This window comes from Mesoplodon densirostris, chromosome 11, assembly GCF_025265405.1.
Source record: "Mesoplodon densirostris isolate mMesDen1 chromosome 11, mMesDen1 primary haplotype, whole genome shotgun sequence".
Classification (NCBI taxonomy): Eukaryota; Metazoa; Chordata; class Mammalia; order Artiodactyla; family Ziphiidae; genus Mesoplodon; species Mesoplodon densirostris.
Window position 1 is genome coordinate 6,727,116 of NC_082671.1, and position 144,179 is coordinate 6,871,294.

Here is a 144,179-nt window from a genome sequence, read left to right on the forward strand (position 1 = left end):
CCTTGTGGAGCCAGAGGCCACCTCCTGTAGGTGATAGGACCTACACAGCAAGAGGCCAATGGCTGAGCTGGGAACGAGGATCACAGAGCCAATGGGACAGAGACCTAAGCTTCCTGATCCAGACCCTTCCAGCAGCTTGGAACAGCGGATTTGTCTTTTGGTGATGTTTTTATAAAACACACAGTGCTTCTATTATATGGTGTTAATAATAGATTGTACTGATAATGTAATTGTTTGACAAATGACCCCTTTTTCATCCCTCAAACACATTTTAAAATTGCATGCCTTTCCATTTTCTCTAAGATCAGGAATAAGACAAGGATGCCCACTCTCACCACTATTATTCAACATAGTTTTGGAAGTCGTAGCCATGGCAATCAGAGAAGAAAAAGAAATAAAAGGAATACAAATTGGAAAAGAAGTAAAACTGTCACTGTTTGCAGATGACATGATATATATATAGAGAATTCTAAAGATGCCACCAGAAAACTACTAGAGCTAATCAATGAATTTGGTAAAATTTCAGGATACAAAATTAATGCACAGAAATCTCTTGCATTCCTATACACTAACAACAAAGGATCAGACAGAGAAATTAAGGAAATAATCCCATTCACCACTACAACAAAAAGAATAAAATATCTAGAAATAAACCTACCTAAGGAGGTAAAAGACCTGTACTCAGAAAACTATAAGACACTGATGAAAGAAATCAAAGATGACACAAACAGATGGAGAGATATACCATGTTCTTGGATTGGAAGAATCAATATTGTGAAAATGACTATACTACCCAAAACAATCTACAGATTCAATGCAATCCTTATCAAATTACCAATGACATTTTTTACAGGACTAGAACAAAAAATCTTAAAATTTGTATGGAGACACAAAAGATCCCAAATAGTCAAAGCAATCTTGAGGGAAAAAAAAAGAAGCTGGAGGAATCAGACTTCCTGACTTCAGACTATACTACAAAGCTATAGTAATCAAGACAATATGGTACTGGCACAAAAACAGAAGTATAGATCAACGGAACAGGATAGAAAGCCCAGAGATAAACCCACACACCTATGGTCAACTAATCTATGATAAAGGAGGCAAGTATATACAGTGGAGAAAAGATAGTCTCTTCAACAAGTGGTTCTGGGAAAACTGGGCAGCTACATGTAAAAGAATGAAATTAGAACACTCCCTAACAATATACACAAAAATAAACTCAAAATGGATTAAAGACTAAACACTTGAGAAAATGAAATGCCTGAAACCGGATGGAGAAACGTGAGCTGGAGCTGTGATATTCCCTTGGGTGTGGTGAACTGAACACACCACCACATGTGCAGGGCTCTGCAGGGGTGAATTTTATACATACCCTTGACCGGGCTCAGGGATGCCCCAAGAGCTGGTAAAACAGTATTTCTGGGTGTGGTTGTGAGGGAGTCTTGGAAGGAGTTTAGCATCTGAATCAGTGCCCTAAGTAAGGTCACCCTCACCAATGCGGGTGGCAGAGTCCACATTGGAGTAGAAGGAAAGGATAGAAGATTCTCTGTCTCTGCTTGAACTGAGACCATCTCCTGTCCTGGGACCCTGGTGCTCCTTGTTCTCCGGCTTTTGGACTCAGACTGGGACCTACACTGTCAGCCCCGAATCTCAGGCTGTCGGACTTGGTCTGAATTATGCCCTGGGCTTTCCTGGGTCTCCAAGTTTGCAGATGGCAGATCGTGGGATCTTTCAGCCTCCATAACTGTCGGAGCAGATTCCTGGAATAAATTCCCTCTTACATGTCTCTGGGTATCCTGTCGGTTCTGTTCTCTGGGGAATCCTGAATAATACAGGCCCTACTCCCTTTGTGCAGGGTCTTCCCTGGCAACTTGTCAGCCTTTTATCTTCATGGGCTTCAGGGCCAGAGGGTCTTCTGTTTTTTTTAATTTTTATTGGAGTATAGTTGATTTACAGTGTTGTGTTAGTTTCAGGTGTACAGCAACGTGATTCAGTTATACATATATGTACATTCATTCTTTTTTTAGATTCTTTTCTCATATAGGTTAACACAGAATATTGAGTAGAGTTCCTTGTGTTATACAGTAGGTCCTTGTTGGTTATCTGTCTTATATACAGTAGGGTGTGTATGTTCATCTCAAGCTCCTGATTTATCCCTCCCCCTCCCACGTTTCCCCTTTGGTAACTGTAAGTTTGTTTTCGATATCTGTAAGTCTCTCTCTGTTTTGTAAATAAGTTCACTTGTATCATTTTCTTTTTTAAATTAGATTCCACATATGAGTGATGGGGCCAGAAAGTCTTGCATTTAAAATAATTCTCCCTACTTCTAGCCGGGTTGACCCTTCACCTAGCAGAATCTCAGTCCTTGTCATTGTAAAATGGGGATGATAACACTGGCCTAATACACCTGTCAGAAGATATATATATATATATATATATATATATATATATATATATATATATATATATATAATACACACACACACACACACACACACACATATATTTGGGTGCGTTGGGTCCTCGTTGCTGCGCACGAGCTTTCTCTAGTTGTGGTGAGTGGGGGCTACTCTTGGTTGCGGTGCACAGGCCTCTCATTGCGGTGGCTTCTCTTGTTGCAGAGCATGGGCTCTAGGTGTGCGGGCATCAGTAGTTGTGGCATGCAGGCTCTAGAGCACAGGCTCAGTAGTTGTGGTACATGGGCTTAGTTGCTCCGTGGCATGTGGGATCTTCCTGGACCAGGGCTCGAACCCCTGTCCCCTGCATTGGCAGGCGGATTCTTAGCCACTGTGCCACCAGGGAAGTCCCAGGAGGCTTATATTGAATGCACATTAAGCAGGTGTTGAAGGGCCTGGCACAGAGGAAGTGCCTGATAGACAGTGCCCCACGTTGCATGCAGAGCAGAAGCTCTGAGCTTCCCCTCCCTCCTGGGACAAGCACACCAGCTGCCTGTGTTTGCACAGTCTCTCCTGATACTGAAGACCTGGGCAAGGGCTTAGGAATCTCAAAACCCAAGCCTCTCCTTTGCCAATGAGGATGAGGAAGAACAGAGGACGAGGTCTCTGAATGCTGGGGGCAGCTTGGGGTCTGAAGCAGGTCCCCAGGCACCTGGGTTCCTCTCACCGTCCCCTCTGGCTGCTCCTGGCCCCATGGTGGCCTTGCGGGCAGCCTGCTCTGCACTGCCCTAGGCTGCTCACTGGAGGAAGAGAGAAGTTGCTGGAGAAGCCAGGCTGCGTTGGTCCAAGGAAGCATCAGAAGCGGGACCTCAAGAGGATCTGGTAGCTGTGACCTATTTGCGGAGGAAGGAGTGGGCAGGGGGCAGCCACCAGGCATTCAGTGTTGGAGGGGCTGCCCTGAGTGCTCTCCTGTCGGGGCGCAGACCAGCGGGAACCCAGCCTGCAGAGAAGAGGGTAGGGCTCCCTGTCCGGGACCCTTGGGCTTGGCCGTCAGAGGGACCACACTGAGCAGAGTCTGTGCTACAAAGAAAAGCCAGAGAGAGAGAAGAGACAGACCGAGAGACAGAGAGATAGAGACAGACAGAGACAGAGAGGTGGACAGAGAGACAAAGTCAGGGAGAGACCGACAGACAGAAAGACAGAAACTGAGAGACAGAGAGACAGAAAGACAGAGACAGAGAGACAGAGGGATAGAGACAGAAACAGAGAGAGAGAGACAGAAACTGAGAGACAGAAAGACAGATAGAGACAGAGACAGAGAGAGATAGAGACAGAAACTGAGAGACAAAGAGGACAGCGCACAGGAAGGCTTGTTTGGGGAAGGGGGGTGGGTGGGTGCTGAGAGTCCCAGAGGCCCCCTACAGACTCTCCCCAGTGTGGAGACCGCTGCTCAGGTGGGGGGCCTTTCACAGACCGTTCGCTGCTCCCACACTCCCTCATCTAATTCTGCACAGACACACTGAGATAGGTGTCTTTTTTCTTTGGACAAATATTTATTGAGTTCTTACTGTGTGGCTGGGTATGAGCGGTGGAGGCAAGAAACTCTTGCTGGTCAAGCGTGTACTTAATTATTAGTCACATTTTGTGGCTGAGGGAATCGAGACTCAGTGACTGACCCACAGTAGGTGTTCAATAAAGGGTCAAAACTGGGTCAAAACTCAGAGCCTTCTCACCAGACCCCGCAGCTGGGTATCCCTGAGGGGCATCACATTTCACTCTTCCCTGCTTTGCCTCCCCTCCTTCTACTGGGAAGACCCAGAGAGACCAGCCATAAAGTCTGCCTCTACAGTGGTCCGCTTACGCTCGTCCACACACAGCCACAACGCTCTGCTCTGCCCGCAATCTCATCTTTAAAAATGGAATCAAGAGGGTCTCTGGCTCCTGCTCTGCTACTGAGAGTTGGGTGCAGCCAGATTCTTAATTCAAGAACTGCGTCTACTCTAACTAGAAGGATATAAGCTGGACATCAATCAACAGCCTTCCACTGAGCATCTTCTAACTGCTGAGCGATGTGCTGGCATCAGGAGAGGATACAGGGACACAAGATGACTTATAGGATGTGTAAGGATTAGGGGGACCAAACTGGAGGATGCCAAGGCCGGGGGGCTGGGAGACTATGTGAGACAGCGAGCTGGGTCTTAAAGAATGGGCGGTCCGAGCTCTGGAGCCATGGGAAGAGAGCGCATCCCAGGCAGAGACACATGGGTAAGACACAGAGGTGGGATGTGTTATGAAATCAGGGAAAGACTGGCAGGAGAGAGCCCGAGTACACGGATGTTCTGATCTCACAGTCCAGAACCTGAGGCAACAGCCCTGGATTCTCACACCCTAGAAAGGTGTGGGCCATGATGATAGCCAGCCTTGGAAGGTCTAGAAGACCTTGGAACCTCTAGGGCTCCACCCTCCAGCCATTTTGAGATGCTCCTCATTCCTTTGGCAGACGGCGTGGAAAAGGGGGAAAGCTGCAAAATGCCCGCCAGATGGCAGTATTTCCCAGTGCAACTGCCCCGGGGGGAGCCGTGGACGGGACCTGCCTGCAGAGTGCCTGGTACTGTGACACAGCCTCAGACAGCTGTCTGTGGAGGAGCCCGAGTTCCAGTTCATACCATGCCCCTCCCCCCCCCCAAGAGAATACTTCCAAGGATTTCACTCCAGGAATTGGGACATGTGGGGCTGTCAGAGGAACGCTCTCCTCCTCCCTCCCCAGCACCTCCTCCTCCCCATTAAAAAATCTGGATGGTGCCAGCACGCTCACTTTCCCATGAGCCACAATTACCTGGGGAGGAGAGAAGCTGGACCCCGTCTGTGTTCAGCTTTGCCTTACCCAGCGTGATTCCTCCGTGACCACCTCTGGACCATACCTGACTTTCCAGTTCTCCTCCTGTGAGATTATGCACTGGGATGGGGTCAGGTAGGGGCAGGGGCAGACAGGGTCACTGGCGGCCCAAGGATGAGATGCTTACGCAGCTGCTTATTGTGCTGCAAACTTGAGCAAGGAGTAGAAGGTACAGAAGGCAGAAGATGGGCAGGGGGACCTGGGGTTCCCTTTGGGGTTTAATTCTTCAATCTGCAAGATCCTTGGATCATCAAAGCAGCCCAAAGGCAAATGCCCCTGTAACAGAGCAGGACCCTATGGGGTCTTCCCAGAACAGACGACTCTCCTCATGTCCTCTGCCTGCCTCTTGTCTGTAGAAAAACTTGAGCCTCCTAGGCCTTCCCTGAGTGGCAAAAAGTAAATTTAATCAGAGAAGTGAGAAAATGCAGAAAGAAAGGAAAACAGCCAAACAAGACAAAATAATAATAGTTTATCCATTAAATAAACTCAAGGACCTTTAGTTCCTCCTCAAGGGCTATAGATAACATTCTGAGCAAAGTGCTTCAAGCTGTTCTGCAGATACTGAAGCCCCCACTGGGTGGAAAATATTAACCATATGCTGCCCACAAGCATGTGGACCCCAGACCTTCTGGTTGGAACCAGAAGGTTGATAATGTCGACTCCCACCAACCAATCAAAAAAATATCCATGAGCTGATCATACACCCCACAGTCCCCCATCTCTCACCCTATCTTTAAAAACCTTTCCCTGAAAGCCTTCAGGGAATTCGGGCCTTTTAAACACTGTCTACCTGGACTCCTTGCTTGGCATCTGCAGTAAATGCTGCATTTTCCTTCACAACCACCAGGTGTCAGTAGATTGGCTTTACTGCCTGCAGGCAAGTGGACCCAAGTTTGGTTTGGTAACATTACAATTTTTCTATTTCCTGAAGTCAAGAAGGTTAGTACACATGAAGTTATTTTCCAGTTTAGAGAAAGATTTAAACACAACAACAAATACCATTTAAACAAAAGGCTTAATTTAGCCAAAAATGCCCCCAAATACATATCACACAGGAAGTGCATGCCTCATTGAAGAACACAGGACTTTCCAGGACTTTGGCCAACATCAATAGTTGGGACAAAAGATGATCAGAGAACGTGGTAAACAGAGGGTCCAGAGATGGCAAGGGCAGGGTGTGACTGGGTCTAGATTTAGGTCAACCTCCAATGACTTGGTAGCCTGGGAGTCCCACACAATGGGGCAATTCAGTTTCTTCCTGGTCTGGGATCCCCAGACCCAGCTCTCTCTCTCTGAGCACACTTGGATTGTTTATTGTCACATGATCCCTTCTGAGTGATGTTAAGCTATTTGTGACAATGCAACTAAATGTGGTATTTTTCTCTAAGTTTGGAGACATTCTCTCTCTAAGTGCCCTCCTTCTCCCTAACAGTCTTTCAAGGAAGAGCATTATTTTACAAGCCCAAGAGAAGTTCATGCCAAGATCCTGGGCTTATTCTTTTTGACATAATTACTGTCTGTGTTTATACACTGCAAAGTGTATGTGAAGAAGACGGTAGGGCAGAGTGGAAATCCCACTGGATTTGTTATCAGAAGACGGGAATTGTACCTCTAACTTTTCAGAGAGTTGGTTGGAGACTGTTTAGCATCTCCATGAACAGTTTCTACAAAAAAAAGAGGCAGTAACTGTGCGTCTTACATCCCAGAGTTTGTTTTGTAAACCTAATGAGTTCATCTCAATGAAAGAACAAGATACACTATAAAGCACTATCACTATTGCTAAAATTTCAAGTATTCTCCAAATCTCCTTCCAGTTGTATGGGGTTGTGAGTGAAAAATGTTGCCTGCCATAACAGTAAACAAAGGATGTTGCAGCCATCAAGCCATCACATTACAGCCGACTCAACGGTGAGCCCTGAGGGAACTCAGGATGAGAAAGCACACAGGATACTGGCCCCAGATGGCTGATGCATATCAAAGGAATGATTTCAGTGAGCCCAGACTCTTGCACCTTCCCAGACATAGAAAAGCACTAAATTCCTTGAGATGTCTGGTTTTCTCTAATTAATAGTAATGAGTTGATGTTCCGACCACCTGATCTTTGTTACAAAAACTGCTATATATCCTGGCTGCTCCCTTACCTCTTCGTGGAACAGTCTCTCAGAGCTGTCTGAGATGTTGTGTCCTGGGCTTAAGTCCTCAGTTTTGTCTGCCAAATAAAACATAATTCTCAAATTTTAGGCTGTGCATTTGTTTTTCAATCGACAGGGTTCTCCTTGGGAAAAGCAGAAGACACCTTCCCCAGGCCCTGAAGCAGGTTTTGCCCAGGATCTTGTCACAAGCTGCATTCATGGGGACCTGGGGAATTTTAGACAACATGTTTTGGGGTGATCCCCCCATCACACTCCATCCGAGGGCCTCAACCACATGGTCCGGGCTCTCCGTGGCCTGTAGGGAGGAAGTAGCCCAGGCTCAGGTGGGTCCTACCTGTCCATGCTCTGTCACTGCCGCCTTCCCCACGTGCAGTACACTTAGCCTTTGTCCTCATTATACAGGGTGAGCAGAGGGTCCTTACCCTGCCTCCCCACCCTGTGGCTTCTACCTCCGGCCCACCTCCTTTCCTCCCCCATCTTCTCTACTCATGACAGCAGGTGACATGGCTTCCCAGAAAGCGCTAGTAAAGACCCCTTGCTCCCATCTGTGTTCCAAGCAATAGTTGCCCCCTCTGAGGGCCCCTCAGTAAACACTAAGGACCAGTTCACTCAGCTTAGCGATGAGAAAGTCCACTGCATAAAAGCGAATGATTTCAGGGACTTCCCTGGCAGTCCAGTTGTTAGACTCCATACTTCCAATGCAGGGGGCATGGGTTCAATCCCTGGTCGGGGAAATAAGATCCCACATGCCACGCAGCATGGCCAAAAAAAAAAGCGAATGAATTCAAACTCTACGGGTTAAGTGTGTGCTGCACCCAGGTTAAGCCCTCTTTCTCCAAGAAGTGTTGCCGAGTCCAAGCTCGCTCTGCTCGCCTCATGACAGGCCAATAAATCAGAGACAAGGTGATGAGGCACGGAATACGACTTAATTTGGAAAGCCGGCAGACCCAGAAGATGGCAGACGAGTGTCTCCAAAAAACCATCCTATCGGGGTTTGGATGCCAGTTTCTTTTATAGCACAGAGAAGGCGGAGGAGATGAGGAAGTAAAGTAAAAAGGTCATAAGTTTTGCAAATATCCCCTGGAATGAGGGGAGGGAATGTGGTAATTTCTTCTTTCTTGCAACCATCCACAGGCAGAACAGAGTCTGGATGTTTCCCTGAACAAAGGCACTTCGGTTTAATATTCATTCAGGCAGAGGGGCAGGGTTCCCCGAGGTAGGCCATTATGTAGAGACAGTATCCTTTTAGTGAACAAAAGCAGCTGGAGAGCAAAGGTTAAAGTAAAAGAAACAGATCCAGTCAGATTTGGCACTTCCCTGTTACAGAAGCTTCCAGGATTCCCCAAATCACGCCCTCTGGAGTTCCTGTGTGCTTACCCCATCCCCATATGACTCCATCATGACTCAGCAGAATCTGCTTTGTACCAGGGAGGTGTGGATACAGGTGCCGGGCTCCTGGGCAGGGGCGTGGAGAGGCTTGGTTTTTATTAATATTTACAGTTATTGCCACCTCCACTCCCTACATATGCCAAGCTTTGTGCTTGGTGGTCCATGAACAGAAGAAAGCGTGAGCATTCAAGAAGTTACAGCGAAGAGGTGAGGACCCCACCTTAGGGCATTCACAGCTTTACAAGTGGGACTGAGACACAGAAGTGGGATACTCAGAAGCTAAGTCACCCATAATAGGAATTTTTGAGTCCCTTCCAGCCCTGAGATGCTGGGAGTCTGTGGGTCAGTTACAAAGTCAGGGCTTTACCTAGATCCATCTTTGTCTGTTCTGAAGGGTTGCTGCAGTACACACAGCCTCCCTGGGTCGGATCTTCAGTTTTCAGAAAAATTTAAAAGGCTGAAAGAAAATTCCACAGCGGCACAAAGCGAGGGCCACGTCCCCACGTTGCCCTGGCTCCTGCAGGTCTAGATGGCCCTTCCTTTCTCACAGGGATGGAAGGGGAAACAAGAGCAACCCAGAGAGCTCAGGCCTGGCACTTCCTACTTGTCCTGTGAGATGATCCACTCTCTCAGGATGGCTTCAACGTGAGCTGCCCACCTGACATGCTCCACTGGGCAAACAGAACCAACTCCTGTGGTATCAGCACCCCTGGGTATGGGCCAACACCAGAGGAGCCCTGGAACCTGGGAGTCCACAGCGCTTGATGGATAGAGTGCCTGATCCGAGACCCAGGGAGAGATTAAAAGGTAACGATGGGCAAGTCCTTCACCCTGACCTCAGGCAGCCACCCAGGCCCAGGGGCGTGGCAATCTCTCAAAGGCAGAAAAGGCAAATGGAATAGATCCATATGGATCAATGTCAGCACGCCATGAGGTCCTAATGGTGAGTGAAAAATGCAAGGTGCGAAAGGATGCAGGCACGAAGCCATTGCCCATGAGACCTTTTTAAACAAGCATATGCATTTGTAGGTAAGTAGAACCTATGCACGGGGAAGACGTGTGATGACTTCCAGAGAACAATTTCCTCTGGGAGGGGAGGGCAGAGAGTAAGACAGGCTGTTCAGACTGGTTTTAGTGCTATTTGTAATCTTATTTCCAAACCAAATACCCAGAACAAAGGAATTAAGGTACACAAAATCTGTTCAATCTCGGCTGTGGGTAAGTGGTTTATTTCCTGAATATTTGAAAATTTTATAATAGACCGAAACTTAAAAAAAAAAAAAAGGAAAAAGAATAAAGAAAAGGTCTGGGGTAAGAGGATGAAGATAAAAAAAATTCTGGCTGTGAAGAGCCATTCTATACCCATCACCACCACCCGTGGGTCTCTGTTCTGACTTCATACAGAACCTACAAAGCCCAGGCCCCAACTCAGATTTATAAATGGAGGAGAACCTCAGAAGGTGAAGCCCAATTAAACCGGTTTCTGAGAGCACATGATGATTCTGACCCCACCAGGGTCAGACGAGGTGCTGTAGCCACCAGTCTACCAGTCTACCCAACTGGAAATTTTACACGGCAGGGCCTCTCAGCAAGGTCCTGATGCAACATCCTCTTGCCCAGGTAGACTGCTGCTCTCATTTCAGAAGCCACTTGCTTATTAGACTGCTGCCCGGAGAAAATGGTTCCTGCTATTTTGGGGGACCCTGGGGGTGCTAAGTTCTGGCCACAGGTAGTCAAAACAGCTGAGGTCCTATGGCTGGATAAAAATCCAAAGCCATCTCATTAGTTCTCTGCCTGGTCTGGATCACCTGGAAGCACCCTGGCGTGATGCAGTGAGGACGGCTCTGTGTTCAGTAGCCCTTTAGGGTGTTTCTGTGGCTCTGCTGGGGTCCCTCAGCCCTCACTGAAGCCCTTACCTTATTTTGTCTCTTTTCCGACCTTCAAACTTCTCTTCTAAACTCATTTCCTCTTTTAGGGTCTGAGAGAACATGGAGGGAAGTCGCTGAGTGAATCTACGTTAGTGGATACAGGATGGGATGGGCTTTAAGTTGCATTCCTGGCTCCAGGGCTGACTGTGTTCTGTGACGTTGGATGCTCCTCTCTGGGCTAAGAAAAGCACTTCCTCTGACCCTTCCTCCATAGAAAGGCGTTGTCAGGAATGGGCACTGGGGGAGGTCTGAACACCAGCACAGAGCGTGTCTCTTTCTCTTGGATCTAAGGATCCACGTGGCTTTTAGATTCTCTACTTCCTTGAGGGCATGATGTGATGCTATGTACGTTGCACGCTCCCAATAAATATTTGTCGATGAAGGAATGGGGGCATTAATGAAGTGTTCTGAGAAGCGCTGTGTGCCACCTGAGAGCCAGGGACTGTGATCATTAGAAAACCACAGCTGGAGCTGGGAACCCAACCCAGACGCTGGTTCCCCATGTCCTGGCTATCTGATGCGCTGTCAGGGCTCCCAGAAGGCCTGGATCTGAGCCAGGACTAGGAACTGGCTTCAAGCAGGGCCCCAAGGGAAAAGTCATCCATCACAGAAAGTAATGGTGCGTGGAAGCATTTATCTCCCCGCCCCCCCCCAACAATCGCCCTCAGACGGCTGGTTGTTGGGAAAGAATCTGACTTTCCCAAGAGAAGAAAGGCCAATTTTAGAACAGCTTTCTTTCTTTCTTTCTTTCTTTCTTTCTTTCTTTCTTTCTTTCTTTCTTTCTTTCTTTCCTTCTTTCCTTCTTTCTTTCTCTCTCTCTCTCTCCCTCTTTCTTTCTTTCTTTCTTTCTTTCCTTCTTTCCTTCTTTCTTTCTCTCTGTCTCTCTCCCTCTCTCTCTCTTTCTTTCTTTCTTTCTTTCTTTCTTTTTTTTCCTACACAAGCTGGCACCAGTATAGGACACTCTGCACTGGTCTCAGGCTAGGTATTCCTGAGCCTCCTTGGGCTCGGACCATCTTCTCGGCCCTCAGCCATTCCTGCCATCCCAGGTGTGATTTCCCCATTTCACTGTCTGCTCCTTCTCTCAGCATCACCCAACCTGGCGTCCTAAATGCCCCCGGGGCCACTCACAGGAGCCCTTGGCTCCCGGGGCTGATGTGATGGGCTTCGTGCTGGCCTCACTGACCTGCTCAGCATCCTTGTAAGTGACTGAGGCTGGTTGGACAGCTCTGCAGGAAAACCGACACTAAGAAGTCATAGTGGTTCCTTCCTCTCTCCCACATCTGTCTATGATAGGTGTGGGTAACAGGTAGAAGATTTTAGAAACATAACTCTTCAAGGCTTACCACTGAAAATGTGGTCCCTGGCATCACCTGCGAACTCGTTAGACATGTAAAGCCTCAGGCAACATTTCAGACCCTCTGAATCAGAATCTGAAGTGTAACAAGACCCTAAGGTGACTTCGTGCCCATGAAGGTTTGAGAAGTACTGCTTTAGCCCAGTGGTTCTCAAAGTGTGGTCCTTGGATCAGCAGTGTCAACGTTACCTGGGAACTTGTTAGAAATGTAAATTCTCAGGCTCTGCCCCAGATGTGCTGAATTAGAAGCTCCAGGGCAGGGATTCAGCCCTCAGGGTGTCAGTAAGTCTTCCAGATGATTCAAAGGCACACTAGAGCCTGAGAACCCCTGATGTAGAATATGCTTCCACTTCAAGACCATTTAATGAGTAAGGAAGATGGTGCTGAGTCACCGTGGCCAGTGCAGCTAGAACAATACCCATGGGCCACTTGGGGTCCCAGCAAATATAAGTATTTCAGGGGGCCTCAGTTTCCTTCTTTTAGCAGAGAAGTGGCCTTTGTAATGTGGAAGACACACATCTAGACATCCCAGGAGCTGAAAAGATGGGGAGGGAGGGGAGGGCAAATCAATGAAATGGAGCCATGACTTCCGTCCCTTAAAAAGAGGGCTCCCCCCAAACCATCAGAATCCTCGGGCTCTCTAGTGCTGAGGCCCTGTGGGTCTGGGGCAGTGGGAATGGATACTGTGAGTCCCTGGCCGTTCCTATGGAAACAGAACGGGTATTACGATTCCCCAGTCTGCCCACCCTCCTCACTGCCACCCCACTTTCAATTAAAAAACAACTCAAGAGGCACCCTGTGGTTTTAGAAACCTGAGTTCTCCTGTTCCATCCCCCAGGTCTCTCACAGCCATGAGCTGCGCCCTGGGATCCAGGGTCCTCATCCGTAATACGGGGAGTGGGGGGTGATGCTGGGTGAGAAGGTGTCTGGTCCTTCCTGGCTTTCTCTTCCTGGGCTGGTTTGGGGACAACCTTGCTCAGAGAAATCAGGTGTGGGTGAGGTACCTCTCATGTGTCTTGCTCTTTTGGTGTCTATTTTTTATATCTCTTATAATTGTCCTGTTAGGTATTTAATGCGTTCGAGAAAAGCTGATTCTCACTCCTACTTTTTCTTCATGGTGAGCTCATCTTTTTTTTTTCTCTCTCTAATATTTATTTATTTATTTGGCTGTGCTGGGTCTTCGTTGCGGCATGCATGAGGTGTCTAGTTGCCTGACCAAGGATGGAACCCGAGCCCGCTGCATTGGGTGTGCGGAGCCTTAACCACTGGACCGCCAGGGAAGTCCTGTGGTGAGCTCATCTTCACCAGAATTGTTTACATGGCAATCCTGGGCCACTTGGCTGTAGGGTCCCTGTCAATCAGCAAGGACTTTGCGTCTATGAGACGCCGTGTGGTGGGTATCACGGCTCAGGACAAGCTTCTATACTGATGTCCTCCTCCATCACGTGCAAAGTGTATTTTTGGACACTAAGCTCACGTGCAACATGACCTTGAGGTTTTCGTGGTTTCTCATGAGAGCCTTTCTCACTCGGAACTCTGAGTAGAGACAGCTTTCCTTGCCAGTACCCTGGGCTGAAGGGGAGGGGAGGGATTTTAGAGTCTTTTTTGCAGAGGCTACTGCCCTTTGCAATGAGACAGAGATGCGTAGTTTCCTTTTACTTGAGGACCACACTTTGGCATAACGGTCTCAGATCTGGCTCCTTCAGGCCTCTTCCCCTGTCTGGTGCTGGCTGGTGAAGCCTCTGGCTTTTAGGGTCCATTTCAGGGCCTGGCCCTCAGGTCTCTCTCCCCGGGGCTGTTGTAGCACAATGTTCTTATTCCGGCTTTCAATTCCATTATTTCAGACATCTATGGATTTCCCTTTTTTTCTCTTGTGAGCCCAACTGCATATATAATTTTTCAAAGTATTTTATTGGGTTTTTGGTGTTGAGGAAGCTGGCATGACCTCAGCCCACCAAAGCCCCGTAACGAAAAGTCTCAAATGAGCTAACGTTTCCAGGTTGCTTTCTAGACAAGGAAGTCCTTTATGGGATTAGTAGAGAGAGGCTTTTATTTTTCCAGATTTTCTATGGAGTTCTACTGATGCTGAACCAGGAGCTACAAACTCAGAACGTCCATTTTTAAGGTCCGAAGAGGTCCACGGCACCTAGGAGCTTCATTTTTAAGCTGCTCTCCATCATCAGCTTTGGGGCTGAAGCCTCCTCTCATTCCCGCTCCCCACTGCTTACCTCCCACCCCAGGCCCAGGAGCTGATCTAGCTTCAAATTCACAGGCTGCTATTGGATTGGCCAGGGTGGGCTGACCCCGCCTGGTGACAGCGCAGGGCAAAAGGAAGCTGTTAATTGGCCACGTCCTTGAGGAGGACGGGGCAGGAAAGATCTGCTCTCTCCTACAGCCAGAGACGTTTGTTTATCCTCGTATCAGTTTTCCACGATGTCAGAAGATGGTTCCAGAAGTTTTCGTTTTTATTAGCTAATTGAGGTGGGAGGTAGAGATGCTGAAGAAAAGAAAGGGAGGAAGCAGCTTGTTCGGGGGATTTTTCTTTGTAGAATAGCTATCTTTTTTTAAAAAATTTATTTGTTTATTTTGGCTGCACTGGATCTTAGTTGCGGCACGTGGGATCTTCGTTGTGGCAGGCGGGCTTTTAGTTGCAGCGTGAGGACTCTTAGTTGCGGCATGCATGAGGGATCTAGTTCCCCCACCAGGGTTCGAACCCAGGCCCCCTACACTGGGAGCACGGAGTCTTACCCACTAGACCACCAGGGAAGTCCCTGTAGAAGAGTTATTAATACGCTCCACCCTTACACTGAAAATGAGAAACTGATCTCAGAGAGACGGCAGTGAGTGGTGGCTTGAAGCAAGATCTTAGTTCCCTGCCCAGGAATTGAACCTGGGCAGCCTGGATGAAAACCAGGAATCCTAGCTGCTAGTCCACCAGGGGCTAGAGGCTAGAAGCAAAGTTCTCCTGGCTCTTGCCCCCAGTGAAAAATGCATTTCTCAAGGAGGCAAAAACTGTCAAACCAGGTACAAAGTTTATTATTAGAGACACAGCACAACAAGTGAGAGAACACACAGAAAAAGGGTTTGTTTAATTAAGACAGAAGCAAGGCAGAGGTACACACCCAGAGAAAAAGGCCATGGGTATCCCCCCTAATGAGAAGGAATGCAGTAAAGAGATGGTTATGTCCTTTATATAGGGCAGTTCTTCTGGCCTTTGCTTTACCTTTGGCCAATTATCTCATTTCTTTTCCACACCTGACCTGCCCTAGGACACTCCCCAACATGCGTACACAACTTTTTGCCAAGATGGATTCCAGCCCAGATGACTGTGGGGGGAGGCCTATTCTGGGGTTGGAGCCCCCTTCTTTTTTTTTTTTTTTTTTTTTTTGCGGTATGCGGGCCTCTCACTGTTGTGGCCTCCCCCGTTGCGGAGCACAGGCTCCGGACGCGCAGGCTCCGGACGCGCAGGCTCAGCGGCCATGGCTCACGGGCCCAGCCGCTCCGCGGCATATGGGATCCTCCCAGACCGGGGCACGAACCCGTATCCCCTGCATCGGCAGGCGGACTCTCAATGAGCCCCCTTCTTTTTGACCCCCAAGGAAACTTTCTGCACATGTGCAGTGTCTCCCTTACCCCAAGGATGGGAAGTATGTGACCTCTTGATCTTTTGCTCAAACAGGGTTTAGCCCTTCTCTGTCCCTGCCATGACTGTTACCTTAAAGTGTCCACAGGAGACAAAGTCCAGCTATTTATACTGTTCCTGTTGTTATTTCCATCTCGAAGTGAAAACAGGAGGCCAGCTGTAAATATCTAAGCTGGAGCCCACCTGCTCCTTCCTCGGGAAATGTAAATAGGAGGCTAGTTGTAAATGTCTAGCCTGGAGCTCATCTATCTCCTGTCTCAAAACCAGTCTTACTAATGTTCAGAGCTCAGATAGAAGGTATGTTTTGGCCTGGACTATGATTGCCATTCTCTTGACGTGGAAGGAATGATAACACAAGAAATTAAGATTTCGAGGAATGGAGGAAAGGTGGGAGGAAAGCAATACATTGTATTCCTCATCTTTCCTAAAGAGACCTTAACAGGTACTGTCTAAGTAATAAACTTAAAATTCTAATTATAAGGGTCCTAGCAGTAAATGCTTATCTTAAAATAATGCTTCTAAGTATACTTGAAAGTCTATCTTAAACGTGAAATTATTTTAAGCATGTGATTTAACGTCACAAAGATAACTACCAGGGAAAAATTTAAAATAGCATAACTAATAAAAACTAAGAGATGGATGGGAGAGGGGAAGTCGTGGTTTAGAATGCAATCAATTCCTCATCTGTGGCATTTGGTGGACAATGCTTTTGGTCGAATTTTGATAAATCAAGGAATAGAGGCATAAACATTTTATTTTAGGCTACAACGGCAACCCCAAGAGGACAAGACCTGGAAACTGGTGATCATGGTTGTTTCCAGAAGGCAGGGGAGGGAAAATGTCCTCATTTTGTGTCTTTCTGTAATATAGCTCTTTTTTAAGATCATGAGCATACAATTATTTCTACAGGAGTAAAAGCCATTTTTAACATGTCTGGTGGGTCAGTGATAATTGTGCTCTGGTCAGCAAGATCTGGCCAGAGAGATGTTTTGATTTCTAGCACTGCCAGATCTGTCTTCTTAAGCAAGATAAAGCCGAGGGAGCCATGAAGGATCAGCTGCCTCTGATGTCACCGCTGGTGGAGAGGCAGCCAGATAAGACTCCCTCCTTCTGATGGGGGAAGCGTGGGAGTGAAAGAAGAGGGTCAAGGGCCTGTCAAAGGTTGGGCTGCTGGGGGCACATCTTTCTCATTTCAGGGTCATTCATATCAGGTCCAGGACGACTATCTAGGGAGTAAGAATTTTCCACCTAAAGAACAGGGAGAGGCAATTAGAGAAAAAGAGTGATGTCACCATATTTGCCTTTTGGTCCACTGGTCCCTACATTCAGTATTTGGCCTTTTTGCCTACTTTGGGGCCCTAGATTGGAGTTCTTTTGTTCTTTTTTGAGGATCAATAAAATTCAGTTTTATTTCTTGGACAATACCATAAAGAATGGTATTTGTTTATATTCAATGAAGAGGAAGGCACAAACAAAATCATGATAGAAAATGGTTCCTTACTAACATATTTGGGATTTTACTAATTATAGGAACAAAGTAAAGAGTATCATGCCATTAATACGAAAATTTAGAAAAAATCGAGTTAAAAAATAAAGTTAGCAAAATGGTCTTAAAAGGAAATAGAAAAACATAATGTACTAACAACTTTTACATGAATTGGATAGTCTAGTCAAATGTCTACAAATGAGCAAATGAAAACACCAGGAGCAGACATTTTAAAAGTGACTTTGCAAAGCCTTCAGGGAACAAATTAACCTTTATCTTATATATTCAATAAAATTTTTCAGTGAGTGAACAGGTTGGCGGTTTTTTTAAATTAATTATTAATTTATTTATTTTTGGCTGTGTTGGGTCTTCGTTGCTGCACGCGGGCTTTCTCTAGTTGCGGCGAGCAGGGGCTACTCTTCGTTGTGGTGCACGGACTTCTCATTGCGGTGACTTCTCTTGTTGCAGAGCACGGTCTCTAGGCACGCAGGCTTCAGTAGTTGTGGCATTCAGGCTCAGTAGTTGTGGCTCGCGGGCTCTAGAGTGCAGGCTCAGTAGTTGTGGTGCACGGGCTTAGTTGCTCTGTGGCATGTGGGATCTTCCCGGACCGGGGCTCGAACCTGTGTCCACTGCACTGGACGGTGGACTCTTAACCACTGCACCACCAGGGAAGCCCTAAGTTGGAGTTCTTAATGTGTTTCAGTTAAGGAGTGGCCTGGAGTAAATAAAGACAAAAGCTGTGTTAGTCCGGATGCCATTCTACGGAAAGGAAGCCGGCCCAGCAAGGACAACAGATTCCTGTTGCCTTACAGGGATGACCATAGGCGCCCCAGCTCCTGACTCTGAGTACGGGGCTCTTTACCCCAAAGGAAACTGAAAGGAAGAGACTTTTGTGGGGTCCTTGAAAACCACAGTGCCTACCCCACCCCCCGAATCCTGCCGGATCCTCTCAAGTGTTTACTATGTTCTCACCACCGCCTGCATCTGAAGAAGCTTTGTCTACAAGCCCTTGGTCCTTTGGGAAAGTTGGTGGATCAGGTGGATTTCCCCAGTGGGTTTTCAAGTTTCTGTTTTCTTCCTGATTCACATCAACAAAGAAAGCTTTCCTCTCCCTCTTCCTTAAGGTACCAAGGATTTCCTTTTCTTTTTTTTCTCAGATGGCCAGAAATTTATTCATTTCATTTTTTATCTTTCATTAAATTAGGGAATGATATTATTGCTAAGAAGAAAATTTAAGATAAGATTGAACATTTAATTTGCATAAGTATTTACAAAGTCAGTGACAAAGACTAAATTTCAAGTCATTTCTAGTAAAATTGCAGCAAACTTCAGAGGTTTTTTTTCCAATCTCAAAATCTTTCATTTATTTAACGTGTAGGTTATCTGACATTCTTCTATTCTATTCCCCAGTCACCACCACCTTTAATAATTTCCAAGTGGGCTTCCCTGGTGGCGTAGTGGTTAAGAATCCGCCTGCCAATGCAGGGAACATGGGTTCGAACCCTGGTCCGGGAAGATCCCGCATGCCTCGGAGCAACTAAGCCCGTGCGCCACAACTACTGAGCCTGCACTCTAGAGCCCGCAAGCCACAACTAGAGTCCATGTGTCACAACTACTGAAGCCCGTGTGCCTAGAGCCCGTGCTCCACAACAAGAGAAGACACCACAATGAGAAGCCTGCACACCACAATGAAGAGTAGCCCCCGCTCGCCGCAACTAAAGAAAGCCCGCGTGCAGCAACGAAGACCCAACGCAGCCAAAATAAATAAATATAAATAAATAAATAATTTCCAAGTCCTGTCATATCATGCGCTACTTATCATACTCATCTTAGTTCTTTTCCTAGTCCCGTCTAGTCTATACATTTATCATTTTATACCTAGAATCGAAACACTTTTCTAATTAGTCTTTTTTTTCTTTCTTAATTTTTATTGGAGTGTAGGTGATTTGCCAACGACTTGTTCATCGCGGGAGAATGGAAATGCTCCAGACTGTGCAGCCAGTGGGCAAGGGCACCGTTGTCTCTGGGAAGCACCTCTCCCTTCCCAAGCCCCTAACACCCTTGCCGAAACCATCTCTTTGTGCCCCGTAGTTGAAACTTCAACACCTCTATCCTGCGGGTCCTTCAGTGTCAGGCCTAAGGGAAGTCGTTTGTTTCCTCCCCCTCCCCTTTCTTGTGCCGTCCACACTCACTGCTCTGTCTGGACACCGGGCAAGCCCATGCCTCAGTTCCTTTGCATGGCTCTTCTCTTCCTGTGATGCCCCTCTTCACCTCTCCACCCTCCCTGGTGACTTCACAGGTTGTTCACTGGTCCATTTTCTGGGCTATTAGCACACTCTGTATTTCATTTCTCTCTGTGTCCCCCGGTGTTCCCTAAGGTCAGGGACTCTGTCCCATGGATCTCTGGGACAGCCCTTCACCCACAACCCATGTCCAGCACACACCCCAGAGCCTCCACAGCTTAGTAGGTGTGAACCTGAACTCAGGACTCCACAGTTTTGAGGGCACTAGCCTTCTGTGGCCCCCTTTGCCTGGCAAAGCAATAAAGCTATTCTTTTCTACTTCACCCAAAACTCTGTCTCCGAGAAACTAAAAAATGTGGGCAGAAAAGTAAAACTAAAACTAAGCTAGATGGCACAAGACAAAAACTTTAAAGCTTGAAGATGTGGCCCGAAAGTTACAAGAATAGGCCAACACCCACACAACTCAAAAATCTTGACTCCAGGTTGGAAGCAATGACAGATTTCGGGAGAGGCTGGCTTTCCCATCTACCAGATACGCTTGCTGCTTCCAGGCTGCTAAGAGGCCAGCCTTGGATGAGCCCCCTGCAGGTGGAGGTCACCGCTCCCCAGCGGGCAAGCACATAGCAGCGCTGGAATGTTCATATTTCTGTCGACTAAAAAAGTATATATACAACCTAAAAGTTGGGAGTTATGTTTATTCAGCAGACACACTAAGGACTTCAAGCCTGGGCTTGAAGGCTTGAGGAGGGAAGGGGGGAGCTAGGATATTTAGGAGTTTTGCAACAAAGGGCAGGTGGTAGGAGCAAAAGGTCACTGTTAATAAAAGAAAACTAGAAATCTCAAGTTAAGGAATTTAGTGATTTTCTATGTATGGGAAGATACAAGAGTCTCACAGAAATCATTCCTTTGATATGCACCTCAGCTATCTGGGGCGAGTATCCTGTGTTTTCACATCCTGAGTCTCCTCAGGTTCACCGTGGGGAGTGGCTGCAGTCTGATGGCTGCTAGATGGCAGGTATTCTTTGTTTCCTTCCTGAGTTCCCTCAGGGCTCACCAGCTCACCACTGGAGGGCTGCAATTGCTGATGACTGTGACATCCCTTGTTGGCTGGTATGGCAGGCAATACTTTATTTCTCATTTCAGTCTCGTTTCCATCCATCACAAATGGGTGTAGTTTGGACCCTCTGCCCTGGTCCTGTCACCCCAGACTGGTGTCCCGCAGAGAACTGGTCACCAAGACCAGTGTCACTGCAGTGTCTTCTCTGGACAGGGCTTTGAGCGGGAAGTTTCCAGCAAAGGCTGGAGGCTGGTGCTGAACCTCAGACATGGGCCTTGGTTGCCACCTGGTGGCCAAATGCCATATTGCAAGCATTCCCCCTTAGGAGAGTTAACTGTTCAACACAGACGTTTTAGATTTGTTCCCATCTTTAAAGGAACTGGCCAGGCTGAGGGTCAGACCCATGAACTGACAATCGTGCTTCAGCAAGCTGAGCTCAGGAAATCCAGGTCACGGACAAGGGGGCCTGGGGAGATTGGAGGGATGTCCTCAGTGTGAATCTGCCTCTCACACCCTAGTGAGGTGAGGATGAAACCGAATCCAGCCTCTGTACCCCGACACTGAATTAAATCTCGGAGACAGAGTTTTGGATGAAGTAGAAAAGCATAGCTTTGTTTCTTTGCCAGGCGAAGGGGGACACAGCGGGCTGATGCCCTCAAAACTGTGTATCCGAACCGGAGGGGCCTGTGCGGAGTCTTATAGTCCAGGGGCAGGGGTGCCGATAAGGATCAGGGTGGCCTGCATTCCTTCAATCCAGAGATCATCTGGCATCAGGTGGTGATGGGAGAACTGTGACCTCTCTGGAATGAAGAGTGTGCTTCATCAAGCAGTTAACATCTTCCATTTGGTGAGGGTTTTAGTTCTACAGAAGAGCTCAAAGATACTGTTGTGTGTATCCCTTGAGGGGGACCCAGGACCCTGCCCCAAGGCTGCACCATTGTTTCTTGACTGCTCCTCCCTTGTCTCCGCATCCCCTCCCTTCTCTGATTAGCAACTGTTTGAATCTGCCCTTTGGAACTCAGGGAAGGGGACCCAGAATGGCCTTTGTGCCCAGGAGCCCCACAGTGTCCTGCTCCGTTGCAAGGATGGGCCCCTGTTCTCCTCTGTACACAGCAGGGGGGACTTGACTCATCCTTGGTTGTGGGTTACAGACCTGTCCTGGTCAATGGCTCTGTTAATCATGACCTCAGATCCACTTCCCCTGTCTCTCTCTACTTTTTCAAAGTACTGGTGCTATTTGAGCCAGATGGTAACCCAGTAAGCTGGGCAATGCCAACATCATTCTCCCAACCCTTTTGTAGGGAACTGAAATGTCTTATCCAAAACCAGAGAGCAGTTGAGGGATGCTACCGCACTCCCTCCCCTCCGTTACCCCAGTTTTGCTATTTTCATGCTGCAGTGGTTTCTCTCCTCCCTGCCTTTCTCTCCAAACTCACTTCCCTCCCATGGTCACATCTTCCCCATCTGCTGCTGCAGTTACTGCAGTGACATGTCATTGGTTTCCTGCCCTCTCATTTCTTCCTCTTTAATTCCCTTGATGGAGTCAGTTATGTTCTTAAGACAAGAATCCAATCATATCATTATTCTGACTTAAAAAAAAAAGTCCAAAACTGTCACGGTTCCCACTGCAACCAGGATAAAGCTTAACCCACACAGCATCCTGCAGAGTGTCCCTGACTCCTGAATTTATATGTAAGACTCATCAGTCTTATATTGTTGGTTGCCTAAGCAGCTAAGCCTAACTCCTTTACACTTTGACTCTGGAAAGACTGAAGTGTCCAATCAGAACTTGTCTCCCAAAGCCCCATCTAATATGATAACACCTGTTAGACAAAACCCCCAAATTTAATCTGTATATTGGCATCCATTTCACAAAGCTGCCCTGTGCCTACAGTTCTTAGTCTTTGCTCATAATGGAAGTTGTTAAGGCTGTTGTTTTTTCTGCTCTTGATGGCCCTTGGTCATTCATCCAGGGATTACTCGAATGCATTAAATCTAGAGATAATCCAAAAATGTTCCTTTAGTCATTAGTTTCTGCTCATTCCCCTCTTCTGTCTTCAGGGAATCCTTCTAGGCTGCTAGAATAGCCTGCAAACTTGATTTATTTTTTTGCCCTTCTAAGTATCAGAATAATATATCTAAAAGACAGATAATAAAGGGAAAAAGTAGAAACAAGGTAAATACCATGACAAAGCATTGGGGCAAATCTAGAAGATGAGACATTCCACTGAACAACTATCCTGAGCGCTTGGCAAATCAGCACTATCTAAACAGAGGCCGTTACAGAGGAAAAGAAATTTAAGGGACAGGACTCAACCAGAGGGGTAGCATGTGGTCCTAGTTTAGATCCTAGTGTGAACAGTTTTGAAAAACTAAAAAATCTATTTGGCGAACAATTATGGAAATTGGAATATGGCTTGGGTCATAAATGATGCAAAAACTCATTAAGATGATTAATATTGTGTCTCGTCAGGTGTGATGAGTATTTATTTTGGTTACATAGGGTGTCCTTTTTCCTTTGCTTTCAATTTATTTAAACTAAAACACAACAAAAACAGTTCACCCATTTCTCCCCCAACCAAGCCTCTGGCAACCACTAGTCTGTTCTCTGTATCTATGAGCTTGGTTTTTTAATTAATTAATTAATTAATTTTTAGATTCTACACATCAATGAAATCATATGGTATTTGTCTTTTTCTGTCTGATTTATTTAACTCAGTGTAATACCCTTGAGTTCCATCCATGTTGTCAGAAATGGGCAAGATTTCATCCGTTCCCAAGGCTGAGTAATATTCCACTATAAACATATACACCAAAATTTCTGTACTGTTCATCCATTGATGGACACTTAGGTTGTTTCCATATCTTGCCTATTGTAAATAATGCTGCAATGAACATGGGAGTGCTTTTTTTTTTTTTTTGAGTTAGTGTTTTTGTTTTCTTTGGATAAATACCCAGAAGTGGTATTGCTGGCGCCTGCAGTAGTTTTATCTTTAATTTTCTGAGGATCCTCCACACTCTTTTCTCACTGCAGCCACAAATGCTGGCCTTGTTCTGTTTCCCAGACTCAAGCTCAGGGCCAAGAAACAAGGATCGTTTAAACAGCACTCCCTGCTCTGTCTCTGGTGAACAGGATCTGACCCAGGAGGGCCACTGAGCCATTCCTAACCATCCTCCAGGGCGCCCTACGGTGATGTCTTTGTCCAGCCTCACAGCCCTCTGGGGCAGAAGTGGTACAGATGCCAACAGGGTGGCCGTGATGTCTAGAGGTCTCTGCTTTGCATCAGGGGTGTGGTGAGTGGTAAGGGTTAGCTCATCCCAGACCAAGCCCTTGCAAGCTGGCCTCCCAGAGAAGGCGGTGGCCGCCTGCCCAGTTCCATGGCAACCAGCTACCACCAGTGCTAAGAGGTCACTCTGGCTGGTGCTTCCCAGGCCTAAACACTGATGTGGCGAATCTCACCAACAGCTTACCCTGTCACTCAACAGGACCCAAAAAGCTTGAACCAGCTCCCCGGTTCTAAGAGGAGAGGGCCTTGTGCTCTGCTGAGCTGGCCAGATGGGATGGGAGCCCAGGTCCTACCATGTTGTCCTGCTGTTGTATCCTGGCCCCTGATCACACCAGGCCAGTACTTTCCTAATCAGACTCAAGCCCACCACCCAGGAGCTGTGATGCCTGTCCTGGACCCTACACTTTTCTGGGGCTGCCCTAGGAAGCAGGGAACAAAGGGGATTGCTCACTGCCCTGTACAGTCTCCACGAGTTTCCCCAGTGGACGCTGCTCCCACAAGAGGGCTGGGTTCACACACACCGTGTCTAATATTCTGCTGTATTTCCTTCTGGCCTTTTCTCAATACATATGTGCACATGAGTGTGCACAGGTGGGTTTATTTATTTATTTTAACATCTTTATTGGAGTATAATTGCTTTATGATGTTGTGTTAGTTTCTGCTGTATAACAAAGTGAATCAGCTATACATACACATATATCCCCATATCCCCTCCCTCTTACATCTCCCTCCCTCCCACACTCCCTATCCCACCCCTCTAGGTGGTCACAAAACACCGAGCTGATCTCCCTGTGTTATGCAGCTGCTTCCCACTAGCTATCTGTTTTACATTTGGTAGTGTATATATGTCCATGCCACTCTCTCACTTCGTCCCAGCTTCCCCTTCCCCCTCCCCGTGTCCTCAAGTCCATTCTCTACGTCTGCATCTTTATTCCTGTCCTGCTCCTAGGTTCTTCAGAAACGTTTTTTTTTTCTTAGATTCCATATATATGTGTTATCATACGGTATTTGTTTTTCTCCTTCTGACTTACTTCACTCTGTATGACAGACTCTACGTCCATCCCAGGTGGGTCTATTTAAACAAAACTGGAATCATGAGATACGTAGGGATTTTTACTCTTATTAACTAATGTTTTATTTTGGGTACATTTAGATAATTTACAAACAAGTTGCAAAAATAGTACAGAGCTCCCGAACATCCTTTGTCCAGCTTCCCCTAAGGTTAACGTCTCAGATATCCGTGCTGTGTTTGTCAAAACATAAAAAATGAACATGACTACATTACTATTAACTAAACGGCAGACTATAGTCAGATGTTACCAGTTTTTCTATTAGTATCCTTTTTCTGTCCCAGAATCCAATACAAGATACTACGTCACATTTAAGCATCATGTCTTCTTCATTTCCTAGTTTCTCAGCCTCTTTGTTTCCCATGATCTTGACAGTTTTAAAGAACACTGGTCACATATTTCGTAGAATGCCCCTTGGTTTGTTTTGTCTGATGTTTCCTCATGATTAGGCAGAGGTTCTGTGTTAATGGGAAGAAGACCACAGAGGGGATGTTCCCCTCCCACCACATCATGTCTGAGGGGACATGACTTTCCACTTGGTTATGGGGGTGTCTGCTAGGTTTCACCATTGTAACCTTACTGGTTTTCCCTTTCCATAAGCCATTCTTTGCTTCTGGGTCTTAAATAATTTTTATTCTGCAATATTATTTTAATGCCTACATAATATTTCATAGTATAATTATACTCTAAAAATTTAATTATTCCCCTATTGTCATTCATTTAATTGGCCTCTGGTTTCTGCATTGTACATAAAGCTGGCTAAGAATATCTTAAGAAGATTGATAGGAAAATGATATAATAATTCTAATGCTTCAAAATTGGTCAAACCACATCTGGGGTTTTGCATTCTATTTTGGCCTTAGTCTTCAGAGCACATGGGGGTTTATGAGGGTGGTGAGGATTCTGGAAACCTTGACTTATGAAGCTTAGCTGGGTGAACTGGGACTATTTGGCATGTGAGTGGGCAAAGCAGCTGTTTTCAAATATTTGAAACACTATTGAAAAAGAGGTAAACTTATTCTCTATGATGACATTTTAGTCCTCATATTTAACTAAGAGGAGGCATTATTTTTAGCATGAGAAGGTGACCAATCATCTAAGCTGGCACACTTCTGAGAGTAAAAGGAACACTAGTAATAACTACACCTGAACAACAGGCATAAACTGGGACTGTCCCAGGCAAATCAGGATGTTGATTATCACCCTGTGCACAGGAAAATCTCCCTAAAGAGCAGAGACATGACTGGGAAACAAAAAGGCTGAGTCCAGTGCTGAGTCCCTCCATCATTGGAAGCATGCTGCTTTGTCAGGAATGAATGTGCAAGGATTTCCTGCTGTAGGTGGGAGCTTACTCGATGTCACTAGTTACAGATGACTTCCAAGTTGCTGGATGATCATTGGATGACATCCTAGTTCTAAAAGCCCATAATTCAACTGAGAAAATTATCACTTCTATTGCCGAGATGATGAAATGAGATTCACATTTCTTTCTTCCAGGTCCTTGTAGAAGCACAGTTCCCATTTGGTCCTCAAAATTGGCTTGTGTGGGCTGGGAGGAGAGGACAATGATGATGCTTTGTAACTTGTAAGGCACTAAACATTAAGTTCAGTGTTCTGTGTTGGCTCAGGGAAGGGTCCATCTGAGGTGTTGAGAATTCTAATGACTTATCCAGGGTGCACTAGTCAGACGTTTTTGATTGTAATAAACAGAAGTCACTGGAGATAACATGAGACTGAGACTCAACTATATCTATGCCCTTGAATTCCATGAGGGATACTTCTCTTGGTAATAACCCTCACCACCACATCTAAACTGCTTATTTTGAGCTGATTTGTATTTACAGAAGACTTGCAAAGATAATCATGAGAATTCCCACGTACCCTCTACCCAATTTTCCTAACATCTTACATAATCATAGCACAATGAATAAAACTAAGAAATTAGCATTGGTGCAGTGATGTCAACTGAACTGTAGATTTTATTCAGATTTCACCATTTTTCCTATTAAGGTCCTCTTTCTGTTCTGAGATCTAATCTCGGATTTTACATTACATTTAATTGCTCTGTCTCCTCCAACCTGGGACAGTTTCAGTCTTGTCTTCTGTATCTTGACACTTCTAAAGAAGTGTCAGACATTTTGTAGACTGTCCCTCAGTTTGGGTTTCTCTGATGTTTTCTCGTGACAACATTTTTGAATTAAGGCTACAGACTCTTGAGAAATGATGCTGTGTCTTTTCGGTGCATCATATCAGGGGATCAATGATGTTGATACATCCCATTACCGCAGGTGTAATCTTGATGACTGTCTAAAGGTGATATTTGCCAGGTTTATTCTCTCTAACATGACTATTTTTCCCATTGTAATTGGTGAATTTACTTTGAGATCATACAAATATAATTTTTTTTTCTCCTTAAAAGTGTGCCCACTAATTTTAGCATGGCTCATAAATCACCTTTTTTGTTTAAGCTGAATTAAATGAATTCTTGAAGAAAAATCCATAAATGCAGAGAGCCGATATTTCTTTTTCTCTTTAGATCTGCTTTATTCTTCTCTCTCTGCACGACTGTCTCTGCTGTCTAGGTTATTTGGTGGAGAGCGTGGCTGCCATCAGCACCTCTAATCAGTTTAAGAGAGCAGCCCAAGAGAGATGGGCCTTCCAAATGCCAAGCCCAAGTTCCTGGAGAAGGGACTCTGATTGGTCCAGTCTGGGTCAGGAACCAAGCCCTGATCCATCAATTTGGTCCCAGGGATGAAAGACCACATTACCTGTATATATCTGCATGGAACCTACATAATATTAGCATGAGATGCAAAATATTTGTGAGATGAGCAGCCAGTGGGTACCAAACCCACTCAGCAAGTCTGCATGCAGTCAGAACTAGAACACGGGACCCCAAATTCCCAGGCAGTGTGAGTTTCCCTTCACCCCTCCACCCATGTTAATCTAAGAAAACTTGACTTTCTGTCTTGATCAATCTCAAGCTAGAGTGGCATCTTATCCCAATTCTTGGAAAGAAATATGAAATTACACTTGGGTAGGAGGGGAAGTGAATGGTTGAAGGTCCTTAATAATTCCCAGGACCTAAAGTTTTCCTTGGTAGATCTGTAGAGCTAAGATATCCATCCAGCTGTGTTACCCTAATTCTCTAGTGACATGGAACTAAAACCCAAAAGCTAATCTCTTAATGCGATTGACCCTAAAATGCAGTAGATTTTCAGAAATGGTTGGAAAATCTTTTCTGAAAAGAGAGATGCCTGGATCACATTCTTCAAGGAAGGAAAGCAAAGCATGCCTCCCTGGTTCTGTGGGGAGAGAAGGGAGGGGGGGTGCATGTTGGGAAAAAAACAATGCTTTGCAGCGTTTCCTGGATTCCCAAATCATATTTTCCCCTGATGTCAAGAATGGAGCATCCTTTTCTCCTCCGGCAGCTTGGTTATGACACTAAGAAATCCAAGATAAATGGGAGGCTCTGTAAACAGAGCCTGGAACAGCTGGACCTTGCTGGACACAATGGCAAAGGCTGGTCAAATGGGGACATCTGGTTCCCTTCTCCAGAGGCTTAACAATGGCAGAAAGGCCAGTAACGATAATCCCATTGGCCACTGCCAGGCCAAGGGTCCCAGGACCCCAAACACTGGGCTGGGGAGATTGGGTTTCTCTTCCATGGGAGTGGAGTTGGGAGGGTGGCAGGCGAGCCAGCTGTGCGCCTGGGCTTTTCTCCCCTACAATCCTGGGTCCTTGTGACCTTGGGGGACAGCTTCCCAGGAAAGTTCGGGGATTGCCTGGAAGAGTCTGGAAGACTTTGCACATTTGTAATTTGGGGGGCACAGCAACAGCCCCCAGCCAGAAACTGTAGAAACTCATCTTCATGAGCATTTCCTAGCCCACAGATGTTTGTTTCACGGTGACTGGGTTGAAGGATTCTCAGCTAGAGTTTAGCAGACTTGGGGTCAAGGCTGCTTCATGTCATATAAGAGCCCAGTTGTCTTGGGCAAAGCCTCAGCCTCTTCTGAAACTCAATTTGCTCGTGTGTAAAATGAGGACAGTAACACCTGCTTTCCAAGATTCGTATGAACATTACATGAAATCACAGACGTGGAGGAGTTTGCTAGAAAAATGGGAGCCATTTTGGTGACAGATGTGATCATTTCTAATAGAGTTTGGGATGCTTACAACCAGGTGTGTGTTCCCCTTGTGACAGAAGACGCGGAGAACAGAAACCCACAGAAGGTTCAGGTGTCTCTGTCTTAGCCTCTAGTCTTAAACTTAAAAAAAAACATTTAGTCCTTTTTCTAGAAAAAGAATAATAGGCAAATAGACATGGTGCCTTAATGTCCACTCACTACAGAGAGAGCAATGAGTAATATGCTGACCAGAAGGTTGCAGAAGAAAGGTGTGGGGTTAGTGGATCTAAGGATTGGGTTTGACCAAGGTCCAGGAAAGGGACCAGGAGCGTGTCTGAATCTTTATTTAGAGCAGGATGTGCTCAGTGGCTCTCATGAGCAAGTGCTCTTTGGTTCCAACACACTTTGCAAATTCCCTGGGCTATAGCAGTATTAAGAGACTAGTAACTAAACCAGTAATTTTCCAGTAACTTACTTTGTCCTCTTTATAGCCCTAGTCTCCTCCATACACAGGGGATCTCCAAAGCCAAATGAGCAAAATACGTAGTAACATAGTCTAAGATGTTAAACTAAGTCTCCTTACACTGAAGTGTGTGGCAGGGGTGAACGGGGGCTGGGGTGGGGGACAGTTGGAGGGTAAGGCGGGGATTACTTGGCCTTGATACTCTGGTCTGCAGAAGTGCCCACAGAGCAAAGGCATTGGCGGTGGGGGTGGGGGTGAGGGGAGGGTGCAGTCACAAGGGCCTCTTTGATAAGAGAACATGACATGAGGAATGACTCTTGTATTTAGCTGTCTCCATTTTTGTCAGCAGGATGATGAGTCAGAAGGAAAAGGGTCTTTTCCAACCTAAAAATAACTCCGAGGGGACGGAACAGTTGGGGCAGGGTTTGCAGCTTGACCTTTTCTATTTCTGAATGCATGTGGCTTGTGGGTGTGTTGCAGGGGCAGAGGAAGCAGGGTGAACCTGAAGGAGAGCTTTGAGTCCCCAACCCTGATTCTAAGAAGTCATGGTGGTGAAATTAGCACTTGGCCACATGCGTTAGTAGTGATGCCGCATCTGAAAGCCAGAACCCCAATCCTGCCCATCGTGGGTTGGCTAAGGACTCAGCATCCTTTACCCCACATCTACTCTGCTGTCCACCTTGGTCCTCACCAGCAGGATTCTAGTTTCTCAGCCATGGAGGAGGCGTGGCTTTCACCCTCAGTCACAGTGCCCAGGTGCACTCCAACCCCCTCACAGGTGAGCTGCCAAAGTTTGATCAGTGTCTAAAACTGGCATTGTGTTCATCAAGGATACATACTGTCCTGGTGATGCCCAGGTGAACTGAGACATAGCACAGGTGAGAGGCACAGCACGAGGACAGCCTGTCATCAGAATACGCGAGAATTCTGCTGTATGTGTCCGAGAGAAAACCAGGGCTGCAAAGTCACCACGAGATGAGTGCAGTGATTCTGGGGTGCAGCTTAGTTCCTTCCCATCTACAGCCCCCAAATCCAGCATCTGAAAAAAATGGTTGAAAACCACAGTCGAACAACCTGACAGATAAGTACAGAGCATCGTCGGGTCGCACCCTCTTTACGTTCCTGTCTCCCGCTGGCCGGTCAAAAAGCAGGCTTTTGTCTGTGACCCCCACAGAGTGTAGCATCTTGCAGAGATTCAGAAGCATCTGAAAATCAAGCCGTGAGGACAGTGAGTAGGTCCCCCCTGCTCCCATGCTCCATCTGGATAAATCCTACCTGTCCTGGAGGCGCCAGCCCCACCCACCCTCCCCAGGGGAACCTTCCCGAAAGCTCCATCCTACACTGCTCTCTCCTTCCTCCCAATCCCACACTCGTGCTGTGCAGTTAAGTGCGGCACTTAACTGATAGACTGTTCTGTGGTCTGCTGTGGTTTTGCGCAAGGGGTGTTTTGTTACCCCAACAAAGCTGGGGTACAGTGGACAAGAGTGAGGTATCAGACTTGGTCCAAATGCCAGCAAGGTGCTCGCTCACTCTAAGGCACAGCTTTCTTGTCTGTGAAACGGGGTTCATCATACTCACTCGTGAGATTATTGCAAGGAGAAATGGGTATGGAAAGCACTTAGAATAAGCGCTGGTATAGAATAACTGCTTAAAACCAGTGTCTGGCAGTATAAAGAGGATGTAACTTGTGTAGATTCAAGGCTCTCCTCCTCCCCACACTCATAGCATAACTGCTGGTCCCCAAATATAAGTAACATAAAAATATCACCTAAGTTTCATGCAGGGGCCGGTACCGCCACCGATGCAAAGCTGCCCACTGGCTAAACGGCCTGCCCCTAGGCATGGAATGAGGGGTGGGAACGTGACACTGACCTGCTTGGCCGGGTGTCTTGGGAGGTGGCCCGCAGTCAGAACACGATCTCCCAGGGCCCTGGGGACCATGTGTTCCATGACCTTCCAGGGGCCTCTTCCAGCCTCACACGCCATAAATCTGCATTTGATGAGGGCAGACAATGACTGGAGATGCTCCCGAGAGAGGCGGTGCCAGGAGCCTTGCCCAGGAGGGTCTGTCCGAGCCTGTGATGAAGTAATCGGAGGGGGACAGCTGCCTCTGTCTCGGGACATGGATGAACTCAGTCCACACCCTCAGCAGCAGCCAGTGAGGGAGGGGAGCCTCCCACGAGGCTGCCTTGCTCTCGGCCAGTAAGTGAGGCGGGGAGAGGAAACCAGCTCTTTCTACCCCTCACATCACACCTGGGGACCCTGATGCCCAGAGACAGGAAGGGATGGCCCGAACTTGCACTTCTGATCTGGAGCGGGATTCAAACCTGGGACGGCTGTCTCTGAATCCCATTCCACTGCCCCTGGGGCGAGAGTGGGTCTGGAGGGATCGTCACAATCCCTCTGAGCAGGAGAGTTCCCGGGTCTGGAGGGGGGTCCCCACAATTTCTGCAAAGCTCCCCAAAGTTCCTTGCCTCCTTGCAAAAGAGACTGGCCCCTGAATGCAGGTGACATAGTGAGTGCAGGGTCTCCTGTTTGGCTGGTTGATTTGTGCCGTGATTGAGGCCACTGGCTCTTCTTTTCTTTGTTTTGTTTTGTTTGCTTTTTGTGTTTTGTTATTTTGCCGTGCCACATGGCATGTGGGGTCTTAGTTCCCCGACCAGGGATCGAACCCACGCCTCCTATAGTGGAAGTCCAGAATCCTAACCACTGGACCGCTAGGGAAGTCCCTGCTGGCTCTTTCTGAGTTTTTGTTGTTTCTCTGTTGAGTGGAGAGAATAATTTGGGGCCCATTGGACCTGAGATTTTGTTTTTTTAAAAGTCACGGAATCCCCTAGTTTCTAGTAGGAATGCCTCAGTTTCTAATAGGAACTCAAAAAATGTTTGTTAAGTGAATCGCTTCCTCTTGAGACTGTTCCGATTGAGTCCACCTGCCCCCAAGAAAGCACGTGGACACTGTACAGGTAGACAAGTCCCACGATGCCAGAGCATGATCTTGGGGGGCAGGTGCTGGGGGTGGGAGAGCTGATGTGGTGGTCACACACATGAGTAGGGGGATGGGTGGAGGGGGGATTAGACCCCTCCCCCTTGAGGTCTGGAGGGTGCTTTATAAATGCTGAGAGCGGGGCCCCCATGTAAGGCGAGGCACTGTGGTTTCCTATTTTCTTCTGGGCAAGTCACTTAATCTCACTGAACTGTTTCTTCATCTGTTAAAACAAGGACAGTAATTGCTCCCTTATTGGGAGGCAGTGGGGGTGAGATAAGATGATGCACTTTCAAGCGCAGTGACCACGTGAGCTGTTACCACTCCGTTTGAAGATGACTGTTCATGCAGAGAGAACCTTTTAAGCTGACCCTTGTGATGGACTCCTTTTTCCCAGGGTCACTTAGAAGGATTCAGGGCTTCCAGGAAATACTCCTAGGCACCCCCTGCAGGTCCAGGCAGTGCCCGGCAGCCTGGTGTCTGCTCCACACTTAGGAGCTGCTCTGCAGAGTTCCTGGCTGCACCTGGCAGTGCTGGTCCCCACCAGGGGGAGATAGTGGAGTGCTCCATCTGAGAGAGGAGCTGCAAGGGATGTGCAGCATTGCCTGCCTGACCCTCTCCTCTCCAACTGCCTTTTCTCCTGGTGGGTCCAACACATCTCTTTGGAAGATACCAAGGGGGACAGACTGCCAGAAGCTGGATGCTTCTTCCCCCGCCTTTTCTTCCTCCATCCCATTCCTCCCCACCCCCTCCCGCTCTTTCTCCGCAGGCCCCTTCCTTACTAGCTTGAACATTTTAATCAATATGGCGCCTCTCCAGGGTCTCCACACTGTCACTGCAATTTGCTGTGGTTCAGTGGGTGAATTTTCTTTTCCCTTCTAATGGGAAACAGAATCACTTCCATGATAGGAGCCGACTGGTCCGGAGAGGCCTCCACACAAAGAGCAATCTGAAGAAAGGAGACAGCTGGCTGAAAAGAGAGATGGGATTTGGGGAATTGAAATTCTTTATGATATTGGACTTAAACGTGGAAAATTCACTGCCCTGCATTGCTCAGATGCCTCTGAATTAGAGCAGAAGGGGTATCAGTTAATTTGTTAACTCTGGGTAGGAATCTGTGGCCCAGGGCTTTCCAGGATTTTCTTTTCTGGCTGGAGAGACACCCATTATGCTGGACCTGGGTCTGCATTCATCTCTTCCCGTGTAGTCTGGGGTGATCTCAGTGATTCCTCTGTGAGTCGTTCCTCTGCCTTCAGGAAGGAAGACATTCAAATCACCCCAGAGAGGGAGCTGCCTCTAGTCATGTTCAGCCATCTCTTCAGGTGTAAGAACAGGGGACATCCTTGCGAGGTAGTGTGGTATATTGGCAGGAGCATAGGACCAAGCTGGAAGACTGGGTTCCAGTCCCACCCTTCTTGCTCACCTGCCAGCGGCCCAGGAGCAATCAGGCTTGTGAAAATCAAGAAAAGAACCTTGCTAAAGTGTAGTTGGGAAGCCAGGAGAGGAGTTCTCACCCAGAACCACTGGATGTCAATTACAGACCCTGACAGAAGAACCATGGACAGGAAAGAATCATCAATTACAGGAAAAGATGGTGGTTGTATTTCCTGTAACAAATCGACTCCCCCAGCAACTCAGCCAAAGAGAAACCACCCTGAACCACCCTGAACTCTGACTTTTCTCCAAAGGACTTTCTTTTCAAACCACCCCTCCTAATGTCCTCCTTTTTCTCTATAAAATAATGTTCCTCTCCTTTGTTTCTTGGATTTGCCTGTGGTTTTTGCCATGGCTTGCTGTCCCTGAACTGCAATTCTCTGCTATTCCTGAATAAACCCATTTTTGCTGGTAAAACAACAGTTTCATTTTTAAGGTCAATAGGCTAAAGCTCTTTAGGCTTAAGGTTTGAGTCATATCCAAGTCCAAACATCTCTGGGAGAGATAACACATTGACTCTTATCAGTCATCAATGCTGGTGGCCCTCAACTGGGGCAATGCCACTTCCTAGGAGGCACTGGGGCATGTGGGAAATTTGCGGAATGTTTTTTTCTTTCTTTTAGTACAGTTATACCTGAGCACTGACCTATTGAAATACCTATGTTTCTATGAATTTTATTTTGTTCCTATTCAGTATATTATTTGCATATTATGAATATAGATAGGAGTAGGCAAAGTGGCTTATTTGTTATAAAAAGCAAGTGTTGGACCACCGACTGCTACTGGAAGAAAGGAAGGAAGGAAGGAAAGAAGGAAAGAAGGAAGAAAGAAAGGGAAAGAAAGAAAGGAGGAAAGAAAGAAAATAAGTTTTGGTGAGGATGAGGAAAAATTGGAACTCTGGCGTACTGTTGGTGGGAATGCAAAGTGTGTGGCTGCTATGGAAAACAGTATAGTCGTTTCCAAATAAATTAAAAATAGAATTATTATATGACCTAGCAATTCCACTCTTGAGTATATATCCAAAAGGATTGAAGGCAGAGTCTTGCAAAGATATTTTTACACCCATGTTCATAGCAGCATTATTCAGAATAGCTAAAAGATGGAAGCAATTCAAGCACTCATCAGCTGATGAATGGATGAGCAAAATGTGGTCTATATGTACAATGGAATGTTATTCAGCCTTAAAAAGGAAGGAAATTCTGACACATGCTACAACACAAATGAACCTCTCGGACATTATGCTAAGTGAAATAATCCAGTCTCGAAAAGGCAAATACTGTATGATTCCACTTATATGAGTCTCCTAGAATAGTCAAATTCACAGAGACAAAAAGTAGAATGGTGATTGCCAAGGGCTGGGGAGTGGGGGGGATAAGGGTTGCTGTTTAATGGGTATAGAGTTTCAGTTTTTCAAGATGGAAAGAGTTCTTGAGATTGATTGCACAATATTAATTGAATGTATGTAAGAGTACTGACCTGTAAGATGATTGACAGGTTAAAAAAAAAAAAAGCCATGTTGGCTGTGACAGAGATAAGAACCATAGACTTACTCATTAGTGGAAATCAGGTTAGGATGTGTTCCTGGGAGTAGAAGGTAGAAAAGGCAGCAGGGTCCTGGGCTCTGATGGAGCTCCACTAGTTGGGACAGCAGATGCTCCTTGTCAGTTTCACAGGTTTCACTATCTGGGCTGTGATGTTTACATCTTTGGAGGGGGCTAAAGATGACTGTATTTCCACATGGGCTGTAGAAGTACAGTCCTGGAGACAAGGGTGTGAGAGATGAAGGCTGCAGAGAATAGCCTTGTGATCTCTGACTTTTAAAATTACTTAGCACTTCAAGGGAATGGATATTTTTCTAGCTTGAGCTAATAGAGGACAAACATTCAGCTTGATGTCTCTTTATACTTCTTTAGCCCTTTTATTCTATTCATCTCAGGCATTTTGATAGGCAGCTTGGCACTCAGTTCAAGCACACAATACTTGTCCTGAAGGGCTTGTCTAGAAGCTCCATAGACAACATCTTAGCCTGGATATCCTAGAGAGAAGAGCCTGAATCAAAAGTAAACCAAGCTAATTTAATTGGGAAGCATGAATGAGAGAAAGGGTCATAAGAGGGATGGAGGGCAGAGCAAATATGAGGCTGTGTTATCATGTTGCCAATTTCTGGATACCCAGGACGGTCCATCCAGAAGAAGGAAGGAGAGAAATGTAGTGACCAGCTCTTGTGTCTAGTTGATCAGATGTTCACCCAATGTGCATCAATCAGCCCCCTTGGAGTTTCAGGTTGACTACATGGGGCTACCTGGCAGGTCCCTACTGTTTCAGTGGGAAGTCCCAAGGTAGGAGCAGAGAAGGCAGAGGAGGGGCATGAGATAAGGGCTCTTGGGTTGTGCCTGCAGGGAATCAGTTGCATTTTCCGCAGAACAAGGATCCAAGAGCTAGAGAAACAGGTGAGACTGGGAAGATCTGGGTGGCTCAACAAATAAAAATGACTGATGTCTATAAAGGAAAAGGAAAATTAGGATGCTCCATTGTGATGCCTCTTTGCTTTTTGCTGTAACCCCATCCTATCAGAATATATAAATTGCATTGTACAATTCAGCTGCCCTTACTGTTTAAAAACTTAAATATCTATCTTCATTTATGCACACTTTTTTATGCCGCAGCTTTGCCTTCTAGAACTAAGTTAGCACGTAGGACTAGACCTTCTCTTCATTTTCTACCTTCCAACTCTAATTTTGCTGTGAGTCCTCCATCCAGTTGAGTACAGTCTGGATTGGAAATGCTTTGGATCTTTGTTTCTAAAGTAAAATTCCTCTATGAGTTTATAGATTGCCTTTATGCTAACGACATGATGTGCCAAAGTGCTGTGCATTTTACCCACTGCTTCAAATATTATTGACTTAAAATACATATTCTATGAATGGGAAGTTAGGTTTTGAACCTAACTTGGTGCTACTCCTCCTTTGAGTTTAAATTTGCTTTGCGGGGAATTCTACTTCAACTTCAGTAGGACCTGTTCCTTTTTGTGATCTTAAAGGCTGAGCACTGGACATGACGTAAACAAACTGGAAGAAATGGGCCCAGTTTTCCCTGTCTCCCTCCTCCTCCCCCCTCCCCCTCCTTCTCCTTCTCCTTTTCCTTCTTCTCCTTCTCCTTGTTCTTTGTCTTCTATGTATGGCCTTTTTCTTTCTGTTTGCTTTTATAAAATTGTTATAAAGTGTTTTGAAATGTACTTTCTCTAACAAGGGAAGGTATATGGCACTTGATTTAGCAGAAGGATATCACCAAAATCCTCATAGACAAAAGTGGAAATAAATATTGAGTATCCATTATTAAGGTCAATTGGGATTTTAATTGTTGATAACTGATTGCACTTATCTTGCACCTTATGCAATTTTAATAAGAATTTGCAAACATGGAAAGATTAAAATATTATACACAGATGTACTTCTAACTTGTAGCAGAAGTCGGGGCAGAACCTGAGTATCTCTACTCAAATTACACTAACTTTACCGTATACTTCTGTTTGAGCAGAACCATTTTTATAGGTATTAAAATGGGTTTGATTGATAATTAAGAGTCGAATTTGTCCCACTATCTCCATGAGGGATACTTTTGACTCCTAGTCCAGCCCACCTGTCAATTCTAAGGTGCTCCCCATGACAGAGCGAGCAGCAACATCTCAATGATACCAGCCACTGGGTAGATCTTTTAGGATCTCCATACATGTTTAAAAAACACAGGCTTATAGAATGCTTTAGCAGAACATAGTAGGACATTGTATTAGACAGAACACTGGATACAAGATCAAATAGACGTGGGTTCAAATTGTGACTCCCCCACTTATTAATTCTATGGCTACATAAAAATCTCTACATAAATATTCTTAATAAACTATTAGAAATTATATATATATATATATATAATGAATATATATGATACTTATGACCAAGTAGAATTTATTGAGGAAAGCAAAGTTTAACATGAAAAATTCAATTAATGTAATTAACCACATTAATCTATAATCATCTCTATAGATGGAGAAAAAGAATTTCACAAAATTTAATACTTATTCATGAAAAAGGAGAAACATACCTTTCAACAATCTAGAAGTAGGAAACTTCTGCAGTCTCATAAATAATATGTACAAAAACCCTATAGCTAGCAGCATATATATATGCTGCTATATATATTATAGTGAAATATTGAATTATTTCCCCCTAAGATAAGGACCAAAGCAAAGATGTTTGTTTTCACTGCTTTATTCAACATTGTACTAGAAGTCCTAGCCAATGTAATAAGCCAAGGTAAAGAAATAGAACACATAAAGATTGCAAATGAAATAAGTCAAACGCTCTTAATTTACACATGGCATGATTATATTTGTAGAAAATCTAAAGGAATCAACAACAACAACAAAAAAACTAGTAGAAATAATAAGTAACTTTAGTAAAGATGAAGGAAATGAGGCCAATATATAAAATCAATTATATTTCTGTATACCAGCCAAAATTTAAAAATTTTTAAATATTATTTACAAAAGCATCAAAAATGTAAAATACTTAGGAATATATTTAATGAAAAATGTGCAAAACCTCTGCACTGAAAACTAGAAAACATTGCTGAAAGAAATTTAAAAATATCTAAATAAATTGAGAGCTATGACATTTATGGTTGGAAGACTCAATATAATTAAGATAACAATTCTATTCAAATTGCTTAAAAGAATCAACTAAACCTTAACAAAAAATTCAGCAGACTTGTTTTGTAGTAATTGACAAACTTATTCTAAGATTTATATGGAAATGCAATGAAACTCAATTTTCTAATAAAATCTTGAAAAAGAAGATCTATGTTGGAGGAATTATAGACCTGATTTCAAGATTTATTATAAAACTACAGTAACAAGACAGGGTGATACTGACACAGAATTGACAAGTAGGTCAATGGAACACAATAGAGAGTCCAGAAGTAAACACAAACATATATGGTTAATTAATTTTTTGACAAAGTCATTCAGGCAATTCAATGGAGAGAGGAAAGTCTTTAAACAAATAATGCTGGAACAACTAGAGCCTGTCCGGGGAAAAAGGTGAATTGCAAAAAATACCTCACACTAAACTCAGGAATTAGTTTAACATAGATCATATAACAAAATGCAAAAGGTAAAACTATAAAGCTTCTAGAAGAAAGCATAGGGGAATACATCTGTAACTGTGGGATAAGCAAAAATATCTCAGACAGGACATCAAAAACACTAACTATAAAAGAAAAACTGATATGTTGGACTTCATAACATTAACAATTTTTTTCTCATTCAAAGATACCATTAATAAAATGGAAAAGCAAGCCACAGACTGGAAAACATATTCCTAATACACGTATCTGAGAAATAACTTTTATACAGAATACAGAAGAAATCCTATGAATTAGTTATAAAAAAGACAATTCAACTTTTTTAAAAGGGCAAAAAACTTGACTACCGTATACACTTCACAAAGATGTATGAAAAATCAATAAGCACATGCAAAGGGACTCAACATAACTGGTCTTCAGGGAAATTCAACTAAAACCACAATGAGATACCATTTCACATGCACTAGAATGATCAAATTTAAGACCAACAATACCACGTATTGACAAAGAGGTACAGGAACTGGAGATCTTGAATGCCGTCGGTGGGCTTGTAAAATGGCATAGCTGTTGGGTTGGCCAAAAATTCGTTTGGTTTTTCGTATGATGTTACAGAAAAACACGAACGAAGTTTTGGCCAACCCAATACTTTGGGAAACTGGGTATAACCTTACAAAATTAACCCTGCACCTTTCCTCTGACCTTGTATTCTACCCCCAAGAGAAATGAACACATATGCACAAAAACACTTGAATAAGAATGTTTATAGCAGATTTAGCAGTAATAGCAAAAACACGGAAACAATCCAGATGTCCACAAAAAAGAATGGATAAACAAACTAGGATATATGCATACAATGAATAAAAGGAATAAACTAGTGATACGCACAAGCACATGAGTGAATCTCAAAAATATGTTGAGTGAAAGAGGCCAAATACAAAAGAGTGTAATCTGTACGATTACATTTTTTTTTTTTTTTTTTTTTTGCGGTATGTGGGCCTCGCGCTGTTGTGGCCTCTTCCGTTGCGGAGCACAGGCTCTGGACGCGCAGGCTCAACGGCCATGGCTCGCGGGCCCAGCCGCTCCGCGGCATGTGGGATCTTCCCGGACCGGGGCACGAACCCGTGTCCCCTGCATCGGCAGGCGGGCTCTCAACCACTGCACCACCAGGGAAGCCCTGTATGATTACATTTACATAAAGTTCAAGAATAGGTGTTACGGGCTGAATTATGTCACCCCCCAAATTCATGTTGGTGTCCTAACCCCCAGTACCTCAAAATGTGACTGTTTTTGGAGAAGGAGCCTTTAAAAAGGTCATTAAGTTAAAATGGGGTCATGAGGATGGGCCTTAATACAATACGACCCATGTCCTTGTTAGATGAGATTAGGACAGACACACACAGAGGGAAGACAACGTGGGGACATAGGGAGAAGACAGCCATCTGTAAGCCCAGGAAAGAGGACTGAGAAGAAACCAGCCCTGCCAAAACCTTGATCTTGGACTTCTGTTTTCTTCTCTAGCCTCCAGAATGGTGAGAAAATAAATTTCTGTTTTTTAAACCATCCATTCTGTGGTGCTTTGTTGTAGCAGCCTTGGCAAATTAATACAATGGGCAAAACTAATAAATAACAATAGACATCTGAAGTGTGGTTGACTTTTTCAGGAAGAGTGGTTTTTTTATTATTTTAATATTTATTTATTTATTATTTTGGCTGTGCCGTGTCTTAGTTGCAGCACACACAATATATCTTGCGGCATGCGGGCTCTTAGTTGTGACATGTGTATTTCTTAGTTGTGGCCTGCATGCGGGATCTAGTTCCCTGACCAGGGATTGAACCCAGGTCCCCTGCATTAGGATCACGGAGTCTTTACCCACTAGACCACCAGGGAAGTTCCAGGAAGAGTGTTGATTTGAAAGAGGCTCAGGAAACTTTCCAGGGTGATGAAAATGTTCTAGATCTTGGCTAAAGAGGTGGTTATTTGTGTGTATAATTGTCAAAACTCATTAACCATATTCTTAATGGAGGTGCATCCTAGTGCATGTAAATTATACATCAATTTTAAACAAGGAAACATCTGAATTCATTTCAGTTCCAGCACTTCAACTGACTGGGAGGATGATAACAACATAGCTCTTAAGGGTTGCTGCTAAAATGAAATGAGGTAATGCCTATGATACACCTGACATGATGTTTAGCACATAGGAAGCTCCCAATGTGAGTTTAATCAAAACCTGCCTTCACATCCTGGCATCTTGTTCCTTTGAAATATTTGCTTTAATGAAATATTAGTAAAAGACATCAAAGAGGCAAACCACACTGCTATGTTCTTTTGTATGCTAATCTGCTTTCAGGTGGAGAGCTCTTTCTTCTTTCAGTTTGTCCTAGAATCATCCCCAAGTACTATGTAGACAGGCCAGCATCCAACCTGTTCTGGGCTTACCCTTCACCTGGCAAGTGGCTCTGATTCCATCCTGGAAATAATTTCACATATTCTCCTCGTGGCCACTGATCCCTTTTTGGTTCCACTGTCACCCTGGAAAACTGCCCCAAGAAGGGTTTGTTTTCAGGCATTCAGGGCAGCAGCGGTCGCTGATCTTGGCCACATTGGCTTTTCTGCTGGGAAAAAAATCTTGCCCGTTCCCCCTGGATTTGTGGAGCTGTTATTTGGGGACCTGAAGAAAAGAGCTGTTGTGCAGCTGATCCCATCTGCAACCAGTTAACGGGAGGGAACTTTGTCCTTGGCCTCAGGTTGTTCCGGTTTCACTTAAGAAATTAGACAATTAATGTTAATGCTTAGCTTGAGTTTTTTCACTGTGCAGAAAAGGAGAGCACCTGGAAGTGTCTGTCTTCATCAGCCCAGTGGTCACGCGGGAATCCAGAACCTTGTTCAGAGGCATCTTCTCTTCACCCAGGTCATTCCCAAATCCCTGGAAAACGTAGCTATGTTTATGTGGGTGAAAGGGTGGGGAACTGGGACAAGGAGGACCAGAGATAAAATAGTGTCTACAGACATCACTGCCTGTAGTGGATGGAGTCATTAAGGCCTGTCCTAACACACGGATGTGCAAACACATTCCTTCTTGCTGCCATGAAAGATCTGACCTGGCCTGGCTTTCCTCATACCCCAGTATATGGTCTCCCCACCTATACAACCTTACTCCCTGTGTTATTCAGCACCCAGCTTCTAATCTGGCAAGATTTGTCTCCTTCCTGCCCCTGTGTGAGCTATACTCATTCCCAGAAGAGGCCTATGGATGATCTTAGGGGTGGTGATACAGGAATATATCTGGGAGAAGAGGCAGGTTATACTGAGGAATAGATAGGCTCAGAAAGAGGTAAAATTGGGAAATGTAGAAGTGAGAGTAATCACATTTGTTAAACCCTGAAGAGGTGGTCCAGTGGTTAGGACTCGCACTTTCACTGCAGTGGCCCAGGTTCAATCCCCGGTCAGAGAATTAAGATCCCATAAGCCGCAGAGTGTATATATATATATATATATATATATATATAAAATAAAAGAAACCCTGAAGAAGTTAGAAACTTGGGAGCTTCCAGGTTGGACAAGCAGGGAAAACCCTTAAGAATCTTTGAGTCTACCAAGAAAGCTTCTTGGAGTACCACTGCATTGCACAACTCAGAGGCACTGTACACATAGAGTAAAATGAAGTTGTGCATCATGGTGGCTTTGGCTTCCGAGTACGTGTGGGATTTCAAAAGCCACTGGGGGCGCAGGTTCGATCCTTAGCCTGGTAACTAAGATCCTGTATGCCAAGTGGCATGACCAAAAAAAAAAAAAAAAACCCAAAAAAAAAAAAAAAAAGGAAAAACAGAGTAAGAATATTGCTCTTGAGTGAAAAAATGAAATTAAAAAAATAGAGTTTATCTGGGGTGTATCTGTGCAGGTAACTCATGAGTGAATGAGGGAAGCTTGTCTATTGGTTAAAAAAAATACTTTCTCACAACTCAGTTTGGTCAGAAACTTTCCAGACTTCCAGGCCCATGTTTCTGTGAATCTATTTCTGCCTGAGACTAGGACCGAAGGGGAGAAGGTAAAGAAATGGGAATTGCTTTGCTGGGAGTAACGGAGGCCAAAAGGATGACTCAACAAAGTGATCAGACTCAGGAAAGGTCATTTTACAGACTGTGGCTACCAGCTGTCCTCTAACTCCCATGACTGCAAAACAAATTTTTAACTCATGGCAATTCATGACTCATTTTAGAAAGCTATTCTGCGTGGTTGACCCCATGCCAATTTATTTATACCCTAGTTAGCTCCTTAAAAGGATTTGAGGAGGCAGCATTTGAACTTTTTTAACAATCAAGCAGCAAAAGAGCACTGAATCAAGACCACTAAATCACTGACCGTAGATTTGATGAAGTGGAAGGAGCTTTAGATAGTAGGTAAGTCCTGTTTATTCATTTTATAGATGCAAAATCTGAGAACTTAAGAGGTAAAGGGACTACACCTAAGTCACATAACCAAGTGGCTTTATTTTATTTTATTCCCAGAAAGAAAGCCCAATAATCCCAGGATTCTTTATTTGATATCCATGAACCCCTAAGAGGTCCCTGAATCCCTTGAATTTGTGTGCAAAATGTTATGTGTATCTGTTAGTTTGCTACTAAGTGGTTTACAACAGTGCATCTGTATTTGGTATTAAAATATCCAAATGCCTCCATATTGGTTCCAAATCCAACTAATGCTCCACAACACCAGCTGTTCTGGCCTCTCTCTAGGAACCCTCCAGATGTCCCCATAATCCAGCAAGTAAAGAGCTAGTGTCTGGCTCAGCAGGGGCCCTCTAAGCCCCTCCCCTCTGGAGAACCAGGACCATGCTCGATGTTTACTATTTTAAAAATCACCCGTGTGTGTGTGTGTGTGTTTGTGTGTGTGTGTGTGTGTGTGTGTGTGTGTGTGTGTGTGGAGAGAGAGAGAGAGCGTGTGTACATATATGTGCTTTTCTGGAGAGAGGCCATATATATGCTTCAATTAGGTTGTTCAAGAGGTCTTTGAACCCAAAAAGATTGGGACCAGTGGTGCCAGGACTATAATGTCACTATGACATCTGGCTCTGTTCCCAATGCCTAATAGTGGACTCAGGTCTCTGAATTGTGCTTTGCCAAAATTTTCAGAAAGGGTCAGGCAAGCCAAGAGTTCACAAGTAGTTGGATGAGTGCCAGGCGCTATTCCTGTGGTCTTCTCCCACTGGAACTGATGGGGTAACGTAAGGAGTCCCAGGTTACTAGTGAAACATATTTGGTCATATTTTTTCCAGTAAACATTCATTTGGGGCTAAGTGAGGTCCTTTTCAGAAAAACCATGTGCCTGTTTGGTTTATTGGGACCTGGACACAGACAGGTTATCATGGCGAACATTCTGTATCAGAGGTCCGTCTCCTTTTTGGAAAAACATCAGGGCAAGCAGGAACCTAATTCAGTGCAACTAAATATATATTTAGCACCTTTTCAGGGTGTCAGAATGGAGAGGCTTGAAGAGCCAAGAGTCATAAAGCTGTACTGTATTCCTACTATGTGTCAGGTCTTTGGCTAGGCTCTACGAAAGACTTCTGGAATCAGACCTGAAAAGAATTGAGATACATCTGGGCTGAATTCCTCATTTAAGGACAGGGGGACTGAGTCTAGTACCCTTTGTCTGTAATTTTGGGACATTAAAGAGACTTAGAGGGGCTTCCCTGGCGGTTCAGTGGTTAGGACTCAGTGCTTTCACTGCCAGGGCCCAGGTTCAATCCCTGGTCAGGGAACTAAGATCCCACAAGTTGCATGGCATGGCCAAAAAAAAGAAAAAGAGACTTAGAGGTTATCTGGTTCTAACCCCTCTTTCTACAGGTGAGAAAACAGATTCACCAAGGTAAGTATAGCAGATTAGCTGACAAAACTAAGAAAGAATCTCAGCTTACTTCTTCTGATTCTCTGACCAGTGCCCTTTGTCATATCCTCATGGGATCTTTTCCTGCTTTGGGGATAACAGGGCTGGAGATGGGAGAATTATGAATACATAAGGCAAGGAAGGGAAAAGGATGGAAAACAATGGTTCCTTCATCAGTCTCATAATTTTGCCTGAGGCAGGTCCTATGTGAGTCCTGACCCCACCATTAACAGTCTTGGGCAGACAGCTGAGGTTCCATGAATCCCAGTGTTTTTCGCAATCCTAGGATAATACTTATGTACCTCTCAAGTTGTCATAATAGTAAATGTAATTATTTGTCAAGCTTCTTGCATTATGCTTGGTGTGTAGCATGGGCTCAGCCAACCTTAGTCCCCATGACCTTGCATATTCCCTTTCTTCTTGACCTGCCAAAGTTAAGTCCATGTCTTCAGCAAATAGAAGCTAAGGAGTACACTTTAGTGAGGACAGCTCTAGAAAATTGGAATTGTTGGCTTCAAACTCAGTGAAGATTTGCAAAAAATATTGTCATGGTAGTTAAACTTCCCAAAATAAAATCCTAAGAAAAGAAGCATTTTGAAGCCACTTTATCAGCCCCCTCCCAAAATTTGCTTCCTTTTCATTTACAAATTTTATTTCTGGGAATGTATCCTGAGGAAATAACCATTGTAGTTTATGAAAGAAAACCAAAACTATCTAGCAATTGGACTGGCACCAATCTCACAACAGATTGGTGACATTAAATATGGTAATCCATATAGAGCAATATTATGCAGCCTCTTAAAATTGGGTTATTGAGATATATTTATAGTTAAGTTGCAAAGCTTAGAAAAATATATGCTGTAAAACAGTATTTTATATTTTAAAATATTTTTATATGCTTGCAAAATGGCATCTATGCATAGAATAAAGTCACAAATTATACAAGCCATATTGTCAACAGTGAACTGTCCTGGGGTCATTGGATTGTAGGTGATCTGTTGTCCCTGTGTGCTGTTAGGTGTGTGGCAGAGGCTGAGCTCTGGTTAGCCATACTATGTCATTTTCCTCCTAGGCACACAGGAAAATGATATTTCCTGGCCTCCTTGCTTATAGGTTAGCCATGGGTTTAATTCTGGCCAATGGAATGTGGGAAAAGTGATGTAGACCTGACTTTAGAAAATCCTGAGAATTCCTCTCTCTCTCTCTCTCTCTCTCTCTCTTTCAGCTTGTTGACTGGTCAAGTGATGCAAAGGATCTAGCTGAACACTCTGCGACACTGGGAACGGCATCACAGCAAGATGAAAGAATCCTGGATCCCTGAGTCACTGCTTGAAGGGGAGTCACCAAGGAGAGCCATTGTTCAAATTTGTGTGAATGAGAAATGTACTTTTACTCTGTTGTGATTTTGAGTTTATTTGTTACAGGAGCTAATGGTAATTACCCTGACTTAACACATGGTTTTTCAGTTTTCTACATTAAATACGTATCGATTTTGAAGTTAGAAAAACAAGCTACTAAAAAAGAATGACTGCCCATCCCTCTCTTTCTGTACGGCACCCACTACTTTAAGGCATTCAGGAAGATCTGCATCTTTAGACACCTGTGTGTGAAGGGATAACCAACCTTCCGGCCCCTCACACCCCACTCAAAGGCAGTACCCTGGAAATATTTTGGCAAACCAGCCATTCCTTTACATCTGTACAGTTATACCTTATTTGAAAGTCATACCTGCTTTTCTTAAAATTAATTAATTAATTAATTAATTTTTGGCTGCACTGGGTCTTTGTTGCTGTGCTTGGGCTTTCTCTAGTTGCGGCAAGCAGGGGTTACTCTTCGTTGTGGTGCACGGGCTTCTTGTTGCAGTGGTTTCTCTTGTTGTGGAGCACAGACTCTAGGCGTGTGGGCTTCAGTCGTTGTGGCTTGTGGGCTCTACAGTGCAGGCTCAGTAGTTGTGGTGCACAGGCTTAGTTGCTCCGCAGCATGTGGGATCTTCCCGGACCAGGGCTCGAACCCGTGTCCCCTGCATTGGCAGGTGCATTCTTAACCACTGCACCACCAGGGGAGTCCCTTTGAGCTGCTTTTACCAGAAACTTGGGGGGCAGAGCTGCAAAGCCACTGACAGCTGATTTAAGGAAATCAGAGGCAGGCACAGATCCTGCTGTTTGGCCTGGGGCCCAGCATATGGTTTTGGAAAAGAGGTATTTGCTGTGGATGGTTCTCAATCTGCAATTTCACTTAAGCCCCATGAGTTGCTTGATGTGAGCATGAAAGCAATCGCCGTAGAACAACTGGGCCAATAAGAGGTGATGCTGGCAGGGAAGGTGGACCTCACCTGTGCTGGACTGGCCCATCCTCCAGTGGAAGTCACAGTCTCATGGTTCTCCCACCGCCATTTGAGATGCACACAACTGAGGTTGGGACTTGTATCTGTTGAGATCAAAGTTTCAGAATCAGGGCAGTATGCTGGCTGCTGCCCCGTTTATGCCCTGAAGTCAGTATAGACTCCACTTCTGAGATGGACTTTGTCCCCTGAGGACCCCAGTCTCCCCAACCTCCTGGCCCCTTTGCTTCACCTTTCAGACTTCAAGGGTCAAAGAGCCCCTGCCAAATCTGGTTGATCCTGCCTTTCTCTTTCCCTCTCTCTCAATCTCTCTCCTTTCTATGCACAAACACATGTACGCATGCACACACACACACACACACACACACACACACACCAGTTTAAGCTTCCATTTAAGACCATCATGATGAGTCCCTTGTAGAAAAGCCTTATTTTAAGGTTAAGTGCACCCTTGCCACTCTCTCTATTTCCTATAACTGTACCTGTGGTTGCTTTTTAAGAACTTGTGTTGATATTCGTGACTGAGAGACTTAGAAGATGCTGGGGCATTTGGGGACATGTCCTTTCATATGGCTTCCATCAGATAAGATTTTATCTGAAGGGACTTTTCACCAAAGGCTTCCATTCAAAGGAGCAGAAGAGAGCTGGCCATGGTGCAGACACCACCTGACTCTTGACAGAATTCCTTGGTGAGCCACGCTGGCTATTAGGCTCTACTCTTGGGAACAGGGAGATCCATTTCCTTCATCTTCCATGGGCCCACCTCAGGAGATGAATGGGGAAGGCATTCCTTCGGGGGTCCACCCCACTTCAGCAGTCCTTTTCTTGATGGGGCTAGTCACTCAGGGGTTTCCTTCAGGACTAAGAAAGCACAGCTCACTGTTGGTGGGCTATCATCAAAACTGAGTCTCTCCGTCTCTTGAATCTTCTTCCTTTCCTTTTCATCCTTATTGTTCTCAGCAGGCACGCACCATCCAATGGCAAGATGGCTCCAAGCCTCTCCAGGAGCCGTGGTCCTCAGCTTTCATGACCCCAGAGAAGAAAGGTCCCTGCTCTTTCCCCAAGTCTATACATCCAACCACAGGGAAGGCCCTGATTGGCCCTTCGTTGGGTTATGTGCCCATTTCTAAGCAATTCTCTCTGGCCTGAGGGCTGAAGTATTGCAATAGGCAGGCCTGGGTCACCAAGCACCCCTTTGGCAGAACGTAGGATGGGCAGATGGGTGTTGGGCCACCTACCTGAACCACTTGGAATAGATTCTCACAGAAAAGAAGGTTTCTGTCACAGGAGAGGGATGAAAGACGTTTAAGAAGGCAAAAACAACACTCACAGGTACATTTTGTGCTTGTTAAACAGAGAGTAAACAGTGTGGTTTCTCAAGGATGTTGAGGTTTCAGAAAATTTTTGACATGTGGGATTGCCATTTGAGTTACAAAACTGTGGTAAATACTTATTATTTGTATTAACCTACTCTTTCAGATGCTGTAGGTCTTAATCTCATTTTCTTTTTTTTTTTTCCTTCTCTTAGTAAAAGTTCCACAGATGTTTGCATTCAGGCTTAAATTTCATTCATGCTGATGTGTTCTATCATGCCGCCTGGGAATTAGACTCTCCTTGTTATGTGCTTTTCTGTGATTTGACAAAATCCAGGAACGAGTGTCTTGTTTTTGTCTTTCTTGCCATGGAAGAATTGAAAGCAGTAGCCTTTGTCCAATAAAATTACGTTTTCTCTTTTATTTTTTATTTTTATTTATTTATTTATTTTTGCAGTACGCGGGCCTCTCACTGTTGTGGCCTCTCCCGTCACGGAGCACAGGCTCCGGACGCACAGGCTCAGCGACCATGGCTCATGGGCCCAGCCTCTCCGCAGCATGTGGGATCTTCCCGGACCAGGGCACGAACCCACGTCCCCTGAATCGGCAGGCAGACTCTCAACCACTGTGCCACCAGGGAAGCCCTTCTCTTTTATTTTTATAAGTGACTTAAAAGAATGTCAACATGGGTCAAGAACCCAGGGACAGCTGTACCCCCTTCTCTTATTGCTTTCTTTCTCTCCCTCATATTTCAAAATCTAGCTGTTTTCTGGTACCATTTTCAACTCTCTCCTCCTGCTCTTTTTCTTCCTGGCTTCAGAGAAAACCAAGGCCTAGGTCGAGGGCAAGTAAAATCAAGGCTCTCCATTCACCTCCTCATCTCCCCAACACCGCCTCCCTTGTTACCCTCCGACCAGTCAACTCAGGGCTCCAAAAGAACTGTTCTCACATGGAACCAACACCTATGGGATGCCCAAGTTCCTGAGCACCAAGGGGATGCACGTATAAGCTAGAATATAGTGTATGTATGTGTGTGTATGGGGGTGTGGAGATGCACTTCTGTTGGAAACAGAGAATAAAACTAGAAAATGCCAGGACACTCCATCTAACCCAAGGCTCTAGTGACCCCCAAGGAGATGCCACAGACCACCAAAAACTCTATCTCCAAGGCGTCTGGTATCCCGCATGACTAGCCCTTGGGAACACCTAATTTTGGCAAACTGCCTTCGTTTATGATCAGAAATTCCAGATCAATGCTTGCTTAATTATTATCTGTTTTAGAGTACTAAATGTCACACAAATCACCTCATTTCAACCTTTTAAGTATCTAATGGGTTAAGTATCATTGTCCTCATTTTATCAGAACATAGAGTAAGGCTTAAAAGAAGTTATATTACTTAAGTCCATACATCTAGTAGGTTGCAAAACTCGGTTTATTCCACTAGAGATAGAGACAGAAAAGAGACAGAGAGAGATTTGAAGAAATTGGCTCACACAGTTGTGAGGCTGGTGAGTCCGAAATCTCACTCTTTGATGTTATGGCCTTCAACTGATTGTAAATATTCATCACATCTATAAAATACCTTCATGGCAACATCTAGCATTTGACCAAATGACTGAGGAACATAGCCTAGCCCAGCTGACCCAAAAAAACACACACTTCTTCCCACCACATACTTCTTCCTTGGAGGATATGTGTCCCATTTAACATAGCTACAAAATGGAGGCAGATTATTTAGCCTGCTTGGGACTTGGGATGAAAAATAAACTTTAGGTGTGTTTCACCTCTGAAATGTTGAAGTTTGTTACTATGGCATAGCTTATTCTATACTGAACAACTTAGATTCTCTTTGTTGTAAGTAATAGAATACTCTTACTGTTTAAAAAAAACCTTGAAAGTCCAGAGATGGCATCAATAATGATTTCAAGGACTTAGGTTTTCTCCTATTTCTGGCAGAGTAGTGTAGTAACTACCGAGAAACAGTTCATACTGTCAGTTTCGTGTAAGGCTGATTCTCTTTGTGGGTACGAGATGGCTGACAGCTGCAATCAGCACTGTGTGTGCAGAGAAATATTCTATGCAGACTGACAATCATTCTCAAGCCTGAATACATACAATCACCCAGGGGTATTTGAAAACATGACCAATGTCCAAGCCATAGCCCAGAGCAATTAAATCAGAATCTCTGAGGGGATGAGAACAAGCATCACCAAGCTTCCCAGGTGAGTCTGATGAGCGGCCAGTAGGGAGAACCACTGGCTAAAACAGACCAGTCAGAAGCTCCCTCTGGAATCCTATGAGACGGAAAAGGGGAAACACAAAGAATCATTATATAGGGAACAGAGTCTCTCTCTACTATAAATTTAAGGCTTAAATTGCAAATATTCCTGGCATAGAAAACTTGGTGATTTAAATATTTGTGATCATAGCAGAAACTTTCAAGAGATTGGGTTTTGATGGGGAAACGGGGATCTTAAAAGGGGAGAAAATTGGGGGTTAAAAGATTGGTAAGAGTACCATAGGCATTTTCCTATTTTATTTATTTTCTTGGTCTTAAATCTCATCTCTCACAGTTTGATTTTCGGCATCTGGGCTTTCAAGCATATTTGACAAAACGCTCAAAGTCCTTGATGACCCCTCACTTTGCAAGTGGGGAGTATTTTGACACAGATGTTTAGGAGGTAGATAAGGAATGCCTATTTTGATTTTGGATTATGGGTTGGGTGTGATTCTTCAGCTCCCAATCCAACCAACCATCCCATGGTCTCCACCATCCCTTTGTTCATTTATTACTCATTTAAGGCAATGAGGATAATTTTTCAAATACCTATGTGAGCAGGAAGTAGATATGATGAAAAATGAAGTCTGACCTAAGAGGGACTTCAATTTGGGGGAAAAAAGTCGTTAACTATTTTCTTAGGAAAAACACAATGCACGTAAACCTCCTAAATTTTTCCTTGCTAACTGATTAATTCCTCCCCTGTTCATGCAGAACTGCTGCCTTTGAGCTGCTTCGCCTGCTGTAATTATCTCCCAAACTATGTCCAAGTTCTTCCATGCTAATGATGTCAAAAGCCTGGAAACTTTGGATGAATCCTTGGCCACAGTGTCTGTCCCTGTATATTTCTCTGGTCTGTCTCCTGATTTCTTCTAGGTCCATGCCTCAGCTACCATTTTTCCAAGCTCAACATCTATGTAGATTCCCCTTGCTTGGTCTGTCTCTCTATACAGATTTTATCTTCTTGAAAGCAATGACAATATCATTCAGCTATTGATGTATTCTCCAACTCCTATTAAGTGTTTGGAACATTATTCACGCCTTAAAATATTTTCTTGAATGAATGAATGAATGCATATCAGTGAGTTGATCGACCATTCAACAACCTGTATACAGCTCAGTGTTGCAAGAATAACCTGATGAGAGTTTTATAATCTTGAAAAAGTCACTTTTTAACTTCAAAAGTCACTAACTTATTTCCCAATCTGAGAATCTCTTGCTGTAGGGATTCTCCACTTTTTACACAGGGCATCCTGGGAAATCTTGTAATAAAGTGCACTAATGTAAAGTATGCTCCAATTTTCCCTTCTGAACAATGTTGTAATTTAGGAGATTACATTCCTGACTAAATACTGGGCTTTAGATCAGAGCTAATGATTGACTACATGTCTTATAGGACACTGTACAATAACAACAAATGAAAAAAATGATTGGAAACAGCAAAGATATGTTTTCAATTTTATTAAATGGGTTTAAAATATGTTACAGAGAGTCACATTTTTATAAAGGGTATGGTCATTTTATTTACTTTATTAGAACTTAGGGAACTTGTTTGAAGATGATTGGAAATGGTCCAGCTCAATACATTTAAAATGTTTTGGCTGATGCCTTTTATTCCCCATATAATTTTGTCTGAAGTGAACAGATGCATTTAAAACTATCCCACTGATTTTATAGCTGCTTCAGGCTCCGTAAAGGTTTTCACTGTATGGAGTTGCTACTGCTGAATGTAGGTGATGGTGATGATGGTGGTGATGATAAAGATTTTTTTTCTCACTGAAAGTAACTTTCAAAACTAAGGGCTAACAAACTCCCTCCCTACCTCCCCTGTTCTTACAAAATCTCTGCTTTTGAGCAGCTCAAGGGAATGATACACCCCTGTCTGCTGTTGTGGCTTCCCATGGCATTGAAATGTCTTACAAACAATTACAGGTCATTCAAAAAGATTTTTAAAGAGGGACTTCAAAAAACACTCTTTGGGAATTGTCAGGACCTGTGTAGGCGGCTATCCATGTTTGATTCCTATGGCAGCCTTCCTTAGGTAAGGGCATTAAATAATTCGGAATTGGTGGACCAGAGCATTCTTAGGGTGGGTGTGGGGATGATTGAAGGTAGAAGAAAGAGAAGGTGGGATAGTCCATTACCTGTTCCCTTTTCATAGTTCCATAACCAAAATTTAAATGCCGTGATATTCAGACATGTAATTGAAATACTCCCCTTCCCCATCCCTGTCTGTCCCCTAAACACAGGAAGTACTCAGCATTCATCTAATAACTAATTAGTTATTGACTTACCCTACTCCTTAGCTCTTTTAAACAAAATTCAACTGAGTAAATTTTAAAGGTCTTTTTGGCTTTATTCAATAACTCATGAATCAGGTAGCATCCAATCTAGCAGATAAAAAGGAGCTCCAAAGAAATGAAAGACTTTTATAGGCAGAAAGAAGTAGGAACAAGGTTATTTGAGGCAAAAAAGCAGGTTGGTCCTTGCAAGGTTTCTCTCCTTTAGGGGATGGTAGGGGTTGATCCAACAGACTATCTAACTAGTAATGCTGACGAGGTGATTCCTGATTGACTGGATTCAGATTCCATTTCTGGGAGATCTGAACTTTTAATTAAATTAAGTCTCAGATTGGTGATGTGGGGCTTAGCATAAGCAACTCCATTTTGGGCCTGTTGTCTTGTTTTTAACAGCTCTGTCAGGAAAAATTGAAAAGATACTTTAAATGGACATATATATCTGTATTTATGGGTGTCTTGACTAGCTCACCCATCCAGATTATCTTTCTCTTTCATTCTCTTTGAGCTATTTTACAACCCTTTCAGCTGTATAAAACTGATATTAATGCATATAATTGTTGCATATTACAAATACATTGTGTCCAATAGATTTCAGTTGATTGTTGCCCTGTGGGTAGACCAGTTTTGCATCTATTTGTAAACTCATTTCACTTCCTTTACTTCATGTAAACATGTGGTTATTTTAATTCTCTTTTGACCAGTTGTGACATCTTACTGGCTCCCTCATTAATTAATGAGTTAAGTAAAAGTCTTTGATGATATTTCATTTTCTGCTTATACAAAAATCATGATTCTATCCTCTTTAAAAAAATCATCTTCTAATAATTTGGTAGTTGATTTTTGGCCTAAAATAGCTCATGTCCATCAAGAGGGGCTAGGTAAGGACTCTGGTAAATCAACAAAATAAGATTAGCGATTTATGTGTAGCTCTAACTTTATTTTCTAAACCTTCTATGTATAATTCACATTTCACATGTATTCACATCCCTGACAATAATTAACTTCTAAATTGTTTACAGTTTACAAAAATGTTTTCACCTATTTGATTTATACACCCTTACCCTATATAATAGTTGAACAAGAATTAGTATAACTCTCACTTTGCAGTTGAGGAAGTGCAGAGGTTTTGTGTCCTGCCTGATGTCATATGAGTAAAAACACAGATATTCTGAGAAAAATTCCTTGCTTTTTCCACTATCCAACCATACCACACCACACAACACTACACCCCCCATACCTCAAAGTGCTTCTTGAAAAAAATCAAAGTTAGTTCAATTAAGTTTGAGACAATTTTAGAGTGAAGGATATTTTATTTGAATATGCCAATAAATTTCAAATGGATATTTAGTTGTGGTTTGTAGGTTAACTGTTCTTTAAATCATATTACTCAATTGAGCTATAAAATTGTTGCCAGGATAATTTATATAGTATGCATTTTCTGAAGGAAGAAAAGAAACTAACACTTATTAAATACCTGCAATGTGGTCTTTTTTAGCTTATGTTTTTTCACTTAACTTTTGAAATAACCTTGTGAGGTAACTTCCAAGTTCTCTTTTTACTGTTGATGTTGATAAATAATACAAATCATCGGTACAATTTATTGACCACTCATATATTATCTGATATATTCATCACAACCATCCTATCAGTTTGGTTGCATAAGTGAAAATTAAACTACAGGAGCATTAAGAAATGTTTCCAAGGTCATAGAGTTAGGATTTGAACTTATGTTCGAAGGTCACATTCTTAACAACTACTTGTGGTTCAGAGTAGCCAAGACCATTGTTTGTTGGTCAAAATGACAGTGTCCATTCTGCATGGGGCTTTGTACTCAGGATGCAGAAGAATAAAAAGGGTCTCTGGTCTTGTGTGTCTTGATGTCTAATAGTGACACAGGACCAAGGGGACAGATTGGAGTTGAGTCTGGAGAATAGGGACAAGGAGACCTTGAAAATGGCTGGATGTGTAAGAGGAAAATCTTTCCCAGGGACCTAGAAGAGCTGGGATATGAAGTCGTGAAGGTGAGCTTCCTGTTCACCCTCAACCCCCTAAGTTATCCCCACCCTTCCGTGTAGGGTAAACTTACCATTTTGAAGAAAAGGAAAAAGAGTTTCTCCTCCAACATCTCTATAACTTGTTCCAAAATGAACTCTTGTCAAAGCTTTGAGAAGTTATGGATGATGACATGTAAAACAACCCAAAGGGCTTTTCAGCTACATTTGGAGCTGAGTCAAGCACAAGGTTGTTAGATTAAGAGGCAGCAGAGAGTGCGTGATTCTCTTTCATCCCCCTCCTGCATCCCTGTCTACCAGAATGACCCTCCCATGGGAATGGACAGGACAGGAGGACATGGACGCTTCAGTGGATAACAAGGATCCAGAGAGGATGGGAGCTATGGTGGACCTCAACCTCCAAGTCAACACCGATTGACTTTGTTGTCAACAGCAAAAGGATGTGGAGGTCTAGGAGTCAGGGCAGATTCCATAAGGGACTTTTTTTTTTTTCATAAAGGGCTTTTGGAAGATAGTTTGTGAATTTCAGGAAGGGAGTGACCTGATGACTTAGGAACCATCTGAGTGCACAAAGGATGGACCGTGGGATGGATCCAGTGAGAAATGTTTCTTGCTGGGACGTCAGGCAAATGCAAGATAAATGAAGTGTTTGGATTTCAGTCATTCATCTGTCAAATGTGCAGTTGCTGCAAAAAGAAATTAGAGTTTCTCATAGATGATTACACTTCGCTGTCTGATAAGGTCTGGAAGTCTGAGATTCTAGCATGTACACTAGATGGAAATCCCCAGATGAGGGTTTCTGGAAAATACTGATGTAAAAAATGACTAGTAGAGATGCTTTTAGTTTTTCAGGCCATGATGAAGTATGGTATTATGCCGTAATACAGAGAATGTCATAAATGAAATACATTTTGAGCACTGACATCCTCTAGCCACGTACCCTAACCGTTTTCTTTACAGGAATCAAACATATAAACTCTCACATCCCATCCTCACCCTGTCCTTTCTCTGCCAAACCAGGAAAAGACTTTCACTTGCAGTGAGTTTTCCAATTTTTGAGAAAGGAAGAAAAGGCCTCCTTTTTCGTGGTTCCCCAAGGCTTCTTTTTCCCAAAAGGCACGGGTAGGGTTCGGTTAGGGGGATCGTTATCCTGTTGACTCCTGATCCCCTTCTGGTGACGGAATGCTTTCTGTTGTACAAACTTTCTTCACTGGCCACACACGACATAGTCTTGCATCAGGCTGAGAAAATTTTTTTCTCCAGTGGTAGATTATACTAGGTTTCTTTTGTTTATAAATGTGGGTTTTCAAGTTTTACGGAGGAAATAATTTTTAACTTTTGTTTTTCTGTGGAATCAAGCACATCTCCACCTCCCTTATGAAAGTTTACATAAACAAGTGGGACTGGAGGATGGTTTGTCTTCCTCAAAAATAAGGAAAAATGAAGCATTCACCTCTTCTTCCAAGAATGGGCTTATATAGGCGAGTGTTCTCACGAAAAACCTCAAATAAATTGTTTCCTACTCGAGCATATGCTTGTGACCAGGAATGGACCTAGAACAACTTCTTACTGGATCAGTTGTTTTGAAACTGTAAACAACAGTTTAATCAATCCGTCCTTGAGCTTATAGTTCACCAGAGGTAGGAGATTTTTCCATTTTTATAAACAGTAGCCACTGATTCCCAAGGGGCAGGGGGATAATTAAGGGCATATAGACTAGAGTAAAACAAAGAAAAAGGTCTTTTCATCTCCTTTTGGAATTACAATTTTTATTGTTCAGCAAAGAAATTGAATTACGACTGTCTTATACCATGACCGGTTGGGAGAGAAGGATATAGGAGCAAAAGAGGAAGAGGGCTTCCCTGGTGGCGCAGTGGTTGAGAGTCCGCCTGCCGATACAGGGGACACAGGTTCGTGCCCTGGTCCGGGAAGATCCCACATGCCGCGGACTGGCTGGGCCCGTGAGCCATGGCCGCTGAGCCTGCGCGTCCGGAGCCTGTGCTCTGCAACGGGAGAGGCCACAGCAGTGAGAGGCCCGCGTACTGCAAAAAACAAAAAAAAAAAAAAAAAGAGGAAGAGAAGAATGGGAAAGCAGACGTGGGGGTGGGGGACGGAGCAGAGTGAAAAGAAAAATCTGGGTCTTGGATCCAGTTATAAACAAAGATACAGAGAAACCGATCCAGATATAGCCAAGCTGAGACAGAGACAGAAACTCTTTCATATAGAAAGAGACACACACATGCACATACACACCAACACTCCAAGAGAAATAGAGAAATAAACACACACAGGAGGCTTGTGAGCAGAGACTTAGCTCAATGAACTTGAAGCCCACACAGTTTAGAGACTCACACACTGAAACAGATGGAGAGAAATTAAAGGTAAATAAAGTGCTAGGGAGAAGCAAGAAGAGGTGGGGAGGATGTGGAAAATCTGGTTCACTGGATGACTTCCTTTCTCCACATACTGCCTTGGGCTCCTTGCTGGGGGTCACAGAGCCGTTTTTATAAACAAAGGTTTTGGATCTCAGCTTCTAGCATTTCTTAAGTGTGTGCTGACGGGCCAGCTTCTTACCCTCTCTGAGGTTCAATTTTCTCATGTCTAAAGTGGGGGTAATAATGCTTACACTGCAGGGTTGTTTTAAGAGCAAAATGAGATCATGTAGATCAGGTGCCTTGCCCAGTGGCCTGGCTCAGAGGCAGTGTTCAATAGATGGTGATAATGTTATCATTAAAATTCATAACAGCGCCATGGAGTGGGACTTTACGCCATGAGGAAATGGAAACTCAGAGAAGTTAAATAGTACGCGTGTGGTAGAGCCAGAATCGACTTCAAATCCATGCTTCAAAAGCCCATGCTCGTTTCACTGCACCAGGGCTGACACCAGCCTCATTTGAAAATGCTGCATTTGTGTGTGCACATGCGTGCCTGTGTGCATTTGTGGTAGGGACATGGCAATATGACTCTCTCTCTAAACTTTAAAAATTGCTTAAAGTGGGGTGGGGGAAGATGGATTGGAAGCTTAGGATCAGCAGATGCAAACTATTATATGTAAAATGGATAAACAACAAGATCCTACTGTAGAGCACAGGGAACTATATTCAAGATCTTGTAATAAACCATCATGGAAAAGAATCTGAAAGAGAATGTATATATATGTATAACTGAGTCACTTTGCTGTACAGCAGAAATTAACACGACATTGTAAATCAACTCTACTTCAATAAAATAAATTAAAAAAAATTCTCCAAGTGTTCAGGTCTTGTTATATAAAATTTCTTGGATTCTATGTGGAATTTTTAGGCATTTCTTTAACTCTTCTTCCTATGTATCAACGGGGGAATTTTAAAAAATTTACAGTTCTGTGAAGTGAGGTTCAGGTAACCTCTCAGAGACACCATTGACCGTTCTGATTCTGCTCTCATAATCCACCTTGTATTTCTGTAACCATAGGTATGAATGGTGTGTCTGTAGCACTTTTCAGACAAGATGAAATAAGGCAAAGGCATCCACAAAGCCCACACATCAGAGGTTCTTCTGATCTCAAACATCCTGAACTGGAAGGCTTATCCCACCTGGAAAGCTGTGTTCCGTCCCCTGGGTTAGAAGTTTCTCTCTATGCATCTCAGGTCAAGCTCAGCCATTGTGACATAATATTTCTTTTCCTAACACCTCCTAAAGGAACCAAACCATCCTTTCCAGGAACTTGTATTAAACGTATTTGCCTACAACACTGTCTACTATCAAATGAAAGATTGATGCGGAACTTTGCAGTGGAAGGATAAGGCTGCCACCATCTCTGTCGCTTTTATCAATTTTAGCACCGCTGAAACATGGTGTGTCTCCCGCGATGGTGCAAAGGAATTTTTCATCATAACCTAGGGATTTTCCTGGCCAAAAAAAGTTGAACCTGAATTTAACCAGATCTTTAGAGAAAACTTCCATGTATGGGGAAATATAGGGGAGAAAGAATCCAGTTAAAGGGCACCAGAAGAAAGCAAACAGAGAAACCTGGAATGTGGATCAGTCTAAAGGCCAGCTGGTCCAGCTGCTTTAACAAGGAACGTATGAAAAAGTGTTCATCACAGGCAGGCACGAGGATGCTTGTTGACTGCGTACATGACTCCCTTCTGAGGACTCCTATGGAAGCTGATCTGTTCTTTGACTGTTACTTTTATCTTTTTCTACTGTGTTTATATTCGTGTCCTGCCTCAAGATCAGGTCCTATGCTTATTCATCTTTATCTCCACTTCCTTCCTGAGATGCTGTCCTGAAGGCCAGAGGTAGGCAGTATGTATTTTTTTGTTTCCTGTGTTTAATAGGCAATAGCTGTTCTCCTACACTCTCTTCTTAACTCGGCCAGAATTGTGAGAAAAACCTCTTCAAAGGTTGCTTTTTTTCTTCCCTCAGAAATACTGAGCTCCTATTCTGGAAAGGGGCTCATGTCACCTTTTCCTCTTATGACCTCGTTCCCAGGATGTGATTGTCCAGGACCATCCAAACATGCCACCTGAAGGGCGAGTGTGGCCCAGTTGACACCGAGATCTGAGCCACCAGCGAGCAAAGCCTTCAGACATCCTTTTCCATTACTATATCAAAAAATGGTGGTTTTGTTCCCAACCTAAAATCTGCATGCTTGCACAGTTTCTCTCCCTGGTCTGTGCCAGTTGAATCTGCTCTGATCACATGTTTCCAAATGAGCATTGCTGGGCTGAGTCATCCGTGTGCATCCTGTCCCCACAGGGCCAGGTCCACAGCCCCTTCTGTCACGTGGAAGAGCCACACACAAGGGCCCAGGTGTTGCTGTGTGTCGGTCTCTCCCAGTGCATGTTTTCCTCCCTCACTTAAAGGCATGGCTGTTTGGCATTTGTCTGACATCCTGCATCTGTGAAGGGAGAACAAATAAGTGAGGGTGGTCTTTCCCTGGGAACTGATAAACGAAATGTTCACATGTTGAGATGTAGGGAAGTCATTCTGGCTTATACAAAACTTGAATTTGATGCTAACGAAAATAGCCTGTTTGTGGTCTATCACACGTACATTGTACGTGTGCTTTAATTATTAGAGAAAAGGACACATTGATCAAAAGTAAAGAATAGGGCTTCCCTGTTGGTGCAGTGGTTGAGAGTCCGCCTGCCGATGCAGGGGACACGGGTTCGTGCCCCGGTCCGGGAAGATCCCAAATGCCGTGGAGCGGCTAGGCCCGTGAGCCGTGGCCGCTGGGCCTGCGCATCCGGAGCCTGGGCTCTGCAACAGGAGAGGCCACAGCAGTGAGGGGCCTGCGTACCGCAAAAAAAAAAAAAAAAAAAAAAAAGTAAAGAATGCCCATGCTAAAAATAAAGATTAAAAGCCTCCCTTCCTGGGACACAAATGCTGGTCCTTTTTTTTTTTTTTTCTTTTTCTTTTTTTGCGGTATGCGGGCCTCTCACTGCTGTGGCCTCTCCCGCTGCGGAACACAGGCTCCGGACGCGCAGGCTCAGCGGCCACGACTCACAGGCCTAGCCGCTCCACGGCATTTGGGATCTTCCCGGATCGGGGCACGAACCCGTGTCCCCTGTATCGGCAGGCGGACTCGCAACCACTGCGCCACCAGGGAAGCCCACTGGTCCTTTTTTGATGAGACCCCCTTCCTAGGTGCCAAGGTCATACTGACTTAATGTGTACATGCTGGTCTGTTCTTTCTCTTTTTAAACCTTGAAGAAATGTAACCCTGGCTTGTTTAATGTCCTTTGTGAAGATATAAAACAAGATATAAAACTGTGCTGGAAACCCTGCTTCTCCAGAGCAGTTTCTCAGAGTCACCTGGGAAGCGGGCTTCCAGGCTACTCCTCAGTTTGGCTCCAATAAAACACTTACCTATTCTTATTATTGGTGGTTTATTGATTATCTTCCTCAACTGAAGTGCCCGTGAATGGATGCCAGACCCTTCTCTTACTTGCTCAAGCCGGCAGAGTGAAGGTGTCCTGTCTCTAGCTGGACAGCGCTAGCACGCTTTGACCTGCATCCCTGTGGGGTAAACAAAGGGCGGGGGAGGGGCTGAAAGGTCCCCCCCAGACGTGAGCTGCAGAGAGGTGGGCTCTGAGCTCAGTAGCAGGAGAGTCATACACTCAGCCGCTACCTGCACTGTGAACTTCACCATTGCAGAATCTACCAAGCAGAGAGAGGTGGGGAGGGGACGATTCAGAGGAATTGAGAGAGAAGAGGTCAAGAGAAAGAGCAATATATAAACCAGCCATGGTGAGGGAGCGGGCACCTTGCCCAGGGAGGCCTCCCAGGATGGGACGGAGGTCCAGGGTTGCCGGCGCACCATCATAATTGCTTTCAGGGCTTTCCAGTTGTTTTACCGTCCCTCTGAGATATCACCTTCCATTTGATCCAGGCCCAGCCAATACATCAGAATGTGTTTGTGATCGACAGAAGCATAAATATATATCTGCTGCCCAAATTCCCTGAATTTTTGCTGGATTATTGAGGCATATTCGGTGGGTGGTACAGTCACGTGTTGTACGTGCTGGTGGTCACTTCTCTGCCAGGTGTGTGCAAAGATACACAGAGGGAAATGCTCTAGAAGTACCATTTATTGAACGTGGATCTCAAGTGTGTGGATTTCTGCAGATGAGGACCCTGGGGCCCAGGAGGTGAAATCACTTGAACACAGGTCCTTCTGTTCCTCTTTCACAAAAAGAGCTGTCTGCTACATCCTGAGCCATCCTATGCATCTGGGTGTGTACAGAAACCTAAACGGACATACACATGGACTTTCTCCTTTTTATTTTTACAAATAGTCTTTTAGTGAAAATGATTTTAGAGCACAGCACATTATTTTAGGAAGGCCCATCCTACTGCAACAGAGCAGGACCCTAGGTTCCCTGCCCCACCATGTCCTCAGCCTGCCTTTTGTCTGTGGAAAAACTTTAGCCAAAGAATAAGTTTAATCAGAGTAGTGAGAAAATGCATAAACAAAGGAAAACAGTCAAAGGAGCCCAAATAATAATAGTTTAGTCATTAAGCAACGTCAAGGACCTTTAGTTCCTCCTCAAGGGCTACAGATAATATTCTGAGCCATATCCTGTGAGCTGTCTTATAGACACTGAAACCTCCGCCAGGTGGAAGAAGTGAACTACGTGATGACCAGGCTGTAGCCATGACATAAGCTGCCACAATTCCAAGAAATGGCCTCAAGGAAATGGGGACAAACCGACTTTGGAACTGAAGATTAACTGTACCTAAAACAATCGAGATGACGCTGGTCAGACCACCCATGACCAATTTCAAGGTGACTGTCAGAGCTGACTGTGCTGTTTCCGCAGGTAGCCCCCTCCCTCCACCTGTAAAAGCTCTTGCCCACCGAGTGTCCATGGGAGTAGTCGGCCTTTCGACTAGTTGCCCTCCCTCCTAGTTGCCAGCATCCAGAATAAAGCAACCTCTCCTCTCCACTAACCTGGCCTCTGTATTGGCATTTGAGTGGCGAGCAGCCAGACCTGACTTTTGGTCACACCACCGGGGTCGCTTTTATAACCTAGGATAGCATTTGTATCAACTGTTTTGCACATTTAAATAAACAGGAATGATACTGATAATAGTAGCAAGAGTAGAAACTCGTTGTTTAAAACCTGCTGCCTTATGGCACAACAATCTCATTCAATCCTGTTGTAACAGCCCTATGAAGAGGCATTATGTTTATCCCGTTTTGTCACTGAGGAAACTGAAGTTTAGGGTGGTTAAGTAAAAGGTTTAGGGTTCCCCAGCTGGGCAGTGTGGACTCCTGATTCAAACACGGGTTTTCCTGACCCCAGAAACCCAGCTCCCCACCCCCGTTCCTGACTCCTTGCCTTTTCTCCAGTTTCATCAGAGCACAGTTCTAAGTTTACATGTGGGTTTCCCTCTCAGGTCCCTAAATGGCAGAGCCGGATGCCCTCTTAGGGTCTTCAGCCTTCTGCGATTCTTCTTCCAGGCACATGTCAAATACCATTTCCCTCTCTCCTCCCCGGGAGGCGCTGGGGCCAGCTACACACTGCCTCTCACTGTGCGCTGCCCACTGTGGCTTCTTTCTCCTCCTGAGTCTGACCTCTCTAGGGAAAATTTTAGTCTTCTTTTCCCCCCGTGGTTGTTTTTGTTTGTTTGCTTAGTTTACTGATCTTTCATCTTCTGGTTTCAGAAAAACAGCTGGACCACAGTGAGACTCCCCAGGGATGTGTCGTGCTGTCATCCATCAGGCTCACCTCCCCACCGGGTTCTTGAGTGACTACATTTGTCATGTCCCTCTTCACTGGACTGGTTTATATTTTTAGCTTATTTCTTTTTCCCTTCCTTTCTACCTTTTAAACAAATTTTATTAGGCCTCTAAAATTTTTATATAACCACTACTCCCAAAGCTTAAGCCAAGCTTCCTTTTTAAAGTCGGATGAACACCTCAGTATATTTTAAACTTTACAAAAATAGAGGTTTTGTTTCTGTTCAATTAAACGTTTCAACATAAAATATTTCAGACTTTAACAGTGAGGTTTAGCAAATAGGATAAACATTTGGATACTTACCACCCAGCTTTATAAAATCTTAACCTTTAACCATATTTTTTTCAGATTTCGTTTTCAAGAAAGAAAAGCAACTTCTAATTCTGAAACTTGGTAGTTAAAAGAAAATAATTAAGTGTGATTCTTGTGTTAACTATATTTCAGGACAACTAAACAGCCCCTGAAAATGAAGGAAGGTTTTTTGTTCTGGTTTGTTTTGGTTTGGTTTGCAGAGTACTTCAGTCTAATAAACAAAAGAAATGATGGAATTAGAAAATCGCCATTTTGTAACCTCTAATGAAATCATCAGTTCAGGCAATGATCATCAATGGATGAAACTAACAAATGAAAGGTTGATGGGGAACTTTGTAGTGGAGGGATGAGGCTGCCACCATCTTTGTCACTTTTATCAACTTTACATGACGGAAACATGGTGTGTATCCTGCGATGGTACAATGGAATTATTCAGCATAACTTAGGAAGTTTTCTTACCAAAAAAAACTGAACCTGAATTTAACCAAATCTTTAGAGAAAACATCCATGTATGGGGGATATAGGGGAGAAAGAATCAAGTTAAATGGCACCAGAAGAAAACATACAGATAAATCTAGAACGTGGAACAGTCTGAAGCCTGGTCCCAATCGTTTAACAGAAAAAGTATGAAGAAGGAAGGGAGGGGGCGGGGAAGGAGAGCCTGCTCTTGATTTAAAGCAATTTAAGACACATTAAAACAAAACACAGTGTGTGGTCCTTGTTGGGGTCCTGATTTGTACAAGCCTAGTGTAAAAAGATTTTTTTGAGATGACTATGGAAATTTACTATCAACTACAAATTTTAGATGTTGCTAAAAATTGTTGATCATTTTGTTAGGGTTGATAATAGCATTATGGTTATATAAGAAAGTATCCAATTTTAGAGAGGACTACTGAATTAAAACATTTGCTTTCAAACAGTAACAACAACACATCACAGATACATTTGAGGCCCCTGAGCAAACTCTCCTCTGATCTCCCTTTCTTTTCTTCCCTCACTCTCTGAATGTGATGTTTATTACTTCCACCCATACTTGTTTCTATTACTTTAAGTGGATGTACCCATAAGTGATACATAGTATTAGTTTTCGATTCTTTGAAACTGTTGCAAACGGTATTCTGCAGCAGGTATCATTCCAAAACTTTTTTTTTCTTTCTTTTTTTTTTTTTTTTTTTTGCGGTACGCGGGCCTCTCACTGTTGTGGCCTCTCCCGTTGCGGAGCACAGGCTCCGGACGCGCAGGCTCAGCGGCCATGGCTCACGGGCCCAGACGCTCCGCGGCATGTGGGATCTTCCCGGATCGGGGCAGGAGCCCGTGTCCCCTGCATCGGCAGGCGGACTCCCAACCGCTGCGCCACCAGGGAAGCCCCAATCCCAAACTCTTAATTTATCTCCCCGCCTTCCCGCTATCCCCTTTGGTAACCACAAGTTTGTCTTCTAAGTCTGGCAAACAATTCTTAATCATCTGCCACTGTGCCAGGTGTGGGGTTACAGAAACAAATAATACATCACAAGGCAAGGCACCATGTCTGCCCTCAGGGCAGCTGTGTGTAGTGGAGACAAATGTCACTTATATAAAAAGGTAGCAAGGACATGCATGCCAGGTACACACTGATGGCTGGTCTGATGAATGTTCTGGAAGCCTGCAGGAGGGTTGAGGGCTGGGGTCTGAGGGGGCCGGGCCTTTGTCAACCTCTTCCAGAATGGGTGCAAAGTCTGCAATGGCGGAGGCTGGGAGGCGGGCTCTCACCCCTGGGCGTGGGCCGCACAGGCTGACCAGGTGGACGGCGCCCACACGGCTGCCCGCGAGGTCCTTGAAGACAGATTTACCAGTTGCCAAGTTCTTCTTGTAGCCCAGTCTCCTCCGTGTGGCCCTGCACAGCACTTCTGAGGACTAGCCGGGGAAGGAGAGGGCTCCAAAGAGGTGGGGGAAAGAGCATCACTCAGAACTGCAGGGACTGCGGGATGCCTCAGGCACATCCTGCTCTCCCAGTCTCTGAGCACAGATTCCGCCTCTGCCCCCGCAGACCCCTAAGACCAGAGGGAGGAGCCCCTGACCCAGGGGAGGTTTTCATGCCCGTAAATGCGCTCTGCTGACCTCATGCCCTGCAGTGCCTGCCAGGCTGGCTGGGAATCAGAAGTGGATACCAGCTCGGCCACTGAGCCTCCATTTCCTCCTCTGCATCCTTCTCCAGCTTTTTATGAAGATCTCAATTGCAGACATGGAAGGAAAATGGGAGTAGGAGGCAAGAGGAGGGAGGGAGAGACCGAGACAGAGATGGACAGAAGGGGAAGGATAAAAAATAGCGGTAATGGGCCTCCTTGGTGGCGCAGTGGTTGAGAGTCCGCCTGCCGATGCAGGGGATACGGGTTCGTGCCCCGGTCTGGGAGGATCCCACATGCCGCGGAGCGGCTGGGCCCGTGAGCCATGGCCGCTGGGCCTGCGCGTCCGGAGCCTGTGCTCCGCAGCGGGAGAGGCCACAACAGTGAGAGGCCCGCGTACGGCAAAAAAAAAAAAAAAAATAGCGGTAAAGTGATGGTGTTACAGTGAAGACTGCAAAGTGGAAAGTCAGGGAGAAGGCAGGCAGATTCGTGTGTTAAACATCAAGGGAGCCCCAAGCTGGTCCCTTTTGCCTCCGTGTGTTTCGGTGGGGCTGTGTCTGCCCCATCCGAGCTTGACACTGTCCATCCTGATCAATACACATTAACCAAGGAAAGTCTCTGCCAGCCACTGTACCTGGCAAACACGGGGGCTCCAGGAGTGCATCTGGCCTTAGACAGGCATAAGCTTACACAATTTTAGGAAAAGAATGCAAAAATCAGACATACAGAACTAAGCAAGAAAACATATTTGTTTAGACTGAGAAAAGAAATCACAGCAAATCAAACGTTTTAAAAAACTGACATCTACAACAGACCTCCTGATTGGGAAACTAACAATATTTGTATTAACATTTTCCCCTACATTCTCTTCCATCACCTCTTTACATGGCGACAACTTTGTGAAATCATTTTCTGTGGAGGGAAAGGAGAGACAATTCAACCTTCCTCCAGCACAGTTGATTGTGATTTTTTTTTGAAACAAGTTGAATGTGCATTCAGTCTCAGACCTCATTTAACTCCGCCCCTCACATTCCTGAAACCCTGATGACAAGCCCTCTATTTCCACTCTGTCTCAGCCCCTCCACCCACTTTACAAGCCACAGAGGTGGGTGAGACAGGACTCCCTCAGGATTTGACAGGTGCATCACTCTTACCAGAACAAGACCGTCTCTCCCTGCCCACCCTGAGGGGCTTTGGAGATAGGAGAAAGGGCAGAATCACCCTTGTTCTCCTGAGTGAGACGCATGAAAGGAGGTGTAACTGGAGCTTGAGATCCCAAATGAAAGAAAGACAGATGCTAATGAGCAACGGATTCCACTGTCTTCAGCCAATCAGCACATGTTTGTTAATTACGAAATATCCTGCAGTCCCTGTTCCATGCCAGGCACTGTACTTGGCTCTGGGAAATAGCAGCAAACAACATAGGAAAGACCCTCTATCCTGGGGATCCCCATTTTGCTCTCCATGGGTTGGATGACAGGTGTATGACGGTTTTGTCCCCCAAGCACCCTTTTAGTACAAGGTCATCAGGTCCTCCCAATCACCACCACTCTGGCCAGTGGACATGGTGGGGGGAACTTCCCTCTGTTTTCATCACGTTGCCTACCTCTCTTCCCACCACTGCCCCAATGTCCCGAGATTAAATGAAAATTTAAAAAATCCCAGGATATTTGGCCAAGTTTCCTTTCCCAGAATGGGCAGTCACCCACTGCTACAATCATCCTATTTTGGGGGTCTGACATAGATGGGGTTTTTCTATTTACTGTTGAAAAGCTGCACAAATTTATATGGAACAAAGCATAGAAAAATGAAAATAATACATTGCATAGTAATCTAAAGTAATCCTAGTCTGTATGATAGAGGATGGAACATTTTGGTGCCATAATTTCCCTCTTCATGGTGATAGACTTAAATCAGTTGAAATGTATTTCTGTACCACAATTTAAGCTTCAATAAAAGTTTGCTTAATTCATTGTCTAGTGACATTCAAAAGAAAAGGGTCGGAGAAGGTAAAACCCAGTGTGGGTTGAAGTTTTAAGGGGAGATTCATATTATTCCTTCTGGACAGAGGATTGTTCGCACGCCTGCTTTGTCCCATATCATCTCGTCCCCTCTCTGCCATCTTTCAATTCATTTCTATAAATCCCTCCTCCTCCGAGAAGCCCTCTGGGACTAACATGCAAGAAGAGGCATCCTCTGACTCCACTGTGAGGTTCATCCCCTGAGCCTCCGTCTGCCTCTTCAGGCTGTGCTGGGAGCTCAGACAGTGAGCAGGCAGGGCAGGCATTGCAGCCCCCTTCACGCTGGACTGTTCCCCCTGCAGTTCCACATCACACAAAGAATGACACCAGGACATGAAACATCGGTTCTAAATTTGGGGGATGACTCTAAAAAATTGAAATTATTATTGTTACGTGCAAGAGAAGCACCTATCATCTTCCTTTCCCTTGCGGCTGAGGTCTGCCTGGGGTCCGTTAGGAAAGACTGAAGTTCCCCTGTCGCCTGGTCCCTCAGTTCAAGACAGACTCGGGGCAACTAGGACCCATCTGATAGGTTAACCTGTAGAACAAATTTCTACCTGACATCTTAGGGTACCTTTTTTTTAGAAACTGATGCTCCTTTTGCTGTGAATAAGTAGGCCTCTGTGTTATTTTTTTTAATTAAAAAATTTGTCTTTTGTTCATTGTAGAAATTCTGGAAAATTCCCCAAAGCACAAATACGCATAAACATCTTCCATAATGCCACTAGCTGAGATAAGGACTGTTTGTGGGTTGACCCACATTCTGCCACTTTTCCCTATGCCCACGTGTGTCCCCTAAACCCCAAGTCCCCTCAGTGTAGACCTCGTCCTGTTGTGCCTCTCTCCACACAGGAAGTGTAGATATAACCTACGAAATTGAGGTGATATTATAGGCAGCATATTGCAACCTGCATTTCTTGCCTAATAGTGTGTCACAGTCAAATCTCTCCTGTTATAATGAGATTCACTTGGAAGAGGATTGTTCTGACCACATAGTGTGTATTTCATCACACAAGGGTACCACAACTGAATTAACCATCCCCCCTGGTTGTTCCTTTAGGTGGCTCTCAGTGTGGCAATGTCACCAGTGTTACAATATTACCACAATATTCACATCTTTGTGAACATCTTTGATCATTTTCTTCCAAGCAGTCCCTAGAAGTAAAATTCCTGGGCCAAAGGGAATAGACATCTTTATAGCTTCACACACACATTGCAAAGCTCCAAGAGGCCCCGTTCAAGAGGGGCAGTGAAATCAAGACAGCTCTGGACACTCCAGGCGGAAGTTGAGAGCGGAGCAGCCCTGATGATGACAGGCGTTTCCTACCAGGTGGCCAGTGCCAAAGAGGGCCCCAAGCTCACTGGAAAGGTGGAGAAGAGATGCTCAGCAGAGCTGTCCAGTACATCCCCCAAGAAAGGGGAGGACGGGGGTAATGGCTTGAGCCTTAGAGCTCAGACATTCCATATGCTGGGCAGGACTTTGGGAAATATGGCCCAAAGGTGTTGTCACACACACACCTCTGCCAACCCTATTGATCAGAGCTTCAGTGATACTGTCCTGTGGTCCCAAGAGGCCAGAAGATCCAAATCTTCTCTCCATAGCTTTGTCTACTTCTCTTGTATCCCCACTCCCTGTGTATACTCCAGGGATCTGTTTGAGGAAGGCATAGCTCCGTCAACTTTCAAGCTGTCTTGTGTCTACTTGATTCATGGATCCAACAGCAAGTGTCAGACAGGCTGTACTGTGTGCCAGGCAATGTGCAAGGTCTGAGGGTTGGAAAGATGAATAAGACACGCCCCTCCCATGTATTTTAGTCTACTGAGAGATACCAATAGGTAAACTGATTTACAGATCATGAAAATATAGTTGGTAATTTCTGTTTCTTTCACTCACCTATTCTTAGAGTAACACCTGGTAAACCATGGGGACTTGAAAATATTTGATAAATGAATACTTGAATGAATCAAATTCATTTAAAGGATAGGGTTGTATGCCTGAAGTACAGGATCACCTAGCGGTACTGTTTATAAAGTTTTATTTTGAGATACAATTTATGTGTTATAAAACTTACTCATTTTTAGTGTACAGTTCACTAGTTTTTAGTATATTCACAAAGTTGTGCAGCCATCACCACAATCTAATTTTAGAACATTTCCATCACTCCCAAAAGAGACCTCATGCTTATTTGCGCACACCCCCAATCTCCCAATCTTCCCAGCCCCCAGTCCTAGGCAACTGCTAATTTATTTTCTATGTCTGTAGATTTGCCTATTCTGGATAATTTATCTAAAGGGAGGCATGCAATGTGTAACGTTTGAGTCTGGCATTTTTCACTTGAGCATATGCTTTTGAAGTTCATCTATGTTGTTACATGGATCAGTACTTTATTCCTTTTAATTGCAGAATAATATCCCATTGTGTAGATAGACCCCACTTTGTTCATCCGTTGATGAACATTTGGGTTGTTTCTACTTTTTGGTTATTCTGAATGATGCTGCTGGGAATATGTGTATACAGTCTCTGTGTGGACATATGTTTCCGTTTCTCTTGGGGAGGACTGGCGTTGCTGGGTCATAGAGGGTACTTTGTGAGCAAGGCTTTAAAGAGGCATTTACAGATGGGAGACTTGGCTCAGCTGGACCAAGCTAGGGTCTGTCTGAGGCTGAGAAGCAGACACTCAAGCATGGCTCTCTGAGGACCCTTCCTAACTGGGGCAAAGCCTGAGGCTCTATCTTTTTCCCAGAATCCTCTTTAACCTGCACATTGCCCTTCAGTGAATTTTTCTTTTCAAGGCTGATCTATGCTTTCCCTTTTTTACAGGGAGTCGGGGTGGTGGAGGCTTTTCCCATACTTTTCTATTCTTAAAATAACATTATTATGTTTCCTTAATATTGTACTAATGGAATATAGGTTTATCATAGAAATATCAGGTTCCACAATCTAAATTTTAAACAGAAACTAAGAAAAGTAAAATGACCTAAAATATCACCACCCAGATCTAATCACAATTAATATTTTGGTGTGTATTCTTTCATAGATAGATAGATCTATATAGATCATTCTCTACATAGATAGATATAGGTATAGATAGATATTGATATTAATGTATAGATTTATGTTGTATATGCTATTTTGATACCTAGTTTTTCACCTAATATATCCTATCTTTTGTCTTTACATATTTTTATATTTAATGATTGTATACTTTCCCATAGCCACAATGAGCCTTAATTTATTTAACTAAAGTCTTATCACTGAGCATGCAATTTGTTCCAGAAATATTTTGGAGTGATTAAAAAATGTTGCCATGACTTCTACGTAATTAATTCTATACATATTAATCAGTATTTTTATAGAACATATGAAAATGTTATCTGAAAGAATGTTTCGAGGCCTTTGGATGATATTGACTATTGCTCCCAGAAAGTTTAATCCAGTTTACACCTCTACCAGTCACGTGTGAGAGAGTTTAGTTCCTTGCATTTCCACCAGAACTGTCACCATAAAAAACAACCCCCAAATTTACCAACAGGCAGAAAATGGCATCTTTTGAAGTTAAGCTCTATTCTTTGATAACTAATGAGGATGATGACTTTTCCCATATTCACAGGCTATTTAAATTTCCTCTCTGGAGTCCCTGTGCCTTCTACGGAAGCATCACAGGTCTTCCCTCCCGTGGCCTCGCCTGCCCCCTGCACAGCAGACACACTCAGAAGCTCTTCCCCCACCCTCACACCTTGGGCAGAAAGCGAAAGGGATGCCAGGTGGCCCCTGCTCCACCTGCCACCGCAGTAAGACCCTGAAGCCCACTCCCATGGCATAGGAAATATCTCCTGCTGCCCACAGGCCGCCTGGTACCCATCAAGGTTGACTCTACTGACATGTAAACCACAAACCAGTGGGACTGAGTTTTACAACAGGATGAAAGTGCAGGCTTCTGGAACCCCACGTTTTGGCACCAGCATCCTTTATCGGAAGGGCCAGTCTGTGGGTGGTGGAGCTCAGCTGTTCTTCTTTCCCTTTAGAGTCAGAGCAAAGGAAGTGAGATCAAATTATAATAGAAGGGATGCCAGTTAGACAAAAGAAGAGAGTTATTGCCAAAGAAGCTTGCACAGCACTGCACCTAAGGAAATCTTTGATGAGGGTGAGTTATCTGTGGGTTAATTGGATCCCTGCCTGGCAGTAGAGGATGGGCCTTAGCCTGAGCCTAAGGTGATAAGCTCTGGCTTAGCTCATGACCAGCCTGGCTTCCTGCATGCTTTCCACCACCTGACAGCTTGAGGATCTTTCTTGGAACATTGACTTTAGAGATGCGGCCCCTTTGGGTCTCTCTGCCCCATCTTAGAATAAGCAATATAATCAGAGGTTTTGGTGTCTAGAATCCAAGAAACAGAAGCAAAGGGAATATATATCATTAAAGGCTAACTCTTTGTCAGGGTCTGGGCTCAGGTGCTTTAAAGGCTATCTAAAACCTTTATCATAGCAGATGAGGCACTGAGGGGGAAAACTAGCCCAAGGTTTCATATTACATGACAGAGCTGGATCCACACCCAGACATGTTTTGGCCCCAACATTATTTTCTGTTGAACCATATTACTCAGGAAGTAATTTTTGTGCTGGAGGTGAGGGTATTTAAGGGTATAAACTCCATTTACATTGTACAATTAGCAGACAATTGCCTTGGCCATCTTACTCTTCTTAGAGTCTAAGTATTTTCCTGATCCAGGTGGAACGGGCCTGGCATGGGTCTCCTGAGGCTGGACTTCTTCTTGGTCCCATTGTTTTTTGGTTTCTCAGCCCTAAATATCTTCTATGTTTATTCTTTTACTTGCGTTAACAGGATGGTAGGTACTAGGCAAGGGTGGGAAACACAGATGGGGAATAAAAGATAGGAAGTCAAATCCCAACCCCACAACTCACTAGCTGGGTGGCTTTGGGCTACTTAGTCAATTTCTCTGTGTCTCCATTTCTTCATCCGTAAAATGGGGACAAAAATAGCATCTTTCTCACACTATGGGTGTAAATATTAAATCATTAATAGGTTCAAGTATTTAGAATAAGCATTGGTATAATAAGTCTAAAGTAATGCTAGCTTTCCTTATTTAGGTGGAAATCAAGACTTGTATACGTGGGAAAAAAACAGTATGCCTCAATTCGCCGTCCCTCCCTCCCTCCCTTCCTCCTTCCCTCTCTTCCTTCCTTTCTTCTTTTTTTCCCTCAATAAACATTTATTGAAAGCTCTCTACATGCCAGACACTATGTTAGACATTGCAATACATGCATTGATTTCATTATATTCTAACCCTGGTGCTATCTGTTCTCTCCTGCTAGAGACAGACAGGGCTAGTGGAACTGTGTGAATCCCTAGCAGCTCTTTGCTAAAAATCTGAAGACACGAAGAGAGAAGAATTAACCAGAATGCCATAAATATAAGGAATCTGAGGTACTGTCTAATCTGAACATCTCCCGTCCTCACAGGTGAGGAAACTGCACCATCAGATGATACCTGACTTCAGGATGCCCCTCAGCCAATTAACCGGAGGCTCAGGACTCAACCTGTGGTTCCGGGCATCTCATCCTCTCTTTCCATAGATGCTCCTACTTCTTCTAATTGAGAGCCTGGACAGATGCTACAGGGAGTGAGGCATCGACAGGCCACCTGGTCCCAGCCCTTGTGCACTCCATCACATGCCAGCCGTTTCTGCCCAGGCTTTCTTCCCTTCTTACACGACTGTGCTCACTAATCATGCTGTGGGCTGGGGGAGGGGTGCCTTGTAGCTGGTACCATAATCCAACCCCAACCATCACATCTGGTTTGCAGGTGTTCCTGTGGCCTCAGAGATGCTGCCTTGTATGGGAGTGGAGACCTCTGTCAAGTGGCCCCAGCTGTCCTCTGAGACGCCAGGCATCTGGGAGTAATGAGAAAGGACTGGTCTCCGCCTTCAGCCCACCCGCCCGCACTGCCCCTCACTCTCTGTGGTCTGCCGACCACCAGACACACCTAAAGGCATTTTCCTGGAAAAACCTTTCCCTGCTCTGATACTTATTGGCTGAGCGAACTCAGCAGTCATTAGCCTCTCTGGGCCTCTGTGCTCATTTGCCATAACTGGATAAAGGCTCCTCCCATCCCTCCCAGCTTTGGGATAATGTGAGGTTTGTCTTTTTGGTAATCAGCACACTGCCGTGGGTGTGTTAACTGCTGACCATGTGTCCAGTGCTCTGCTAGGGAACATTGGCAGAGCTTCCCACCGTGTTTCATAGAGTTTCTCACATGTAAAGTGATTGTACAGCTCACCAGGACACACGATGAGGCCCCTGAAGCCAGATCCTGCTCAGCGACCACAGGAGCCATCTGGGGACCTCTGGTAAACAATTGTCTCACAGCAGACAGGAGATGCTGTGACAGTCCAGAGGTTCCCCATGCGGTCCTTGTCATCCAGGGGTTTACACTCTCACCGGGGATGTGTGACACTCAGAACATCACTGAAAAGCTAACACTACACTCTGCTTAGACCAGAGGGTCACTGTAACTCAGGGAAGGGGGTGATGGGTGAGGTAAAGGGGTCTGGGGGGCTTCCCAGAGGACTGGCACTACTCAGAAGTGGCCAACTTGGATTTCATCAAATCAACACAAGAGGCAGAAAGCACGGAGGACAGAGCCCTGTGGAGGGTCAGAGCCCCGGATTCTGGTTCTGACGCCATATCTGTATCACTCTTCGGCAAGTAGGTTCCGTCAGCCCCGGTACCTCTCTTCCCTCGTCTTGCAGCGGTGCCGGGGGGACCCTCCCAGCGGACCTCCCAGACTGCCGTGAGGTTCAAACAAGAGGCTGAAAGCACAGATCAGGACTGAGGGGCCAGGTCAAGGTCAAGGATGCTTGGTGGCCGTGGATCAGGGCAGCCAGTGGAAGCTTCGTGATCAGAGAGCACTTTCCCTAGTTGGTTTATTAACGGTGTCAAATGCTCAGAAGGATGCCTCTTTCTGGGAGGGATTTACAAACAGTTTTTGAACGAAAGAAAAAGGGTGACTTGATTGATCTTCAGGACTGACTAGGACTTGGAAGCTGGTGCGAGCAGCTGCTCCCCACGTGGACTGGGATGAGGTTATGAGGGGCCACGAGGCCGGCAGTTAAGCAAGAAATAACACAGCAATCCTACTCTTGGGCTTATATCTGGAGAAAACCATAATTTGAAAAGGTACATGCACCCCAATGTTCATTGAAACACTATTTACAATAGCCAGGACATGGAAGCAACTCAAATGTCCATCAACTGACAAATGGATAAAGAAGATGTGGTACATATATACAATGGAATACTACTCAGCCATAAAAAGAATGAAATAATGCCATTTGCAGCAACATGGATGGACCTAGAGATCGCCATACTAAGTGAAGTAAGTTAGACAGAGAAAGACAAATATCATGTCTTTCAGATATATGTGGAATCTTAAAAAAGGGTACAAATGAACTTATCTACAAAACAGAAATAGAGTCACAGATGTAGAAAACAAAATTATGGTTTCCAGAGGGTAAGTGGGGGGAGGGATAAATTGGGAGACTGGGACTGACATACACACATGACTATATATAAAATGGATAACTAAGAAGGACCTACTGGATAGCACAGGGAACTCTACTCAATACTCTGTAATGACCTATATGGGAAAAGAATCTAAGAAAGAGTGGATACATGTATATGTATATGTATAACTGATTCACTTTGCTGTACAACAGAAAGTAACACAACATTGTGAATCAACTCCAATAAAAATTAAAAAAAAAAAAGAAATAACACACAGGGTGAGGCTAATGCAAAGGTAAACAGAGGGCTATGAAAGACCATGGAAGCACCAGCTCCCCAGGACACATCCTCAGGCTTCCTGGGGGAGGAGCTTGGGGCTGAGAGAAGCAGAAGCTATGAGCTGAGGGAGAGGGAGGGGGTGAGCGCACGTAGCTCCTTTGAATCTCTGTATTTCATAAACAAAACCAGATCCCTTCAGGGACCATCTCTCTGGATGAGTGGCCTGGGTCCAGCAGGGAATCCTGTGCTTTCCTTGATGACGACCTGCCTGCTTCAGCCAGAGAGCTCTCCAGAGGGCCCAGAAGCTCAATCCCCACCCAACTTCCAGAAACCTGATTGCTGACCCCGATCTCAAGGGAGACTGTGGTGGGCAGGCACTTAGAGACCTGGTGTTCTCAGGTGGCCCAGGGGACCCAGCAGGTATATGCAAGAAGAGGTTTTCACTTGGATGCAATTTAGAACTTTGTTTTCCTAGGAGTTTTTGATGCTGTTCCTTTCTTCTTTGGCTTGAGGTTGCAATAAAACACAAGATCAACTGGAATAAGTACTAGACTGGCTATGAGTTCAGTGGGAACCAGAGAGGGGGATTTAGAGCCAAGATTGAGAGGCGGTGCGTGAGAAGGAGGTGTCTGCTGGCTTTGTAGGCTGGTTCCTCTCCTCTGTGGACCAGCCTCCCCTCCATCTTGCTTCTGCATCTCCTTTCATCCCAAATCAGTGATGGAGGATTGCACCTCCCCTGAGGATGCTGTGCCCCACAGAGCAGGACTCTGTTCATTGCTCTTCCCAAGTCGCCCATCGAAGCCACCAAGGCTGTGCCCCAAATGAGCCTCTTTCCAGGGACCCATGAAAGGACTCCAGGCCTGATCTGTATTGAGAAGGGTTTGACTTTGCCTACGAGCACCGGCTCTCACCTCAGAGAGCAGGTCTGGGCTTCCTGAGAACCTACAAAAGCTATAGGGGGTCTCCATTGACATGGGGCTGGGAAAAGTGACAAAGGGACATGTGGGTTTCCCGAGGGAAGAGAGGAGAAGGGAATATGGGACATTTAGAAACTGTCAGATGCCCACTCTTCCTGCTCTTTGTACGTCCTCACAACTGTGAAAGGTCAGTATCATTACCTCCATTTTACAGATGAGAAAACTGAGGCTCAGAGAGGTCTATGGACTTTCCCAGGACCCCACAGCTGTCAGCAGCAGAGTTTCACCTCCAGGGCTGTCTGCATCCAAAGCCTCTGTTCTTTCTGCTCTCCTTGGAGAAGGACAGACAAGGAACCAGAGCTCACAGCCATCCCAGTGCCATTTACGGTACCCCAAGTTGACACCCCCCCCATAGGGGACAGGGTTCAGGTTGTCACCCCACGGACACAAAGAATGGTCTTCAACCAAAGCCAGAGCCACACTGGGGTTCTGCACCCTTCACCCTCAAGGAAAATACAGAATCCCAATGAAGTTTCCCAGAAGACTTCTTGTAAAAATGATGAAAAGATTGATACAAACAAGAGCTGAGGGCCAAAGGGAAATAATGTGGGAATGCTGGCTGGGAAAATGGACTGGCTGCTGATACACAGCCTGTGAGCTTTTGAAGAGCCCTTTGAGCAGAGCAAATGGTTTGTGGTGTCCAGCGGAAGCAAGCCAAGGGTGAGAAATGCCAATTCAGCTCCCGCCCTGGGAGGCCTGTGAAATTAAGTAGTCCAGTTCCAGGGAATCCAGCTGGAGACATTGTATATATTTTAAAAAATGACTTCTTAAGTCTCTTTTCAAGCGTCAAGCCTGGAATTGTGAAATTCTGAGAAGCACATTCGAGTGCAGACGGGGGCCGGGGGAGATGGATTTAGCTGCCCAGTTCGTATGGAATGAAGTTGCTATGGGTTCTTCTAATGACATCAGGTGCCCAGACATGACAGCAATAAATGGAGGGGAGTATTTATGTAAACAAAAGAAATATGAATAGAAGGGAGAGCGTAAACTAAATATAAACTCTCAGTTCAAAGTCACAGAGAGAACAGCCAGCGCTATTTTCAGAGGGGGGTGTGTAAGAGCATGGGGGGTGCTATTTATAGACAGAAGGTGGTATGTAAACTCTGATGGTGGCCGGCTGCTTTGGCTGGTGGGCTGTCCAGCTCAAGCTGAAGTGGCCTATTGTTTGCTCATCCCCACAGGGAAGAAAGCAAGAGAGAAAGAAAGGAACAAGTACAGTTTTCCTCTCCTGCACCCACGCCTGTCTGTACGGTATGCATCTCATCCTCACACCTCTGCCTCTGGCTTCTGGACCATCACTTCCTACACCCTGTGCATTCTTGGAGGCTCAGCCAGGCAGTCTTCTGCATGAGGTCCCCTTCAGGACCCCGATGCCCACCAATGCGTTTCATCTGCTTTTTAAGACAATGGGCACATGCACAGTTCACGTATTTTTCTTTGGCCACTCTTCTTCCTCTCTGACTGTGCTGTGGGTTCTCTGAGGGCAAGACTGGACTTCCATTAGTAGGATAAGCACATAGTAGATGCTCCACTTTGATTTGTTCACTCAATTAATCGCTGATCCAAAGGACATGTGAGCTTGAATTCATATGCAGGAAAGGGATTTGTCAGACACAGGGAGACGGGGCTGAGCCTGAGGTCTTGTTCAGAGGCAGGGGGATGACAGCGATCACCTGGAATCCCGCCCTCTGCCCTCTCAGGACTTTGCCCATCTTTCAGGGAAGGTCTCAGGATGATTGGGTTATGCATTTGGCCCATAGTTCTCTGTTTCCATGTGATTCCATCCAGGACATCCTTTTTTGGCTATCCCCAGAGCGCTGAGCCTTGCGTTTGTTCCCGCGAAGGAAAATTACAGACAAGGAAGAAATTGCTGCTCTTTGGGGTCTTTTTTTTTTTTTTTTGCATGTTTCCCAGAAGAGGGCAGCATCTCCCTAAGATTTCTCTCATCCGGCGGTGCAGCCCTTTCTGGCAGTCTTAGAAGGAATAGTGGATTCATTGGTAGCAGAAAATGGTCTCAGGTCCCTCCATTCGGATTCACGGGGGAAGGGGATAGCGATGGGAGAAGGTGTGTGTTGGCGGGGGGGGGGGGGGTTGGGGGAGGTGGCCTGCTCGCTGGGGAACAAGCTTTTTCAGAAGGTCACTTGCCCACAGGGGCTTAAGAACACGGTCCCATCAGAAGGCATTAGTGGGCGTTTGGAAACCTGGCAGAGCTTTTGTGCCCTGAAGCCCGAAGGTGAGAGTGCAAGGTAGTAGGGAAAGGGCAGTCTGGCTGGAACCTTCTGCCAGGCCGGTCCTCACCAGTCTGGGCACCGGGAGAGCACACAGTTGCTTCTAAGGCAGGACTTTGGAGGGCAGGTGGGTGACTCAGTCACTCTGCTAGTTAGAGCCAGGAGAAGCCCTGGGATCTGCTAACATCTGTCCACCCCTCCCCCACCACTCGGAAGGGACAAGGTCAAAGGTAGTGTCTGAACTTCATTCCCACCAACACCGGTCCCGCGGGTTCTCGCCAGTTAGAGACATTGTAGGGTCCCGGGCCATTGACTTGTCTTCACTTTTCAGTAAACAACCAGGAGGGCAGATGGGGGAGAGCTCATGGGTGGAAATCGATGCTCGTGGACAGTTGCCTGGTCTCTGGGTCAGGTGGTGAATGCGTCAGCGAGGCAGGGACGCAGCAGGCCAGGGAGGACTCCAGGGTGGGGTTCCTGGGGCTGTCTTCCTCTACGCTGTCCTTTCTCTTCTGGATGTCTTTATCTGCGGGCGGCACGTTTGCTGGAAACAAAAGAGCGGCAGTTAGAAGCGCCTTTCAAGTTTGGGATCTGCTGTTCTTACCGAAAGGATCTGAAGTTGGTGGAGGGAGAGGATCAGGTGGGGTGAGGTAGGCGGCATGGTCCCATGTGACTCAATGACTGCACTCAGCAACACCCCTCCCAAACTAGCCCAGATTCCCTAACTCTGTTCTTGCTCCCAGGGCAATGGGGACTGATGTAAGAAAGCCTTCAGTGTTGGAAGTGTCGTTCTCCCTCGGTGAAGCCCTGACCTTGCTTTGGCACGAGACCAGCCTTACTGTGCCACACCCCAGGAAGCACGTTTACCCTGTATGCTGGGCAAGTGGACAAAGGCAAACACCTCCTTCCCTTCCATGTCTCTGGCTGGAGACCTCTGTGCGTGCAGGGAAATCAGCACAGCTGCTTTCAAGCCTCAGAAGGCTAGCCTGTGCTCCCAGACTGCGCCTTGATATACATTTGCCTTTTCTGGCTCTTCCGGATCGACATTCACTCTGCATTTCCTGGTCTTTGTGGTTTGTCAGCCCCTTAACATTGCTTTAGCTTCGCTGGCGTGTTGTGTGTGAGGATGAATTATGAGAGTTAAAAGCCTCTCAACCTCTGGCGTGCTGGAACTGTTCCTTGAACGTGGCTCTGTTGTGAGCTGCTGTCATCACAACTTCCATCAAAAGCATCTCTTGCCCCAGGACATGACTGTGTTTTGAAAGCATTTCTGTCCTATGTTGCTTGTGCAGATAGTTGGGAGAGAGCTTCTTCCATTTCTGTTCAGTTTGGGGGGAAGGGTTTTAGCGATGCCTCCGTTGTACAGTCTTCAGCCCTGAAGTCTGTGTGACGATGGAGGAGCTCTTACTGTCTAGGCTCTGGTCCCAGTTCCACTGCCAAGCTGCCGGGCAACCTTGGACAAGTCACTGCCATTTTTAACACCTCATCTCACCAGCTTCATATTTTATCTCTGGAAGCAGAAAGAAATGAAGTTTTCTGCCAGTAGGCTGAGAAAAGTCGTTCCAAATACAAACTGAATAGGATCAGAAAATCAAGGAAGCACACGCTCATGGAGGTTGGTGAGTCAACAGAAAAATATTGCCATTTTGGATGTCCATCAGCCTATGTTTAACTCTTCATCTGAGGAAGGGGTGAAGTGTTGGAAAGTGTTTAAAATTGGCAAAAATGGGAAATGAGATAAAAGCCTCGGACCTTTGGGACAGGACATACCACTGCTGGCCCTCGTGAGGACAGCTGCTCTGACAGCTGTGCCCTCCAGAATATGCTGTGGGCATCAGCCTGGCAGCAGGGTCCCTGGCTGTGCCTGATACCCAATAGGGACACTGTAAATATTGGGGAAGTGAGTGGACAAGTGACTGTCCCTGGTTTGGGCTGGTGCCACTTAGAGGGCATCCAGAGTGCAGTGGAGGGCGGGGCTTGGGCAAGAGGGACATTCCTGCTGCTGGGTCATGGTGAGAGTGACACTTCATGACAGCCCAATCCTTTGGAAAGCCCTGTGCTTAAGTCCTGCGCTGACACCCCAACCCACGATGGAGAGCCAGCTCCAAGGGCATGCAGAGACGCATGGAGCCAAAGAGGCAACCAGAGGGAAGGAAGGGGTACAGCTCCTGCAGGTTGGTGCTGAACGAGACCCAAGACTCACGTTCAAGACAGCCCATAAACCAAGCACCGAGGAAAATTCTGCCTCTGCCTCTTTCTCTTCCATGGGACCCCCTTGGGCTGCCCTTTTTCTTCCTTTTTTTAAAACGTGCCTCAGAGAACTTTCTTTAGGGATAGTTGAAATATTTCCCCATTTTTATTTTATTTTTAAAACTTATTTATTTATTTTATTTATTTGGCTGCATTGGGTCTTCGTTGCTGCATGTGGGCTTTCTCTAGTTGCAGTGAGTGGGGACTACTCTTCATTGGGGTGCGGGCTTCAGCAGCTGTGGAGCACAGGCTTCAGTAGTTGTGGCTCGCGGGCTTAGTTGCTCCACAGCATGTAGGATCATCCCGGATCAGGGCTCGGACCCGTGTCCCCTGCATTGGCAGGAGGATTCTTAACCACTGTGCCACCAGGGAAGTCCATTGGGCTGCCCTTTTATGTCTTCATTTCCCTTGACATAGGGAAAATTGACTTTTGCAGGGAGTATAGAGCCCTATGAGTTTTAACATATATAGAATCATGTAACTGCCACTATAATCAGGATACAGGACAATTCTATAACTCTAAAGACCTGCCTTATGCTACCCCGTTGTAGGTTCTCTTTCCCCATGTCCCCAGTCTCTGGCGATCACTGACCTTTTCTCTATCACTGTAACTTTGTCTTTTGAGAATGCCATATAAATGAAATCACACAGGGTGTAACCTTCTGAAACTAGCTTCTTTCACTCAGCATAATGCCCTTGAGATCCACCCGAATTGTTGTGTGTATCCACACTTCTTCGTTATTATTTTTTTTTTATGACTGAGTACCATTCCATCGTATGAATGGACCACTGTTTGTTTATCCATTCACCTGTTGAAGGGCTTTGGGATTATTTCCAGTTTTGGGTGATTATGAACGGAGCTGCCATAAATATGTACATACAGGTTTTTATGTGATTGGGAATTTTCATTTCTCTCTGTTAAATACCTAGAAGCGGGGTTACTAAGTCATAAGATATGTTTAACTCTATAGGAAACTGCTAACCTGTTTCCAAGAGTGGCTGTGACGTTTTGTATTCCCACCAGCAGAGTGTGAGAGCTCCAGTTCCTTTGCATTCTTGTCAGCACTTAATACTGTCAGCATTTTTTATTGAGCCATTCTAATAGCACATGTTTTTAATTTGAGTTTCCCTTAATGGCTGTGATTTTGAACATCTCTTCATGTGCCTAGTTTCCATCCATATTTCCCTGTGGTGAAGTATTTCTTCAAACCTTTCCCCCATTTTTAAACTGGTTTGGTTATTTTCCTTATAATTGAATTCTGAGAGTTCTCTCTATATTCTGAATATAAGTCCTTTATCAGAGATATGATTTTCAAATTTTTTCTCTTAATGTGCCTTTTCATTCTTTTAACAGTGAATTTCAAAGAGCAGAAGTACTTAATTATGATAAAATCCAATTTCACAATATTTTATTTTAGGGGTCTTGCTTTGGTGTTGTATCTCAGAAATCCACATCTAAACCAAGGTTACAAAGGTTTTGTCCTATGTTTTCTTATAGAATTTTTAAGGTTTTAAGTTTTACCTTTAGGTCTATTGATCCACTTTGAGTTGATTCTTATATGTGGTGTCAGCCATTGATTTGAAGTTCATTCTTTTGCATATGCATATCCAATTATTCCAGCACCATTTGTTAAAAGTACTAATCTTTCTCCATTGAATTGTCTTTGAAACCCTGTCAAAAATCATTTGATCCGGGCTTCCCTGGTGGTGCAGTGGTTGAGAGTCCGCCTGCCGATGCAGGGGACGCGGGTTTGTGCTCTGGTCCAGGAAGATCCCACATGCCGTGGAGCAGCTGGGCCCGTGAGCCATGGCTGCTGAGCCTGCGCGTCCGGAGCCTGTGCTCTGCAACGGGAGAGACCACAACAGTGAGAGGCCCGCGTACCGCAAAAAAAAAAAAAAAAATCATTTGATCATCCATGTGTGGGTTTATTTCTAAACTCTCTATTGCACTTCATTCATCTATTTGCCAATCACTAAAAATACCTCATTGTCTTGATTACTATAGCCTTATAAGAAGTTTTGAAATCAGGGAGTGTAAGCCCTCCAACTTGGTTCTTCTTTTTCATAGTTGTTTTGATTATTCTCATTCCTTTATCTTTACATATGAATTTTGAAATTAGCTTGTCAGTGTCTTAAAAAAAAGGCTGTGCTGGGATTTTGATTGGCATTGTCATCTTTACTATTTGAGTCTGTCTTCCCATTTAAGTCTTCTTTGATTTCTTCTATCTGCATTTTGTAGCATGCAGATTCTATTCATGCTTTGTTAGATTTATACCTAAATATGGTCGGGCTTTGGAGCTATTATAAATTATATATATGTAATTATACATATATGTATATAGATATATTTCAGTTTCCAATTGTTCATTGCTGGTATCTGGAAATATGATTTATTTTTGTGTGTTGACCTTGTATTCTGTGACCTTGCTAAGTTTGTTTATTAGTTCTAGACATTTTTTGCTGATTCCTTGGGATTTTCTACATAGGCAATCATATAATCTGCAAATAGTGATAACTTTCTCTGTGTCCACTCTAGATAACTTTATTTTCTTTTTCTTTATTGCACTAAGAATTCCTGTATGATGTTGAATAGAAGTGATGAGAATGGACATCTTTGCCTTGCTCCTGATCTTAGACCAGAAGCATTCTGTCTCTCACCATTAAGTATAATGTTAGCTACTGGCTTTTTTGTAGATGTCCTTCATCAGGTGAGGATGTTCCCTGCTATTCCTAGCTTGCTGAAACTTTGTCTTATGCATGGATATTGAGGTTTGTCAAATGCTTTTTCTGCATCCATTGCTATTATTGTGTGGGGTTTTTTTCCTTTAGATATTAATATGATGTACTATATTGATTAATTTTGGATATTGAATTCCTGAGATAGGCCCTACTTTGTCATGGTGAATTGTTCTTTTTATACCCATGCTCATTTTTAACATTATTTTAGCTGATACACTCTCTGTGACCTGCCCAAAAGATAAAGGTTTCTCATACCTCCTGGGCATCAGTTCCTGAGATTATTGGACCGAGAGTTTCCTCAAGTCACATTTTAGAGGGAGGGGATGGTGTGATGTGCACATGGATAAACCAAGAAGTCCCTGTAATACAACAGGAATCTTTTGGATGAGGGACCAGAAGATCTCTGTCATTTCATGGCTTCTGTACTATTCCTATTCATTCTTGGTGGAATTTTTTCTCCCCCATCTCATTCCCAAGACAGAAAGTTTGTATGATTTTAAGTTCCAAATGACTAATCTAATAGACTAAAATCTCTACTCATTCATTTATTCAATAAATATTTATTGAGAGCTTATGACGTATCAGGAGCTGTTCGATGCTGGGGATGCTATTATAGGTTAAAATTTAGTTCCGCCTTCATGGGACTTATAGTTTGGTGGAGGAACCAGACATGAATCAGACAGACACACAGATGCTAATAGGAGAGAGTGCTGGCATACCGTTTTATGGTCATATATCATTTTTCTACATCAGGGTCCTCAGTTAAGAATTATGTTATATTATAATTTCGTTATCTATCCTGATTTTTAAGACCATGTATAGGTGAGCGGTTTAGCTCATGCTGGCTACGCATGATATTAGGACTTCAGCTTCTGGCTGAATTGATGACAAACAAAGGGAAAAATGATGGCTCCATGACTCCATGAGAAAGACCCATTCATTTGTTTCCTCTCCTCTTACAGAATGCCTTCAGTTGAGAGGATGCTCAAGAAGACAAGATATCTTGAGAAACTGCAAGAAATGTTATGGGGAGCAGTGGGGAAGAAGAGAGGAAAGTTTTCAGGCTAGTTGGACTCTGGAAATTCCAGTCCCCGCCCCCCTTACTCATACTGGGACCCCAAGTTGCCAAGTGAAAGCAAGAAGTGGGAGGAGAGTGAGGCAGAAAATGTAGTGAAATGTAACTTGCGAAAGGAGAACTGCTGATGCATTCCTGGCATTCAACACAAAGTAGAGGCCAACCTAAGTCACATAAGGATTTAGGTAGGAGGGTCTCTGAGCATCCATGGGGGCAGTAGATATCTTGGATTTGGGGACTAGAAGCATTCCTAGAGATCTACTGGTCCAACCCCCTGATTTAAAAAATTAGGAAATTGAGACTCCAAAAGGGAAGTGACTTTACCTTAGAGTCATCTAGCAGGTTAGTAGCTGAAGTGGCTCTGAAACTCAGGACTGGGACTTCCAGAAGTAATCTTTCATCTCTTCCTCCTATTGATGGAGACTGAGACACAAAACAGGGGCAGGAACACAGAATCAGAGCAGCATCATGGTCACTAGACCCCAATGGAGAAAAGAGAACTTTGGTAAACATAGCTAATCCTAATCTAAAGCTGGAAAGTTCAGATTACGTACTTATTGATAGTATAATGATTATAACCAACATTAACTGATTGCGTACGTGCCAGGCACTGTTCTACATGCTCAACTGCTTTAATCCCTTCAACAACGCTATGAAGTAGGTGCCAATATTATTTCTGGTTTATAACTGTGAAAACTAAGGCGTAGAGAGATTAACTAAGCTGCTTAAGGTGGCACAGTCAATAAATGGCAAAAGTGGAATTAAATCTAAGTGATCTAGATTATGGCTAAGTGACTGGCTCTAAGTTCAGAGCCAGCCACTTAGCCATATGCTAAAATGTTTCAAGGCAGACTGAATACCACTTAGGTGCTCCCGTCCTAATTCCTCACACAGAAAAGAATTCCACACCTGATGGAACCAGATTTATGGCCACCTCCAGCCACCTGGTACCTGTGCATCAGAAAACTTGAGCATCCTATCTTCGAGGTGGGCCTCAGGACACAAAGCCTGCGTGCTGTCTTTGAAAGGAAAAATTCTAGTGGTTCTAGAAACCACTCATGCTGAACAGAAAGCTGGCTGCTGACCCCAAGTACCGGTGTTCCCTTCTCCCACCTACTCGAGTGCTGTTGGCAGTGCGCCAGGGTCTCTAAAGCACACTCACTCTCCATTCTTTTATAATTCTGTCCCACCATTGTTAGTCTTCTGGGTATTACCCAGTGCCCATAAAGCATATTAAATTAATTTCCACTGCCTCACTTGACAGTTATATTTGAGAAGCAACTCTGTGATGGGGCAGCGAGGTTGCCTGGAAAAATGCTAAGTTAATATCCAGTTGAGAGACGGGTACCAGCTTCCTTTGATTACATAGGATATGTGCCTCTTCAATTGTCTGATCATTACTGCCGGCTGTCAGTTGGAACAGAAGCTAACTGCCCTCTCTAGGAATCAGATGATCTGATCAGAATCAGAAGGCTTTCTTCAAAGAAGATAGACTCAGGGTTTTCCCCCTGCTTTCTACACCCATGCCCCTGTTGAGTTCTGATCAATATGGCAAGGAAGGTTCCTTCACATTCCCTTCAACAAAGACTTATGGAAAGTAGGAAGGTGGGTGGTCCAAGAGAGGAACCAATCATAGCATCCCTCACATGAAAGTTTGCCATGTATTACATTGTATTTCCCGAGCCACCTGCTTGATTTCATCTTGTAGAGATTGGTGTTGCCGTTGTGTTCTCTTGAACTCACCCTGACTGCTAGGAATGGCCATGGGATAGTGTGGAGGTGGGCGAGATAGTGAGGCACACACTGGAGTAGTCTCCCCAGAGAGTTGCCATAGCTGCGATACTTCCTCTGTCCATTGTTCCCTTACATTTCAAAGTATTTTCACATGTGCTGTTTACATATACATTCACCCGATATTTACTGAATGTCTACTGTGTACCACGTCCATATCTCAGGGCAAACAGTTGGGATACGGTAGTAATAAATAGAAACGAAAGAAGTTTGTCCTCATGAACTTATGTAGAGCAGAAGTTGCCTCAAATGCTTCTCATGATGATCCGTCAGGGAGGCTGGACCAAGAGCCATGAGTCTCCTTTATGATTAAGATAAACCAAGCCTCAGAGAAGTTAAATGTCCTAATTAAGGGTACACAACTAGATAGTGGCAGAGCCCTGGAAAGCCCAGACCACCTGAATCCTTCTCTATTACTCTTTCTGGCATAATATTCTGCCTTGACTTACACCATGAAGGCCCTGCTAGAACCTCATGAAGTCATTTTGGTCATCACCTTCCGTTTCCTGTCCCCCATTCAAGCCTCTCAGCAGCACCACATGTCAAGAGAAGAGGGTTTTGCATGTTCCCACGGCACCCACGCATTCCAACAAATCACGGCTCCCTCTTTCTTGAAATTCTGTTGTGTCTTGAATTTAAACTCTTCATGCTACGAGCTCAGTACTTCCCGTCTTCCTCCATTCTCCGTGGAAGTGAAGTGAGGCATCTTTGATGGACCTGAGGACAATCCCCAAAGCTCCTTATTTCTGGAACCATTGGCAGATGTCTACATCCAGTCCTGACTTGTTTTGTCTCAATTAATCAGCAAACTGTAGTGAGGGTTTAGTCATTTTCACCCCTATTTTAGTTCCTCTTATAGAGTTAAAATGACTGTTTTACCTATCAGACCAAAATTTACTGGCTAAAACAAGATTTAAGAAGTAATATCGCCTATATGCGGAATCTACATTTAAAAAAATGACACAAATGAATTTATTTACAAAACAGAAACAGACACACAGACTTCGAGAACAAACTTTTGGTTACCGGGGGAAAGGGTGGGTGGAGGGATAGACTGGGAGTTTGGGATTGACATGTACACACTGCTATATTTAAAATGGATGACCAACAAGGACTTACTGTATAACACAGGGAACTCTGCTCAATATTCTGTAATAACCTAAATGGGAAAAGAGTTTGAAAATGAAGTAACTCTGAGACCCCTTGATAAGTTCATGGAGGGGGGATTTCATGGTTTGTCGTTAGAATGAGGTTTTGGCAAGCTTCAGTCCAGCAAACAGTCTTTTAAAGAAGAAACTAGAACAAAAAAAATGTTCAGAGGAGTTTTAACATAGTAGAAAGAGATGAGGTTTCAAGTCATAACCAGAGTCAGTCTCAGCTCTGCTGTTTACTGGTTGTCTTGGGCTGATTGTTTAAAAGTCTCTGTGCATTTATCAAATTCAATTACTAAAAGGCAAAACAAATAATACCTGGAAGGGTTTTTATTCAAGAAAATGGTAGAATATTTGTAAAAGGGATTTCTCCACCATAGCATGCAAGGTAAACAGTAGTGATTGGTATGATGGTCACGATTGCTAGTTGTGGAAAGGAAGAGGGCTGCAGTATAAACTCATGGATTATTTTATCACAGTCTGTTTGCCGACTTCATTTTGGTCTTCCACCTCCAGAGTGCCGGAATAGCTTGCCGGTGGCCTCTCCTTTTCCCTCCCTAATATGGCAATGACACCTGGCCCATTTCTCATGCAAGGAAGTATTAAAGCTCTAGCAGGTATCTCCATGACAACAGAGATTGTTTTGTTTTCCCTGTATCCTCAGTACTGGGAACAGTCTCTTTCTTACAGCAGGCATCCAAAGATATGTATGGGAAGGATGAATATATCAGAACTTGCCTCAGGGCCCATGGGAGAAAGAGATCAGGAAGAACTTTGTGTAAAGAAAATGCAATGGTTGAGCCTTTGAATGGGGGAGAAGTGTTGATACTAATGTTACAGGAGGCAAGGAAGGCTTTGTCCTGGCATGTGGGTATATGGCTTTGGCTCTGAGGCAGACAACCTGTGATGTCTGCTAATCCCAATGTCCCAACCTGTCCCAGGACTATACCATAAGCTGAACATCCATGGTCTTACAGATTCTGACATGCAGGAACTACAAGGGCTCTTGTCCTCCAAGCTGACCTACCCTTGGCTTGTACGACAAGAAAACTGAGGTCAAGAGAGTCACCCAGAAGCAGAGCAGAGACTGGAATCCAAGCTCCAGATTTTTAGTGAAAGACCCCTTTTCCTTCCAGAGGAAACATTCCATCATTTGAAAACTAAATGCTGATCGTTTGCTCGTTACTTTGCCTTGTTCAAGTGTGGAGAGAAGAACTGGTTTCTTTCAAAGTTTAGTGGTGGTCTTGTTTATAGGGGAATGCTTGATAGCTGAAAGATTTTACCAAGAAATCACTGGGCTTCCTAACGATCCCTTGGTATAAAATATTACCGAGGCCATCTCCTCATCCAGCCCGTGTGTGTTTTTCCTTCCCTCTTGAAATTGTCAAACTGACATAATTAACTAAGCTGTTAGCTAAATAAATCACTGGATCCCAGCAAGAATTTTTACTGAGATATCATTGCCCCCGCACCACACTGCATGAAGGACTGTCAACGCCGCGTGATAGATGTATGGCAAAGGATTCTGTTTGAGAGACAGCTCTCTCCTCCCTGAGCATTGAACATGGCTGGCAGGCTACAGAACAGATGTCATGGAGCGTATGTGAGAAACCCACCAATTCCTTAGAGTATTTTGATCCCACAAGGTTCACGGAGCCTGAAGGCACATGGAATGCAGGCTGAGAGCCCAGGAGTGGACTCCGGTCCTGGTGGGCCTCAAGCAGAAGCTGCGGTTACTCTGCAGTTCTTTTTTTGTAGAGAACTGTGCTCTGACACAGGGGATGCACTTACTAACCTCCAGAAGTCTCTGACATCCCTTGAGGTAGATGAACACACTGTTATTGCTTTACTTTTATTTTTAGGAATATTCATTTGTTAACTCTTTAAGAGCAGGGCCCACTCCATCTTTTGATCTATGTGGCTCATGGCAGAGCCATCTGGTAAGTATGTGGCAGTGTTCATCTTTTGCTTTCCATCCCAGCTTTTCTGTATTTCCTGCAGATTGACCAATGATTGAGGGTGTTTTGGAGAAGAGTCTTATTAACAAATGAAACCTTATTTGAATTTCAACAAGTAAAGAAATAGAGGCTGAAAAATCACGACTGGGGTGGTCAGTCTGTCGAGGAATTCAGAACGCTGAGGCACCAGGTCCTCAGGTGATGGACGGCTGCTCCTGCACTCGGTTTAATTAGAAGCATGGCTAATGGCCAGAAACTTGGAAGAGAGATTATAGATTCATTAATTAGGTTCATGTTTACACCTTGATTGTCAACTGTAATCATTTGTTTAACCCGAGGTCTCCTTAGTTCATTATGATCGTTATTGCTTGGCTGGAGTTTTACAGTTTTGAACAAGGAATCTATATGTGAGCCTATATATTCCAGCAGGAACTCAGCCTGACAGTATATTTTATGTAAGGGGAGTTTCCTTTAAATCTTTGTTTTAATCCTCAGTCATCTTTTATTTCAGAACTATAAACTGTGCCCGATCAATGGATGCATTAATAGTTGCCCCTGACAACTGATAAGATCATCCACTTTGAGAATATCAACAATGCCTATCTCATACTCATAAAAATTTTCTAATTTTCCAAGGGCCTTGGGGATCATCAACTCATATGAGAGGATGTTATGAAATCTAATTTGGCTATACAGTAAGTTCCCTACATTCAAATGAGTTTCATTCCGAGTGTGTGTTCGTTAAGTCCAGCAAAGTTAGCCTAGGTATACAACTAACACAGTTGGCTATATAGTACTGTACTGTAATAGGTTTACTATACTTTTCACACAAATAATACATAAAAACAAACAAAAAATTTAAAAAAACATTTTAAATCTTACAGTATAGTACCTTGAAAAGTACAGTAGTACAGCACAACAGCTGTTATCCAGGGGCTGGCATCGAGTGAACAGGCAAGAAGAGTTACTGACTGGAGGAGGGAGAGGAGGTAGGAGATGGTAGAGCTGAAGGATTGTCAGCAACGGAGGCGGAGAGCAAGCTGGAATTTCACCAATGCCTGATGTTGATGGCACAGGTTCTGATTCCTTGCTGGATTCAATTCTATTGATATCAACACTCTTGAAAAAACAATCCAGTGATGTCTGGGTAGTAGCTCTTTATTTCACGTCGCAGATGACACGGTAGCATGGGATTGCATTCTGAACAGCTGCTGCAGCCTTTGAGTACCATTCTACGTTTGGATCCTGTGCCTCAAAAAATAACAGTGCCTCCTCAAATAAAGAAAAACCCCTTGCCATTTCCTGTGTCATGAATCTCTTTGGTTCTTCAGTTACTTCTTCTTCCTCTTGTCTCTCTTTGTCCTTTCTCTGGACCTCCAATTCCATCAGGTCTTCATTAGGAAGCTCCATATTCGCATCTTTGAAAGCTTGCAACTTGCAGGTTTGTATGTAGGGGACTTACTGTATACAAGAAGCTATGTTTGAGGCCCATAGAGATACAGCGATGGGATCTGGGGATGTGTGATGGGCAGCATTTCTGCTTCTGCTTCTGCTCTGCTTCCTGTAGTTACCTCCAGGCTTCTCTGCAGACTTGGGGGTTGGTGGAGGAGAGAGAGAGAGAGAAGGTCGACCTTTGACTGGCTTGGGGGTATCTTGTTCCCTGTCTTATGATGGGTGTTGTCATATCACGGGGGACATTACTGAGGGAGGATTAGAGTAAACCTACATTAAGGCCACGGTAGAGGTTGAGTGGAGGGCACTAAGGAACTACACGGACAACTTCTAAGGCCTGAGAACCTCCAGCACCAGGCCCCAAGGATTTACCTCTTTATCTTCCCTACTTTAAAGAAGTAAAATTTGATAGTTTTCTTCCTGGAAGAATTTTCCTTTTCCACCAAATTGAACCATCCTTGGTTAGAGCTGTAATGCCCTAGCTATTCCCTTCTGCTTAAATCAGCATATTCTGCAGAACTATATCCAAAACAGCCTCCATTTTTTTTGAATCCTTGGACAAATGATCACAGAGAGTCTCCCACTGAGTCGAAGGATGGAGGGAAGCACGGCATTCAGTAGGAGTAAGTGCTCAGAAATGTGAATTATCTGCTCCCGCAATGTACAGGTGCATCCAGTACTTGCTCAGCCCCTAGTTCTGTGTACATGAGCTTCACTTAATGTTGAAGTCTCCTGGCCATGTATGGCATAATATCCGTCTCTACCAAGGTCCAGTGTCAAGCTAATAATAACTTGCTTTGCTCAAAAACCCTAGGGTCATCCTCAGTAATTATTTTCTTAGGCCTTGTCACAGACACCAACAGCATCCCCATTCTGTTATCTGTCATAGACATTCTGAGCAATTTGGGGACACAGGGCAGAGGTACTTGTACTGCAACCTAAACCACTTGAAGAAACTTCTCTAGTTTGGTGTCCCACCCAGAGCTGGCAGCTTTTCAGGTTGCTTGGTCAATGGACTGGAACAGCACATCCAATTTTGTTATTGTCGTCTCCAAAATCAAAACAATCATCACATCCCCTTCTTAACAGTAGATAGAAGTTCTGGCTTCTCTGTCCCTTTGGAATGGATATTCAAACATAACACAGTGTCCTGAACTTCCTAGAAACTTCTATGAGATGACAGGTTCCATGTTTTTGTTTTGGAATTTTATTTTATTTTTTAATTTTTATTTTATATTGGAGTATAGTTGATTTACAAGGTTGTGTTAGTTTCAGGTGTACAGCAAAGTGATTCAGTTATACATATACATATACATATATCTATTCTTTTTCAGATTCCTTTCCCATATAGGTTATTACAGAATATTGAGTAGAGTTCCCTGTGCTATACAGTAGGTCCTTGTTGATTATCAGGTCCCATATTATTGTTTGGGATTTATCTTCTATGATGTGCATTATGGAAGATAAATGGATAATATGGATAGTATGGATTTATCTTCCATAATATAAGTTACCTAGGCACCTAGGATGACCATTACTTACTGTTCCTCAGTATAGGCCCTTTCATCACCTAATTATCCTCATTCTTTATGTTATCTAGAAGCAGCCACTCCACAGAACATTCCTTGGTTTCATCATATCGTCCATACTTTTCCAAAGCAGTGGCCACCCCATCTCCCAAAGCCTTCTCTTCAATGAGCACCACATTCTAAGTAGCCATAGGCAATAATCCAATGAACTGTTTCAATGCTACAAGTCATGAATTGCCAAATTAGTATTACTTAATATTAGGTGGATTTTCATTGCCTTTTGTCTCAACTGGACCCAATTCCCCAATTTCACTTCAGATTCCTGGATACCACAGTCTGGAACCAATTTCTGTCTTATTTAGAGTTTTGGTTACAAATAACAAACACCAATTAAGCTCACTTAAACCATATAAGAGTTTTAGAAGGACATATTGCAGACGGGGCTGGCTTCATGGGTGTGCGACCACTGCATTTTCACCAGGCCCCACACTCAGAGGTTTAAGGCTTTGCTGTCACCATCTTGAAATTCTTAATTTTATATTTTAACTTGTGTTTTGTAAGTGATGGGAGAGTGGAGCGGCTGCCACAGGCTTGGAGGCTTGACTCACAGCATTAGATGAATAAGCAACGGATGCCCACCCAGGCTCAAGACTGCAGGAGGCCCTCGAGTTCCTCCACTCTGGGGGGAAGATTGCTTAATGCCACATGGGAGGCTAAATTGGGTCCATCTGTGCCCAGGGGCGCCACACCTTCCTGACCACAAAGCCTAACAGTGTTCTGTCTCCTCACAACCTCTCCCTGCCTCCTTTCAGGGCCCCCAAGGTAACATCTCCCAGACACAGAACATATTCGAGTATCAGGTGAGGCTGCAGAGCTCAGCGCTTCCCCCACTGCCCCTCCTCCCTGGAATCAGGGCAAGTGTGTGTGACAACGTGCGCAACCTACAGGCTTTATTTTCCTTCCACATCTCCTCTAATCCCATTTACCTACAAAAAATTTGTGTGGAGGCATCTAACGCACTGGTATGAACTTGGCTTTGTTTTGTTTTGCTCTTTCGCTTTCAGAGATTTTTCAAGTTTCCCCCTTCCTGTCTGTCTTTTTTTTTTTTTTTCTTTTCTTTCTTTCTGTGCGGGGAGTCTAAGTTCCTAGGTGAACAGCAAGTTCTTGTCCTCCTGACAAGTCAGGCCATATCCTGTAAGACGTCCAGGTGACAGAGGTTGGGAGAAGCATGCAGGGAAACAGTTTTAACTCCTTCATTTCCTGAGGTTCTGCACCAGCAAATTACCTGGGAGGAATGTAGGTAGGACAATTGTCACCACTTAATACTCCTCAATCCAAGCTCAGGGGACAGAATTTACTTTCTTCATGATGGTTGACGGTCTTCTACCAAGCTCAGCATCACTTCTGTGCTGATGCCTGGAGATGTGACTAAATGGCCTGAATCTTCACGTTTCCCCGGATTTACATCTGGTCCAGCTGCTCATGCTTTTCCTACAAACAGTCGCTTGTAGTTAACAAAAAACAAAAATAGCAATTCATCTCTGGTTAACAATTGTACAACATATTTGTACCAAATTTATTAAATCATAACATGTAAAGAAATACAAACACCTAGTGACAGTCCAGTATCTTTCTGATTAAGCTTCATGACTTCCTTTCAGGGATCAGAAACAAAGGGAAAAGAAAACCTTCATGAAACACTGAGTCTGAGTGTCTGTCTGTCCTGTCTGTCCTGGGGTCTGGGGCAAGCTCCACTCCCACCTCAGGCCTGGGCAGGGCCTGGGAGTAAAAGTTACTCCTGGACAGTTGGGCCACTTTCCCTCTCTTCCCCTCTCCCCTTTGGTGTCAAGCATCCTCTCTCCGATTACTCCAGCCAGTACCATTATTGTATTTCTCCAACCTGTTCCAAGAGCCTAAAAAGGCTGCACCTTCCCCTCTTTGAAGAACTGAGATCATCTCATCAGCAAAAGAAAATCATTCTAGGATGCTGTTTTAAAGTACAAATAAAAGGGGAGGGGGGAAGAAAGAAAGAGAAAAAGAGAGAGAAGGAGGGAGAGAGAAAGAAAGGAAGGAAGGAAGGAAGAAAGGAAGGAAGACAAAGAAAGAAAGAAAGAGAAAGAAAGAAAGACAGGAGGGAGGGAGGGAGGGAGGAGAATAAAGTCTACACAGTAGCCTGACTCCCAGGATTCAAACCCAGGAATGATAAACTTGCAAGCAGAATTCTCTTGCCTGGTGTACATACGGATATCCTGATGTTATTCTATCCAATGTATATGAGAATATGCAGTGTACTCTGTTTAGAATTCTGCAGGGTTTCTTATTAGCTAATTCTGGCTCCTTGCCACGTGGTATATACTTAAAGAAACCTGCCCCCCATTTGTCCTTTGCACATTTAAAAAACTTAAACCACAATAAAGTTTTTAAAAAAGAAAATTCTAAAACTAGACTCGCTAGTTTCATAGATACCAGAAAAACTGAAAATGTACTAATAAATTAGTGTGTTTTCACTTTTTACTAGACCTTGATTTCATTAAATGTTGGATTAAGGGGTAGAGGAGGCCTTTTATTTGGTTTCTGTGTCCCTAAGATCTAGCAAAATACCAGGTTCATAGTATGTGCATAAAGAAATAAGTGAATGTTTTTGCATTTCCCACCACCTCTACTTCTGCTCTTTCTCCTTTGCTGGGTAATTCAAGCCAGCCCACCACAGTCCTGTTGCTGGAGGAGCTGAAGCCCACAGGTGCTGCTCCTGGGAGGCCTGAGCAGAGAGAGGCATGGACCGGGCTCAGCAGGGGACCACTGGCCACAGCTCAGGCTGCTGTGCAGAGAGAGCGCTGGAGGGGATGCTTGCCATCAGTGGCCTCCTTCTCCTCCAGCTGCTCCTGTTTCTCAGCCCTACCAATAACCCATCCTTACCGTATGCCACCTGCTCTCTTTCCTCTCTCCCCAACCCAAGCTGTGGAATCTGGAATCCAACCATGGATGATGTTAAAAATGCTTAGAGAGTTGTCAAATTTTGTTTTTGTGTTCGTTTTTAGATTTTTTTTTTTTTGACGTGGACCATTTTGAAAGTCTTTATTGAATTTGTTACAGTACGGCTTCTGTTTTATGTTTTGGTTTTTTGGCTGCAAGGCATGTGGGATGTTAGCTCCCCGACCAGGAATTGAACCCGCACCCCCTGCACTGGAAGACGAAGTCTTAACCACTGGACTGCCAGGGAGATCCCGAGAGTTGTAAAACTTTGTAAGTGCGAAACCAAAAGCAATCCAGGGAGTGGGGACAGTCCCAGATCTCTGGCCTCAAGTAGGTTCCCTTCTCCCACAGTGTGTACTGTGGTCTCTTGCAGTCAGGAGTGAAAGGGGCTGTGATCTGGCCCAGACACACACAGAACTCGCCAACCCACCCAGAAGTGCCATCCTCAGGGGCTGGGAGCGGGGTGGAATGGCTTTAGATGGTTAGTTCCCAGGCTGGGAACTCAGACAATGTTGCTGGCGTAAATGAAAACATTTGCTACCGTATCTGCCATTTACCCTCTTTGTCCCAACATCAGACAAACAGTCTTATCTGGGGAAAGTCAAGACTCCATCGTGGAGGAAACAGAGACCCAGAGAATCTGTACAGAGAAGCAGAAGAGAGGACAGCCTAAGAGGAGCAGCAAAGTTTCAGGATTTTGTGGTTTTATTAACTGTTTCATTTAACAAATAAGAGTTAAGCACCAGCAGGCTCTGAATAAGATGCTGCGGTCCAGTGGTGAGGTCACGCAGACACATCCCGTGTGCTCTTTTTTTTTTTTAACATCTTTATTGGAGTATAATTGCCTTACAATGGTGTGTTAATTTCTGCTTTATAACAAAGTGAATCAGTTATACATATACATATGTTCCCATATCTCTTCCCTCTTGCGTCTCCCTCCCTCCCACCCTCCCTATCCCACCCTCTAGGTGGTCACAAAGCACCGAGCTGATCTCCCTGTGCTCTACGGCTGCTTCCCACTAGCTATCTACCTTACGTTTTGTAGTGTATATATGTCCATGCCACTCTCTCGCTTTGTCACAGCTTACCCTTCCCCCTCCCCATATCCTCAAGTCCATTCTCTAGTAGGTCTGTGTATTTATTCCTGTCTTACCCCTAGGTTCTTTCAAAAAAATGTCATTTCAAAAAAAATGACATTTTTTTTCTTAAATTCCATATATATGTGTTAGCATATGGTATTTGTCTTTCTCACTGGGCATATACCCTGAGAAAACCATAATTCAAAAGGAGTCATGTACCAAAATGTTCATTACAGCTCTATTTACAACAGCCAGGAGATGGAAGCAACCTAAGTGTCCATCATCGGATGAATGGATAAATAAGATGTGGCACGTATATACAATGAAATATTACTCAGCCATAAAAAGAAACGAAATTGAGCTATTTGTAATGAGGTGGATGGACCTAGAGTCTGTCATACAGAGTGAAGTAAGTCAGAAAGAGAAAGACAAATACTGTATGCTGACACATATATATGGAATTTAAGAAAAAAAAATGTCATCAAGAACATAGGAGTAAGACAGGAATAAAGACACAGACCTACTAGAGCATGGACTTGAGGATATGGGGAGGGGGAAGGGTAAGCTGTGACAAAGTGAAAGAGCGGCATGGACATATATACACTACCAAACATAAGGTAGATAGCTAGTGGGAAGCAGCCGCATAGCACAGGGAGATCAGCTCGGTTCTTTGTGACTGCCTGGAGGGGTGGGATAGGGAGGGTGGGCGGGAGACTCAAAAGGGAGGGGATATGGGAACATATGTATATGTATAACTGATTAAATTTGTAAAATAAAAAAAAAAAATAAGGTAAAAAAAAAAAAAAAAAAGAGAGAACAGGCTTGTGGTTGCCAAGGCAGAGTGGGGGAGGGGAGGGATGGACTGGGAGTTTGGGATTAGCAGATGCAAACTATTATACATAGGATGGATAGACAAGTAGGCCCTACTCTAGAGCACAGGGAACTATATTCAATATCCTGTGATAAACCATAATGGAAACGAATATGAAAATGGATGTATATGTATGTATAAGTGAGTCACTTTGCTGTACAGCAGAAATTAACACAACATGGTAAATCAACTACAATAAAAATTTTTTAAAAAAGGATTTGTTGTTGAACATGTTACCTGTGAGATGCATGTGCAAAGCCAAGAGGAGATGTCAAGGAGACAGCTAGAAATACAGCTCTGGAAGTGACAGGAGTGAGCTGGGCAGGACATGGGAAGGGGTCACCAGCATACAGATGATATTTAAAGCCATGGGATAGATGAGATGGCCCAAGGGTAAGCGTGTAAAATTAGCAGAGAAGAAGATTCAAGCCTAACTCGTAACAGCTCCAATATTTAAGTCAAGAAAGGAAAATACATGGTACAGGACTTTCGTTTCCTCTCCCTCATCTAGACAAATATTCATAATCAATCATGGCTTTCTTCCCTAATGGAGCCAAAATTCAGAATTTGATTTGTTTTCAAGACAACACTCTAGAAATCTCTGCCAAAAGATTAGTGCTGGCAAAAGAGAGAAAACCTGATGGACTTGCTGGCTTTTGTTCAAGGGTTACTAAATTTCTGGAGGGAGAATTTCTTTTTGACATCAAAATATTTAAACAAGCCTACATAATGGTAGTTTTGCTCTTGTTTATTCAGTCAATAGACTATACTAACTGCTCATAAAATGCCATAGTAGGCCTAGGGCGCTAGGTCCACTGATTGTGAATGACTCCTCTGGAGCAGCGGTTCTCAAAGTATGGTGCCTGGACCAGCAGCATCACCTGGGAACTTTTTAAAAACGAAAATCCTCAGGCTCCAACCCACACTTACTGAAAAAGAAACTCTGTGTTATAATAAGTCCTCTGGGTGATTTTGATGCAGGCTGAAGTTTGGGAACCACAGCTCTAAGGGTTTCTAGAATTAAATGATTCATGCTGCTGCCGAGAAAGTGGGCTGACTTCTTCAACCTGATCATTTTAATTTCCATCAGGAACTAGGTTTAGGTTTTCAAAAATTCAACTGTATTCTTAGTCACTATTAAAGTTCCTGGAAACATCGAAGGGGTTTAATAAATGTGTGATGAAAGAATAATTGACTAAGTGAATGAATTCTCACTATAGTAGTGCTGGAGAATGAAAATAGGGACTGAACAAGGTAGCCCCTACCCTCAAGAAGCCTGGTCGTCTCTACCAAGAACTTCTTGGTGATATAGCAAGGTCAAAAATCATTTCTCTGTCCAATAACTCTATCCAAACCACATTGTAATTTCATTTGAGCATTAGATGTTCCTTGGTACTAGAATCGTAAAGATGAAAGGGACATTGAGTTCGCCATCTTTTTTTTTAGTATCTACATTTTTTTCCTTTCTTTAAAAATATTTATTTATTTTTAATTAAAGTATAGTTGATTTACAATGTTTCAGTTGTACAGCAAAGTGATTTAGTTATAGACATGTATATATATATATATATATATATATATATATATATATGTATGTATATATTCTTTTTAAGATTCTTTTCCATTATAGGTTATTACAAGATATTAAAAAGAGTCCCCTGTGCTATACGGTAGGTCTTTGTTGTTCATCTATTTTATATATAGTAGTGTGTATCTGTTAATCCTAAATTCCCAATTATCCCTACCCCCACTTTCCCCATTGGTAAGCAAAAGACTTTTCTGTGTTTGTGAGTCTGTTTTGTAAATAAATTCATTTGTGTCATATTTTAGATTCCACATAAGTGATATCATATGACATTTTTCTTTCTCTGTCTTGCTTACTTCACTTAGTATGATAATCTCTAGGTCCATCCACATTGCTGCAAATGGCATTATTTCATTGTTTTTTTGGCTGAGTAATATTCCATTGTGTATATATATATATATATATATATATATATATATATATATATATATACCACATCTTCTTTATCCATTCATCTGTCAATGGACATTTAGGTTGCTTCCATGTCTTGGTTATTGTAAATAGTGCTGCTATGAACATTGGGGTGCACTTACCTTTTGGAATTAGAGTTTTCATCTTTCCCAGATATACACCCAGGAGCAGGATTGCTGGATCGACTTGGCCATCTCATCATCCAGTGAGTAGGCTGAGCCCTAGGGAGGTAAGTGGACTGCCCAGGGACTCACAGCTAAAGACAGCATGACAACCCCTAACTCATCATGACCTACAGAACACAGTGAATGCGGAGTCAGACAGAACCCAAGGCCTCTACTGATTAGCTCAGTGATCTTGGGAAAGTTTCCCTGAGTTTAAATTTCTTCATGAATAAGAATACTCAACTGTCAGACAGTTGTAGAATTAAAATGAGTTACTGTGTGCCATGCAAAATTGATGTTAATTTTCTCCCCTACTGTGGTGGGCTGGAAATGTTTTCTCAGAAGATAGCCACATCAAATCCCTGGAATCTGAGAATGTTACCTTACTTGGGAAAAAAAGGCTTTTGCAGATGTGACTGATTTAAGGGTCTTTTAAAAGGGAACTTATATTGGACTCTCCAAGTGGGCTAGGCCTTAAATATAATCACATGTATACTTTAAAAGATAGACACACAGAGAAAACAGACACACAGAGAAGACAGATACACCAAGAAAATGGGATGTGAAAATGCAACCAGAGATTGAAGTGATTCCATGACATGCTAGGGAAGCCGAAGCAGCCACCAATGCTGGAAGAGGCAGGAAGGATTCTCCCCTGCAGCACCTGGAGGGAACACAATTCTGAGAGATTTGGGGCTTTGAGCCTCCAGAACTGTGAGTGAATGCATTTCTATTGTTTTAAGCCACTGAGTTTGTGGCAATTTGTTCATGCAGCCTCAGGAAGCGAATACAGTGCCCCAGCAGTAAAACTCCCCTGAAGTCCTCCCACACTCACTGCTGTCTTGGAGCTCCTGTCTCTTACCCCAGAATGTAGGGGCTGATATAGTCTCAGAGACTAACATCCAAACCCAGTGAATAGCAATCAGCGTCCAGCTAAGGACTCCATGCCTTTAAGAAGAGGCCAGAAGAGAAGCATGTATACGACATGAGGCTTGAACAGAAAGATGGCCCTAAATGCCATGCATACTCCTACCTTCGCCTCAGAGAATTTGTTACCAGTACCAAATACCAACAACAGGATAAATACAGTCAGTTGAAGATACCAGTCCCTCCACAGAGGAAACACCCACCATGAATTTTGCATAGCTATCAGAAGAATGGCTGGAATCCCTTGAAGTCTAACATAAATGGATTAAAGGGGGAATCACGGGTGACACTATTTGGGATTTTTGACTGCTCCTAAAATAGGGGGGTGGGCAGAGGCTAGGGTAGAAGGGACTGTGGATACAGGAGAAGGAATCTCGCTTCCCAGCTCAAAGGAAATAACTCTAGGAGGGCAGGACACAGACTCAACTGCCAACCCAAAGATGAAAATAAATAGGTTCATTTTGGAGGCTGAGATGCATTTGCCCATTTGCTGGAGAGTCCTGTGAAGTCAGCATAAATTTTTGAACCCTACACACTGGATGTCTGTCTGTGGATTTCTTGAATCTTCAGGATCAATATTTTAACTCGTTTGTTGTATCTCCTACTCTTTCTTCATTATGTTCCTTTTGAACAAATTTCCTTTTCTATATCCTAATGGTGGAAAGCATTCCAAGACTTTCCTTTACCTTACCTCAAAGAGTATATAGGAATCTTTCCAGGTCAACTTGATTGCACCATCCCTATACGTATACATCCCTAAACATACATATCCCTATACATACACATATCTTTCCTACACATCCCTATACATATACAACTCTATGTATATACACCACTTTTTCTGCAGCCTTTTCTAAAAGGCAGCATTCCATGTCCCTTGTTAAGGAAATAAAGCAATGAGAACTTGTGGGGATATACAGAACCCTAGGCCCTCCTGGGTCTTCCTAGACAATGGGAGAGTCTCCCTATAATTTTAGAATTGCTCTCTTCTTGAGTACAGTCATTTCATGCTAAGATATCTCATGACAATTTTTTCTGGCTCTCCTGCTCCTGGTTTAGGTTTTTGCCATGAACTTGAGGAGTCAGCCTGCCCTTCACACTTGGACAACGGGTGCTGACCTTGAGTGGCCCCACCACTAATACATTGTTTTTGTTCTGGTGCCACATACAAGACCAGCAGAAGATTTCTCCAGTTGGTTCTTAGGTCATTACGTCTTTTTCTTACCCAAACACTCTGTCTGAATAATTAAGGAGATATGTGGCCTTAACCCCACTTTGGAGAATGGACATAAAAGCACAAGGAAGTTAAAATTCTTCACTCAAGTTCATTTAATAAAAATCAATTTGAGTTCTGGTTGGTATATTCCTCATTGTACCTTCTGCTCAGAAGACCAGGGGTCAAAGTCTTAGTGAAATATAATCCTGCCTAACATGTTTAGGTCAGACGGCATTACCAATCCTGCCTAAGTCTTCCCAACTGTATCCCCTGTACCATTTCTTCAGGGAGCATACAGATCTCCATGGCAACTACGACCTCTTTTCAAATGGGACACATTGGTTCCATCTCTGTTGAGTTAATTTCATTTCCAGCAAAGCAGCTTGACTCACACCAGGGAATGGCAATGCCTACAACGTGAGCTTGTGAGCCAAGGTAGAGATGTTTGGGAGACATCCAAAGTCAGTGAGCTGGGTACATTCTATTCTTGACATGTACAAGCAGTGACGTGGTTACATCTGGGGGCTAGGGAGGCAGGAAAGCCAGAATTCAAGACTCAAAAAGTGGATGGAAGGAGATTCTCCAAGACACTGCCTTGCTTAGCTAGTCTAGGAGTGCATACTGTCTACAGCTGTAGCATCCTGCCTGGAATGGGCTTTTCAGGGACTATTTAGTTTATTCTCTGCCTCCAGGTAGAACTGTATGTAACGCAGCCCAAATTTATGGACATTTCTCCGGTTCTCGAAGACACACAGCGAAGGAGACACCATATCACTCTTGATGATCTAAACCAGTCTCCAAGAACTCTGAAAAAGAAAGTTCTTCATGTGTCTTTCCTAAATCTCTCTTGCTACAAGATATCCCTTTTTATTCTGCCCTCAGTGAAAATTAAAACAGATGGTCCCAGGCCACCTTCTGAAGACATTTGTAAATACCTTCCACCCTACCCTCAGCTGCTCTATCTCCTCCATGATGAAAGACCACAAGGCGTTTTAATTTTCCTGTGACCACTTCTGTACATGACTCTGGACATTTTCTACTGAAGATTCAGCGCTGTGAACAAGTTTCCCGTATATTAATGTTGGAAGCTCACAATTTCTATCTGGTGCTTCTAACAGTCCTGTAGGCTGGTGGTCTGGGGCTCTGCTTTGGTAGCTGACTACATTTCCTGGCCACTAGCCTTTCCTCCTGTGCCCCCTTAGTGAATAGTGCTTGGCGATCCTTGCTAGACAGTCAGCCATCTTCCCTTTCGGCAACCACCACGGCTGGACCCCTTAGTCCTTTGTCAGATAGTTGTACAAGAGTAAGCTAGTCCTCAGCTGCTCCCTGTCTTTTGTGGATGTTGGGTCTGCTCTGTCACTCCAGTGCCTTCATCCATGTGCTTGTCATGCGGAGGCCCTCCTTCTCTTATGCCAATTTCAGTCACACCTTTCCTCCAACATGGAGCTCAAGTTCCACTTTGTTGGTCAAGATATCCATGTCCTATGGCCCTGAAGAATCTCCGTGTCTTACAAATTCCTCATAATATTATATCATTTATCACAGAATAATTCACTATATGTTGCTGTTCTAGTCGTGTTGGTCCAGGGCAAAAATAGGAACCAGATTTCCTTTCTTGGGGCAATGCTGAATGATTGGTAGGGGCTGCTTGGAGGGCTGGGGTGAGAAGGATTCTCATGCAGCATCCTAATTCAATGAGAATGTGCATCATGATTGATTTGAGAAATCTGCCTCAAAGACAAACATAGCCAAGGGTAGTATATATACCACATATTTGCCATCCTTGTTTTGGTGTTTTTCCAGCTAAATTAGATGGAAGGCCCCATAGCATATCTTTTGGATCGTCCCATGCTGAGAGAAAGCAGGTACTCAATACCTACTTATTGATTGTCTAGTTGACATTTATAAGTTTGTGACCACCATCCTTTAATGTCTTCAAGAAAATATGGCCCAAGCAGAGTGACAGCGGAGTGCTTTGCCAAGCTTTTCTGTCTCCATGGAGAAGAAGGAGAAGGGGCCGGATGGCAAATCCGTCTCACCCTCTACTGGAAGCTTATAGGAACCACTCACCGACTCCATAGCTCTCATCCCAGATTTCTTGAATTTGTTTACTACATTCTTATTCCTTTGCCTAAATCCAGAGCCAAGTTGTTGTAAGCTCAAGTTATCCAAATAACATTTCATAAGGCTGTGTATCAAATGCTTAAGTTGTCATCAATGTAAACATAGCACTGTTAGAAATTCTCCCTGAACCATACTTCTCTATCAATGGTTTGCTTTAATTCTCCTACATTCTCATTCCCCACTTTCTCCTTTCCTTCTTCTGTGCTTCTAAGAAGTTTCCACTTGCTATTTTCCCTCACTGAGCAACTCTTCCTTACCCCCTTCCTCTCATCCATCCAGGACAAGGAATTATCAACACACAATCCTGTTTCCAAACCTCTCTTTAGCATTTTCACAGACTGAAGCAGTAATTGAGGGGAAAACAGAAAGGCCAACACTTAGCAAGATGGCATGAGTTAATTGTTGGCCAAATTCCCTGAGTGAGTGAGTCAACATTATTTAGTGCCCAGGTCTGTGTTGAGTATTTTGAAGGAAATAAAACAAAGAAATGAGAAGCTGACTTTTACCCTTTGGAAAACTAATGATCTAATCAGAGCCATAGGAGAAGCAGAGATAGTTGCCTTAAGAGTTATTGTTACAGTTTCTAACTGGCAAATGTCAGTATAGCTTAAAGTTTAGGAATCAGACTCTGGCATGGAGTCCCATTGCCTGTGTTTAAAGCCAACTATGTGTGACCTTGGCAAATTACTTAACCTCTCAAAGCCCAGTTAGGAAATGGAAATATTAGTGCCTACCTAATAGAAATATTGTGAGAATAAAATGAGATGATCCAAGCAGAATACATTGTCTTATAATGCTATATATACTCAATAAATACTACTATTAATGGTTAACCAATTTTCTTGTCAACCCACATGACTTGCAGATCTATAGAGTCAGCTATCTTTGAAAGTAACAGTGAACGTTGATATTAACCAACCAAATATAGATAGGATGGTCCTGTCCTACATGGGAAATTAACAACTGAACATGGCTGCTGGCAACTGCAGCTTAACCTCAGTCTTAGGTTTTGTTCAGAATTTACCCAGAACCTATACTTTCATAAGGGACCCCAACACATTTAAAAGTAGAGCTCAGCCTCAGCTACCTGTCTTCACCTTTCCGTAGACCCCCTTTGTTTCCACTCTGTTTCCCCTCATGGGTCCTTTAATCAAGCATCTGGGTGCCCAAGCGAGAGACTTTGTTCCTGTATCTGACTTGGAGAATTGGCTCCACCAGGGACGTTCTTGGATGGAATTGTGAGTTTGGACGACTGTACTTCCCTGGAGCGACAGACTTTGTAACTCTCCATTTTTTTTTTTTTTTCTGAATCTAGGAGGTGTCTCCGCATTTTTAAGCAAATGGAGGTTGTGAAGCAGCCAAGTAACCCTCAAACTTCTCTCTCCCTGAAGGGATGCACTGCAGCAAAGGGAAGGAAGGAATTAGTCAGAAACCACAGAGCAATTAATGGCTGAATCAAACCAAATGAAATATTGCCTAGTAGACAATCCCCCCATTCCCGCTCAGCTGGGGATGTCCAAAGAGAAAGCGCATTGCAGCTTCTTTGGGTAAAAATGAACCAAAACCCAGTGCTTGAGTGTGTGTGTGTGTGTGTGTGTGTGTGTGTGTGTGTATGTGTGTGTGAAAGAGAGAGATGGGGGGGAGAATATGAGCTTTTCATTTGCATATGTGGCATTGATTTTTCTCCAGTGGGGAAAACACTGTGTAAAATCCTAGAGTAACCAACAAAGGAGACCATCTTCACACCAGGAAAGAAAAGTCTAGATAAGTGTTTGCCATCTGTAAGGACTGGTCTAAATCTCTACCTGCATGAAGACAAAGGGTCAGAAAACTGTCCCCCTTTAGCTGGAGCGGAGGTGCTGACTCTCCTTGGTGGGTACTTGTTTACACTCCATGGAAGGAATCTGCTCCCAGGACCCCTTGGAATCATTGGAGTCCCCTCCTGTGAAGCCTTATCCATCCCTCTAGGCAGAGGAGACTGAGTGAAGAAAGATGCAAGAAAGCACATGCCACAAGAATGCAAGACTTCCTCCAGGCAAATAGCTTGGCAAACCCCCAACAGCAGGCTCTGGACCTTGTCTTCTGCTTCTGAGGGACATGCTTCTCGTCCCCAGACCTCACTCCTCCTGCCTCGGTTCCCAGGGTGTCCTTCAGGGTGGCATCTGCTCTAATTCAGATTTGCTTTGTTCCACCAAGCAGGAGACACTCCCTTAATTTGGACAGCAAAGCCTTTGACTCACTCCAGCCCCGCGTGGGTCTGTGTGTACACGCACATGTGTCTGAACCAAGGAGGCATATTTACATTTCACTGAAGGAACTTTTATGATGTTGTCACCAAGCCACACTGTCTCCAGTTTTCAACTCCAAAATCTCTGTTATTACAGAAGGTCCATGGGATAAGGCCTCCCTCCTCTTTCATACTTCACTTATTCTTCAGTGGGCCAGAACGGGGAGTCTTGGCTTCTCGACTTTCCCAACCACAAACCCCGCAGGTTGAAAATGTTTACCAGGCTCTGTGACAAGTAGTATTCATGAGGTTTCTTCCAGGGATGGAGAACAATTTCCTTCCATCAACGTCTAACCTCTCCTATAGTTTCTCAAAGCTGTTGTTAAGAAATCAGTGTCAAGACCCTTATACAGAGAGTCCTACCCCTACTGTGGGAGGGACTCAACCAGGGTCAAGACCACAACTCAGGTTGGTGAGTTTTTCAACCCTGAAGCGGCTTTTTGATGAATCTACTGAGTGACTTAACATGGGTGCTTTCCATTGCGCCCCTGGCTTGCTAGACTCTGTAAACAGGAGAACGGAATGCTGTTCGCTGGGGTCCAGCCAGCTGGCTGGAGTGCTGGCCGGGGGAAGTACCAGCCTTATTAGACCCATTTTCTGGTGGCCATGATACAGCAGTGCGAAGTTCAGCCTTTGCATTAATAATCAAAAATTGGAGGAAGTGAGGCTGAGACAGTCAGCACAGATCATTCCCAGAAATGTGTCAGTCCAACTCCTTTATCCCACAGGTTCTTCCCTTTGTGTTTACCTGGAACCTGGAAGAAAGTTCCCCCCCCTCACCTTTCCTCTGTTCTCACCGAAGAGCTGGGCCTGAGAATTATTCTGATGTCTCATGTTTATTAATCAATTATATTCTTCAGATAAACCTTGTGGGAAGATGCCAAGAGGAAAGAATTTTGAGGTCAGAATATTCTTAGGCAAAAATCTCCAATAAAAAAAAAATCTGCGAATATGTCTTCAATTTTTATATCTCCTAAAAGAGGTTTTCAAGGAATTAAGAGAAGTTTGTCTGAATAACAAAAGGTCTGAGGGGGTAAAAAGACTAGAGCTGAATCATGATCTTCAAGACCACAAAATACTTTTATTCCCAAATAACGGTCTTCTTTTGAAATAATCTGACTTGAGGCTGAATATTAAGTAGCTTTGGGGGTTGGAGGAAGATAAGATGATGAGGCATACCGTGTATGATGGTGGGAAGTTGTAGCTGTGATTGCTCTGTAAGGTCTTCAAAGAAAACGAGTGAAATTTTCTCCTGGAAATGGGCAGGAGGAGCTGAGTGAGTTTGTGGGGCTCTGATCTGAGCCGTCAATCTATGCCTTGATGGACAGACAGCTAATGAGGCAGTTACGGAGAGGGTGGTGAGGGCTTAAGGTAGGGTGAGCTCATTGGAGGGACCTCAGCTAAGGGGAGGGTGCAGGGTGGCCCCACAGGAGCACCAAGTGGGAAGCTGGAGGGAGCCTGGGTGCTAGTTCAAGAAGCCACAGATGTGGAACCCCGAGGACCAGAGAGGCCTCTCTCTTCCTCAGGAACCTTCTTGCAGCTTGGCGCCTGCAGGGAAGAGAAGGCAGTGGAGGGGGCGGGGCTGGAGTGCAGGCTCTTTTGTAGATGAAGACCTGGGGGTGGGGCCCACACTGAAGCATCTCACTTCACTCTAGAGGCTGTGGGAAACCCCTGAAAAGCAAACCCCAGTACATCTGGGCTTGCTTATGACCTCCCTACACCCAGCAGGAATTCGGGATACTTTTTACCCATCTGGTTAGGAGTTGGGGGGTGGGGTAGGGTGTAATTTTATCATCTAACATACAGAAAACTTCCTTAAAAGTCCTCTTAAGATTCTCCATGTCTGAAGCCCACTGGTTCTGGTAGGGAACGGGTCAAGGAGGGGACGGACACCTGCAACGTCAGGCTTTTGTTTCTGTTGCAGAGGACTTTTCAGCAGAGGATGAGATTGCCGTTATGTAGACAACTCTGCTGTCCATGGAGGAGGGGGCAACGGAACCTGCTGGAAAACATGGAGGAGGAATTAGAAAGGCAGAGAATAGTGCTGCTATGCACACAGGGGTGCATTAAAAAAGAATGTGTGTATACATGTATATATATCTGAGTCACTTTGCTGTACACCAGAAATGAACACAACACTGTAAATCAACTATACTTCAATAAAAATAAATGAAATTTTAAAAAGAGAGAGAGAGACGGTACGTGCAGGAGAGCCACCCCAGGTAATGGCTCAGGAAGGACTATTTTTCACCTATGAACGATGGAGATAGAGGCCCAGAGAAAGCAATAATAAGCCAAACCTCTACCCTCTGGTGTTTTCCTTACACTGGGGGGCAGAGGGGGAGCCGGGCAGATGGATGCTGTTTGCTGGTGTGACCCCAGGACATCTTTTGCATTGGGTAGAGAAAGGATTTCTGTTTTAAAAGCCCAAAGGACGTGTTTCTTCTTCCTTAGATTCTGAGCCTGGGTGAACTTCAAAACACTTTGGGGGAACCCCCTCCTCCGCCCCAGCAGCCCCGGTGGGCCAGCGCCGGCCTGGAGGCACCGGCCACTAGAGGGCGCTGCCTCCGGGCCGCCGGCCCGCGGGGGAGGGGTGCGGGGGTGGGCGGGGCGTCCGCTGTGGAACCCGCGGGGACAGAGAAGGCTCCATCCAAGGCTTACTGAACAAGGCATCACAAGCCTCAAACAGCGGGTTTATGGCCCGGGACGGGAAGGGGGTGGAGTGGGAAAGAAACAGAGTTCAGACACCTCTGGAAACTCGCAAGGAAGGGCAGCGTGCTTGCCAAAAACTGCCCTGGGGCTTCCCTGGTGGCGCACTGGTTGAGAGTCCGCCTGCCGATGCAGGGGACACGGGTTCGTGCCCCGGTCCGGGAAGATCCCACATGGCGCGGAGCGGCTGGGCCCGTGAGCCATGGCCGCTGAGCCTGCGCGTCCAGAGTCTGTGCTCCGCAACAGGAGAGGCCACAGCAGTGAGAGGCCCGCGTACCGCAAAAAAACCAAAAAACAAAAAACATTGCCCTGATCCCCGATAGCACGTTTTCGGCAGGAAAACCTACAGAAGAACTTGGGGCTGCTCTTTTTATTTTTAAGTAGATCTTTATTGGAATATAATTGCTTCACAATACTGTGTGAGTTTCTGTTGTCCGCCAAAGTGAATCAGCCATATGCATACATGTCTCCATATCCCCTCCCTCTTGAGCCTCCCTCCCACCCTCCCTATCCCACCCCTCTAGGTGGTCACAAAGCACCGAGCTGACCTCCCTGTGCTATGCGGCTGCTTCCCACTAGCTCACTATTTTACCTTCTGTAGTGTATATATGTCGATGCTACTCTCACTTCGTCCCAGCTTCCCCCTCCCACCCCGTGTCCTCAAGTCCATTCTCTACGTCTACATCTTTATTCCTGCCCTGCAACTAGGTTCATCAATATCTTTTTTTTTTTTTTTAGATTTCATATACATGCGTTAGCTCTTTTATTGGACACTTCTAGAGTGAGTGTGAGTCACATCAGATCCGATGCCAGCAGCCGCCTGTGTCCCAACAGGGAATTCTGGTCCTTTCACCCACCTGGTTAGGACCTTGGAGCTCGGCAGGGGGCGAAAAGGTCAAGCGTGCCCCACCTGTGTCACCAAGTCTGAGATGCAGAGAGTGTGTTCAGAAATCTGGCTGACGGCTGTAAGATGAGGGAGGAAAGCAGGGATGGGTTTAAGCTGCTGCTGCGTTGCAGCTCTTGGGGGCTCTGTAGGCGGTGTGGGCGCAGGAAGTGGCTGAGCTCGTGCATCCCCCAGGCTATGAGCAGCCTCCTGGCCTCAGGCCACCAGGAAGCAGCACTATCCCTCTTATTCCTGAGGTTCCTTCTAAGTTACAGCTCAATTAGAAAGTAACCAGATTACCAAAGGGATGGGATGCACGGTGGAGGAGAGATAAATTAGGAGTTTGGGGTTAACATATACACACTACAGAGACTTCCAGTGGTTAAGACTCCAAGCTTCCACTGCAGGGGGTGAAAGTTTGATCCCTGGTTCAGGAACTAAGATCCCGCATGCCCTGTGGCACAGCCAAAAAAAAAAAAAAAAAAAAAAATATATATATATATATATATACACACACACACATACACACACTACTACACACCTACAGTGTAGCACAGGGAACTATACTCAATAACTTGTAATAACCTATAATGGAAAAGAATCTGAAAAAGAATATATATAGGCATATATAAAAGTAACTGAATCACTTTGCTGTACACTTGAAACTAACACAACAGTGTAAATTAACTATACTTCAATTTAAAAAAAGAAAGAAACAAAATTGGTTCTCACTCCCACCCCACACTACCCTCACTTCGAACTATCCTCACTGTTCATTGGAGGAAACATGCAGGCATAGACTGGCCCCCCATCATGCCTCTGCTCTGCATCCCCACACATGCATACCCCACCCCGACTCCTGGGAAAGGGTGAGTTATTTAGTAGGAGTTCCTGCGGTTCCATGGTCCCTCTGCTGCAACAGAGGCAATGAGATTACTTGTGTGCTTCAGGAGAAGGACGGCCCTCTTGTTCACAGAGCTGTCATGCTCAGGATGAACGGCCTCTCCCTGAGGGTGCTGCAGTGGTTGGTTTCCACTTCTGCCCCCAGGTTCATCCCTGGGTCTCCTGGCACTTTAGGAAATGAACTGCTATAATTCCACTCTGATCAGGCAGCCTTCCACAGCCAGTCCTGGTGGCTGCTGGCTTGTCACTCAGAAGGCCAACCAGGGGCAGCCACAGGGACCCCTCCCCCCAGAGGCAAGGGAGGGGCTCCTGGCTGGCTGTGTCCTAAAGAAGGAAGGCGGGGACCTTATGCTCTGGGGAGCTGGGGGTGGGAAAACCACAGACCCGTGGCTGAAGGTGGAGCACCGGGAGGCCCTGGGGCTGTTCTTGGATTTGCATTTCCTTGAACTCACCAGATCATCATCCTGCTCTGAAAGTAGAAAATTACAGTCCCTGTGATTGCGTGTGGTTCATACTTTACCATTTTTTGCTAATTTAATTTTATAAGCACACATGTGGTTTGGTGGGCGGTTATCTATTGCTGTGTCATAAGCTCCTCTAAAACATACTGGATTTAAAACAATAACCAGTTTTTATAACTCTTTTGTGGGTCAAGAATTTGGGCGGGGCTTACCCAGGCAATTGTCCTGCTCTGTGTCACACCGGCTGGGTCATTCGGTGGCACTCAGCAGGTGACCTGGAACATCCAGGGACTTCACTCAGACACCGGGTGCCTCAATGGAGACCACTGGGGTCACGTGGCCCCTCTGCATCCCCGTAGATCTCAGAGCATCTCCACGTGTTCGTTTTATTGGTACAGTTGGACCATTCACACAGCAGCTAAGTCCCAAAGACCAAGCCAGAAACTGCCAGTCCTCAAAGCAACTTCCACCACTTCTATTGGTCAAAGTGATCACAGATCATGCAGATTCAAGAGGAGGCAAGTCACATCATTTGCAGCATCTTTAATCAGCCACCAGAGTCAATTTATGGATGGAAATCATTTATCTCTAGGGACAAGGGGGTGTCGTGTTCCAGGGACCCTCCTAACAGAAACCTCCTTTCTCCAATCCTTCAGCACAACTGTGGTGCCAATACATTAAGAAGTACTTTTAAGCCATTTGAGGAGGTTTGTGTTATAAAGCGATGAGGGTCAGAACAAAAGAAAAGAAAACTGCCCTTATGCACATCCGAAGTGAGAGTAACACTCCTGACCTTCCCCCCTGTCTGGGATATTTACATAACCTTATTTCAGGTTTCCTTATCACGTCAGAAATTGGATATGGTAATGACAAATGTTATTGGCTTCATATTTTAGGATATAGGGTCTCTGTGTGTAGTACTCCATGCAGCCTGGCCACTGATCCACAAGGCCATTCTGGAAACTGGATTCTCTGCCATTCCGTCCACTCACCCAATAGATGCTGACATGCACCATGGGGTGGTGACGGTATGTGGTTTTCCTTCCACAACCAACTCTGATATCTCACAGAATTATCCTGATCTCTCTCGGGACTTCCACCACTGGGTCACTGTAGGTGGGCTAGAAAATCAGTACAGGGAAGGGGCACGTGTGCAGAGCCCTGCACCCTAGACCCCAGGAGCTGCTTGGTAAAAATGTGAACCTTGGCAGCCGAGCCACGCTGCCCATGGTAGGAAGACGTTCTGTCTCATAATTCAAGCCCCAGAAAGTACCACTCTCTAGACCGGATGCCCCTGGGGGAAGTTTCTGACAAGTGTACCTGGCTGGCCACTGGAATATCGAAGACCGCTCTCTGCAGGCGTGGCAGTCTCACCCTGTGCACATGGGCTGGTTTCAAGCTGTCTGTCGGGTGACCCGGGCCATGGGTCTCCTTGGCATTTTCAAGCTAAGTACTTCCAAAGTTCTCTGACAAGGCTAAAAACTCCCCATCCCACCAAAGATTCTTGCACATTATTTAAATGGGATGCAAATGCATGGTCTGCTCGGAGCCCTGGCAGCTTTCAATTTTTCTATTTTCAGAATGGTGAGGCCTGCCATCAGTTCATTCGAAGTTCAGTCCAAGATGCGCCTGTCCCTGACATTTGTTCATTTTTTTATGCAGGTAACATTTTGGAACATTTAAAAAGAAGTCATGGTTGTATTCCATTCCCTACCACCCTCCAAAACAATGGAAAAAAATATTTCAGACATTTGTTGCGTGCAGAAGAGCTGGGACGTGACCAAATTCTTCCCTCCTGCCTGAATCTCCAAGTTGGATTCTATACGCCCTGTCGTTGGCAATCCATCATCTATTTCTTTCCTGATATTTCAGTGGTAGGAACTGCCTATTAGAGGGATTAGGCTCCTAAGAGCACAAGCACATCCCATCAGAGGCCATTAGAGCACAATGGTTGTCGGGGTGAGTAGGAGGGAGGTGGAACCCGGCTGCTGACAATGGGAAGGTGGGTACAGTTCACTTATTTCCTCCTTTTGTGGCGAAGGCTGAGTCCATTCACTCCGAGCTGAGCACGCAGCTGACAGAAGCCCCACCTGTGCACCTGGGGTCTGGGCAGGAAGGGGGGCTGCTTGAAAGACAAGACCGCAGGAGGGGAACCATAAAAAGATGAACGCAGGGTGGTGCTGTGTGGGTGGTAGGCCAGATACACAGACTCAGGGCCCTCCCAGATCCAGCCCAGCCTGCATATGTGTGTGTGTATGTGTGTGTGTGTGTACGTGTACACACAATTATACACTTCCCACCTCTTTGTGGTTAGTTCAGAGTGAAAGAAAGGACAAGGATAAGGGAGATCAAGCTAGAAGACGAAAAAGAAGGGAAAAGAAAGACAGAGGGTGTAGCACATGTGGAAAGCTGGTATTTGTCCCTCTAGAGCCCCCAAGTCCCTTTATTCTTCCTTCCGAGGCACATGTCACTAGAAAGGACACTTCCCGGCTTCCTGGCCCTGATGCAGAGCCTGGTGACTCAATTCTCACCAATGGAATGTGCATGGAATTAGCACCTGCTTCACCTCCTGGTATCGTGGTCCTTGTCCTCCCTCCCTGCCACAGGAGGGAATGACCAGAGTCCCTAGCGAGCTTGCGGTGCAGGGGAGCTGCTGCCGGCGAGGCGATGGGTGCAAGAAACAGATGATTCCATTTCAATTCTGTGTGGTTCAGTTTCTCTCTTTTGTAGCGCGCGCAGAGCTACAGTCTGTGAAGAAGGGCGGGTGAGACCAAAACTGAGCAACTGTGGAAGAAAGGATGACGCTGAAAACACGGGATCGAAGGGAGGGATCAGCTCCCAGGAGGATACGGGGAAGTTGTCCTATTTCCACAAAGCTTCTCTCCTACCTCCCTGACCATCGTGTCACCTCCAACTGTGATTTTAAGCAAAATTAATACAAGGGCTGCCAGGTTTACCTTGAAAGGTGAGGGTGTCTCAAAAGAGTACGGGTTACCAAATTAGAGGTCTGGGTGCTGGTCTCAGTAAGAATTTAACTAATCCACTGGGATGATTCTCCAGTGGAATGAATGCCCGTTTCTGGGTGTGATCAAGAGAGATTGCATGACCCTGTCTCATGACCTTGGAAAGGGGACTCCCATGTCGATCGAGCATTTGACTACATAAATTTTAAGGTCTCGTCCGACATTAATATTCTCCAGAAAAGGTTTAAGTCAGAAAAGCGGAGGAGCTTTTTCAATGTTATGTGAATTATTTGCATTTCACCTCACTGTTCACTTGGGCAGTGGGTATTGAATATTTATCAACACTTCCACCTGCTTTTTGAAAATCCCCAAGACCTGGTTTCCACTTACTTGCTGGGTAAGTCAGAAGCTCCCCGTGAATTGTCTGTGTCCTGTGCACTGTAACAAAACACTGGTTTCATGGCTTTGTCTTCCGTGGAAACCTCAGGTATGCCACTTGACAGGACAAGGCTAGCTACCTTGCCTAAGCAGTCTGCTTTTAGTCATGTTGGGAGGTCCTCAGTCATGAACATATGCTTCTTACTGACGTAATCACAGATGCCTGTAATTCAGCTACTAGTGTTCATTCCTTTGTATCCCCTTTAGTTCTTTCTGAACAGTTCTTTCTAAAAATGCAATCATCCATTGACAGGTAACAAATTAAATGTGTGTCTAAGAAGCACAGGGATAGGGGAAAGGTTGACAGAGGAAATTGGCTCTGAAAAAAAATGCTTTATTTACGGCTGTCCATCACACAGCCTCTTTGTGTCTGCTGTTAATATGGGAGAGAAACACAAGGTGGCCCCTACAGGTCTTTACTCTCCTCTCTCTATGCCTTCCAAGTACGTTTGTACTCCAGACCCACACATGATAGAGGGCTGACAGTGACTTACAGCCAAGAGAGCCAGCTGTCTACTTGGCTTGGCCAGACCTCCCTCTCCTAACCAGGAGCAGCCCTGGGCCCTGGGATCCCACAAATAATCTTGTACCTCTTAGTGTTCAGCCAGTTGGCCGGGCCAGTGCTCTTGTTTCCTTTTGTGCAGGTCATCTGAGGAGAAAGGGGACTCAGGACAGGTCGTGTTTATTGGGTGGAAGGGGAGGGTTGGGTGTGAAACGAGAGCCCACCTGGACAGTACAGACATAGATGGAGAGCCTGAGTAACTCACAGTGACAGAAGGTCACCAGACAATTGGCAGAGGGTAAGAAAGGGAGGCTGAGTGGAGAATAAAAGAGAAGGATGGAAAACAAGCTTCTGCACTTAGTCGTTGTGCTAGGTGCCTCAATGCAGAGAATGATATTCAAAGTAAGAACATGGATCTTATACATTTCTATGGTGCGTTTGTCCTACTACTGAGATATTTCTGAGTCTCCAAAGCTCAAGATTCCCTGATAGGAGAGGGGGATTCAGTTTTATTCTCAGCCTCACAAGATCATATGGAATTTTGGTTTCATGTTAAGCTGCCAGCTTCCTTGAGCAGAGAAGGAGGCAGGATATCAACTTATGAGAAAAGGAAACAGAGCTTGAAGAAGGGAAGGGAGGAGAGGAGGAGGACTCAGAACAGAGCCCTTAACCAAAAGGGGGAAATGAGGCTGAGGAGCTCTCAGTATCTAGGCTGACGCAAGGGAAGGAGCAAGCCCCAGTGAAAGTGAGCCTGAAGGATGGTGGCACAGATGTGGGTGGTGATTTCATGCATAGACTCATGAGCTTGACTCTGAGTCTTGGTTCCCTGTGGTGGGCTCATTCCTGGGAGGGTCATCGTAGTTGAGAAGCCTGGAGGCACATTCTGCCTTCTCATTTTTTATGTTCATACCTAATGTCTTGTCATCCATCTGATGATGAACTCCTCGAGGGACATTTATACGGTCCTCAGCACTTAGTTCAATGTCTTGAATGTGGTCCATGCTTATGGCAGCATGAGTGTCACTTATGAGGTATTACCATTAGCTCCTCACATCTCCCAGCCTCTGTGCTATTGAGGGTGCCCTGTGACTAACCTGAACAGTGATTTGGGGAGCAGGAGGGACAGAGCTGTTGTGCGACCCCCAGCTAGCTCTTCCCTTGCAGCCAAGAGCCATGTGCTCCCAACGGTGAAGCTGTAAGGTGGTGGAGTCTCACTCAGATGGTGTGGCGATTCACTCATCTACCAACCCACATTGGAGATGTTGCCCTAGTGACAAATAAAGTTTTGTTGTTTTTAACGACTGGGATTTGGGAGTTCTTTGTTACTGCAGTGTGACCTAACTGATTCTGACTGATACAAATTCAATAAACCCCAATAAAATTCAATAAATTTCATTTATGACAATATAAGGGCTACTGATGGGATTTCCTACTTGGATTAACCTCTGGATTAACCTCTTCACTGCCCACAGCTTTTTTTTTTTTTTTTGCTGTCAAGGTCTTTGAGTTTGTGCCTATTGGCAGTTAATACTATTCTGTCTTCCCTAACTATACTATAAAGACCACATAAGGTCTTTCAGGGAAAGGGCTAAATGTTGGACGCAATAAACTACATGCAAATATATTGTGCATCAGCCATGTTTCAGGCACTGCACTAGAACCAAGAATACAAAACCAGATACATATGTCCTCTGCCCTTGGAAGGTTCCCATCCTAGTAGGAGACATAGAGACACAGCCAATTACATTGGAATGTGTGTTATCATAAATGCCAAGACCAGACAGCTGCTACTGCCAACAGCAGAGAGAAGGAGCACCTAATTCAGGCTGGGAATTCAGGCTGGAGGAATTGGATAAGACAAAGACAGAAATGAGAGAGAGCAGATGTGTTCAAGAAACTGAAAGTGGGTCAGTAAACTGGAGAACAGTGTACAGGAGTGGGTGGTAAAAGATGATTCTAGAAGGGTGAGCAGGGGACTCTGGTGCCTTCCTGAGTTTGACCTGCATCAAGTAGATAAGAGTTGTAAGGTGTGGGGACATGAAGTCCCCGCTAGTCAGAGTGCTATAAAACCTTTTGACATCCTTGTGTAGGTGATAGAGAGCCATCGAAACATTTGACCTGATAGGACTTCCGTCTCAGAAAGCTCACACCGACAGTGGTGTGGAGGGTGGATTGAGGGGGAGGTGGTGGCGGCCACAGCTGGTCAGCAGGCTGTTGTGTGTCCCAGGTCAGTGTTGGTGGCCTGCCCCATGACCAGCTGCCTGGGGTTTCACACCAGCAGAGGGTCTGCTGCTGCCATCAAAGTGGTCTTTTTAGAGCCCACCTCCCAGACAACCATGCGGATTTCACGTGGTCAGAATCTGCACCACATCTGCCTCTGGTTCCCCGAGTCTCAAACTCACAGAGCTCCTTGGTATTTCTGTCTGAGGTTGGCAGAGGTCTTCAAGTGGGGCTTTGGCCACCTCCAAAGTCTCTAGGCTCCCTGCTTCATACCAGACCCTCGAAGAAATTCAATATGTTCTGGTATTTTTCAAACTCTTTCTTCTTTACTCTGAGCCTAAGATAAAACCTACAACCATCTTCATAGAAGGCAGGATTGCATTACTGATGGGATATTGAATTTTTCTTGCAAGTATTTTACCAAGTTTTAAACCTTTGAGCCTTGGGGAAATAAAACAGTATTTTTTTCTATGTTTTATATCAGGGCAAAAGTGACTTTTTACAATAAGTTGTGTAGCTTTCCATTTTTTCTCTATTTTTACTGCATAGTGAATACAAAAATAAATTCCAGATGGAATAAATAATTAAATCATTGCATTCTTCAGATAAATCTGCTGAACTCGATTCTTCTTTAACCTACTTCATGCCCAAATTAGAGTTCTGAGAAAGCAGGAGGATTGTCTCATGGAACCAGTGAAGTTTGAGGGGTGTGTGTGTGTGCGTGTGTGTGTGTGCGCGTGCGTGTGCGTGTGTGTGCAGATGGGTTGCAGAGAGGAGGGTATCACGGCTGTGAGATCATGGTCTGGGCTTGTGCAGAGCATCAGTGGGCATTTCAGGGACAGGAAATAACCTTAGAGCCGATCAGACCAGACCAGACCTCTCTCCATATGTGCGCACACGCGTGCCTGACCATTGAGGTTTGGGGGGAGGCTGGGGGTGGGTTTCCGTTGCTTCACAAATTCGCCTGTAGGAGAGAACTCCAGGGGAGAAAAGCCTGCCTCCATCCCCGGCCCCTCAGTTCAGCACTAGGGCTGGGCCTCAAATGGGCCTGAGACACCCTCTCTTTCCCAAAGAGGACCAATGGGGCTGCTTCCAGAGTTCACTTTGGCAAACCCCCCCCTTTTCCCAGCATCATGCCCTGGCAGCCTGGCTCCGTTCTCCAACCCTTGCCAGGGGGAGACATGGATCCAGCCCTTTGGAGAGGGAGGGCCTGGGGCCAAAGCATTTATGCCTCCCGGGGTTCCCTTCTGTCACCCCTCCTGTTTTGCACAGCAACCCAGGCTCAGCGCCTGCTGCCCGTGGGCACAGCCTCCTGAATTTGATAACGGCGGTGCCACTCTTTGTTGGTTTACATGAAGGCTTGAGGCTGGCGGCCCATGGTGTCCAGGGGGGATGCTGATGCTGCAGGGCTGGAGCGATGCAGGAGGTGGAGTGCTGTTTGCGGTCTCTACCAGAAGCCCAGTCAGCAGGTCTGTAGCTCAGCCAGCAGCAGCATGTGGGCAAGAACCAGCAGAGAGGCAGGCGGAAGGGGGATCAGAGGCCCTGCGGGGAGGCTTACCCATCACAACCACTGACACTGGTGAGCCTTTCACATTTTTCAAAGCACGTCCACATTTGCCATCTAATCCTGTCCCCATAGCAACCTTGGGAGGCAGGCCTGCGAGGTAGACATAATTCATCTCATTTATAGATGCTCAAAGCAACCTTGCCTGAATAAGAGGTAGGGCAGGGAGTTGAACCCTGATCTCCGGGCTCAAGTTTTCATGCTTCATTCTGCTAAGCTTCTGGGCTCATTGCTCTCTCCTGTTTCTTCCATTCTCTCCCCTGCAGCCTCCTTCTTCCTGAAATGTACACTCCCCACCCTCCAGGATCCAGGGTTCTCGCACCTTCTCTGTCCCTCCCCTGTGAAATACCTTCTCCCAGGACCCACTGGAAACTCAGTCACCCTACGCTGGGGATGGTTTTGCACTGCTCCCCTGCTCAGAAGGATTTCCTTTTCTTAAATGTAAAGGTGTTTTTTTTTTTTTTTTTGATGTGGACCATTTTTACAGTCTTTATTGAATTTGTTACAATATTGTTTCTGTTTTATGTTTTGTTTTTTGCCCACGAGGCATGTGGGATCTTAGTTTCCCAACCGGGAATCGAACCCACACTCCCTGCATTAAAAGGCGAAGTCTTATCCACTGGACCGCCAGAGAAGGCCAAGGATTTCCATGTGAACTAGAAGAGAAAAAACCTTACATGAGAAGGATGCAATGCTAGTGAGAGGATTTCAACTTTAGGAACTATGCCTTTGAGGGAATGGAGCCTTCGGTTTCCTCCCAGACCATACCTAGGTGAATTGTTTCCCTGCCAGGCCTCAGGCTGACCCAGGGGCTGGTTACAAGGACAGGAGGACACTGGGGAGCCGTTCCTCTCCTGCCCCATCAGGTATCAAACAAGGGGGTGGAGCCAAAAGCTTGGACAGGAAAAAAAAAACGTTCCCATTGACAGGCAAACCGGCTGGGACCTAGGAGGGATTGTAGATTGCCCCCTGGCTGCTGGCACACTTCTGGAAGCTTTAGTAAGGGTCTGAGTCCAGAAGTCCAGTCCAGGGGTACGGCATGCGTGCTCCACCCTGCCCTTGGCCCTGTCTCCTTGCCTCAAAAGCCAGGTTCCAGAGAGAGAGCGTCCCCAGGACCCATGCCAGACCGGCAGGCGTGCTTCCTCCCTGGAGCTGAGCTCAGCTCTGCGGGGGGTCGACCCTCCCCTCCAGCCCAGTCCCCGCCCGCAGCCCCTCACCCCTCACCCCTATCCAAAGCTCCCTGCGCCCCACCCAGAGATTGGAGAGGCTGTGCATCAGGTAGCCCAGGGCACTTGCCCACCCTGGGGGATGATAGCAGGCTGCCTTTGGGCAAGCTGCCCCCTCTGGTTTTATGCCACATTTTTAAAACGTGCGGACTTCTCATCAAGAGATGCTGAACATGAGATGAAGGAAAAACGCCAACAGATCTAGCGGAGCAGTGGGTCTGTGGGTGAGGGGCTGACTCTGGTCCTGCCAGGCTGTGGGCTGGCCTGCTGAAGACGGGGAGGGGCAGCAAGATACCAAATATATTCTGGGCAGCAGCTTGCAAATGCCTCAGTGTTTTCCAAAGGCAGGCTCTGCGGAAGGCTTGCGTTTTATGGCTATTTATTATAGGCTTGTGTTATAGGTCAATAATTTCCTGCTCCAAAATAACAAAGGAGGCTTGATCCAGGACTGAAGCCAGCAAAAGAGTAAACAAGACCTCAAAGGGGCTACCAGCAGAGGGCTCAGCATGGATACTTAGGGGTCCTCTAGGGCCGCCCCAACTCTCCAGCTTCTATTCTTCTCAAATCGTCACCCATCTCATCTCTACCCCTCATTCCTCAGTCTTCTATTCCTTCAAAAGAGTAAACAGTTAACCAGCTTGAACAATAGCAATTTCCTTCTTCCGTTATCCCAGGGCCAAGTCTGCACTTGAGTTGAGTTTGGACAGAGCAGCATCCCCCGGTGGGTCCTGGTTTAGTTGTCACCGTGGCAGCATTTCCTGGTTCTTACCAGGGAGTCCATCAGTCAGGTGAAAGTAGCCTTTAAGAAGAAGGTTAAGGATAAAGGTAACTGGCATTGCCTGGCATTTTGCAGTCTGCAAAGCCCTGCCGTGTATTTTCTTCTAGAGGTATGGTTAGGACAAGGTTTTATTTCAACTTGTCAATGAGGAAATGGAGGCTCAGAGAGGCTAAGTGAACCGTCCTTAATCACACAGCCAGGAGGAGTCCAGCTTCCCTCCTCACACATTGCAGGGCAGGTGGAATTTCCAAAACCGGGGTCTGGAAACCAGCACCAAGTGTGCAGGGAGACTGAGAAGGGGGGCAGGCAGGCAGAGGCCAGTGGTCCAGGCACATGTGTCTTGTACAATTTCTCCTGAGGCTGGTTTAGGTCATTTGACATTAGCCACTGGGTCTGGGTGTGAGTCCTGTTTTGTTTGTTTACACGTGAATAAGAATAATGTGCATGGTTTGAGCTAGAAGAGCCCAGGACCACAATTCAGGAAGCCCAAGTTGGGAGTGGGCTTTGGGGCGGGTTACCCAGGGACCCCTGTTACCTCCGCTGGGGCGGTGGATGGCAGGATAGTCTCAGAGGCCCGCGCCCTCTGACAGTCTGGGGATCCCTACGCTCCTGGTTGCAGGAAGAGGCTTTGGGAGAGCGGGCACTGGCGCATCACCTCTAAAGGGGACAGAGAAAAGCAGCCGCCAGGGCTCCTCAGTTGCTTTGGTACACAAGTCATGGCCAGGAGGAGGCAACCGGAGAGCTGGAAATAGCCCTGTGGGTCTCGAGGGATCAGGGGCTCCCCCGCAGGATCTCTAAATCGAGCAGCTGTGGGAGGTGCAGCCTCGGGAACTGCTGGCAGGACAAGGGCCGCAGGGCTGAAGGTCGGGGAGGCCATGTTTCATTGACGTCGAGGGTCACATTCTCCTGAGTTTGTCTGCTGCCCTCTGTTCACCTCGCCTCTGGTCTTCACCTCACCGGCCCAGGCGGGGAAGATGCTGCTGACTTCCTCTAGTCCGTGATGAAGTGACCCGCAGGGAAAACATGGTGGACAAGAGATGGTGATGGTGACACACTGACCTGGCCAGGATGCCTCCCCTCTCTCCCCGACACACCGGGACACACGCATACATTGAGCGAGACTGAGAAAAAGGCAAGAAAGATCTCCTTCTTCTTCCTCAGGGGTTTCAGTCAGTTCTCAGATGGTGACTCTGTGTGAGCATTAGGCTGGCGGGTACCTTCACCTCTCAGAACCCAGCTGAGAAGGAAACATAGGTGCATCTGGAGACTTGGTAACAGTGCCAGGTGGAGACTGACACACACTTCCGCTTGCAGGCTCTGGACAATAGGGGAAACCACCCCAAGTGTGGTTTAGTTGGGTTTAGGACTTTCAGGGAGTTTGCTGAGGGATTGTGGAGGACAATCTGCAGTCCCCCAGCCTGGCTTCTAGTTCATTCCTCTTCCTCCTCCAAGCCTCCTATTACTCTTCTGTGCCGTCCATCAATACAGACTGTCCTCAGCGGGACCCGGACTCCCTTGCCCAGCATGGTCCTCTCTGCTCTCTTTCCTCTCCTCTGGACAGTTCTATCCTGGGATAAGACAGTGTTTACTGGAGAATCTTCTCCCCAAAATGAGTTAATAGTGAAGTCCCTTGTGTTTGCTATTCCTCTCAAGGAGGCCTAATGAGAGAAGAACCCGGGTAAGGGGGTGGCAGTCAGCTTGGTCAATCTGTAAGGGGTGACACAGCCTCTCCTGGAAGTGTCATAAGACGAAGAAAATTATGTTTATGATAAGTCCTTTCAGGGAAAGCAGTGTATGCTGCAAAGAATCCTTTTTTAAGTCTTGGGGGTAAAAATTAGGAACTGCCCCCGCCCCGCCGCACCCAGAGACAACCGTTCTAGCAACAATCTAGCAAAACTTTCTAAGGAGGGTTTGTCCTGTTCCCGATGTTTATTGTATTCTTTTTCATCTTTCTCATCTCATCTCCTTGCTCATCCTCCTACCCCTGTCAGCACACAGCCAAGGCCCCTAACCAAAATCTCAGGGCAAATGGTATCTTTGCTCATCAAGGTGTCCTGCCAGACAACAACCTAATGATTTTTGGACGATTAGTGCCTACGGACTCCAGCAGAGAGGGATGGATCAGACTCACTGGTAGAGGCTCCCCTATCTGTGAGGCTTTGGTTTTGCTGATTGGGTAGCAAGTTTGGGGCTGGGAGAGGACAGCTTAGGGCACTAGGGGAGGACAGGCCTGTCCTCAGGGGTCAACTTTTTCTGCCCTCTGCCCTAGGCACACGGCACCCCTCTGAGTGAAAGCTGAAAAAACGCAGAAGAGCACCAATGACTAGCCTGCCTGAGGAACTCCAAGTCCCAGTGCAGACTTGCGTGGGGTGGGGGGCTGTGAAAGGAAGCCCGGCATGTAAAGAAGACAGGACAGCAGAGTACTGAGAGACTCCATGGAAGTCACAGGGTGAGAACAGCTAATGAGTCACTGGTCTCCAGGACAGGTCCAGAACCCCTCAGAGAAAGGTTATTTCTCAGTGAAAGCAGCATCACGTTTTTCTGTCTCCAGGTGCTTCCCAACCAGAAAGGAATCATAGAAGGGGGGATGCAGCCACATGACCTACAGCCCCATCCTAGGGTCCCCTGTCCTCTGTCCCAAGCCAGACCTGGCTGCACTGTATATCTCTGGAACTATTTACTCAGATTAAAAAATGTCAACCCAGGCATGAAGATGGATGGCAGGAACTCAGGGTTGAAGAAACATGAATGTCAGGCTCCTGGAATGGGGTGAGAAATTTCTATAATTTACATCCCTCTAGGGTAGCACCAACCCAGGAGGGCTTCTTAGAAGAGTGGGCCTTCAGACCTGATTTAAAGGATAAGCAGGACTACACATCTGTCATGAGGAGGATGGATGTGGGAAGGTGGGTGAAGGGGAAAGTCAGTGATGTGAGGACAGAGGGGAGATGCCGGGAAGGTTAGGGTTAGGGTTAGTGAACCACGTGGGGAGGGGTGTGTGTTCTCAGGGGCAGACCCTGAGAGCAGAGAGGTTGAGGATGTATTCTGTCTAAGAGAAGGTGCAACAGAGAGCTTCTCTTTGAAAATGAGGGCCCTGAAATGCTGAGGCTTTTGCTCTGTGTGGCTGAGTAGATGGTAAGCCCGTGGTACCAGCTACAACATCCACAGTCCTCCAGACCAGCCCTGTGGTCTTTCTTGGACCATCCAGTCAGCTTCCTTTTGTTCCCACCTCACTGACGTGGAGGCGGCATTTCCTGTGCTGAAGTTCTCCCTAGACCTGAAGGTCACGTTTAGCCCAGTCCAAGTCCTCTCCTTCCAGTGAATCTCAACAGAATCTAAAGGCATCCTTGGCCAGAGCCAGGTCCTTACAGCCCTCATCTCCACCCTCTGGTTCCTCCCACTTGGGTGGGGTTGACCAGCTGGCTTTGTGTCAGCAGTAGATGCTGTTCTTTGAGAGGGGAGGGCTCCCCTACTGGCTGCCCCACCCCTGGCAGCTGGGCAGAGTTAGTGGCACAGCCATGTCCTCATCCCACACATGCCTCCTGGAGAGCCCCCATCTTGCCATTCTGGGCCCCCAACCAGTTCACTACACCCCTTGAGGCTCCCAGACTTTGTTAAGACATTTGGCTTTTTACCTTGGAATCAGCTCAAGAGTACATTGTGAGTTTGATTATTAGGGCAGTGCTCTCTTTGTATTTTAATAATCTTCCCCAGATCTCTAAACACTTTGCCAAGACTCTCCTAACACAACTTCTAAAAGTGCACTTCTGTGATGGAGGAGAGCAGATCTTCCTGAAGTGGACACAAGTAAGACCTGGTGTTTGAGTATCTTGACAGCCTTGTTGATACCATAAAAATGTGTCAGCTGGGAGTCAGACTCATGCATCCCAGCTCTGCCCTGGACTTCATCTATGGAACTCAGATCTCTACTGAGAAAGGAGCAGGACCAAGCTGAGAATGGTCTTCAACTCTTCCATTCACAGAGCTGCAAATCAACAGGCTAACATGCTGGTGGTCAAGCTCAGCTGGCAGATTCTTAAGCATAAATCCACAGTTCCCCTGTCTGCACAAGAGCAGACAAATCCTTCATTTCTTTGATGGAAGTGGGAGACCAAAGTCTGACGAGAGAGGTGGAGAGCTTCCTTCCCAATGTTTACTTTATCCTTTCTCAAGCTTCTTGCCTATCCTCCCTCCCTCTGTCAATTAGTAGCCTAGATATATAACCAAAATCTCAGGGCACCTGTGCTCATCAAGGGTGTCCTGCCAGACATCCGCCTAATGATCTTTGGACAATTAGTACCAACCAACACCAGCAGTGACCTGCCAGACTCTGCCCTTGTCTTGCCCGTTGTCTCTATGGATCAAGGAGCATTGTCCCAGCCTTGGGAAGTGTCTTTGCCAACCGCCCAGCGTGGATGATCCGAGCTCCACCTTCCCCTCGATCCTTGCACCTCTCAACAACCACTGGCCTTGTCAGGCGTGCTGAGCAGAGCCTCAGGAGTGGCCAAATGGCCTTGGCCCTGGGCCACCAATGCTCTCTGATGCAGAGGAGATGGGATTTGCAAAGGCACTCAACTCAGGAGAGGGAGAGGGCTGGTCTCCTTTCATAGATGTAGCGGACCCATACATTGTATTATCATAAAATATTTGCAAACTAGAACCCAGGCACTCTACCCGTGAATGAGTCCTTTGGTCATATAGGCAAACTCAACCTCGTAGTGTTCCTCAGGCAGGATCTGTGCATTTTGATGAGGAAGGACCCATCCCTGTCCCTGGTGGATACTGGAGGTAGGCTGGTGACTTCTGAGCAAACCATAGTGGATTACCTGTCTTGTGATGGCTGGGCCCAAGGTAGTTTCCCAAGACTGTTGTTCTTCCAAGTCTGTACGGTTGGGATGGAAGAAAAAAGAGGTGTAGCTAAATAAGTTTGTGGATTCTCAGTCATTTGGATAATGCCTGTAGCTTTAGATTCTGTTAGTGCACAAGTTGTCAGAGGAGATAATCCCTGGGCCTTCGGGTGAACACATTCCTGCTGGGAGAAGCTAATGAGGGCTGCAGAGATTGAATAAGGGCTTAAAGGGACCCCAGAGAAAGGGAATTCTCCTCCTGCCCTCTATCTCCTTCTCAACTTCAGTGATTGCCAGTAGATTCATTTAAGAGCATGGGAATCAAATATATTTCAGCAATAAATAAAAAAAAAGGGAGAGAGAGAGCAAAGTACTGATCTGTGCAACCACATGGATTATTCTCAAAAATATTATATTAAGGGCAAGGAACCAGACACAAATAGTTCAGATGATTTCTTTTATGTAAAGTTCAAAAACAGATAAAACTAACCCGTGGTGACAGAAATCAGAACAGTGGGTGTCTTTGGGGGAGCAGGGATTGTCCGGAAGGGGGCAAGGGGGATCATTGCGGAGTGATGGAGACGTTCTTTATGTTGGTCTGGGTAGTAGTCATGTGAGGATCTTGAGCTATACACTTAGCATTCATCCATTTTAATGTATGTTAACTGTACCTGAATAAAGTACTGTTAGTATTAATATGGAAAAAGAGGATGAGATCAGGAAATACAAGAGAAGCTCTCTTAGCCAATCTCCACTCCTAGGGGTCACTGGCTGCCTGTGCAGTAGTCTCCTCCAATGCTGGGTGACCGCTGCTGTGGTCCAGGGGTGGGGGCTACTTCCTCACACACCTGCACACCTCTGCTGCCTCCAGGTAAGTGACGGGTCCACCAAGAGTCAGTCGTGTTTGCTATCTCACTGGCTTATGTGGTTGTAGTTTTTTGTTTTGTTTTGTTTTTTGTTTTACAATAAATTAATTTAAATTGAATACTCCTTAAACAAAATATAAGTATGAAAAGAACCAACATGTTTGTGAAAATGAAGTTGAATGCTCCAGAATGTCTCAATACAGGAGAGTTACTAAAAAGAATTGATGCCAATCAGATGTGGATGAGACAAATATAAAAGTGAAACAAAAGTTATATAAATCTAGGTTTCTGGACTCAGATTCTTCACACATGTAAACTCTTCTTCCACTGTGAGGAAACTGAAACTGGAAATTGTCAAGGATGCATTAAAAGTGTGGTTTTTGCAAAAAACGAAAGGCTGGCATGGTTATCTTCAGATCTCTATTCCCAGGCCTGTGGCCTTGGTCCTTCATGTAAAAGTTTTATAATAAACATATGTGTATGTTCTGAGTTAAAAATAAAAGGTTTATCACATGTGTGTTCTATATTTGCTGGTTGCCCTTTTGAACCAACTGTTCGGATGATCTGACAAATGACCTGGGCATGGATCAAGAACAAGGAGGCGTCCACCCTGAGAGGTGGGGATTCAAGAAAGCAAAGGCACAACTTTTCTAAAAGCTGGACACTCTGATGTTCTCTGTACGTTCAGAGAACAAGCTGATGTGAATCATGTGAATTCATCCATGTGAGCAAGTTGGCCTTATACCACTTTGCACAATCTTATCTCTGCTTAGTGTTTGACTATGATGCACACACATACCTCTGTGTGTTTATGCTGCATTTGTGTACTGTTGCAGGTGATGCCCTGTCTTGCCTCCTTCCCTGTGAGTCCCGTGTGCAGGGCACAGCAGGGACAAGGACCAAGAAGACTCATCTGGCATCCATTCAGCTCTTATCCATGAGCAGCCTGCTTGTACGTTGGAGAGGGATGTGCCAGTGACCCAGATCTGTTACTTTTTAATTTTTATTTTTTTAAGAAGATGTTGGGGGTAGGAGTTTATTAATTAATTTATTTATTTTTGCTGTGTTGGGTCTTCGTTTCTGTGCGAGGCTTTTCTCTAGTTGCAGCGAGCAGAGGTCACGCTTCATCGTGGTGCGCGGGCTTCTCACTGTCGCGGCCTCTCTTGTTGCGGAACACAGGCTCCAGACGCGCAGGCTCAGTAGTTGTGGCTCACGGGCCTAAGTTGCTCCGCGGCATGTGGGATCCTCCCAGACCAGGGCTCGAACCCGTGTCCTCTGCATTAGCAGGCAGATTCTCAACCACTGTGCCACCAAGGAAGCCCCAGATCTGTTATTTTTTAAAAAGACACTAATTCCCATCATACTGTTGGTACTAAAACTTGCCTCCAAGGTCTCTCATTGTTATATTTAAAAGGCAGTTTAAGCTAACAAAGAACGGCCATTCACATATTCATCACTCAGTCTAGGTTAGAATTTCCTGCGGACTAGAATTCTTTGTTTGGACCCTGGGGCTGAATCAGTATTAAGTATTAATAAGAGGGGTGATGCTTTCATTTTACAAGTTTGTGTGAATTGCAAAGACTTTAATTCTTTTTTCCCAGAGTGGCAAGCCTCAGGGAGACGTCCTTCAGCATCCCTCGTGACAGAACTAGACTCTACACAAGACAGACAAGCTTGCTGCAAACACCTCCTGCCAGCACCCCACTTCCTTCTTTACCGATCCTACCTTACCAGCCATGTCTTCTGTTTCCTGTGTTCTGATGCTTTGACCTCTGGGATCTTCTGACCAGGAAACCCTGCCCTCTCAGGGTTAGCCAGCTTCTGGAAATAGCAAACAGCCCATCCAGAGCCTACACTTCAACCACCATCTTCAAGCTTCCCCACCCCCGGCCACTATCCACCTGCCCTAAGGACGCCAGCGCCAGGTACCAGACAACTAGGGACAGCACTTCTGTCCCTGAAAGTTGTTCAAACTAGCCCATCCTCAGCCTGCGTGCCCTGCCTTGCCCGTTTCTTCCCACAGAAACCACAATAAGGCTCTTGTCCACTCCTGCCTGACTGCCTGGCTCCCCGTGGAGTGGAGTGTCCCTTGCCCTGGGGAACTCTACGTCACAAGCTATCTTTTTGGTGCCAGCATCCCCTGATCTGTTGGCTTTACCATGCCTCAAATTTTCTGTTAGTCCACTACAGCTAGAACATATATCCTTAGCAATAGTTCTTTCCCTGGCTCTCCCCTCCCCTTTGATGGATTCGCTAACAATTCTAACCTCTTCGGTATTCATTCATTCGTATGCAGGCTTGTACTAAAGTGTACCGTTTTGTCTCACTCAGCCTCATTTATTAAGGGGCTGCAGACTAGCTAGGGGTCTGAGTCTAAAACTCCAAAAAAAAAACCCGCAAAAAACTTTATCTTTGGTCAGATTTTGGCTCAGGACCAGAACTTCTGATGGATCCTGTTGAGAGAGAAACCAACCGTAGATTGGCTGTGGTAGGTAACTGAGAGCTTGTAGCCTGGGGCAGGAAGTGTGCGCACAGCTTGGCCAGGGGATCCTGAGTGGATGGCCATGCGGTCCAGGTGGTGGAGGACAAGATGCAGGTCGGGGAGGGTGGGGGAGGAGGAAGGAGAGGAAGGTAGCTCTGGATCTCGCATGGCCAGCAGGTGGAAAGGCTGGTATTGGAGCAGAGAGAACACGCAGCCCCGTACTCTTTCCACTCTGTCACGTGGCCCAAGGAGGTAGATCAAACGGAAGAGATACTTTGAGGGAAGAAGCAATGGGAGCTGGTGACCAGCCTTGGGAGATGAGGAGGGAGAGTCATCAAAGCTGACTCAGAGCGGATGTGGATGCCATCCAGGAAAGAGGTGGGGAGGGTGGAGGAAAAAGCCCCAGGTGGGCCAACTGTAACTTTGGCAGAACCAGAGATCGGGCACAAGTGTCTTTGTTCAGGGCGTTTCCCCATCCTGGTCCTACAGGAAGAAGGCAATTGATATAGACTAATGATGCCAGGAGGGGGGTGCACAGTGGCTGTTGAGCTGCCAGGTGCCTGCTGGGAGGTAAAGCTGTCAGGCAGAGGGGGCAGATTGGCCCTCATTCAGAGGGCTTGTAATCCCACCCCCTACCCCCGCTGCCCCAGGAGCCCCGTCCTTGTCTCTCCGGGCCAGAGACCCTCCCTACCGGCCTTTGTTCTGGTCTAACTTCTGTGCATCCTCTCCTGTTCACGGGAGCAACCTCCCTGCCCCTGTTCCCAGCTCCTTGTATTTTAGGAGCGGAGCCAGTGTACGTGGGGCTGGCTGAGGAGACAGACCTCTCCATACCTCCTCCACAGGGCTGCCACCCTGTTCCTGGCCCATCCTTGTCTCTGTTAGAACAATGCGGTCCCTGAACCAGTGAGACGAACAGTCTGCTCCGCCTTGGCGTGAAGAATGTGCTGTTGCTCAGGCTGGCGGTTCAGTTAGGACATGTCCTCTACGGATTTCTGAAGGGCCCTTAGGCCTCCGAATAGTCACTTAGAGGCTGAGTCATCAAATCGTGACTTCTACAATCAAAAGAACTGGCTCCCTTCTCCCTCGGCCATCCCCTATACCCCTTCCAAGTCAATGGAACATCCCTGTGCCAAGCTCAATAGTGGACTCTGGATATTGATAAGGGGGCCTCACCCATGCCCTGATCCACAAATAAGCTACAGCATGCGGTACTGGACCCCTCTTGTGCCCCGCCACAGAGCCTCTACCCGACATCATGTACCAGCGACAGCAATGGAAGCTGGATTCCTGCAGGTGTGAATGCATATGGTCCTGCACTCAGCCACACTGGGGCTCAGGTTCCTGCCCCACGGCTCTCTGACTCCTTCACTCCAGCACTCCACATGAGGCCTTCGATCCAGACTCTCAGGTTTACTGACCACAGCTGTAGCCGACGCTTCCCATCTTCAGACCATCTCCCAGCCCCAGTGCTTTGCCACTAATGGCTTATTGCAGCTGTGTCCTCTCTCTTCAGAGGACTGTCCTTGGGCCACTAGTACTGCCACTATGGCAAAAGTTAGAAAGTCCCAGAAGTTTACCACCCCTCCCGAGCCCTCCTCCCAGGGTGGCTTGTAGCTCCGTGGCCTCTAGGAGGGATGCATTCTGAATTGTAACTTACACACCAGATTTCTGCAGGATGGGACTGAAGTTTGGGCTCCACCTGTAACCAGAGCCTCGCTTAGCTTTTTCTCTTCTGTCCTGCTTGCCCCACTCCCTTCTCAGTACCTCCTGGGAGTCCTTCCTTAAAGCACTTGCACGTGGATTCTCTGCTCAGGGTCTGCTTCTGCAGAACCTGGCCTGGGGAGCAATCATCTTGCTGAGTGCTGAGGCTACAGTCAACTGCAGGAGGCTCAGTGTGTGGCAGGGAATACACACACCATTCTAGAAAAGTCTAGTGTATGCTGGGATGGAGCTGCAAGCTTTGAGCCTGTCTCAGTGTAGTCCCAGATACCACATCGAGAGCCTTTGGGGTCAGAAAGTCCTGTGTTTGGGCTTCCCTGGTGGCGCAGTGGTTGAGAGTCCGCCTGCCGATGCAGGGGACACGGGTTCGTGCCCCGGTCCGGGAAGATCCCACATGCCGCGGAGCCATGGCCGCTGAGCCTGCGCGTCCGGAGCCTGTGCTCCGCAACAGGAGAGGCCACAACAGTGAGAGGCCCGCGTACCACAAAAAAAAACAAAACAAAACAAAACAAAAGTCCTGTGTTTGAATTCTACTTTGTCTCTTACAAGCTGGGTGTTGTTAAGCAAACCTGTCATCTCTGATCCTTGGTTACCTCATCTGTCAAATGGATGTAATACCTAGCTCACTGAATTGTTATGAGGATGATCTCACTTATGGGACAATAAATGTAAAGTTCTTGGGCTGATAACAAGCCCATAATGAGTGCTTAATAAAGGGAACTGCCTTGAGTGGGTATAGTGTGCCTGCAACGTGATTTGAACATATCCACGTAATGTCACATGGGTCACATTCCTTCCGCTCCCCCACATAAAAGCTTGCAAGCATGGTGTCACTCCGTCAGTTCTCATAACTGAAGTTCCCAGATGGACCACAGGAAAGGGTCTTCCTTCTCTTCTGTCTATCCCTTCTTCAAAGTATTGGAGTCTGCACCCATTTACTGCAGGTTGCCCTGGAGGTGCCGATTTTCCGTTTGCTCTTCCTAGTTGAGTTTTCTTCTTTGGTTGAAATTCTTCTCTGTGAAAGAAATACATTCCTGAGCTCCCCCATATCTTTGCTGCCTCAGGGTCGTGAAAAGCTAAATCCGGTCTTAGCTCTCCAAAAGAGAATCCATCCCAGCCTGCTGCCAATGAAGTTGCTGTCATGATTACATCCCCTTTTGGAAGTGATTTGATTTAATCACATTAAAGCTAGGTTACGCCATTTCCTTGGCCAAAGTTGGTTCCAAATTGGCTTTGCTATTTCCCTCTTGGTCCATAGATTCCTCTCTCTCTCTCTCTCTCTTTTTTTGGTGGCGGTATTTGCAAGGAAAATATCTGACTCTTTCAAAGGAAGGTCCAACGGAATGCCACAGGGTGGCACTGATACCTTCCGCTAGAAAAGCAGGTGGCTGAGTGAGCTCTCACCTGCCAATCCCCATGGGAGCCACGTTTCTCAGCAAGGGCCAGAGCTGGCCTCAGCTACTGCTCCTCAACCGATGGGACGGGGACATCTAGGTGAGTATTGGAGGCCTCATTCCTATCTTTCCTTCTAGTTTTTCTGCCCTCTTTCCTAGGGAGCCTCTCCTAGGCCACCAATAGGAAATGTGAGGTATACCAGTTATCTGAGTGCATGCCGTTTATTCATCAGTTGTTTGTGTTGGGTCTCAGCATAGCCAAGATGCTCCCCGGTCCTGAGCATCATGCCAGGAAAATATGGGACATAAGGAGAGAGGCAATGTGGCCTCCATCAGCTCATGACAATATGACATCTGTGCTGTAGGGACTTAAAGCTGAGATAGTGGGGGCAGCTCCCCAGAAAAGAGGGGCTGACTTCTGGTTGGCCTTGAGAGAGGTGAGGGGAGGCAAGGCATTCGAGGCATGGGAAACGGAGATGCCCTCTTGTTGTCATCCCTCCCAGGGAGACAGATGAGTGCTGAGTTTGGACAATCATGATGCAGTTAGGTTACAGTGGACTTTGAAAGCCAAGGGGAGGACTGAGTCTGATTATGACTTGCAAGTCAATTTGGGAAAAAATCCAGGGTTTATTAATCAAGAAGAGTTTTGTTCATGGATTTCCTGCATTCTCACACCCCATTACTAGTGGAACAGAAAAGCTCATGAAGCCTGGAGCCTGGATAGTGAGATAACGACTCACATCGCGGAGAGGCTAGGACTTCCCTTCATAACCACTGGGGATTCTTGAGCAGGGAGTAACCAGATAGAGTGTTTCAGCTGGCAAGAACATGTAGAATGGGGGAGATTTCAGTATTTCTGGCTGACATGCTCTGAAATGTCCCAACAGGTCTTGCCATGCCTGGAATCCTCCGTGGGTATGCAGAACAAGTCCCCTTGGACCCTCTACTGCAGACTGTCAGATGAGTCCTCCCGCCCTTGCTAAGCATAAGCACCAGCAAGGCAGGGCTTATACCACCTTCCTCCTTTTCTCCTCCATCATCCCCTGCTATGAGTTGGTCCAGAGAGCTGACACTATCTTTTTCAGCAACAGACAACCTCTGCCATAGAGAAATCCCTCTTCATGTCTACCTTTAATTCATTGACTCATTAAGAGAGATTTATTGAAAGTCTACAATGTGTAGGGCAGTCTCGCCTGTCCTGTGCTTTTCAGGACACAGAAAGCAGCTTGCGCCTCGGGATGGAGAACATTCCCATCCTCACCCACGGCCAGAGTGCAGCCTCACCCCACGAGAAAGGCATGGGAGGGAATGGGCCAGGTGGGGCATGGAAGGGTTTGGAAGTGGTTTTTAATGGAGGACCGAGCAGTGCGCATGTGCAAGGCGCGCAGAATGTGCTGTGGCTGCCAAAATGGAATGTGCCCGTTAATAGCATGAGTGACGAATCATACCTCATGCACTGACACACGGAACCCTGGGCTTCCTGCAGAACGCAGTCTGCATGCTAATGATGCCAGAAGCTTCCTGCCTAGCCCCGTGGATGCACCTCTCCTGGCTGCTTGCTTGTGTGACACTGCAAAGATTGCGTCCCCTGATCTTCCACCCATCCCAAGGGGTTGGCATAGTAGGTGGGATCTGGAGAAAAAGGAACCTGTCTCTGCATCCTTCTTTCTACTGACGACTGTTGGGACCTGGGATGACAATCACATGAAACATAAATGGAATTGTGGTACAAATCTCCAAGAGTTCAGAGACAGGGACTGGGGTAAAATGGCTTTGAAAATATTCACTTCCTCCAGATCACAAAGCAATCCATTTTAGACACAGTGAGACAGTCCAGATGGGGACTCAGAAGAGGCTTCTGTCCTTGATGTCCCCTGGTTTTCCTTTGAAGATGTCTGGGTCTGGGGAAAGCGGAGGGGGCTTTTGAGTGCATTTCAGGGAATGCAGGGGAAAAAGGATTCTTTGGGGCTCAGGGAAAATAGGACATTGGAGAATTGTGGTTTTGACTGTTCATTGCCTTTCTTTTTTGAATCTCTCTGCTGGTTCCTAAAGACTGCTTGTCCCTTCACCTGACAGGGATTGTCCTGGGGTACTATCATCTTTTTTTAAAATTAATTAATTAATTGATTGATTGATTGATTGATTGATTTTTGGCTGCGTTGGGTCTTTGCTGCTGCGTGTGGGCCTTCTCTAGATGCCGCGAGCAGGGGCTACTCTTTGTTGTGGTGTGCGGGTTTCTCATTGCAGTGGCTTCTCTTGTTGCGGAGCACGGGCTCTAGGTGTGCAGGCTTCAGTAGGTGTGGCGCACGGGCTCTAGAGCGCAATCTCAGTAGTCGTGGAGCACGGGCCCAGCTGCTCCGCGGCATGTGGGATCTTCCTGGACCAGGGATCAAACCCGTGTCCTCTGCATTGGCAGGCGGATTCTCAACCACTGTGCCACCAGGGAAGCCCCGATACTGTCATCCTAAATGGACTGAGGAGTGCCCAGGTGTGTGCTCCAAGGGAGGTCAATGTCTGAACCTGAAGAGCGAATCTTAAGGAGAAGTTCCAGCCAGGAGTTAAAGGAAATATTGGGCCTTGCTGCTCCCCTTGAAGAAATCTTGTAGGAAACTTCCTGTAATCTTCTAACGATGATAACAGTTACCATCATAATAACAGCTACAGCAGCTACAGACCACCACACTTCGGGGATGTTATCACTCAGAGTTTAAAATGGGGAAAACAAACAGGCTCAAGAAAATTTCTCAAGCCACCCAGAGCTGACCAAGTGGCAAAGCTGGGGTTCAAGTCTGACCCCTTTGCCCCCACTGGCCCTGCCTCTGCCACAGCCTTCAGAGCGCTTCGACCCTCAGCCCCCGCTGTGCCCTGGGGCCCCGCTGCTCAGCCTGCTGGAGCTCGCTCTCTCCCCGGGCTGAAGTGAGAACAGGGCCAGTGTTGGGGCTCAGAGGACATTTAGCAGGAAGCTTGTTTGGGAGAGGCTAAAAACAGTCTCTCAGCTGCCCAGAGACAAGATCTAAATGAGATGAAGCCGGTGCAGACTCTCCTTTCAGACCCCATCTCCTTCCAGCCATTCCTCTGGAAAAGTCTATCAGATGGATGAGATTGCTGGGTTCCTAAAGGGATGGGTACTAAGGACTGACTCTGGACAGGAAGATTTCTGGATGCAAAGGACTGGGACTTAGAAACAAGGACGGCCTGCAGGTGGATGAGGTGAGGCCCTGGGAAGGGATTTTGTGAGCAACTGAGTAAAGGAATAAAGAAGGAATGAGCAGGCGTTTGTTATGCACTTATGACTTGCCAGACGTGGCAATGGTGCTACAGGCTTAATACACTTCATCTTCGTCCTGACAACCATGGTGGGAGGTCGGGACCATCATGCCCATTTCTCAGAGGAGGAAGTGGGGATCCAAAGAGTTTAGGTCATTTGTCCAGGTCGGCCAGCAAGTCAGCAGCAGCCCTTCCAGAACCTCGCTTTCCCCTCCTCCCACTCTGTCATGCTCTTGGAGAGATCTTGGCCCCCCAAAAGTACCACCCAGCTCTGGTGCATCTACATGGAAGTCAGCCCCTTCCATGCGATTCCCTGGCACCGTGCAAGTGGCTTAGTCTGAGCGGCTTGGTCACTTGCATTCCAGCGGGCAGTTTGAGCAGGAACAGGAGAGGATGTGGAGCCTCTGTGGGGTCTTAAGGCAGAAAGTGTTGAGAAAACAGAAGCCGGGCCTCGTGGACCAACTCTGGGCGTCTTCGGTCCAGGCTTCTGTGTCCCTCCTTCCTCAGTGGTTACAGGGGAACTGCTCCCCCTCGCTCAGGTTTTCTTGTCTATTATTTGGAGGGTGTTGTTTCTGTGGCTTGTGGCGAGTGTGGTTCTTCCAGCGGTCACACGCTCCCTAGAGGCAGGGCAGCGTGGTGATGAGAACTCCCCAAACGGGTGGCCCTGGGTGTCTCCCTAATCCCTGGCCCTCACGGCGTTCCCAGGCCCTGCCTAGTTGCTGTGTGTGGATGGATATAGGCTGGGCAACGGGAGCTACTTCTTCTCTTGTCTCCTGGGGAATGGCTGGCACTGTGCTTTGGGCAACTCCACTGCTCAGGGGCTTAGATCTTGCTACAGGCCCCCATGGGGACGATATCTGCTGGACCACACAGGAAGACTGATGCACAGAGCCGCCCTGACCTGCCCTTTCGAGATGCAGCTGAGCCCAAGGGGACAGAGTCAGCTCGTTGACTCAGGGGTCATGCTGACGTCCTGGGGCAGATTAAGAATTTGCTACCTGCACCCAGGCGTTAGGGGCAAGTGGCTGCACGCCTCTGGGGAGAGTGGCCCTTCCCAGGCTAGGCAGATGCTTTGTTGCAATCCTTAATTATTTCTTTAAAAAGAAAACACTTTCCAGCCAGGAAAAGGTGAAGTTTGTCTTCTTTTAGGGTTTGGTTAGGGCTGGGGGTTGTTCCTTTTTAATGCTATGGGCTCCTGTCCAGGCAAGAATCAAGTGAAAGGAAGGGAGAAGCAGGCTTCCCCGAATGTTTGGGGAGATGCAGAGCTGTGTGGGACGGTCCCACTGCCCTGGCACCTGCAACCTAACAGCTCTTTGGAGAATGCAGGCATTTTGGTCCCATCACAGCAATGGGGACTGTCTGGGCTATGCCGTGACTCCTAACAGCTTCTAGAATGGGGAGACTTATAGACTAGAGCCCGAGTTCATTCCCCGGCTCCACCTCTAACATTCCGGGTGGCCCTGCAGAGGCCCTCTGTCTGAGCCTCAGTTTCCTCCTCTGTCCTGTGGAAGCAGGGGGCTGTGCCCAGCTCTCTCCTGGGCTGTTTGGAGACGTCACTGGGAGCTGGGAATGTGTCCACAGCAGGAGGCTGCAGACCCAAGCTGGCTGCCCCGGGCTGGGCTGGATGCCTGTGACGGACACTTCCCAGAATGCCCTCTCCTGGGCACCTGCTCTGCAGGGCCTCCGTCCTCTCTGGTCTCCATGTCCCCCGAACAATGAAGAAGATGCTGCCGGCCTCCTTCATGAAGGCCAAACTGTTCCCATCCCACTGCTTTATTCACAGGTCACCTGGTTGTCACATGGCTTCCTTCCTGCCCAGCTAATATGCCAGCCCGTCCCCAGCCCAGTGCCTCAGGGCCCCGAGGTGAGGCTACACTGTCCGAAAACCTGAGTGCAAATACCAGGTGTGCCCGCACTCAGGCCATTGGCCTGGCTGTCCTGCTCCCCCCCTCCCCGCTCAGACCCAAAGGGGCTGCTCCCCTCTCCCGCTCCAGGCTCTCCTGTCCGTCACCTTTGCCTGCAGAGGCCTGTCCTCGTGGCCCCCGGACCTCCCCTCCCCCTCCGTCTGTGCCTTCCCTCAAGTCCCATCTTAGATGCAGTCTCCACCCTGGAACTCCTCCCCCCGCCCCCGGGAGACCCTCCCTTCTCTGAGCCCCTGTGTCTCCCGGCTCCCGTGGATTTTCTTACAATCTGGGGTGAATTGGGGCCAGTTTCCTTGCGGGCCTGTTGGGTCGTGCCTGGTGGGGGTCTTTTGTCCCCAGTGTTGGTTCAGGGCCGGCCGAGGTTGCCAGTTAGTGTTTGTGGAAGGAATGGCTAGCTGGGTGAGGCGGGGACGGATGTAAGTGCTGATGTGGGTCCGATGCTTACATACATTTTACAAGACCTTCAAGGAAAAGAACATAATAGTTTGAGTACAGAATTAGAGCCAGGGTCGAAGAAAGGCCTGTGCGAGCGAGGGGACTGAAGAGGGAGCTTCCCCAGCTCCAGGGTCACATTCGCGTTAAGGGTCGGTGTGGGTCAGCGGCTGAGGTGCTCTCCAAGGCCTGGCCCCTTGCCTTCCCTGCAGCACAGACGGGGCACCCAGGAAGGTCCTCGGAGGCTGGAAATTGGGGATGGAGGGAGAGTGGAGGGAAAGCAGAAAAGGGACAAAACACAGGGGCAGCACCCCCGAGGGAGACCTCGGCCCCTCTCTGCTCTGGCCTTCATCTCTCTGCCCCCAGAGCGTTTGACTAAGCGTCTTCATCAAAGCTTGTAAGTCCCACCCTCCGTTTGGCAAGTCCTCCCCCCACCCCCTGATCCGTAGCCCCTTCCCCTCCCCTCCTCCTTCCCTCGCCGCCTCCAAAATCAATTTTCAGCAAGAGCAGCAGGTTCCGTGCCATCTGGGGCTGCTGGCAGCCTCCACAGGCTGTAAGCAGCTCAGTCTGTTTCCCTTAAACCAGCCCCCGAATTTCTCTGCCATCCCCAGCCTGGTCTTCCCCCTCTTTCCTCCCGCGAGGCGGAGGAAGAGGAGGGAGGGTGGGATCTGGACCCTCAAGCTCTTCCCCTGAGGGGTCCCCCCTCCATCCATCCTCGCAGGGCGCCCCTCCGTGGGGTTTCAGGGTCGGATCCGCGCTGGCCCGACAGTCAGACAGAAGTCACGGCCACTTCCCCACCTGTGGGGAAGGACGGATGCGTTAATTGGCAGGAAGAGCGTGGAGTGGAGGCTGGTGGAGCCGCGCCAGGTTCTCGGAGGCGCGCTGGTCTTCACCTCGGCCGCGGTGGAAGCTGCGTGACTCCATCCTGGTGACCGCGCCGTGAGATGCTCGGTGCTGTGATCTCTGTTTGGGGGTGAGGAGGGAAAAGCGGAAAACTGCTTATCTTCCCTCTGCTTTATGGACGACTCCACCATCCAGAGCCCCCGGGAAGGACTATTCTGCAGGGCAGGGCGTAGTGTTGGAGTATTTTCGGGCGCGTGTTTGCTTTGGAGATGGGGACCGATCCAGGACACTTCCTGAAGTGACAGCCCCCATCCACGTCTTGCCCTTGCTCCCTACACCCACACAGGTACATTTTCAACTTTCACCTGCTTTCCCAAGTATTTCTTAGCTTTCTGGTTAGAAAAGAGCTTTTTTAGGTGACTTCTCCTTGCGTGTAGACCCCACCACACGTCCCCCCATCTCCTACCACCGCCTCCCCTATTGTTCTTTCTCTCCCATGTCCTTATTTAGCCTGCCAGGCACCACCTGTTTCCCTCAGGCCACCAGTTGACACCGAAAACACCCACTAGAAATATGATCCCAAGAAAACAGAGGTAAAGGAATCTTGGGTGGATGGTGTTTGCTTCTGGAACGTTCCCCAAGTGACTGGATGACTCAAGACCTGAACTCAGATCTCCTGACTGACGGACTGATGCCCTTCCCATCCTGGGGCAGCCAAGAACCTACCCCCAGGAGAGCCTGGATGGAGCAGCAGGGCCGTGAATGAGCCCCGAGCACCCTGGTCTCCTGCTTGTCTCTGTGACCTTGGGTGATTACCCCCCTGGAGCCCTGGAAGCCTCCCCTGTGCAGCAGGGGGTTGACCTTGACAGTTAAGTTGTCTTCACATCCTCAGCATGAAACAGAGTGCCAACACCCACACAGATGCTCCCTAAATATCTGTTGAAGGATGATCTCTTGGTTGGAGATTCTGGGAAGGCAGAGACCCCCACCCCAGCACCTCTCAGGTAGCAGGTGTCCAATACATGTGAATTTCCACAAGTTGCTTCTCATGTGGTTACAGAAAACCAGTGGAATGCATTTGGAGTAGTGACATATTTTACAGATCACCATGGGGTACTTCGGGGAGTGCAGGGGGGACTGAGTCCAGGGCAGCCTCAGGGCCTCCAAGCTGAGGCTACAGAGTGTGGGCGCCATCGTGCTAGTCCCTGTCCTCTGCCCTCCGCTCCCCGCCCTTCTGTATGTCTCTGCAGCAGACACTGAACAGAGGGTACAGAGCTCTTCCTCACGCGGCCCTGGGCACCAGAACTTTCATCCTCTAGCACAGGGTGGGAATTCCCTTTTATGAGACCAGTCCTCACTCTCTGAGCAGTGCTGCTGAGGGATGGCTGAGTGAGTGACCTCTGGCTGTCCCTTGGCTTGTCAGGACAATCCTGACATTCCTGTAGGGCAAGGTGGGCTGGTTTAGGAATCAACACCAGTGACAGCCAGATTCCTAGGGGACTGAAAGAACATTCACTGGGTCCGTCCAGGAAAGTTCAAGGGTCTTTTGAGAAGGTCTTTGAGAGGGTAGCACCCCCTCTGAGGGCAGGAGGGTGGAACGGAAGGAGGGATGGGCTCCCAGGGTCCAAGCTCGGGGCAGTGAGAGCAGCCGGCCTGACTGCCCCTCCCCTTCCATCAAGGCCAGAGTACTTCTCTGCCTTGCAGGGGAAACATTAATCACATTTCCATTCCACTTTTTTTTTCCACAGGTGATCACCACATTTGTGCCTTTAACACATGTTTTCAAGATGCTTTTCCAATGTTCGTTGTCTTCTCATTTTCCCCAAAGCTGGTGGCTTATGTAGGCACACTGCTGACGACACTGGTACAATGCTGGGGACTCGGGCAGGAGGGAGGGCACAGTGGGTCAGAACAGTGGGCTACGGAGACTGGAGAGTGAAGAACAGAAAATCAAAGTTGGACGTTCCTTTGGTCCTCACCTAGCAGAGTATTTCAGCTTCTAGAGCCTTATTTAGGTGCAAATACATAATGTTCCCTTGTACTTGTGGAGCACTTTATGTTTTCAGAGGATGTTGACCTGCAGAATGGTGTTTGCCCTTCACAAAAACTTCTCTGCACAATAAGCAAGGGAGGTACTATCATCTTTATTGAACAAAAGGGGGAACTGAGAAGGACAGAGGTCATGTGATTAGCCCGAGGTTCTCCAGAGAGGCAGTGCAGAAGCACTGGCAAGAGGCTTATCTTCCAGCCTTTTTACCTTCTTCATTTTTGCCATATAATCTTTCCCCCAGTACTACTGCTCTCTCTCTACACATACAGACAACAGATACACTAACCTATAATACATACATGCACATAAATATATACATTTATTTTGTATATATACACATATACATATGCATACACATACACACAAACAAGATGTTCTTTAGAAGATTCTGCTAGGCCAGAAACTGCCTTTGCAATTCCTACTCTATTTGGACCATGTTTATCTCTACACATGGATAAAAATGATAATAGCTAGCCAGCTTTTCTCAGTGCTTACAAACATTATAACTAATACCCACAGTTCTCCCAAGAGGCAGGCCCCATGGAAGCTCTCTGAAGCTAAAACAGCCCATGCAAGGTCATACAATGTGTATGTGGAAGAGCAGGAATGCATGGCCAGCGTCCTCTGATTCCAAATGCCACACGGCATGGCCTCTGGAACTTGACTGGCCCAGCACTCCCATAGTACCTGTCATCATCTGGGGGTTTGCAAGCCTCAGTCTCATGGGGCTGCTGAATCTTCACCATCACATCCCATTCCCTAGTCCTGGTCCTTCATTACACTGTGGGCCTGGAGCCCTTTTTCACTTTGATTCCATCTGGCCTGTCCTGAGGACCAGGTGACTTTGGTCAAGGTGTCCAGGGGCATGAAGTTACATCACCTCAGCTCTAAGCCTTAGCAGGCAGAGTACTAGGACAGCAGGTGGAATCCTGGTCATTGCCAACTTCACTTAGACCAGCATATGGCTATTGTATGTCCAAGGGCCACCTCTGCCAGCCCAGAAAGACCCTAAGCAGAAAGTCTTGTGAGATGCCTTCTGACAGTCAGGGTGGAGTGTGTAAAGAGCATCAGTGCTGGGATTCCGTGACTGCCTGGCCTCAGGCAGCCATATCCCCAGGACTGCAGGACACTCTGTGACATCTTCAAGGTCTTGGGACATGATGGATGCATCTTCCTGAGGCAAGTGGAGGAAAAAAACACAGGTTTCTTCAGCAACCATTAGTTGCAGCTGGTAGCTGCAACTTTACATTTTCAAGGACTCTTCTGTTTTGTTTTATTTTTTAACATCTTTATTGGAGTATAATTGCTTTACAATGGCGTGTTAGTTTCTGCTGTATAACAAAGTGAATCAGCTATACATATATCCCCATATCTCCTCCCTCTTGCCTCTCCCTCCCACCCTCCCTATCCCACCCCTATAGGTGGTCACAAAGCACCAAGCTGATCTCCCTGTGCTATGCGGCTGCTTCCCACTAGCTATCTATTTTACGTTTGGTAGTGTATATATGTCCATGCCGCTCTCTCACTTCGTCCCAGTTTCCCTTCCCCCTCCCTGTGTCCTCAGGTCCATTCTCTATGCCTGCAAAAGACTCCTCTCTTAACTATTAAATTTTAAACAATGATGTTAGATCAGATACTAATAGAAAGATGAGACAGATGTGTAGTGGTCAATAGCTCCTGTTATGGATATGTTAATACTACATCAGAAGTTAAAACCTACTTAGGTAGAATTAGACAACTGGCTACGAAGTCTCTCCGAAGTGCCAGTTCCAGACTGGGTTTCAGACTTATCCTCCTGAGTTCCTAAGGGATTGAGATCTATTTTTACTATTAAAATTCCAGTTGTTACCCTTCCTAAAAAAAAAAAAATAGGCATTAAGTAAAATGCTTAATTCCCCTTTAGAAGAAGCATTGTGCTGAATAGGAAGTAGGTCTATCGAAACAATAAGAAAAGAACAGACATTAACTAACACAGGAGAAACCCATGGGGACCATGAAAAATGCCTCTATAGGTGGCAATTGCGTCCTAGTCTCCTCTATACTGTATCTTGCAGCCACAAGAGAAAAGCCATCTTGCTCCCATGAGCTGAGCAACACTGTTGGTCACCAAAGGAACTGAGACCTTGATCAGTTTGGAAGGACTTGGCCCTAAATCAACTGTATAGATTATACTTCTGGACCTTGAACAATGAAACCAAACTTCAATTCAGAGGTTAGCAAACCTCAGTCTTGGAGAGAATGCCTCCCATGCTCTGGTCACCTTTAGCTGTTTTCAGTATTTTATACACTAACCCTAACTCCCTGGATTGTTAGTAAGTTTCTTAAGGTCAGAGGCAATCTCTCCAATTCTTTTGTGTCTCCCATCTCACTAGCAAAACACAGGCCATGGACACAGAGGCAGCTTCCATGGAGGCTTCTGAGTGTCGGAGATGGGAGGATGGCAATGACAGAGGCAGCCTTGGGGCCGTCCCCCTCATGCTTTCACTTCCCTGGGTCTTTGTTATGCACTGTAAGATGGAGCTCTCTCTCAAGGTTACCTTCCGCTCTAGGCAGGTTGCTTCTGTGGAGACAAGATAGTGTGGCATCTGGAAAAGAGCACTGGACTTGGAGTCAGATGGGATGTTTGAACTCTTGCAGTGTCACTTACTAGTCAATTTCTCCATGCATCAGTTTCTTTACCTGTAACAGGGAAACGATTGCACAGGCCTTCTTTACTTTAGAGGATCGGGGTGAAACATAACTCAGGCACCAAACACTTTGTAAATCATTGAACTAAACTCATAGGGAAGTAGCCGTTGATAGTGGGATGAGACAGATGAACGGAGTCTATGCACAGAGCATCCCACAAAGTTAAAGAATTGCACTGAACAAACGAAAGGGTGGTGGGTTCAGATGGTATGGCGTGGGAACAAGCAAAAGAAGAGCAAGAAACATCTTCCCTGTAAACAATGCAAGCTTTAGACGTCTTGGCTGTTAATTACATGAAGAGACCAAGAGACTTGTAAGCCCATCTGCTGCCTGGGGAGGATTCCATACGGCTGAAATCTGATTCTAGATCTTGGAGAGTGGGTTAAGTAGATGCAGCCAGGCAGGAGCGCTGAGAAAACAATAGGAAGGTGCATTTGTATCGTTCGTAACCATTTGCAAAGCACTTATATATACATTACCCCGTTTCATCCTTATACCCGTGTGAAGTAGGTATCGGGTTCTTATTTTTTCAAATGAAGAAACTGAGACTCTGGGAGGTTGAGTAATTTGCTCAAAGTCACAGGATCA